This window comes from Melopsittacus undulatus, chromosome 1, assembly GCF_012275295.1.
Source record: "Melopsittacus undulatus isolate bMelUnd1 chromosome 1, bMelUnd1.mat.Z, whole genome shotgun sequence".
Classification (NCBI taxonomy): domain Eukaryota; kingdom Metazoa; phylum Chordata; class Aves; order Psittaciformes; family Psittaculidae; genus Melopsittacus; species Melopsittacus undulatus.
Genome location: NC_047527.1, coordinates 148320603 through 148464781, shown reverse-complemented (window position 1 = coordinate 148464781; position 144179 = coordinate 148320603). Strand labels below are relative to the sequence as shown.

The 144179-nt window shown below is 39.7% G+C and overlaps 2 protein-coding genes across 9 annotated transcripts; one reads left to right on the top strand and one right to left on the bottom strand.

Moving 5' to 3' along the window:
* Positions 1 to 28871: 28871 nt before the first annotated feature.
* EZH2 (enhancer of zeste 2 polycomb repressive complex 2 subunit) lies at positions 28872 to 79020 on the top strand. Of its 7 annotated transcripts, none has more exons than XM_034061855.1 (20): positions 28872 to 28904; positions 50947 to 51070; positions 51568 to 51696; positions 54606 to 54722; positions 56029 to 56167; positions 58500 to 58643; positions 59200 to 59302; positions 59894 to 60057; positions 66320 to 66411; positions 67671 to 67911; positions 68320 to 68489; positions 68859 to 68953; positions 73682 to 73722; positions 74728 to 74853; positions 75349 to 75527; positions 76159 to 76254; positions 76834 to 76915; positions 77683 to 77763; positions 77874 to 77958; positions 78680 to 79020. In XM_034061855.1, exons 2-20 carry the CDS (start codon positions 50954 to 50956, stop codon positions 78738 to 78740), a joined length of 2262 nt encoding a protein of 753 aa, XP_033917746.1. In that variant the 5' UTR covers positions 28872 to 28904; positions 50947 to 50953; the 3' UTR covers positions 78741 to 79020. The 7 variants fall into 7 exon arrangements, with proteins under 7 accessions (XP_033917746.1, XP_030903853.1, XP_030903851.1 ...); XM_031047993.2 differs by lacking the exon at positions 28872 to 28904 and adding an exon at positions 30444 to 30509 and having other exon boundaries at positions 56029 to 56149; XM_031047991.2 differs by lacking the exon at positions 28872 to 28904 and adding an exon at positions 30444 to 30509.
* Positions 79021 to 80413: 1393 nt separating this feature from the next.
* CUL1 (cullin 1) lies at positions 80414 to 130982 on the bottom strand. 2 transcript variants are annotated; one of them, XM_005148006.3, is made up of 22 exons: positions 130926 to 130982; positions 114945 to 115233; positions 104882 to 105056; positions 103545 to 103712; positions 102435 to 102485; positions 101403 to 101493; positions 100525 to 100688; positions 96539 to 96701; positions 94168 to 94298; positions 90692 to 90799; positions 90498 to 90604; positions 89258 to 89306; positions 88847 to 88978; positions 88194 to 88311; positions 87171 to 87247; positions 86300 to 86431; positions 84949 to 85041; positions 83766 to 83813; positions 83589 to 83671; positions 82563 to 82668; positions 81577 to 81690; positions 80414 to 81043 (listed from the first exon to the last, which is right to left on the bottom strand). In XM_005148006.3, exons 2-22 carry the CDS (start codon positions 115082 to 115084, stop codon positions 80963 to 80965), a joined length of 2331 nt encoding a protein of 776 aa, XP_005148063.1. In that variant the 5' UTR covers positions 115085 to 115233; positions 130926 to 130982; the 3' UTR covers positions 80414 to 80962. The 2 variants fall into 2 exon arrangements, with proteins under 2 accessions (XP_005148063.1, XP_030903855.1); XM_031047995.2 differs by lacking the exon at positions 130926 to 130982 and adding an exon at positions 126846 to 126903.
* Positions 130983 to 144179: the final 13197 nt, after the last annotated feature.

Here is a 144179-nt window from a genome sequence, read left to right as displayed (position 1 = left end):
AAGTGTAGCCAAGAAGTGGTAGTAAAAACAGAGTTTAGTGATGCAAATTTCTCACTGATGGCTGAGCTTCCTGGTCAAAATAAAACAACTAAATATGACACTAGGGCATTCATTCACTTTGAAACAACTTCTTTTTGTTCTCTGTACCATGGCAGAAAGCTCTCTGATTTATTACAAAATTGCAAGTGTCTGCTGAAAACCAAGTGGTGTCTTGAGTCTAACTGAATTTCTCACTAGCATATGCTGCTTCCACTGCTTCCCAGGAGTTCTAGTAAATCCATAATACTCCAGAATTATCAGAAGCCTTGTGTAGCAGCAGAACAACTGCTTTGCTGTCCTAGTTTTACCTTTGTCTATAAATGCAGTAGTAAATGGCAGGATATTTCAGAATTGAAGGCATGAGGAGACAGGGCCACAATGTAGTTGGGCAGGAGTCTTTCTTTTTTCACCTAAGGGAAAGCCTATAAATTGGCATATATGAATTAGAAATTTGAGCATAAATACTGTCTTTTAAGCATTTCCAGACATGGGGGAAACTGTTTTTTCTAACTTCTCTCTTTCTGGTTTAAAGGCCCAGCATGATTTAGTATGCTGAGTACGTTAATTGTTACAATTTATTAAGATTATTGATCAGAACAGCATACTTTCCCAACTTTAAAAGAAATAGATCATGACCAAAATACTGAAAGACTGGTAATGTTCATGGTTATTAGCTTACTTGAAAATCATCTGTTCAGAGACTAAAGCTGATTTTATTTGCTCCTGTTCAGACAACTTTAGGAAAAGTCAGCTGAAAATTGATTTCTATCCATTTCAAACCAGAAAATTATCTTGCCATTTATTTTGTCCTGACAGCCCATTCAGAAATTTTTATTTCAGTTTAAATTGCCTACCAGTAAGTCTTTTGCTAGTCTCTGTACTTCATCTTTCTAATAGGACACATTCTCCCATGATATTGCAATTTCCTAATTTATGATGACATATCATCTTATTCAGGAACCCATAGATGCTGAAATCTTAATACAATAGTAATATTATGCCCTATATAAGCTGGCATATCAATTACATTTGTCATTTAGAACATCTGTGTTGAATTGCTTTTGGTAGGCCTGATCAGGGAATAAGAGTTTGTCATGGTGAGAATAGAATTAAATGCAAAAATACAAATGATAGCCATGGATGCCAATACAGTCATGTTCGAAAATACCTCTGTTCCAACTAATAAAGATCTAGGACTGCCCCTGAGAAATGCTTAGTGCATCATAGTTTTAAATTAGGTTTTAAATAATCTTCACTACCAGCACTAAGCATTTAGCTGGCTTTCAACTAAAAAAAAGTTAAAATAATGGACCCTTCTTTGCATAAGATTTCATTTATATTACATGTTTTATTGAGGTTACAACTTGTTACTATTCAGCCAGTTTATGACTATATGCAAGCAGTTAAATGATTTACAGCAAAGTGCTGCTTAGTCAAATCTCATACAGTAACAATGTAAGCTGAAGTCCTGATCTAGCAAAATAGTTCAGTATTAGTCGTACTGTAAGCATAGTTATTTCTTTAGATGCTGAATATATGTTGTGCATGAGCTGAATTGAGGACATACAGTGTTTCACCTCCACTGGTTGTCTAGACTCTCTTACAGATGTTTTCCTGCAAAGGCTTTAACACACTTGCCCTTTTCTCAGGAACCTTCCTCAAGATGACAGTGTTAAAAAAGGCCAAGGTTTAGAGACAGAAGAAAATCGGGATAATTCAGTCCTTGGCAAGGAGATGTGGAGTGCCTCCTAAGTTTTGTATGCCCAAGATTGGGTCTCAGTGATTTTCTGCCTGGCTTTAAAGCAAAGCAAACTGAATTACTTCTTATTTCCCTTTCCCTCTCCTCTCCCCTGCAGCCAACGTTTAATGTGGACATCCAAAATAAGGCCTAAATAGCAGGTACTTTATACACTTCAAAAATGCACTATGAAATATGAAAGCAGGTTGGGTTTTTTTTCTTACATACTGCAGTGCACTGGGAATGAAGGTTTCAAAGTTTGGAAAGACACTCATGTTTTTTGTATCAGGGGAAATTAATAACCAGTATGTTATCCTTAAACTAACAGCTTCATTTCTTTAGTTTTTATCCTAAGGTGCCAGTCAAGGCTAATGAGGAATTTTAACTTTAGTTGAAGGTCCTCCGAGAGAAATGAAGTCATGTGATCCTTGAGACTGTACTTTAATAAGGCATTGAATAGCATTGGGCAAGCACATATACACACACATATTACTGCATATATTCAAACACAAGTAATGTTTATGTTGCTACAACAGTCAGGAATGACCTAAGGGGGCCACATTTGGATTCAGTTTGCATTTATAGTAAAATGTAGGCTGTTATCCAAGTGCAAGCTGATATTCTCATTCTGATGGGTTTCCTTCTAGGCTTTCTCTCCTTGAATTGCAAACCTTTTTTAAGATCAGTTACATTAAAACTGGGACAAGAAATTGAAGATCCTTCTGAGTTTAGGTTCAAACTGCAGCATTTAGGCAGGTTTCAGTACAAAAATACCATGTTTTTGTAGTTGTCTTCTTTCCTCAAAAAGAGTATTCCTTTTTATTTAGAGTTTTGGATTCTTGTCTGTGAGAACATATTGTACCTGGAAATAGCTTTTAGATTATCAGATGCAATAGTAACATTTTCCCATTTCTGCTGTTTACCTGCTAAGTTTAAAGTTCAAATAGAAACTGGGGAGAACATCTAAGGTAGAGCCACTAAGATTGCTTTGCTTGTATTCATGTAATTTAGTTCAGTAACAGACATAAACCATCTTACATGTTCATAGCACGGGTTCATGGCTGTTCTTCAACATCGATTTTAGATTGATGCTGGTTAGAATACTTCAACTTTCTAGTACTGACAAAGCTTGCTGTAAGAAACAGCCCCAGTATCCTCCTTAATGCATTATGTATGTGGTGAGGTGTAGTTTGTGAAGTGTATCTCAGTTGGAAAGAATTACCTTTCCCAGCATTTCAGAATTGTGATCTCTGCTGTCTTGCACTGCTATTGCAAGAACACAGACATTTGGAGACACTGGATGTGTTTCAGACTACTGACTGTGAAGAATTTTCCTCTTTGTGTTTCTATTCCATTTTCCTCCCTCCCTGACATTCAGCTGCTGTGAAGACAGCCAGGTTCCATTTTACTGACAGTTTTCCCTGCTGAGCTGGGACTTGCCTCTAATTTTACACAGTGGTCCCTGAATCATCCTGACTTGTGAGAACAATGTACAGAGGAGATTCTCAAACTAAAAAACATCAGAAAAATCAAAACATGTCTAAGGAAGCAAAGACTTTGAGAAAGAAGCAAACTTTTTCTCAGAGGTCTACAGAGAACATTATTTGGCATTATAACTCATAACCAAGGCAAATAATCAAGGGGCCATCTTCTATGGAAGTGTACAAGAACCTCTTATCAAGACAATTATTGATTCTAAACCCCCTTAGCTTTTTGTTGTTGTATGAAAAATGATCCTCTCTGCAAGAATATTAACCACATAAATGCCACATCAGCATTGTACCCCTGATACATCATGGCAAGAATTTGCACAGCTTACCAGTGTCTGAAGTAAAACATGGTTTGTTTCAATATCTTGATTGCCTTTCATTACTCTTAAAACTCACCTGCTCTCTTACTGTAAGTGTAAGTAGGGTCCCAAACTGACTTTCGCTGTGCTATGATTTTACCCCTGTCTCATAACTCCATCTATTCATCCCCTCTTTTCTCTAAGCAGGTCCATCTTTTCTGCAAATGTTTTCCTGTGTTGTCTTGTTATCCAGCACCACAGATGAATCCCAAGTTCCTTTGGAGGAATGGGCTTAACATATGGTTTGCCATTAAACATGTTCATTTCTATTTCTTGTACATTCTAATAGCTCACCCACATGCTTAATTCCTTGCTGTCAACGGAGTAGGCACTTTGATTGTGTTATCCACGGCATTGCTTAGGATTCCTATTTTGTTACATACCTTCTTTTCATCAAACAATATATGTGTGATTCCTTTTGGCTTCCACTGGGTCATCCAGTCTGCACTGGTGTTTTGTAGGCCATTCTTAGGGCAATAATCAAATAGATCACTGTGAATAAATGGATTTTTTAATGTTTTTTATTTTTGATTGGGCTGCACTTTGAAGTCTTGCAATAGTAGGTACAATATCCCCTTCTTAGTTTGCTCAGTCCTGCTCAGACTGTGAGCCCAGCCAATGGACCACTCATCTGATGCACCAGTGCATCACTAAAGGATGCTTACCCTTGGTCTGTCTTCCTCACTTGCTGATCCAAAGATCTAGTGAGATAAGAGCAAATGAGGTGAAGTAACAAACTCCCCTTACTGAGTATAAGCAAGGAGGAATTTTGATTCTAACTGGTAAATTCCCCACCACCATCAACATGACTGAAACTTGGCCAGAGGGGCAGAACTGAATCCTGAGGCTTTCAGAAAAACAGCTAGGTGAAGAAAGGGCTAGCATTTTTTGTTGTGGTTTTGTTTCTCTTAGAAGTTACATAGAGCAGCTGTGAGTTTTTGATCCTAATCTATCTACCTTACAATCCAGATCAAAGTAACATAAATGTTACAAACTAATCTAAAGCATGGCCTTTGGAGCAGACACTAGAAACAATTCTGTAGGGCAAAAATATAAACCCTCCACTTGCATTTCAATCCTCCTGTCATAGCAGAGATACAAAGCCAGAGAATATATGGCACTAGATGACAGAGTAGATAATTTGCCACCATCACTCCATTGGGAAAGATACAAATTTACAATTCTCTCTGTTAGACAAGAATACTTTTGTTACCTACTTCTTGTGTATGGAATTTATGTACCACGCTCTGATTTTCACTGAGGCTTACTACTGAGGTCTTGTCCCAGTGAACATAATCCACCACCAGTTTCACCAAATAGGTGGTAGCCCTTACAGTCTCCTCTCTCCAATGCCTGTTCTGTATAACTTTCATTACCCTCAATGTCAGGGAGAATTGCATCAAAGGAAAGGGAGTTTTTTTGATACTTGGAATATTCCTATACAAATGTTTGACATAATAACTAAATTTCTCAGCCTGGATTTCTGCAGTCCACCTTCACTTTCTGGATTCTGTTCACATCAAAACTAGGGCTTAAATTAGTGTTCAGCTTTCAATGACAAGAAACTTTGATTTTCTGGAATATTTTGTTTTAAATCAAGTGTCATGTGCCTTTTTATTCTCGTTCCCCTTGCAAAGACAGAGAAATTAGACTACGGTCTTAAGAAATCCATCTTTAAATCAATCATGCAGGTGTGGCCTCTCCTAAAAAACATCTTCCCTGGACACTTGTAAGCCTTATTAGAGATCAGTGCTTCTGCAAGTTCTTTACACTCTACACCTTTCCTCACCTTTTCCCATCTCCCACCAGAGTGTAACTTACATTTAATACTGTAGTATTTCCTTTCCAATTCTGCTTGGCTTCTTAAAAGTAAAGGTCTTTGTTGCCTTGGTTCTGTTTTATTCTCTGCAGGTTAGGTAATACTGGCCATAAAAATCTTACCCAGGTGTAAGTACCATTTTTTCCTCTTGCCTTTTGTCTAACACCACCATCAGTACCCCTTTGGTATTCAAAAGAGTGAAACTGAAAAGTTGTACTTAAATTAATAAAAAATATTGATTTAGTGAATCAATATTAATCAAAATATTGATGAAGTAACAATTCACCAACAAGCTGTCAACTATTCTTAATAAAAAGGCAGGGCAGGGAGGGAAGTGGCTACCTGTAACAAATGGCAGAGGATGGTAAACCCCAAGTCTTTGTGGTGTATTATGCCATATCATCCACTTATAGAAAACACTGTCATGCATTGACTTTAGTGGAACTCATCCATGTGCTTAAGTGAGGCATGCAGTCAGCTTGATAGGTCCACACCTGCCAGAAAGAGATGCCTTGCTTCCCCTGCCACTGGAGTGCATCACTGGGATACCTGGCAGTGGCTTAGCTGCAGATAGCATCAGTGAACGGTCACTGAGGAACCTTTTAAAATGACCAGGAAATTGTACCCATCAGATAACCAGGGTTAAATACTAGGATTTTAACTTGGTCACATAACCAGGTTTATCATCCCTATTTTTAAGTTGTCGCCTTTGTTAACTATTATGGATAGAATCATAGCTTTATTACTTCTGCCAAGAAAAACCCCAAACCCAGAAATTTGGAAATTCAGTGTTCCTTACACCATACATAGAACAACTATTTACTTTTGTTCCAGAGGCAAATGCACTACGTACTGAACTATCTCTTGTAAGACTGAAACTGGGTAGTGAGAACTGCCAGCCATATCATAGGAGTTCATGTGAGAACACACAGGGTCACTTTAACTAGACAGACGCCAACCTGTTAGAAAAAGTGGCTCCCTAAAAGACATTAAAAAGACCAGTCAAGGTTAGCAGTGGGGTGGAATATAGAAAGGTTAGTTTAACTAACAGTAATGATTTCTGTTAACCCACTACCATCGGACCAGCCAACAATGGGGGCTGCTTTGGCCTTTATATAAACCTCCCAAATCACACTTCTACCCTAATTAGGATGATTTATTTAGCTAATCCAAGCAAAGAAGACAACGAATATACAGTCTATACTCTGTATCATGAACACAAGTGAACAACCTCTCTGTCCCCTTGCCTCATATCTTCATCAGTTCAGGTGACAGAAGTAGTTCTTGGATGGCCACAAATTTGCATGATGGGAAATAAACAAATGACTGAGTTGCAAACTTTTTTTTCTGTGCAATGAGAACATGGGTTGAGGTCAGTGACTATCGGGAGAGGTGTGTTTAGTTACTGAGTGAAAAGTAATACTGGGCACTTGGAAACTACTGTGGAGAGATGGGTTTTGTGGGGCTTGTTCTGTTTTCTGAGCTCTTCTACAAATAAAGGGAAAAACCACTCCACAAGCCTGTTGATAAAAGGCAGCAGATGGCAGCAATGTACAAAGGGAACATCATCCTTTGCTTATCTCAGGATTACCCTGAGCACACAGATTTCAGGCACCCTTCCTCACACTCACTGCCTGGCCTGGATCTGCTAAATGTCTCCATTTGACTTGTCTGGATTTCGACTCACTTTAATCTATTTGTCAGCAAGTGTCTCAGATCAAGAAGCAGACAGGAAGATCCAAAGCTGAATGCCTTTACAAGTTCAGGAGAACATCACTGAGACACTGTCAGCATAAAGAATTAACTTCCCCCCCAGCCCCGAGAGGTCCCTGTGGCCATCACCACTCAGTCTGCACAAGCAGTGTGAGCTTCATTTTGAGATCAGCAGCCAGGAGGGAGGTGTGCTAATTAAATATGCTTTAGTTTTCTGACCTCTTTGTCTCCATGATTTTATGTATGTTAGGGGTGGAAACTGTTGCAAGTTGGCAAAGCCCAGGCAGCACCTAATGGAGGGTACTGAAGCTTCCTTGTTTCTCCCCAGTGAATCTGCCCTTGATGAGGGCAAGGAATGAGCTTCAAAAGAAAAGGCAGATGAGATTCACTGATAATCACAGCTCTCATGAAAACACATCCATAAGAAGGTTTTCCTCCCTGCCTCTCTTCAGTGTTCCTCTGGCCCAAATGTAGGGTTTGCTTAGACCTTCCTCTCCCTTGGGAATGCCATCAGTGACCAGTATAAAGTAAAGCTCCTTAATAGCTAGAACCTAAAACAATATTGGTTACTGTTTTACTTGAGAAGTATTCTTTTAAGGGAACAATAATGCTTCCTTCTCCTTTACCAGTGATGGGGAACGAATACAATATAAACAAATAGGAAATAAATTAATAGGAAATGAAAGCTTTGTTTCTTTTTAAAATGACACCTAGATTATTTTGGCCACAGCCAACTGTATTGCAAAAACAAACCCTAAAATAAAATTATCACCACTACCTAATGATAGCAACACTCATCACTCATCTACTGAAAGCCAGTGGTGACTAATACATTAACAGAAACTCTGCTGCAGATAGAACTTACGAATATAGAGCCTAGTTTCACTAGATCAGCAACACTAGTGGGTGCAATACTTAGAACTGGGTATAAGCAAACATGTTTTGATAAAGAAAAGCTGATCTAGGAAGGGTCTTGCAGAATTCATGCCACTGTTAGATTGTAAGTGTTGTCTTTCAGAGTGGGACCAAGAAGAGTATGACTATGTTGGCCCAGAAACTTCAGCTGAGAGAAACGGGTCTGGCCTTAGCTCAGATTGTTGCCATTGTGGAGCATGATACTTTCTTCTTCACAATGAAAAGATGGTGCTCTTAAAATTATTCTTACTTTTCATGTATCTACATATTTGATGCTACCCCTCATGACAAAAACAATTTCTTGAACAATCTAGTCAATGAAAATGAAATTTATTATTTCATTACTCTAACAATGATCTGGAGGCCAGGCTGTAGGCATCCATTTAATTACTTCATATGACAGCTTCTATTCTGGGGGGTTTATTTGCATTAAAAGTACACTGTAACATTATTTCCACCTAGAGAGAAAGCAAAACTCTATTTCCTGTCAGTATTGTGATGGATGTAAAATAAATTAATTGAAATTATGATTAATTGAAATGAAACTATCTTATTCTGAGCTGTACTCAGCATGAATTCCTAAGAATTTATGTAAAATCACTTACAGGCTTCACAGTAAGTACAACAGCAGCTCTTTAGCTTTGGAAAGGAAGATGTAACTACACTACATGCATCAAAAAACACAGAGACGATATAAAGGTTACTAGTATAACCTCAGTTATCTTGGATATGTTCTTATCATAAGATTCAATCTTCCCATTTTTCCCAGGCAACAAGGCACATAGAGTATGATCTCTGTATATCACATATATATATATATGATCTGTCAGAATGGTGAGGGACAACTGTGTTAAGAGAAAATATTCGTCTCTTTTGTGCATTTTAGTTTCAAGCCCTGCTTGCCACTTTATCATCTTCTTATGGCCTATTTTTTATGTTTTAGAGGAGTATTACATGATGCTTTCTCAAAACCCCAAGCCAATTATATTAAAAGAGGTATTGGAGTCAAATTCATAAGCTTAATACTCTCACGTTCTAAACAAAATCTAAACCAAATCTTGGTTTAGGTTTTCCTTTTAATATGGTAAAACAGAAATGATGTGACAGTGATAAACCCTACTGCAGAGTTAGTTCTTCAGGTCATTCTGTGTGTAAGATATAAGGCAGTGCTCAATTTCCTCTGCAGATGAATGCAGAGATATTGGAAAGGATAATTACAAGAAACAGTGACTCTTTGAGGGAGAATATATTCTCTTGAAAACAGCAAAATACCAAAGGGACAATAAAAAAAACCCAATGAGAAAACAAATGGCAAAAGTAAAGAAAAAAAGCAATTATGATCTTCGATTTATATATTCTTGCATGTAAAAGTATCTGTTCCTGTTCTGCAGCAAGTGGGAAAAGATAATAAAAAATGGGAAAAACATTGCATTACGGGAGTTTATTTTGTGGGTGTAAAAGGTATGCATCAGAGGGAAATTGTATCTGCTTGTTTTATTACTGTTTTAACTGTTTTACTTTAAATCATGGCATGTACTATTTATACAGGCTGAAACAGAATATTAATTAGGAGTGACAGTTAAGCCTGAATATAAATCAAGATGTTAAGTGAGTAGTCTCAGTGGACATTTATAATTAGCATCTGAATGTATAAATAGATATTATTAATTGTAAGCTACCCAAAGAACTGTAGCAAAACCTGTAGTTTTGAATGTGGAAGGGCTGGATTTTGCATGTTTGCATTTACTTATGCAATGTATTTGGATAAACATGGATTCTCTCGGCTCCCCTGAACCGACAGCAAGCAGATCTTCTTCATGTCTGTCAAGACAATGACTAGGGTGGTGGGGGTTGTCAGTCAAAAGAGGAGCTGTCTTGGTTTTCCTTGACCCCAGGATCCCGGATGGCCTTTTACAGACCCTCCACTGTGTATATGCCAAGTGGCATTCAAGGAACATGTTTAGAGTGTTCTGCAGACTGCACCCCAAGAAGACTGTAGCATAAGTGCCCAGATGGAGTCTGTCCCTGCCATCACATGACATTGCTTACTGTGGCCTGACAGAGATCTGCAGCTGGTAGGAAAAGAATTAGTATTTAAATGATGATTTCATTAGGGATTCACAAGTCTCAACAAAACCCGGCTGACTCTCCATCAGCTGTGCAGCTCTGTCATGCTTGCAGTAGTTAAGGGTCTAGTTTAGTCAGCAGTACAAGCTAGTAAAAGTCAGGGAGAGAAGAGAGACATCATGTAGTAAAATAACATTTTTGAAAGTGTTGAAAACAAAGGCTTAAAATCCTTCCTATTTTCTAAATATCAACATATCATAATACTCAAAGAATAATGATTTAATTAGGAGTACAAACATTCTAACTGCAGCTTTTTTTGTGGAAGTATTCCTTTTCTAAGTAGAAACCTGCTTCCAAATCAGTGTTTTACACTGTGGTTTTGCCTGCACTAACAGAACTCAAATCAGAAAATAACACCATTATTAACCTAAATCTACCCTTTTTCAGTTTAAAACCATTCCCCCTTGTCCTGTCATTATTGTCATTATTACCATTGCATAGCTTGCAGTCGTTTATTATATATGTTAAAAATATTACTTAATCCAGAAGGCATATATTATACACTACTTGATTTTCCTGCATAAAGCGAAACTTACAGGAAGCCACTCTGAGCATTTGCACCCTAACATCTCATTACATTTTGCTTTGATGAGAAAAAATGATTGAAATTAAACAACAGTAAAAAGAGGGGGGAAATTTAAGTGCAGTGATCTGTGAATCATTCTTCTTCTTAATAATAATAATAGTAATGATAATTTCCTTGGGGTTTGTAGGAATACTTGGTATTAAAAAATCATGTTGGAAAATTAATTTTTAGCTAAGAATGATAAGGTCTCTGATATTCTGCCATCCAAGGTTTATGAAGTGTTTTACAAAGCCTGCATCATCAGTATTCTCTGATAAGCAATAAAGAAACAGAAAGAGTGTGAATTGCTCCAAACACCACAACAGGGCTGGGAGAGCAAGGAACAAGCCCAAAGCCTACCGACTCATGTCCATCTCCTCTGTTGTGTCCCCAGTGAAGCAGAGCACCAGTGAGACATGAGAAGCATACATAGGCTTTCCATTTCCATGAGTAGATTTTAATAGGATGTAATAGTGAAGGAGTGCTGGTACTTATTTTCTTTCTGGTTGGTAGATGAGCTGATGGTCTTCATAAAACCCATCAGCACCTTGCAGGAGATGTTTGGTACAAATAGATATATTACCAGCTAAAGAAAATGAGGCCAAAAGCAATGAAAGAAAATGAAGTCATCACTATGAACACAAAGGAATCCCCCGAAGTCTGAAGTGCTATTAAGATGCTATATTTAGGACAGAAGTCTTAAAGGTTATTTTCTAGCTCATCAGGTCTAATACTCTGGTTATCACAAGCACTATATCCTGTTATTTATGTTACAACCCCACATGGGTCCATAACTCTCCTTTTGCCTATTTAGAACCTACACGGTATCTCAGTGCTTTCTCCTCCCCGTTCTATGCATTTCCCAACACTGTTTTCTCTGGTTTTCACTCATTCACACTCCTTTTCCACCCTAACTTCCCGAAAGGGTCACAGAGAAATCCCTCCCCCCTCTGCTTCCCTCTCTTGTCCTTAGTCCTTATCTGTTGCTCCAGGGCAGCTCCACTTCAGAGAAAGTCCTGCTGTTTACCCTTGCATTAACCCTTCAGTGTATTGGGGGAATACTACAGTCCCTTCAAAATGCTCCTGCAAAATGAAACCCTAGAAGCTACCTAATGACTATTAAATGACTATTTATACTAGACAAAACCTACCTTAGGTGGCCTTCCTTGTGCACCTCATAGGTGAGCAGACTCCTCAGCTATCTGTGAGCCCTCTAAAGTAGGGGTTTACTTAATCATTTACTTCAGAAAAGAGTCTTTGAATTCATTAAATGGATGGATTTACTACCAATAAAAGGAAGTAGAATTTAATTCCATCAGATAAAGACAGACTGAATTTAAAATGTATTTGCATTCATACTGATTTAGAAAGTGTACTGCTAGTGTAGCTATTAACTATAAGAATAAAACATATATATGTGTGCCACTCTTTTAGCAATTTTACATACAAATTAACCTGTTTCAGTCATCAGTTAAACAATACATTATCACTAGTCTTGCATGTGTGCATAAGCACATATTTTGGTGTAGAGAAGTGTTAAATAATACTTAGCTCTGTCTACAGTATCTACAGGATCATGTTGTGTCTGTTACCAACCATTTTCATAACATGTTGTGGATGATTTTATGTCTTAGTAGACGTTTATGGGTAAAGTAGATTTTCAATAACTTACCTGAAGACACAGACTTCTCCAGCAAGGATGTCCATAGCAGATCAGCTCTTGATGCAGTAATTCAGTGAGGCCAGGCTATATGTCCTGACATGAACGCAAAACTCTAGAAGCCGTGGATACAAAAGAACACGCTTTCTTCTGGTCTTCAGCTATGATAATACATATCCCAGCTGCAAACTTTCCTCTATACCTTTCACTTTCCATAAAATTCTTGTTTGGGGTCTAGTTATGCGACACTGAATTTGTCCAAGTTTGGGGCCATTCAGTAGGCTGAAGTTGACACACACATGCAGGCCTACAATAAATGTCTTCTATTATCTACATAACTGTGAAGAAAAAGAACATTAGAAATAGCCTTTGCCTTAGAATTTTCTATATTGTATTAAAAAATCCTAGTGCTTCCAACTGAACTACCTGAAAAAGGGTAAAAATTACATTTTGGTAGAACAATCCTACTGCAGGTTAATGTGTATGTGTTGCACATCCCTTTGAAAGTGTTGCTCCAGCAATTGAGCTGCTTCAGGCAGGTGCAATCCATGGGAAACTTGATCACTGGAGCGAACACAGCACCCATTCAGCAAAGCACTTAAGCCTACACTTAGCAGACTTTGCTAAGTAAGGACCTGTAACTTTCAGACATATAATGTGTGCCTTGTATGTACCTTCATTGATATATACAGGTATACAAAATCATAGCCTCTGCTTAAAAACCACCTCTCTGTAACATTAAGATTCAAATTTAGATTGTGCCCCTGATCCCCAGAGATACACATCTTTCCTCTGATCAGTTTGGAACTAGCAGAGATTTACAGCAGGTCTCAGCATCTGGTGCCCAGAATCTGAGCATATGAACAAGCTACTGGTTGGTTCTTTCAATACAAGAGGTGAAGGCAAACAAACTTGATTCCATAACTTAAAAAGTAAATCAAAATGGTAAATGCCTCTTTAATCTTTCAGCAAAATCTGACAGTCTGTAATTGTGCTTCATCAGCTGCACAGCAAATGTTGCTGTGATTTTTCTTTACAGAACATACACTTTGTAAAATATCAGAAAGGTGGAGCAGCTCTATTCCAAGCATCTTCAGCCTTTTCTGGTCTATTATACATTTCATTGTGCATTTTGAATGTGTATACAATATGTGGTAACAAGATAATAGGTGTTGGATCCTTGATGGCTGTTTCAGACCATAAAGTAATCACGTAATTGTAGTCTTGAAGCATCTCATTTACTCGTTAGGCCTGAACTGCAGCTCTCAAGAGCCCATCATAAGGATGCTCAGGGAAAGCAGAAAGGATAATGTGTGGATTCATCTATGCATAAGTAACAGGCTTAAGTAAAACACAATAGAAAACAAAATCAGAGACAAGTAGTTGAAAACCAATAATCAGAAAGGATAATAATTCAATAAGAAATCAGTGAAAAGTATTAGTAATTCTAAAACTGCATCTGTCATCTTTATTTGATTGCAAAATGATGTTCTCTGACAAAAGTAATCTTACAAAATCATGGCTTTCAAAGTTTTAGGTAACACTGGTAGTTGCAATTTTACTTCTTTTTAATGATAGATGCTCTTTGTCTCTGCAATTTTCTTGATACAAAAGAGTGTACGTGGGATTTGCACAGGAATGATAAGTCTATCAGAAAAAGGGTCTAACGGTCCAAAAGCACTTGATATCAATAGTATATAAAGCAAAATTGTCAAATGGCAAATGTAACTAAAAATACTTTCCGTCATAACTTGGAAGACATTATTGTGTGCCATCCAAAAACCTTATATGAGTTTACACTGTTCAAACAGGTGTAGACATTAGTACAAACCACTTAGGCTATAAACCCCTGAAGCACCTGGATGAAGTCGGATGCTTCAGGGGTTATATTCTTCATATCTATGCTTTTTACACTTACAATATAGAAATCCCTATGAAGTAGCAAGGAAGACAAATGTTTTTACATTGGATACAGTGTGTTTGTTATTTTCCAGATTTGATATTTCAGCTGGCTGATCTCCTTCAAAAAAAATGAGGCTTTTGGAAACAATCCAGAAAATGATTAGGTTTGTTCTATTTACACAACAGGAAGGTTTTATTGAAGCAAGGTAGATACCAATAGTGTGTTGAAATTGGAAAGGTGCTGAACTAAACTGCTGCACCTGTTATATCGCTTGCCAGTAGTAAGGCAACAGTCCTTTCCAGAGTTTGTCATGGTATCTCTGACTTACAAATGTGCTGCTTTCAAGTAGAAATAAGCTGCCCCTTTCATTTATTGCTGGAAATTATTTCCATGAACAGTAAAATACAAGCTATGTATGCTTACAGAAAATGTTACTGACATTAAGGAAAGAAAATAGCCCAGAGGAGGCCATGGAGATGCTGCAAGGGCTGGAGCAGCTCTGGAGCCAGGCTGAGAGAGCTGGGCTGGTTCAACCTGCAGAAGAGAAGGCTCCTTAAGGGGAGGCCTTAGAGCAGCTTCCAGTGCCTAAAGTGGCTACAAGAATCCTGGAGAGGGGCTTTGGACAAGGGCCTGTAGAGACAGGACAAGGGGGAATGGCTTTAAATTGACAGATGGGAGATTGAGATAAGATTTTAAGCAGAAGTTCTTCCCTGTGAGGGTGGTGAGACACTGGCACAGTTTGCTCAGAGCAGCTGTGGCTGCCCTGTCCCTGGCAATGTTCAAGGCCAGGTTGGATGGGGCTTTGGGCAGTGGAAGGTGTCCCTGCCCATGGCAGGGGGTTGGAACTGAATGAGCTTGAAGGTCCCTTCCAAACCAAACCAATCTGTGATTCTGTGATTCTTTGCAGCATTAACATTTTGGCCTAATCCATTTTTAATTCCTGGCCGACATTTTTTATATCAGGACACTGGCAGCTTGTGAGGCATGATCCCATCTCACTGCCACATGCAATGCTAAATGAGTTTAGTCACACTGTGATTTCAAGTTACCATAAATGTGAATTTCACACACCAGCACTGGATAAGAAACCACAACGGCCATGTAATACGCAACACTGACCCAATATGAACTCTCCCAGATGTTTCAAATGTGGTTATGGCCTTGGATGAAGAACTCTGCAGTGGCAGGCTCTAATGTCAGGGCAGGTACTCCCTCTCTGAGCTACTCTGACCTTGAGAGACCTTATAGAGTCTCTTTTTCACCATGGCTGATGCAAAGCCTGTACAGAAAGCATACTGCCTAAGTAAGTGTGTTGCTCTAAGTAAGTCAACAGCAATGTGATCATGATCCTGTTCCTTTGGATTGAACACACTTGTGGGGACCTTGCAGTGCCCCAGTGTGATGGTGACAGCTGAGGAACCACCGCTTCACAAAAAATAGACTCAGTTCAACAGCTGCTCTTCTGAAGATAAGATTGACATCTTAAGTGCTTGCAAGTTGTGCAGCCTCTGTTGAAAGACTGCAGCCCTAGGAAATAAAAAGAGAGTATACTCTTATTTTACACGTACAGGGGGAAAAACTAAGGCCAACCAAACACAATTTGTCTTGAGTGAAATTTTGCAGAACAGGGGTTCTTTATATTGCACATGTAATGTGGCAGATATTCATAAAAGAGCCACAACAGGGCTCTCTATAGTTTTTCAGTTATGCCTATGTGTCCACTTTCACCTAATATTTAGTATTGTGTATCTATTATTCAGTTTGTAAGGTCTTGGAACTAAGTCTGAGCATTTTTCAAGCCTGGTGCCAAAACAGCCTGTTCTGATGACAAGATTACTGTCAACGTTTTGGCTGTTCAATAACTGAGACTAAATCTGTTTCTGATCCCCTCTTCTCCTAGTCTATGGATAGTATATGCATAGGCTTTCATTTTCCTGAAGTAAATGTGAATTCTAGGTGTTCTTCCTCAGGGAAGACAAGATTAAAAAAGAGTCAGATTTTTGAACTGAAATGGAACACATTTTATGGTAGTTGGTAAACTGGTGTATTCCACAGTCTACATGCATTATAAACCAGAACTGACTCCTTTACACATACACACCATCTTTTGAAACATGTACTTGATTAAAACTCTACACACTGTAGTCTGATGCATAAATGGAAAGTAAAGTGCTGTTGTACCAATTCTCACACTGCTAATCCCAGGGAAATAGTCAGGGTTCATAAATGTTTTTACTGCCACTGGTTATGGACAATGAATACTGAATGGCCAAGTAACAGCTACTCAGGGGCTCCACTTGCTTCTGCAGGCTGTGGTTTTCTTTGCTCAGCACCCATCACAGACTCCACATAAGAAGTTTGGGACTAGCTGTTAATTTGAAACATTCACATTTTCAAGCACACTTCTTTGCAAGTTAAGTTGCAAATCCAGCTCTAAATCACAGGGCTGTTTCTACTAAACAGATCAAAATTATGTGTTTCTTGGCAGATTTGACTTCAGCCAGAAGGCATGGCTGTAAGGAGGTTTTGGGGGCAGCAGCACAGTGTTTATCCTTCTAATATAGCTGGGGATTTTCTGTACATGCTGTTTCTATTGCTCCTTTCAGTCAAATAGAATATCTAGTGTTAAATTCAGAATCATAGTAAAGGTTCAGATGTTTACTCCCTTAAAAAACTATACAAACCCAGGGAAATCCCACCAAAAGATCTCTTTATGAATATACACCAGACAAAAGCAGATCAACTCAGATTCTTTGTGCATTTATCAGTGTACAATATTAGTGATCAATGATATTATAAAAATGCTTCAGAAAGATTGTTCATCACTTAACTCATGTCCCAACTTTTTAGTTATGCATTATTGTATGTGTGAAAAATTGTTCAGATAATACATCACCAAATATCACACATTATTTAATGAAGACCATGCTAATTAATACGTGTTCAACATAACTAATAATTATTATGAGTGATTAATTAATAATTAATGCATACATTCCGTAATTTATACTCCTTCAGAAGTCCTTAGGAGGGAATACATTCTGAAGGTCCTTCAAGCAGAGAGGTGCTTTGAAGCCTGTCTTGGTCAGTAGCTTTCTGGTTGTTGTTCACTTTGGGATGATGAGCAAAAGATAATAAAAGGAAATAAATCTTACAGCATAGAATTGTTCTCTAATTCACTGCTGGAGGATGTTAGCAGCCACAAAATGCAAATATTAAGCTTTTACAGCAACGTTCATCTGGTCATAATGTACATCTGGTTTATTTTACAGTACACATTAAATAGCAAAAGTATAGCAACTGATGTATTCAGTTAATTTTATTACTGAGTTGTATTTTATTATTATGCAAGGCTCTAATTATATTTTTCCAAATAAGTTTGGGCAGTTTAGTTGGTTTGTTCCAGATGTTAGTCTCTTATTCTCATAAACTGGGAAGCTGCTGCAGTGTGAGAGGGGCCATAAATCTGAATAAATGTAACAAGGCAAACAGAACGAGAAAGACTGTCTCCATTCAGAGCTGACAGAAGGACATTAGCTCCCCCATTTCCTGACTTCTTACATTTTAACAGAGTATCTGTATGTGTGTATGAATGGAGGGTTCCTTTTATTTTTTTTCGTATTTCATTTCCTAAGTTTGGTTTTTGGTTCTTTTTAAAAGGAGAGCAAATGAAAAAAAGCCTCCTGTTTATGCAGTCTAATGAAGCTGATTTGGTGCTTTTGATGTGGTGTTCTCTGAATGCAGGGTAAGGCACGCAGGGATAGCTGTTTCTCAACTGTGCAGTTTAGAAGAGCTCTCTGAAGTGACATGGTCCTTCAGATACAGCTTGAATCTCGTGATTAATAAAGTTTCTCTTTACCTCCTTCATAGAGTTTCCTGGGAAAACAGTGTATGTACTATAATTGAGCTACAGCTCTGAGAATGTGTAAAATTTACTCAAAGCATGACCTTGAAGCTGTTCAGACTGGACATGCCCACAAGCATTATGCAAACTGATTTTCAAGATGCAGCTTCTGTAGCATTTTCCTGCTGCCTTGAGTCTGTACACAGAGAAAGGCAGCAAAAGCTGGTGAAATAAATGTGTGTCAATGAGCAGCTGTCAAATGGCAGCAGGTCCTTATTATTAATCCTCTCTATCTTCACACTAATGTGAACTGCTCAACCTGTGAGAGACACTCTGCAGAAGAGGCACTATCAAAGAGCATGTGATGTGCAAGGCTGACGCATTTGACTTCCACACTCTGAGGAAGAACGAGGAGAAATCAGAATCAGTTATGTGAAGCCTGGGCTGAGAAGGTGCAGAAGTGCAGCCCTTCCAGAGTGTGGAACAAGCCTGTGCACAACTGACGAGGTTCTGCTTTTGTGCAGACATGCTAAAAGGCTGAAGATCAGATACAAAATTTATCATGCAGATTTTGATTTGTCTATTAGTCTAGTTTAAGAAACAGAGCATGGCCTGACAGCTGCATGCAAAGGATGCTCTTCAGTTAAGCTCCATGATCCATGGTAGACATCAAGCCACAGCCAGACTGTGTGACCTTTTGAAGATCTGCAAGAATTACATGCAGACAAGCATTTGCTTGCTGTATGGTGTAACTAACATGGCACATTGCCCTTTCTTATCTGAAAGTTGATCCAGCTGTGAGCAAGGTTTCTCTGTGTGTGTGTTTGGCCACCCAAAACAAATATTACATGATTTAACCCCTACTTATCTCTGATACTGTATTTCAATATTGCATTCAAATCTTCCCATAAAGAATGTACTTTGAAAATCATTTAAAAATGTCACAAACATGAATGTCAGTGATAACTTACTATGGTAAGTTCTCACTCTATTAATGACATCCTGAGATGCTAAATCCTCCTTTTCTCTAGGCATCAAAAATACTGCAGAAACATTCATTCATCCGTTTTGAAAATGTGAGAATTAGGCACATGGATGTGCAGTGGTAAAAAGCCACAAAGCAAATCAAAGCAACAGTAAATCACATCTGTTCCCTTCTCTGGACCATCTACCCATGCCTCAGGTTCCCAGCAACTAATCCTAACCCAAAATAACTTCCAAACCCTCCTCTTTGAAACTCAGTCTATCTCATAGAAATACTTTTCAGCCTTCTCTGTTCAGTAGCACTGTTTGGAATTGGTACATTGGAGGCTCAGTGGCTCAGAAGAACTTCAGCCAATTTTCACCTCTTAGTAAACTGGCTGCTAATGGTAGCTTTGGGTAGGAACATGTGGGGTTTGATTGAAGAGATCAGTTTAGAAGATTTTTGCCGTTTACTAGTCAGTTTAAAATGTAGATTGAAAATTCTCAGTTTTCTACAAAACAATAGTGCCATTTAAAGCTTTCTCAATAATTTTTGCCTTGGTTTATATCTGGCTTTGATCATTTTTGTCATGAGACCTGAATGGAGTCCACTCTAGTTTTACTGGATAACTAGAATACACCTATGTGACTTCCATCAGAGCAGAAGTTACAAATTTTTACATCTGGCATTGGGCTCACACATACATTGGTGGCTAATTTTGCTCATAAATTCAGACAGTTCTTTTGGATAGGTAAACCCACAAAAAATCCCCAAATGTTAAACTCTTTAAAGCTAGTCACATAGGTTAAGACATCCACATCAAGATCAAATACAGTTGTGAAGATGGCAGCATACGCTGAACATCAGCATTTTGTTAAATCAGTTTGTTTGCCAAATCATGTCCTTCCCTGGATGACTGCCATCCCAAACCTTGGGGTTTGACCAGAAGATATATGAAAAAACACTGCCAGCTGCTCAATTTACTGAAACCTTTCAAGAGAGTGCAGTGCAGCGGAGAGGGCAGATTTTGGCTTGGGATCAGGAAATATCCTCTATTGGCACAATCAGCTGACAGGCAAGAAAAAGCCTGAAAAAGTGTAGGATTAATTATGTAATATACATATGTTTCCCATAACCTCAATTTTCAAACTCAGAATAACTTACAGTAATTAAAAACATTTCCCAGCTCAGGTCAAGACATTCAAGTTGCTAATAACTACTAATGCTGGTAACTACTGATGCTTGATATATTTTCATCTACCTTTTCTACTACTGGAAGTTACAATTACTATTTTCTTTTCCTTTTTTCTTTTATTTTTTTATTTTTTTAGAAAAAGAGCAGGATATAAAGAGTCTTCAGGAAAAAAGCCAATAAATCCACAAGGAGGAAAACCTCTAAGTTTTCCAAGATTCTAGACTATTTCTTTATATCCACCTATGATCTGATTGGATTTTAGCAGCTTAATATTGACTCCTATTCTTTAATTGCTTGAAGTTATGAAATGAAAAGTGACAATAGAACATGATTTATATGTGACAAAATAGAACAAGGGTTTTTTTTCTGCTTCTGTTTATGCTATTTGAAGGAATAAGCTTTTAGGGTGCCAAAATTATTGCTAGCCTTGTTAACTACTTTGGAAGCAAAATAGTTGACATAAGGATAGCCAAATCTGTTCCTTTGTGAAAGTGTAATAAGACAGAAAATCATTTCATTGTCAGATAATGCTTCAGTTTATATTACACAATTAGATCTGCAATAAACTACAAACAGATTTGGTAATGTCACTTATCACAATAATCCTGGAAGCAGTAATAGTGCACCATTCTGCTCCCTGACACCAGTGAGCTGAAAGCAACCTGCCGTGGAACAGCCGGTTATCCAATGCAGTTACCCGTAGGCAACCAGAAATAGCCTTTGGCACATTATTATTCCTATTTTTTCATTTGCCTCTAAACCACATAACAAGTTTAGCTCTAATCTACATGTATTAATATTCCAAACACTTGGCTCATTAGTCTAATCCAACGATGGGAAAGACCACACAAATGTATGGATTGTTCGGCAACCCTGACCCCACTCATTCACACACATGTAATAGCCCTGCCATTCACTCCTGCATAGAAAGGAGCACAAAAGCAAACAATGCCCTGCTCGATTAGTCACTTAATTAGTTAGTCACTGTTTCACTCACTCGGTTGACTCAGTCCTACGTACTTTCAGCCTTAGAATCTCTTCTCACTTTCCCGTGAGTAATGCCAATTAAAATTCACTTAAGACCCACATAGATGGAGAAAACCAGAAATACACCCTCAGTCTGACAGATAGGAAACTTCATTAAACAGTTCCTCAGTGTGACCTGGAAGCATTTTAAGGTCTTAAGTGGAAATTCAGTGCTGCTTGGGCCTTGCCTAGCCTTCTCTTTTCCTCCTTTTTACCTTGCTTTCTTTGGAAGCAAAAGATGGGATACTGCTGTTGGTATTATTTATTTAAGTAAGCATTATTGAGAGCAAAATGTGCCCTTTTGCTCTTAAATTATAGACAAGGTGTTAACACTTCTGTAGTTGCCAGCAATCCATCCTTCATAGAGTATTTCTCAGTACCATTCTGTGCAGACACTCATTTATTTCCAGATTTTCTTGGCTGAAGTCCAGTTCCCTCAATTTCTCTTCACTGTGTGTTTTACACCCAGCGTGAAGTCTTCACGGAGGAAGGTGATACGTAACATTTTATTATCATTAAACCAATGACCTTTCTTATTCTATGATACAAGTTTGATATAAAATCCAATCAGTGATTCTTTTCATTAGGCACCTGAGCAGCGTATTCAGCGTATTACACCTAAAATGTAATGTTGTCTGTCCATCGCTTGCAAGTCTTGCATCACTGCATGACAGATTTTAATGTGCAGGTCTGCATTGTAACACGCACAAATCACTGCAATCATGCTCCCTTCTGTCATAGAGCACAAAAAAACTCTTATCGTACTCTGACTTTAGAAACGGAACATTATTTTCTCAGTAATAGCTTTCTCAGGCCAGCAGAGAGGGATTCTTGGTTTTACTGTTTTGATCTTCAGAGATATGTGTATGATACAGAACCGTGTATTTGGCAGAAAAACTGCCAAATAACTAGAAATCTTTACAGCCAGGAAGCAAACTCATTGACACAATGTCTCAGCAGTGAATGGGGCTGAGTAATCCTTTTACAGAATTTGCATTTATTTGTGAATGCCTTTATTGAGGGCTAAGACTGAAAAACAGAAAGCCAGGGGTGCTGAAGGCTTGCCTTCTGTCAGTAGGGACCAGCACCTCAGCTCACTACAAGTCTCCACAAACATGCTAAGAAGGAAAAGGAACAGGGCAGCAACTTGGTTTATTCCTGGATTTAACAGAACCTTTCTGCAGACCATGCCCAAGGGATGAAATTGGGAATAAACTATCATTTGAAAAGGCTCCTGAATCATGAGAAACACTACTACAACTCAGAAACGTATTCAAATAGGACACACACTTTGTACTTTGTGCATCTCCATAAACCTTTGTGAAGAACATCTTATTTTTATGACTTGCATTAGATGGAGTTTATTTAATGGGTGGATTATCTTCTTATTTTCACTATAAAGTCTTTACCATACATCTTCTTAAATTGACTTTTTTGACAGTATAATTTGGTAGTCCTGGCAAGATTGAACATATTATCAAATTCAGTTTCCAAGTGTAGGTATTCCCAGTCTTTACTTGTAAAGGTGAAAAGAACAGGATTTTTTTCCCAGTTTAATCAAGTTTATGTTGCAAAACAGTATTTTCATTTTTACCCTTTTGAATTCACCAACCTGGAGTATGTCAGATCATGTGTATATACATATACACATAACATAGCATGCATTATTATCTCATATTCAGAAAAGGTAGGTAGGCTTAGTGCAACTGCAAATATCTCCTAGTACTTTAGATGTCAGGATTAGGTAATTTAGCAACAGGAAAGGACTACACCTCTACAAAGGAAGACCTAGCTGAAAGTAGGCATTCCATAAGTATCAAAGAGGGAATGAGGAGGAGCAGATGATGCTACAAATGGAGGCATGGCAAATTCACACACAGGTGGGTGGTTATATGTGGAGGTAATACTTCTGAGAGTTGAAATGATGAGGAGAAGGAAAGAGATTTCACAGCTGCATTTACTTTTGCAAACAGTCTGACTTACTACTGCATATGTATACTGTATATTGTACTTTCCCATCTGAAGAAGTACCTTCTGCAGCCAAACAAGATGATTTGGCTCTTGTCAGTGAACTCTGTTCATCTGCTATGGTAACTTAACCACTGCCATTGAAGAATTTTGACACCTTGGAAATAGAGTACTCAAACAGAGCTCAGGCTTTTAATCTTGGATTTGGCCTGATGGGAGACCATTCATCAGTGCTCATTGAATGCCCACTTGAACATCCCAATTTGCAGCAGAATCCTCCCTTGTGAGTGGCACACCCAGCAGTATCAGACAGCTATGCTGACAAACACACCTGGAAACGGGAACAGGGCTCTGAGATTTAAGTTCTCAAGCATACGCTTTCATGGCAAGTTTGCTACATGAGAACATTTAGTCCTTTAAGTGGTTTGAATATAACAGCTAATGCAGGTCGGGTAAAGAGTAAAACGAAAATGGAAAAACAAGTAGACAAGGATGGGAAAATATTTTTCTCACACAACTCAAGCAGCTTCTGTGACCACAAAAGACACAGAAGTAGATTATTTTAGGTGAAACCATTACCTATTGATAGTTTTGGAACTCATATTAATTTCTAATTGAAGCCAGGCAAAGTCAAATAATCCCTTTCACAAATCGAAATGGATGATGACATGCAAGAAACTTTGTCTTTGTGTGTTAAAAGAAGTAATAGGAAATCACATTACTACAGTTGTTGTACAAAAACAACACTAGAGTTTTCCTTTTGCCAACATTTTTCCTTAGTCAAAAAGATACTATCCTGTTTGATACTATTTGATACAGTGCTGTAGTCTGAGTTAATTGTTTGCCTCTCACTTCCACCTTTATTTGTCTGCATCCCCTTTCCTCAAAATCTCCTCAAACTCGGTAGAGCTGAGGTGGCCCAGCATGCTGTAAGCATTTATACTTAGTATATTATACACCTTTATCATGATACATGCGGCAACATTCAGTGAAAGGTCAGGTAGCTTTCCATTCCTTGCTTTCCATTCCTTGCAGGGACAAGCCTGATGCTTTTGCAGAGCTAAGAACCAGCTGCGTGTGTTACCATTCACAGCATCAGATGCAGACAGCCTCTAAATTAAGGCACATAAATCTGTGCATTTTCCTGCAATCCTGTTACTTACTCTCCTTTTCATGGATGCAGTTTAATTGTCATGGTGCTCTGCTGTTATACACCTACACTTGGCACTGTACACAAGGTTTGCACCCTGGCCACACACACCTCCCACCCTTCTTTGGTTATGAGTGGGAGAGAAGCAGGGGACGGCAGAGCAGGAGTCTCGAGCACAGTACGTGAGAACCAACAGGTCTGAAAACCACTGTGCATGTGTTACATCATGCAGTGAGTTTTCTCCTTATTCTCTTCATCTAGCCCAGTGGCCACTGTGTCAAAGTTACATGATCTGATTAGTAAATTCACTTCTACAGAGAACCATATAGCCAATGGAAAAAAAATAGAAGAGGTTTGCAAAACAGGACATAAGGTTGCACTTGTGCCAGGGAAACTGGCCCTTAAGTGTCATTGAAGTATTAATGGGAAAACATTTTAAACCATAGCTGATCTCAAAATGGCCTGCTACAAAACACAGTTATTAACTGGTTTTAAAAAGTTAACACAAAAGAACTGCTTTTTAAACAATAATGTAACAAGAGGCCAGCTCTTTAAAGAGGGTATGTGCTGGCTTCTATGTAATCATCGCGGTGTGTAACAGTTTAAACCTATTACAGATCTACTGGTTTAGGTTGTACATATGTTTCCATGTATACAAACATCTTATAAAATCCTACCAAGTTCACAGGGACTAAAATGCAGAATTTAAGCCACACAACAAGTCAAGGTATCAGGAAAAATAGATTAGTGTTAGGAATCAAATGAGTAGCATCTGGAAGGTACATCTGCCAAAACCAGATATGGGATGTCTATCTAAAGTAAATAAAATAAATACAAAAACCCCGAAAAAACAGGCCACGATCATAAGTGGCCTGCTGGATGAAGTGTTATTTGCAGTGCTACAGCCTTTGCTTGCAGGGGTAGGTATAACAAGGACAGGGTGTGCATCTTCCTCCTCCTCTCTCCACCACCGAGCAACTTGCCTCAAAAGCAGCCAGACTGAACCTCTCGAGGCTGTGTGACTAATATGTGAAGTCCACCACACCACACCGTACCACACAGGAGACCCACCCAAAAGTTGCACACAGCTTTGTTCCAGTGCTATTTGAAGCACAAAGAAAAACAAGGCTGTGATCAGCGAGACACAAGGCTTAGCTACAAGCATTACAGATGTAGATACCAACACGCCTGCTCCGGGCTGCTAATGGTGACCTCAGCCTAGCTGTGCTTGTCCTAAACGAAGCCAAGTGGACAAGAGGAAAACCGGCCAACTTTTGTGCTTATTTCGGGCTAAGGCAGTTCTGGTCTTGCTTGGTTCCCCCAGCCAGACAGAAGAAATACCACATGATTCTGAATGCAAGAAAATCATTAGGTTAATAATACATAATGGGTAATCTGTGGTTTGGAAGCCCCACCTTATCTGAGATGTCACAAAACTCTTAAAGTACCCACTCAACTATTTGTTTTGCTTTGTAGCACTGTACCTGGGGTTTTTTACTGTGTTCAAATGCCACTCTTTTGAAAGGGTGAAAAGAGGCACAGAAGTACATCCCATTGTAAGCAATCACAGTTAGGATGCTGTTAAACAATTATTTTTATAGCTAATTGACGTAAATGATCTAGCATGCGACAAAGCCTTGCTCCACTATTTTAGTAACACGTACAACACGAACAGACACCTTTCATTCGTGTGCTCCGAACATGGAAAAGCTCTTCCACAATGAGGTAGCTATAAAAAAGGCAAAAGCTTTCAATACTTCCAGAGGGTCTAAACCAAATCTGATACGTTTTTCCTGAGTCTAATTGTAATCTGTCATGTAACACATACATTTCTTCAATGTTAGCTACGTTTCTCAAAAGCACTATTACATGCTGCCGTGAGAATTCGCTCCTTTCAGAATGACCCCTCACAATACCAGATTTCATAATTCTTTCACATCTTCTTGTACCATTTCTGCCTAGAGATCCAAATGTCTCTGCACAGAGCAGATCCTTGTCCAAATAGGTGTTCTTTAATCACAGAAACGCAGCAGAAACAGGAAAACCATTTGGGTGATTTACTGTGAAAACAAAGTCTGTACAGTGCTCGTTGTAACATTAAACTGTCGTGTACAGCAAAAACCAGCTGCTAAAATTCTCCTGGTTGTATAAGACAACCTGAACAACCGATCAGAAAATTGGCGCCTAATGGGGTTCTTTGCTGTGGAGTTCATCACTTTAAGACCCTGTAGCGAAGCCTTGGTGGAAAAGCTGTTTTGCTACAGAGCAAACGGGAAAGAGTAACTCCATCCGAAACGTGGTTAATTTTCTAGTTAAATCAGAAAATCTATCGGTAGTTTCAGGTATAACAGATGAATAATCTTGTGTGCAAGAGAGAAAACAAAGCAATCTGTGCTTAGGTCTCAGACAGCACAGGATTTTCTGCCTTGTGGCTTGTTGTGCCCCTCGTGTGAAGTTACCCTGTGCTTATTTAGCATTTATACTCGCTGACTAAAACCAGGTCCCACGAAGTGCAACTCTAAGAATCAGACTAAATGACAACCCCTAAGTTGTGAAGGGGCTGGGTAGCCATTTTGGTGGTGGCAGCCATCTTGGGGCAGAATAGATTGAAATAGCTGAATTTCCAGAAATGAGTAACATATTGCAAATGTGCTCATTTTAAGATACTCCTTCCAATTGTCAGTCACTGTGCTAGAACTGGAGGAAGGTTATGACAATCTATTGCACTATGGTGCGTGACCGTAAGAGGGAATATTTTTTGCCATGCATTTTTTGGCTCTTAATTCACAAAACACCAGAGATTAAAATACAAGTTACTTGTAGAAACCCCTTTTCAAGGCCATGAGGTAAATCGAGAGCATACAGTGTAGGAATGCTGACTCTGAAGATCTTATTGCAAATTTAATATGCGATGAAGCCTGGAAATGCTAAGTACTTACACATGGAAAGCACACAAGCACATTACCTTTAAGGAGAACACAGCCTCATTTGACATATAAGCCAAACGCATGATTTGGGAATCAGGTTGCGCTTGTGATTTATTTCCCTTGCAAGAAACTTTAACCACTCAGGGCTTCATTACAGCAGCCACTGCTCATGTTGGCATTTCGACACTCAAGATGCACCCAAGTATTCATAAGGAAGAAGGGAGATGGTATTTGGTGAGCAAGGATGACAGGAATACTGTGGAAGCAAGGATGCGGCTCACATTTGGGACGTGTAGGAAAAGGATATGGTAACAAGGGAAAGTAAAAGTACCCATTAGGAAACTTATCTTTGCAATTTTATTTTTCAGATGGGCTTAAGAAAGGCTGAAGTGACAGAAGAGCGAGATGACAACAGGCTAAAGGAGCAAGAATCCTCAAACACAACCTCAGCAACAAGATTGATGAGCATGGCTCACAGATTATAAACGAGGGAAAACGATAGCAACCTCCGAGGCTGGAGACAGCACGTAACGAGCACCGCGATGTGGAGCGGGGACCGTGCTGCTGCTGTGATTTATCACCGCTCCCACCACAGGGTAGGGCAGGGCTCTGACAGCCGAGAAGCCGCTCTGGATGCGGAGCGGCGAGGCAGAGGAAGCCAAGGGGAGCGGCGCGATGCACGAAGAGGGGCCCTCGCCGCTGAAGTTTGGGTAAGCGAAGGTCAACCGAAGCGACACGAGGGCGCATCGCGGAGCTCCGCAAGTGACTCAGCCCGGCGACAGCCGCGGGGTCCGGGGAGCGGCCCGGCCTGGAGCCGGCCGAGACCCTTTCGATGTGGCGCTGTGAGGGCGGGCGGAGGGGCGAGCCGGCGGGGGAGCAACAGGCGGGGAGCAGCGGAGCGGTGGCTGAGGGGAGCGCCCTCCCCCTGTCCCTCCATCCGTCCCTCCCGCCCTCTCCCTCAGGGCTGCCCGCTCCCGCGCGCGGCGGGACCGTTAAAACCGTTAGGGCTCCCACTTTCGAACTGATTCAAACTCGGCAGCCGCACAGCCCCTCCCGCCACCCGCCAATCCTTACCCCCCCCCACCTCACCGCCACCCCTGCACAACGTGAGGCGGCGGAAGGTTCCAACTCCCCCTGCCCCGCTGCGGTGGGGGGAGCCGGGGCGCGGGAGGGGGGAAGCACGAGAACAAAGAGTCCCCCCACCCCTCCCTGCCCCCCCCGCACGTGTGGTGCGAGCGCCCGCCCTCCGCCCCGCCCCTCCCGCTCCTGATTGGCGAGGGGTGTGTGTGCTGGGTGGGGGGGACGGTATCTCTGCTCGCGTCCGTCCAATGGGGGCGGCGCTCGGCGCTCGCCAATGAGAGCGATGCCGATTGGGCCGCCGCGTTTGGCGCTCGGTCCGGGAGGGTGAATCCGGCAGCCGGAGGCTGAGGGGAGGGAGAACGGGCGGGCGAGCAGAGCGGAGCTGGCGGCGGGGCGGCGGCGGAGGGAGGCCGGGCCGGCGGGTGAGTGAGCGGCCGGCACCGCGCAGGTCCGAGGCGTTGGCGCCGGGAGCGGTTATTTATAACCGGTGCTTTATAATAAGGGGGAGGGGGAGAAGGGGGGAGACGGCTCCCGGGGAGCAGCCGCCTCTCCCGGCCCCCTTCCCTTCGCCTCCCGGGGGCGGCGGCGGGGAAGGCTGAGGGGGGTGCGGCGGCGGCAACACACGCGCGCTCCCGGCCGGTGACAGCTGGAGCGGAGACATGGAGTCTGAAGTGCCCTTTGTCTAAGTTGGCTCCTTGTAGCCCGGCCGGCCGCTCCCGTGCGGACCCCCGCCCGGCTGGGGGTGAGCTCGTCCTGCCCCCTCCTTCCAGGGGTGAAGGGTGGAGGGAGAATAGGGAAGACCCGGCGGTTTTCTTCCCCTCCTCCCCGTTCCTGCCGACCGCATGCGGCGGCTTCAGGCGCGGTGTGGTTGAAGGGGCAGAGCGGAGGTACATGTGCGCCTAACGTACACCGGGTAAGGTCTCGCCCCGGTGGTGCGAGCGGCACAAAGCTCCCCGCCGCCGAGGCGGGCTCCCGGGAGGGAGCTCGGACAGGTCCGCTCCGGGCTCGGGTGCTCTCAGCCTCCCGGAAGCCGGCGCTCGGCGGGGTGAGCCGGGCGGGGAGGCTGAGCGCGCCCCGGGCCGCCCGCCCGCACTCCAGTGCCCTGGAAGCCGGTGCTGGTTTGGGGATCGGCGCCCGGCGGGGTCCTCTCCTGTCCTTGGAGGGTCCCGTTTCAGGGAGGGAGTTTGAAGGCGAGGCGGTAAATCAGTCGGGAAGTGGCTCCGGCGAACTTCCTATCTTAAGGATTCTCAGGGCACCGTGCGATCCTGATCTTCCAGAGCTTCGCAAGAAAAGTTCATAGGGAGCTGGAAATCGTGGGGTTTGCATCGGATGTTGCCAAGCAAGGGTGTACAGAACGCTTTCTAAAACTAGGGTATCTGGGGAGGTGTGAAAGAGGGCACTGAGCAGAGCTGTGCTAGAGCAACAGATGTGTGACTAGATAAAGCCGAAAAAATCGGCGTGTTGTGGTCATAACGCGTATGTATTTGACATTAGCAGGTATTCGTGGTAATTTGGAAATAGTGATTAGCAGACAAAAGGAAAGCAGTCGGTACAGAGATGCAGCAGGAATGGGTACTAAACTTGTGCATTCCTCAAGATACGTATTTCTAACTTAAGAAGTGCTACCTTTGTTTTATTGGAGCTAGAGAAAAGTTTGTGTGTTTATTAAATGTAGAGCTGGAAGTTCAGATTCTTGGTCTTTCTAAAAAGTCTGTAACAGTTTGAACAAGGTTGTTTAATTGTTCGAGGATAGGTTCATCTTTGTTTAAGTCTAGCAACTGTAGTTTCAGCTTTTATGGGTTTGATTCTTACTAGTACAGATCTCAGTGAAGAATTTTAGCAGCATTTCAGTGTGATCTTCATAGATCGGTTAATTTTATTTTATGGTTTTTTAGGGGCTGGCACATTCAGATTCTTTGTGATTTATAGAAATTAAAAGGTCGTTCTTTGTTTGTCCCTAGTGTCTATATCAAATTGAGAGTCCGGGGAATGTTTATTTGTGGTAACAATAAAGCATCTTCAGAAGGGTGAGTATTACTTGTACATAGCGTGTTATAACTACTCTCACTTTAGATTAGAATATTGAGAATATTTAAGATCTACAGAGTCTTTCAGAAAATGTGCTTGTAGGATTTTAGGAGATAGGACTGAAAAGTTTAGGGTGATGTGTTGAGTGCTTTTTAACTTTGAGAGCCAGTGCTTTATCAACTACCGGCTTAAAGATTGTTACATCAAAAATGTTACATTTCTTCTGGAGTTTCCTTTACCGAAAACAAAAAAGAGAGGAAAAACAAGTTGTTTTTTCCTTCCTCTGTCTACATGAGGAATGAAAGTAACAATTAACCAACCTGTGGAGAAATACGTGACAGCAAAGTATTCTGTGAGATGCCAATGCTTCATTTAATCTGGAACATTGGAAGAATTCAAGATTCTAGTTTAGGACAAAAATTGGTGAAAAAAGGAAATGTTAGTTTTTTAGTATGTGATTTAGTATGTGATTTCACATACTCATACTGAAACTGAAAATCCACATCATCAAAAGGTCGTAAAATGTCTTTGCTCAGTTTGAAACAAGCTAATGTGGTAGTGTGTAAACTTAGGCCATGGACTTGAATTTCAAGCTCATTTTTTTCCCCGCTTTCTGTATATTTTTAACTCTCCTGCTGGAATTGCTACAGCTGAAAATAGGGTGATTCTGTTGCAGATGTGCATTCAAACGGATTTTTGTTTCTTCTGTACCATTGCAACATTCCTAGGTGAAATGTAAATATACTCCTGTACTTCTGCTTGCCTCCAAAGAAATTTGGGCTTAGCAAGAAAGGAATTTCTGTAGAGCATTATTGACTGTGTTAACTGCTTTATACATAGAAAGGGTGCAAGCTAACTGCCACTTTGTGTAAAGCTGCTCATGTCAGAATAAGCTGCATCTAACATCCAGCGCACTCCAGCAATGTTCCTAGAAAAGTTGGTGCACTCTAAAATCACTTTTGAAATCAGACAAGAAAATCTGTTCTTATTAACATTCACAAGAAGATTCAGCCTCTTGCTCTGTGTATCATGTACACGTTCACAGCTATAACGTTGAAATGGAATGACTTTAGCTGACTGTACTATGTTCATGTGATTGAAGAGTTCTTTTTAAAAATGTGTGCCATACTGACAGAAGGCAGATTTAATAAATGTTTGCTTTTTATTGTGTTTGAGCAAAAGGGCTGTGGGGAACTTTAAATGTTGGCTGCAATCTGAAAATTCTGTAGCTCTGCAGTTAGCATTTATAGATGCGTCTTAGCTGACTTGAGAAGTGTTTGTGAGACTTCGTGGTGGTGGTGGTGATATAAAGTTTTCCCCAGCAAGGATGCTGAAGAGCTCAGGAGCAGGACCTGGCCTTTGTTCTGCAAGGGATTTTACTGAATCAAGTAGGTCGTCTTCACAGAATGAACTTTCCAAGCAAAATTCAGTTTATCACATTTATAAAAACATGGAAGAAATGGACTACAAACTGTAAATGTAATTCTTCATGATTTTCTGAGGTGTTTGAATAATACTTACATTAGGAAGCAAGCCCTGTGTTAACAGAAGCTGTAGCAGAGTAATTGGAGGTTTATTTTAATGTTAAAGATGCTACCAACCTTCTCTTCCTGCTGTCAGTAAGGTCCACGGAAAGAAGTGCTGGGCCCTTTGAAATGATTGAAGACAGCATCTATGCTGTCTGTATCTATGAAAGTATCTATACATGTTATCTATACATTTAGCATCTATATATGACTTGCACAGCTGTTCTAGAGTGGCTAAGTCGATCTTTAAATGGGTGAGTTACTGCAGTACTGACATAGTTTAGGTTGTGACTTCAGTTAAGTGGCAGGGTCTGGGAGGAAGAAAGGTGAGACAAAGAAGAACCTTGTATAAAATGAGTGCAAAACAGGGAGAGATGCTTCCCAGGGGAATGATAAAAACATTGGTTATAAGTTAGCAGAGTGCTTAGGTTTCTTTGTTAGCTCTGAGTATATACCCAGGAGTTTTGTTGAACTAAAGATTGAAAGGAAAACAATGTACGGAATTACTAGGCAGGTATTCTGTCTGTTCTCATGGAGACCAGTTAAAGGCTCTGGGGTGATGCTGTGTGTGTCTGTTTTTGGATGAGGTGAAACTAAAAAGTGAAATTTGTTGGAGGAGGGAGTAGTTTCTATTGAGCTCCAAGCAAGAAACAGTGAAGTTTACTAAACCAGTAGTAACAGTGCTGTTTTCTGTAGCTGATCATAGTAGGTAGTTTGATTGTTACAGGTTTTTTTCTAGTTGTGTGCCTAGATTTCCATTAAGATGTGTCAGACTGTGGGCTTGAGGTTTGGATTGTCAGCAGAAGGGAGAAATCTATCTGTGATATTATAGTCTAAATATGTTTTCTGAATTAAAAGGATAAAGTAACACTGGTAAGCTTGGGTAAAGGCAACTCTTAAGAGTGAAAAGTATCATTTGCATGGAGCATTGATTAAATCAAGCTTCTTTTTAACGTAGTAAAAGAGGAATTCTTCAATATATAACTAGTAATTTTAGCACAGTCTTGCAAATTGGTTTTCACTAAAAAAAAAGATAGAAGAGGATGTCTGTTAATGTCTGTGCTGCATCCAGAAAAAAATGTAAACAAAACAAACACCTCCCAGATGAATGTGGGTCGTGTCCTTATTTTAGGAATTTTTTGGCTACCTGACAAAGTCTGCGTATAGGGTTTTTCAGCGTTTGTGCTTCTGCTCAATTCGTGAAAAAGACTGTTGTCTTGGAACAATTTATAACACATGCTGTGCTTCCTTTCTAGTGGTAAAAGCAGTAATACTTTTAAGGTGAGAAGGCCATTTGGAAATCTAGATAGTGTGCACGTTCTGAATGCTGTAGATAAAAATAACAGCGTAACGATCACAGCGATATTGTCATTTGCTTGAAAATGTTATGTAGTGCTTCCAAAGCTTCTCATTTGCATATATAGGACCTCATTAACAAATGAGGTAAAACTGGTGCATTACTGTGTGCAAAGAATGATTTCCTTGATACACAATTACAGAGGAGCTTCAGCATTTGCTATTAGTTTTCTTTTTTTGTATATGGCTGATGTTGTATATATAATTACACAAAGTAGTACAAATTACAGTCCACATCCTGGATTTTCGAGGATGTGAACTGAAAATAAAGCTTTACAGGAGAGTATAATTTCTTTATACTTTAAAATTACTTTTTAATCTAGAACCAGGCCTGTTTCCCTTGTTAGTTTTTGTTGTATCTGGCTCCTTCCCATTCTGCCTTTTACGTGGTTGGTTCAGTTTTTCCTGCCATACGTTCTCTTTCACAGCCTGCATGCTTGGTTTAAATCCCAATCAGATGTAATTTAAAGAACAAAGTATTTGAAAGGAAGGAAACGCAAACCTTAAGGCTCATATTTATTTTATTTTATTTTATTTTTAATGTGAGCTGGTTTCCTTTCCATGTTTCTGAGCGTGAGTGGATCTGGCAAGCTTTATATTTTTGGTGTGTAGTTGTCTGATTTAGTTTTTCACTCGTAAGATGAAAAATTCCAGAGATGAAATTCAGTTTGCTGCTTCTGTCAGAAATCGGGCAGATGTGTATTACAGATGCTTGATTACCTGTGAAACTATGCCGTGGCAAATAGATTGAAGCCATTAAGTTACTACTGTCTCTTTTTTTTAATCATCTCCCAGTTATATGTCCACTAGTTTGCCATGTTTCTAGTGTGTATTTAACTGCTGTTTAACTATTGGAAGAGATTGACATAAGTTCTTTTATTCTTAAAATGGTTTAACCATTACTGGTGTTCATCATTGCTTTCAAACTGGGGAGACATAACTGGTGCCAAAGCCTTGCTATTTGTAGTTCTCTTCCACAGCCTAAGAGAGTTGTTTGACTTTTATTTTTTCACTGTGGATTTTTTGGGGGGAGTGTGTTGGTTGTTTTGGCTTTTTTTTAATAAGATAAACTTATTAATTTCCTCTGTCAAATCAAGCTGCTGGAAAAGTAGTTATCTTTTATTTTCCCTTTATAAGCAACATTTTGTCTTGGGTAGGGATGCTGTGCATTAGACCTAGTTATTTTGAGGACTCTAAAATGAGAGCAGTGTAAGTAGCTCTTAAGCTGTCATCATTTGAAGCTCATTTTGGCATTTTCCAGGCAATTGGCAAATACCAGCTCAGCTTCAAATTTTGCCACACTTTTTTACAGTAAATACTGCATACATGGAAATGTGATTAATGTCTTTCAAAGTTCGGGCCATTTGTGCAGGGAAAGAAGGGTGGAATAGCTGTCAAACCACTTCATTGTTGTGTGGCAGGGTTTTTGGAGTGGGGGTTGCTTCTGTGTGTGTGGATTGAGCTGAAGAACCTGTGGCTATTTTAGAGTTTTTAGAGTAAAAAAGGTGTGTCCACAAAACAAGTTCGGGTGGAATAGTGAGTGCACTTCAAATTCACACCCTAAATTATTTTGCCTGTGGAGACATGCCTTAAGTGTTCCCAGCAAGTGTTACTTTTCCTGCCAGATTTATCCAGAATATCCAAAAGCTGAATTTTAGGAGATGGAGGTGTTGGGCAACAGGGGTTATTTGGAATGTGTGTGGGAGTCATAAAACTCTTCTGGGTGTCTGTGGATGAGTATGAAGGGAGAAATTGAGGTACACATCTGAACTCTCAAAGGTGAAGTTCAAGTGTTGTGCACAAAAATTTGCTTTCTCCCGACAAATAGCCAGGCTTGGTCCCACATAAGAAATGTAGAATGGGTTTAACAGTGCCTTGTAAAAAGCATGGTCAAAATTGGGCTTGAAACGTTTTGTTACTGTCTTGCTGTTTGGAGATTTAAAAGGCTTTATTTGTTTTTTATTCCAAATAGTCCTGTTTGTATGTGCAAATATGGTTAAACGTATTTATGCATGCAGCTATCCAAGTAAAAAGTACACAGTTGCATTACTTAATGCACAGTGTTTTGTTGATAGTGCCCAAACTGAAGTTGATTTCACCTAGTGCTAATATTGGTTGGATCTTTAATAGAGCATATTTAGTCATGATCTCCCCCTTCTGTCTTTCCCCTTTCTCCCACCCAAATGGATGAGTACTTGAACTTGTGATTTTTATTTCCAAAACAGTATTTTTCTAAAAGTATTGAATTTTAAAATATTCTGGAGCAAAGCAATAATATAAAGAATTTAGAAGTATTCTCTTTGAAATGGTTACTCTTACGCCTTGCATAGTATTTAGTAGTTAGTTCGTGTCTGATTTTGTTTCTTTGAATTGTGATATTGTAGGGGGATACAGAAAAAGAACTTAATTTCTCAAGAGAATACCTTTGAAAGTTGCAGGCTTACATATGCAGACTGATTGACCATTAGTAAAGGTTTCTCTTTTTCTCTTAAGGGCTGTCTGAAAACACATTATGCTGTGTTACTTCTCTTGTTTTACTCTCGTATTTGTTTAAGGAAATGTATTGGAAATCTAATTATTTGTATTGAAATCTTACTTTCCTATTGTTAAGCTTTGAGTTATTAAACTCTCCTATTATTAAACTCTTATTATTAAAATCTTACTTTCCTATTATTAAATTATGCCATTGTTTCTTGACAAATAAATATTCTAAATAAAGGACTCCCACAAGATGAGATAATGTAAATCCAAAGGCAATGTACTATTAGAGAGAAAAAGTTATCAGACTGATGCTCTCCTTTTTCTTTATGCCTGGCAGACAATATTAAATAAGCTTGTTTTCTAGAGCAGTTCTGTTGTTGGATTTTACTCAGGTATTTCATGTTTAATTAATCTATAGCTAGTGCCAAAAACTTAAAATGGTCAGGGGATTTTGTAGAGACTGAGTTCTCCCTTTTTTATCTTATTATTTAAGTCTTAGAAGCAGATTGGTTAAAATTACTTGGATATTAAGCAAATTTTGGTTATATTTTCTGAAGTCCTTCTGAAAGGTCTGAGCTATTTATAAACTGAGCTGCAAAGTTTTTAACATGCTGGCAGATAAGGTAAGGGATGTTGAATACCTTGTAGTTGCTTTGCTTTGGTAGTTTTCTAACCCATAAAAATAAAGTATTCTAATGTAGAACCAGTAAGAACATAAATTAAGGTTCCTCATGTTTTTTCCAGGAAGGAAACAGTGGAGTGAAGGAAAGTTTCCTCCTCTTTAGTATCCCAAGAGCTGCTTGACTCTTCTTTCTTTCCTCCTTGTCCTGCTTGGTTTGTAATAGTGGTACAAACTCCTGAAAAGAATATTCAGGCAGCATAATGTTAAACTATCTATATGAATGAACAGTTAGAGGAGAAAGCAAGAAATAAAATACTGGGGGGGGGGATTTATTTTCTCATTGTATTTTATTTTTTAATCAGATAGGGAAAATGATTGAAGAAAATGTGCATTCTATAAACACTAGAGTTGGTTTGTTTTCTGGCTGTCTTGTGTGTCAGTAACTGAACTGCTTGGGTTTACTCTGCGAGGTGAGCATTTCAAATAATAAGTGGTATGAGTTTCAGTATGGATTGAGCACATTCAGAAATTGATCTGCAGGCTTTGGCATTTACTGCTCTCACAAGGAGCTGAAAATTGAATGTCTAAGGCCATAGTTCACAGTGTCTTTAGATGGGGACAGAGTGGCTGGATGGTCACTTAAGTCAAAAGTAACAAGTATTTTCAGCCAGAAGACTTCCTCGCTTCTGTCACTCTGGCTGCAAAAGTGCTTGTGTTGTCAGGAGGCAAATGATAGCACAAGTGCAGGAACAAGTGGCAGGTAAAAGTCCTTGTTTTTGTAGCAATATCGGCATAAAGTAGAGGTCAAAGCCATCTGGTCCTCCAAGCAGTTTTTGGCTGGTATATGTGGGAAATAAATAAGAAACTGTGTTTGAATGGATTCATTTAACTGTAAAAACAGACTAGAAACGGTAATAGAGGAAAGAAGGTAGATGTTGCGATTAAGGCAAGCAGAAGTCAGGAGGTGGATAGGGCTACTTTTCTTGGTTGTGCCAGTGGACGGGATGAATTGATTTTGTTTGTCGGGACTTCCCTAATTATTATTTGGAGTTCACACTGCAGCCTTTCATAATGCCAGAGCACTTACAGTCTTAATAAATCTGTTAATCTGTTACAGAAAACATATATAAGTTGGTGATCTCTAAACCATGTCATTTGATTTATGTTTGCTATTTATATCAGAAGTTACTGCAGAGTATGTATGCAGAAGGATGCATCAGCCTTGTTATTACAGGAAAGCTAAACGAATCAGTCATTTGGAGGGAATTCTGATGTACCTGAGCTAATCAATGTAAAAGTATTGCTTGCATCATAATAATTTAGTAACCACTGCAGCTAGTTTTAATTTAGGGAATAACACTGTGAGTAAAAATATAGTCATTACAGTTAATAAGGTAGTTTGGTAATAGTACTACTACAAATAAGGAGTTTGATTGGATTAAGTATATCATGAAACTGTATTATTCACCAATAGCTATTCACAGAGCTGTAAGTAAAGGGTATGTACAGTTATTTTATTTATGATGGACATCTTGATCAAGGCAGCATGTGGTGACCAAATGGCAATTTGTCACTATATGATGATTTTTACTTTTTTTTTCTTTCAGCCTCTTTTGAAAGAAGCTGAAATCCTTACTCAAAAGATACAGAAAAGCATCTCTCTCATCTTGCATATCCTGAAGTATCCATTCTGAACTATTAATTTAAGGAGCTGCTGGGATAATAACTAGGTCCAAAAAACATTGTGTTTGGGACGGAGTAATTGAGGAGGCACATCTGAGTTGTAGGGAAGCAGGTCAGAGAGTCATTGCTTATTGTGAACATGTGTCCTGCTTGACTTATCTTTTTTCTAGAATGTGTTCAAGTTTATTTAAAAATGAAAAAATACAAGTGACATTTTACTTTGGGGAAAACCAAACAAACAATAAACCAAACCAATACCCTGTATCAAACAACAGTTTAACCTTCCAGGGTAGAGGTCAAGCTCCTGATCTTAAGTACACGAAGTGCAAAGTAAGGCTGTAGTCACTGAAGCAACAGAGAATAAAAGGTCTGAACAGAGAGACACTTCAAAGGCACAAAGGTTGGGCTATAAGAGAAGCAGAAACCTATTAGGATAAGATGACAACTAATTTGAAAGAAGACCTTTTTTATGGCGGTTTTTTATATTTGTTATTTTAAAAGTAATGGTAACTTTATGGAGAGTATGTAGCACTCTAGTTAGACAGCACACTTCATTAGTGAAGAGCTTTTTGATCTGTCTTTAATTATGCTAAGAGGTAAAACTGAAGGCTCTAACTGTACCATACAGCTACTGCTCCAATGGTACAGAGGCCTCCTTCAGATGAATAAGCACATGGAATAGTAGTGGGAAGGAGTGTGTGAACTAACTAGTTGATGGAGTTGTTAAAGGAGTCTGTAACATAAATGCTTCTACAGATTAGAAAAAAATCAGTGCTTACACACAAAACTGAAGAGTTGGGGCTGATTAAGCTCTTAGGCATTTTAATTCACAGTTTATTGCTCTCAATAATAATAGCAGTGTTTTCCAAATCGTACGTGTAGCTGATTGAAATACTGAGAATTTTGGAATGCAGTGGTGATGGTTTTCATCTTCTGAAATATTAAACTGGAATTTAAAAGGCAAGCAAACTCCATAGCATCAGCTTTAAAAATAGCATGACCCCTGGTTTTGAGATGGCAGGCCCAGTTCAGAGTTCTGTTGTCTTCTCGAATAGTTTGGGTTGCAAGATACATCTAGAGGTCATCTGCTCCAGTCTCCCACTTGGGCAGGGCCAACACTGAAATTGTCTTTTCCAGACCACTTTTAAAATGTTTTGAACAGTGGAGATTCCAGCACCTCTTGGCTTCATGCATTCCTATACTGGACTGCACTCACTGTTGAATTGAAGAAGTGAAATCCCCTGCTGTCTTGTCCATCACCTCTTGTACTTTCATTTAGCATAGGTCGTGTCTCATCAGAAGGTCTAGACTAATGCACAGCTTCTGTGATTGTCTGGGTTTAGCTCTGATTTGTGTAAGAAAACACGCTGTTCAGGGAATTAATTCTTTTATGTATTAGTTGAATTTCTTGAAGTGACTTATCCAATTTTGATAAGGCCCAGAAACAGACAAAAACATGTTTTAGAGTGTTTAGGAGTTAGGGAGCCTACATGTAATATTCTTAAATAATTAAGAATAAATAGAACATGTATTGAAGCCTTAGACTTGTACAAATAATAGCAGATAGAAAATAACTGTTGTTAACCAACGGTCTGAATATGTGCAGTTGTTGTGAATATCTCTGGTGGGATGTATGAGGCAGAACTGAATTGTAGAAACCTACACTCTTCCTTTGCTACAGATCTCTTCTATATTTGTCTTGCACTGGCAACTAATGTAGGCAGGTTACAAATGGTTGCTGATGTTGTTTTGCTACTCACTACATCTTTTCAGAGCAGTCTTAAGCTCTAGATCTAGAGATAGCAGGAAATGTGTTTCTTGAGAGCTACTGACAAAGTAGTTTGCCACATTAACTGCTTTGCTGATTGTGCAGAGTCTTGTAAAGAAAAAAATTACTTAGTGTTAATAGTATGTTTTACTTGGTATGGAAGTGTTGTAGTCTAAGGCAGGTGGATAATAGGCCCTAACAGTTTGCTGACATTGACAAGGAGAGTCATTGCTTCTTTCTCTTGCCCCTGGTCCCATGGTTCCTCTTCTTTCCTGCCAGATTGAGTGCTTATGTGGCCAGCATGAGTGATTTGGACCAGTTATGAAAAACTGCTGCTTTTGAGTGCTGAAGGGATTTGATTTGAGGTAACTGATCACCTTAATCAAATTTATATTTGCTGTGTAAATTCCGAGACACTCAAGTATTGTAGACAGACAATGAAGGGAGGAAGCGAATGCCATTTTAAGATCCTGCTTCCTTTTCCAGTCCTGAGAAGTGTATTAAGAGGATGTATTTGTCATCAGCTTCCAAAAGCAAATAGGTAAGTGAATGCACTGCTTAGCTTTGGTTAAGTTGTTCTTCAAAGTTAAATTGTGTTTGTTAAATGGTAATAAAGTAGTAACCATGGGTTGTGTCAAGAGGAGAGAGTACGTACCCCCCATAATATTGTAGTGACAGACAACTACCTTTGGAGGGATTCTACTAAGTGAAATATATTTTAGTGTTGCAAATAGTAATTGTGAGTAACTAACTGTATCACAACACTAGGAGCTTAATTGCTCATAATAAAAACATGCCTATTCATAGCAGCAGACCTTCTGCTTTTGACACTGCTGTTACCTGGAAAGCCTACAGCCATCATCAGTCTGTATTGGTGTTAGGGCTGAGAGTAAAATGTTTTGCAATAAAACACAGGCCTTTAATTCTACTTGCAAGGCAGGGTTTTCCTGCTGACTGGAGGAAAATGAAGTATTCTGAGACTTGAGATATTTGTTTTCACACGCAGACATTACTTCTTGGTTTGGGGTTATGGCATTGGTATGTCTGGGGCTGTTCATGATTCTCTTCCTTACATCAAGTTTGTTAAAATTGATAGTTTTGTCTTGGACAATAGCTTGTATAACAGTTTCCATCTCTTGAGCAATCAAGAACATCTTGCAGTACATGTGATCTCAGTGGAGTTGATTGTGAGTGTTGTCAGAGTGAGGAAGGACAGATGAGCTGTTTGGAGTTACCTGTTTAAATCAGTTTCTTTTAGATACTGCCAAACAGAGCCCATTGGAGGTTAAACTTCTGTGGGCCATATGAGCCTGTTGGCATTTATCTGCCTGAAGGGTGACACAGCTGGCACTGATGGCTTAATAAATATTTCTTGTTTCTGGTTGTTAAGAATAACTTTTCCGTGCTTGTAAAACAGAGTGGCAGAGAGGCCTTGACAAACACTTTGGTTGAAGCCTAAACTGCTGCCCTCTCCAGTTTCAGTTCTTTGCCTCTTTTTCCTGCCCCAGTATTGCCTTTTACTTGTGTTGATTCAAGAATTCATATGGCTGCTGAGCAAACCAGCTTGTGAAGCTGATTTTGTTGAAAAATTGTATTTAAAAACTGTGTTTATTTTCCCTGACCTATTTTGATTAACAGAATCATAACACTTAAGCCCTCACAGCAGAGAAGGCTGAGTACAGGCAGAAGTGAGTGATCAGGGGCCACTGATACAGCAGACAGATGATATCTTTTCCAGACAAAACTGACACTGAATAGCATTTGAGGAAGGTAGTTGAACTGATGGTAGCATTTGCTGCAAGTTCTCTCTCTAAATTTAAACATCCTTTAATGATACAGTACTTCAGCATATGGAATAACAACATGATGCTAATTTTAAAGAAGAGATAAGGTATTTTTTTGATTAAAAATAAGTTGAACTGCACTATAAACTTAAAGTACAACATTTTTATAATGTAGAATAGTAAAAAACACGGTTCAGTTTACTCCCATCTATTTCTCCTATGACTAATTCTGTAAAAGATTCAATGTGCCGTAGCTGCTTCTGTAGTGAAATGTTATTAATGAACTATGTTGATTTTTCCTGTGGTGGTGTATTTCAGAGCTAGAGTTTATTGTTAATGGGTCTGGTTTGGTATCTGAAATACACAAGCTGTCAGTGGCCTTGGGAATATTTTTCTTCCCATGGAAATGAGAATGTGCTATTTTACATAGATAAGTTAGGAAGAAAACCATGTGTTGTCTTGCTTTAGAAAATCCAGAGAGTAGCAAGCAAGCGGTCACAAAACTTCAAAGTGTATTTTTTGTGTGTCTGCTGATGGCACAGGTAGAAAGGCCTTTGAGGTGCTGGGAGTGTCATTCTTCCCTCACCCCTGCAGCTTGCATAACTTGATGTGGTGATAGCAGCTCTGAAATTGCAGCAGTAAATAACTTTTTACTTAACCCAAGCGTGTAATATTGTTTCTTGACCATAGTGTTTTCAGGAGTCTTTCTACGTTGTTAAGAAAAGTTTGGTATAAATGTAGGAGACAGGTCTGACAGATTACAGCAATGCTTTATGGTTAACATTGGAGTCGGTTCTTTTGAAGGCTGGCAATATGTTTTTATTGATGATAGTTTATTTTCAGGTGCTTGAGAATTGTAATAAGAGTCTATTAGAAACTGATTCCTCCAGAAAGGTTTAGGATAGATTAATAGAGAATATTGTCATGGTTTGCATGTAGGATGCATGAAGTAAAGTGTGTTTCCAAGGGTTTTGAAGTAATACATTTTAGTGTAACATAGATGAATAATCTGTAGCTGTAGTTGAACAGTTACTTCATTGTATCGTGCTATGTAAAATCATGTAATGTAAGATAATTAGATTTCTTTTTTTTTCATGAGGTTTTGGCAAGTTGACAACTTTATGTCTAAGTTTATTAAAAAAAATCAATGCATTATCTTCCTTGTTTGTTTTCTAGCAAGTATTGATTTTTTTTGCAGGCTTATGGGAAAATAGTGTTAATCTCTTCTGTTGCCAAAATTCTGCTTTTTGAGTTGAACCTGAAAGTTGTCCTAAATTCTGCTGCCTGATCAAAACAATTCTTTTCGTGTGAGAAGAAGCATAGAAGGGTGTGGTGGTGGGTGATTTGATTTGTTTTTGCTGTTGTTTTGTGGGGTTTGCTTTGGTTTTCTTGTTTGAAACTAAGCCACAAGTTTTGTAGATGCTTCAAGAAGTTCAATGATGGCTTCAGATAGGGCTTAATAGATAATAATTTCTCCATTAGTAAGATTGTGTATGCTGAGCCTAAGAGACCTGTGTGCTGTCTGCATCTGATAACAGCTTCCAGCTAAAGAGCATGTTTGCCACTCCAGGGCAAACTGATGTATAAAGCCTGTTTGTGGTGAGAGCCACACTGTTGGTCTGAGTGCCTAACAAATCCTTCCTGCTTTATGGTTGTGTACAGGAAGCCACAGTTGTGGATGGGATCATCAAGCTCTCATCTGTTTCAGAAAACAATCACAAAGAGAGCTTTTATTTATTATTAGTCAGTTTAATCCAGTTTATAGGCAGTTTTGAGATGAGAATAAAGAGTTAGGAGGGGTGAGATGATTGTGAGATGCCATCACTGCTGAAGAAATTACACAGGCAAGTATCTTGTAGTATTGAATCTAAATGAATAAATATGATCTCTGAAGTGACAGTTCATGAAGCCAGCTCAGATGCATGTTTTGAGCTTACCAGTGCATCCAAAGAATTTAGTGGAAGTGCATCACTGTTCACAGTGAGGTAGAAGAGGTTGAGAAGCAGCGTGGTGTAGTTCATGGAGCAGGGTCATGCAGTTAAACACATGGTTTTAGAAATCAAGGTTCTGAGAAGCGAATGTGAAAGCATTCGTGTTTGGCTTTATGGGAGGCAGAAGTAGTACTTCCCCCCACCTGCCCCATCTGAGTTATTTTATTCCTTTATTACTCTTTCATTACTCCCAGCAACAAGCGCCATGATTTTATATCTCAGTTTGCATCAGGCTGCACATGTGGTTTCCCTGTTGGGTTTTATATTATCCTGCATCCTCCCCCTCCCTATTCTCCCCTACCCTGCCCCTTTGTTGGAACTGTTGGTCAAGAGTGCTCTGAAGTGCAGTATTGTACCAGTGTATGCATAAATTTAAAAGATCTAAATAACCCTTTGAGCGTAGATTAATTCACAATAAAAGAACTGAGAACTTACACTGCACACAGTGTATTTTAGTTCAGTAATATCTCCAAACAAATCCCGAGTAGAGGGAAGATAATATAACATTGTTAGTTTAAAATATTGTGTAATATTAAGCACAGCTCGAAACTAATAGCACGCTTTTAAAAGGGTAGAGCCCCTCATTTGTTCTCCCATGCTTTTCAGCATGAAAATTTTCATTAGATCCTTTTCCCCCCTGAAATTTGGCACTGTAGCCAGAGGAGCTTAAATATAGTCTTTGACAGCAGTATGACTGCTTGAATAGACTGCCTAATTTAGAGAATTATCTGTGTGCTTGTCTGTCACTGATGGATATTGCCAAAAATGATCGAAGAAAAATAGGACATTGTCTTTAAATAAGGCGCTTTCTATGTTCTGTAGGCAAAACAGAAACAATTTGGGCTGAAATTTTTCTGCACTTCTTTCTCTTGTGAATTCTAGGTGTATTATACATGCTTTGGCTGCTGAAAGTAAGCATTGGCTCATTTAAGCTTATAGGCATGAAGTGTCTTACAACTTCCTGTAAAGAATGTAGATCTTGTATATCATTATGAAATGCTCAGCAGAGTTTATTTGAAACACAAATTTAACTGCTCTAGGTCACTGCCAATATTTGTTGTTTTTCATTTCCAGCTATGCAAGCACAAGTAAGAACTCAAAAGAATAGCTGTATATCTGCTTTTATTTTCCAGTAGGGTCTTTTAAAATCAGTGTTCAGGAGTCTCCCGTCTGTCTCATTCCCAATACTGTAGTTCAAGCACCTTATTGCTCAAGAAGAAGTGTTAGTTTTGTTGGTTTTATTATTCTTAATGGAGGTCTGTTTAGATTACACTGATCTCTCATTAGTATGGGCTGGCTGGGTTAAGTGCAGCTTTGGACCCAGGGTATTCAGCCTTTGCATTTAAGTGTGGCACATGCATCTCCTTGCTTGCCACCAGATTGGCTGCCCAGCTTGGAACAAGACTGCCTGTGGTTGTACCAGGTTGACACTAGCATCTCTTGGGATGTCTCACTATGCTTCCAGTGTTCCCTCTTCTGCAAGTAGAGTTATGGCAGGGTTTCCCTTATTAGTGTTATGCCAGGTAAGGTCTGGCAGGGTTAGCTGAGGAAGTCATTCTGCACTCTGGGAGATGAGCTCTCGGTGGAAACAGAGTAACTGCTTGAGAATTACGCTTGCTTTCTTGTATCTATTTTGGAGATGAGAAAATCTGCACATAAATAGCTGAGTTGGCTGCTACATAGTTTCTTTCTTTTGGGTAAAAGTTCTTGGGATTGGGATCTTCAACAGTTAGTGTCTGTAGGCCCTTCATCTGAAGAGGATGAAAAAATGGGGAAGAAAAAGATGTTAAAACAATAGAATCAGCTAACAGTATTCAGAAGGGGAAATGGGGACAGGGAATTGGGAGATGGCCTGGGGGCTCTCAGAATCAAATCATTGCACTAAGACAATCCAGTATCATGTTTTTATTTATTAAATAGAAACTGCTTAATGTTATGCCATCTTGTTAAGACAGGCCATAAACTATTCTTAGACAGATGGGATTTAGCTTGTGCTACTTGTGCTGCTGTAGGGAATATTCTGAAACTTTATATGGGAAGTTGACTAGTTCTGAGAAATTGATCTTAACATTCACTAGCTCTGCAGTCCGAGCTACAAACCACATAAAACATCTTTTAAGGCAAATAGATAGGCTTTTCTTGTAACAAACTGTAGTTTGTTACAGCTCAGAGTACTTCCAAATATGAACAGCAGAAATGATGGAAGAATGTGATTTGGGAAAGGTTGTTCTTACACCTAGGTACTAGTGCAGGTGGATCAATAGTAGGCTCGAGACAGCATCTACAATTCTGAGTTTACCCCCAGAGATTAGTTTGTGTTGTTGTTTCCCTGAAGTCTTAATTCTTCAAATTGCCATTGCTTTCAGGGATGGCGATAGTGTCCAGTGCCCTTCTGTAGGAGTTAATCTTTCTGACTCCTTGTTTTTGCTCTCCCAGCCCTGACCAGCATGAGCTGTCCTTGTCTGGGAAACTTCTTATCCTAGTTTCTCAGGTTTAGTTTCTTAAATGTATAGTTTTGGAGGCAACCTTTGAATTGACATTAGTCAAATGCCACTCACAATTTCTGTAGTCCTAATGTGAAGATTAGAGATTGATTGCACTGTGAGAATAAACTGCTAGGAATATGCTGTTCTCTTCCTGCTACCTTCTCTCACTGACCCCCACCCCCCCTTCTGTCTTGTGTTTGCTTGTTCCCCCTCCCCCCCCCCCCCCCCCCCCCCCCCCCCCCCCCCCCCCCCCCCCCCCCCCCCAAATACTGTATTTTGAGATTAAGGACAGAAAAACAATTGCCTCTTAACACAGTACATGTGTTAATAATAGTGTAATTCTCCTTTGGTGATGTTGCCTACACAGCTGGAGACGGGCTTTTGACAGCAGCCTGTAGTGACAGGACAAGGGGGGAATGGCTTTAGATTCTCATTTCAAATCTAAAAACCAACAGTTTTTCTTACAAAATATTGTTTAATGTCTTGCATAAGACAGAGGGGCCATTGAGATGAGACACTGGGAAGTTCTTTGCTGTGAGGGTGCTGAGGCGCTGGCACAGGGTGCCCAGAGAAGCTGTGGCTGCCCCATCCCTGGCGGGGTTCAAAGCCAGGCTGGACACAGGGGCTTGGAGCAACCTGGTCTCGTGGAAGTCGTCCCTGTCCATGGCAGAGGGTTGGAGCTGGTTGAGTTTTAAGGTCCCTCCCAATCCAAACTCTCCTAAGCATACAAAAATTGATCATTCAGTTTAAAAATCTGCTGCTCAAATTCAGAATTCATTAATAAATTTTAAGGATTTTTCAAGACTAATGTTTTACAAACGTGCATCCAGGACACTTTGGTTTTTCCTTATATGTAATTTTTCTTTAACTAATACACACATATACTTCCTTCCCACTCAGTACTTTCTCTCTTAATATGGACTTGCCATGTAAGAGGCCATTTCTAACCTTATACATATTTGACTTAATGTACTATGTGTATCCCACTGACTCTTTCTCATTAACATTATTACTTTACCTAGAAGAACTTTATCTTGCTATAACTTGCCAAAAGCAACAGTGCATCCTTTCATTCTCTGTGTTTTGTTACTTGGTGCCTTGATGGTTAAATTGTTGTGTATGTTGTGCCCCAGATAGCAGTTTGAAACTAGTGCAAGAGGAGAATGTTCTTGTAAGTCCCATTTGTTTTCAGATAAATGACCCGCATAAGTTATGTTGTTTTAAAAGAAAGTTTTTTACCTTCTTGTGAAATATATTACTCACCATTTTAATATAGCAGGTAACAATGATGTTCATTACTGAAAAATGGAATAGATTTGTTTGTTCAATGTGGATATGTTTCAGGTCTTAAAATCCTTGCTTACGGGGTCTTCTGGGAACTGCATTTCAGTTGTATGAAAGAAAGATGGGAATTCTGTTTGTTTTGTTGGTTTTAATCTAATTATGTATGATTTCCATATGGACCTGATTTTGATGAGCAGGGCTTATCTGGCAATTTAATTTTGGTTAAGAAAGCTTTTTTTTATGCCTGAGTCATTTGTTATTCTTCAGGAAACTAGAATAAGAGGGGCGGTGGTTGATGCAGTATTAGAGTAAGTAACCTAATCTATGCTTTGTTATTATGGGATTCAGTATTGTCAGCTGAGCTTTCCGTTATCTTTTGCGTTCGTTGGTACTTTGTCCATGTCTTTTGGCTGAACCATAACTGAAGTGATTTTGATGTTCTGTTTTGTATTACTTAAACTGAAATTCTGTCTTTCTGTTATTTAATGATACTTACTCGATTTCCAATTTATATCCAGTAACTAGGATGTTTTTTTTCCATATTTTTGCTTTGCTTAGGTTAGCATATAATATAATGCATTTCCTCCACTACATAATGCTTTGATGCTGTTCTCTAATCAATACTGTAGTGTACTTTGATTCACCGATTGTCTTCACTGTGCTCTAACATGAATGGTGGTGGATATTTTTAATCTATATTTTTTATCTCTTGTAACCATTGGTGCTGTGGCAAATGAGACAGAGGTTGGTTCAACTTGCTGCCTTGAGGCACGGAAGCAGAGCAATTGTTTTTTAATACTGCTCTAGATTTATTCCCCTCTGATTGTTCTTTGTCCCTCCCCTCTGCCTAGTTAGGTGCTTCAGGCATTAGGTGAAGCTTAGTTTTATACTTTTTTTCCTTGAAGGGTACTTGCCATCATTTGGGGTGGCAATTCTACCATTTGTTTGTTAATTCATTCTCATTTCAAACCTAAAAACCCAACAGTTTTTCTTACAAAATGCTGTTTAATGCCTTGCATAAGAATGGGTGTCAGGCTCTCATAGACTATTACATTTTGTTCAGTGTAAATGAACCTGTATTGAGAATAAACAGGTTTGTTATTGATTCCCCCCTGCATCATCATAACGTCTGATAGAAGGCAAATGTGACTTGTACAAAACTGCTGAAAATAGAGCTCTGCTTACAGCAGCAGGGAGCTTTCAGTAACTTGGACAAAGCTGTATACATGGCTGCTGGGGAGCTGTGGTGTGGGGCAGGGGAGAAAGCACTGGGCATTTGACTCTAGCCTGAAGAAGACACCTTAGTTCACCTTTACCTACCTTGATAATTAGAAGGTGTGTAATTGTTTGAGGAGCCTGGACAGGTTGGATTGATGGGCTGTGACCAATTGTATGAGTTTCAACAAGATAAGTGCTGGGTCCTGCATTTGGGCCACAACAACCCCATGCAACGCTTCAGGCTTGGGGAAGAGTGGCTGGAAAGCTGCTTGGTTGAAAAGAACCTGGGGGTGCTGGTCAGCAGCTGGCTGAACATAAGCCAGATGGTGCCCAGGCAGCCAAGAAGGCCAATGGCATCCTGGCCTGTATCAGCACTAGTGTGGCCAGCAGGGCCAAGAAAGTGATCATCCCTCTATACTGGGCACTGGTGAGGCGGCACCTCAAATACTATGTTGTTCATTTCTGGGTCTCTCACTACGAGAGAGACATTGAGGTGCTGGAGCAGGTCCAGAGAAGGGCAGTGGAGCTGGGGAGGGGTCTTGAGCATCAGTCTGATAAGGAACAGCTGAGGGACCTGGGGGGTTTAGTCTGGAGAAGGCTCAGGGGAGACCTTATTCCTCTCTACAACTACGTGAAAAAGAGGATGGAACTAGGAAGTGGCTGGTCCCTTCTCCCAAGTAACAAGTTATAGGACAAGAGGGAAGAGCCCCAGATTGTGCCAGGGGAGGTTTAGACTGGATATTAGGAAAACTTCTTCACTGAAAGGGTGGTCAGGCATTGGAACAGGCTGCCCAGGGCAGTGCTGGAATCATCATCCCTGGAAGTGTTCACAAACCACGTAGACAAGGCCCTCAGTGACATGCTTTAGTGGTGGAGTTGGCAGTTGTGTGGGGTAACAGTTGGATTTGGTGATCTTAAAGTTATTTTCCAACATGGTTGATTCTGTATTTCTGTGCTCAAATCGATTATGCTTGTTTGAGAATGTATTAACCTCGGGCAACTCAGCATTTCAGCCTTTCAGTCTACAATGGCTATGAATGCTATTTTGAGCTATTCAGTGAAATACTGTGGATTGTTATAGTACAGCTCTTGAGAGGAAGCCAATCTTGGATGTTGTGGTTTTGTTTCAGGATGCTGTCAAAATAGTCACTGCCAGCATAGTCATAGCATACGGTCATGGAGCTTGAAAAATGCTGAGCAGATTGGCATATTCTAGCAATACATTTGGATTATAATGTAAAAATACAGCCATGTTGCCAAAAGTCTTGTAACATTAAAATGAAGCACTTATTATTAAGAGGGTGATCAGTAAAAGCTGGTATCAGTGTTCTGTGTGCAGTCAGCTGCACAGGTTGGGGTTTTGTGGGATACTTGGGAAAAGAGCAAATTGTCTTATTCTGGCTTATTCAAAACTCTTTTTGTCTGAATTCTAGAACTTTTTGAGACTTGAGTGGTTGGATAGGAGGACTGTACTTTGGGGTACCTCTCTGCTCTTGAAATCAACTCCAGAAGTCTATTCAAGGAGTTGATATCTTACTTGAAGAAAACCCCTTCTGCAGGGAGGGGAAGGTTTGCCTGCCAGAAGCATTATTGTACGAAAGTTGATTTATGGGACTGCAAGGATTCCAGTGTGTATCTTTGCGTGGTAATCTAGAGTTATAGAATCATAGACTGATTTGGGTTGGAAAGAACCTTAAGATTACCCAGTTCCGACCTCCCTGCCATGGGTACGGACACCTCGCATTAAACCATGTCACCCAAGGTTCTGTCCAACCTGACCTTGAACACTGCCAGGGATGGAGCGTTTACTGCTTCTTTGGGCAACCTGTTCCAGTGCCTCAGCACCTTCACAGGGAAGAACTTCCTTATATCTAACCTGAACTTCCTCTGTTTCAGTTTGAACCCATCACCCTTGTCCTAATGTTACAGCCCTTGATGAAGGGTCCGTCTTAGATCCATTAGGTATCTTTCTGTATAGAGGCATTAGAGGTGCTTAAAGCAAATATGAAGGATCTCACTGATTTGTAATTAAAATTCTGGTGTCTATGACTTAAGCATATATTACTTATTTTCTTTTGATTGGGATGGGATTGCAAGTGTCTGATTGAAAGGAATTAAAGGAATTCAATATGGAAAGTATTACAGGAATGTTTCTATCCTACCTAACTTTACTCTAACCTGCTCTGTCAGCAGGGGTGTCAGAGCCGGTAAGATTAACATCACATTGTCTCTTGTAGGATAATCATGGGTCAAACCGGAAAAAAATCTGAGAAGGGACCAATTTGTTGGCGAAAACGTGTGAAATCGGAATATATGAGACTGAGGCAGCTCAAGAGGTTCCGACGTGCAGATGAAGTAAAGGTATTGTCACCTTTTGGCTCTATTTGCTTGAAAAATGATACAAAACCTCATCTTCTGAAGTATGAGTTGTCCTGCAGATAACACCTATGCTAACAGTTTTGTTAGATACTTTGTTAACATACTGAAAGCTGGTCTTAACTCTGATCTTATGAACAGGTATGATACATTCATATGTGCTTGAATCAGGCATGCTAAGTGTCAGAAAAGATGGTGGAGAGCAAGTATGAAAACTTCTTTATCCACATATTCTTTCTAGTTCCATTTCAAATTTAATTCCATGCTAAACCTGTAAGTCTCTAACATGAAAATATGGGTTGAGTCAAAGATAGGGATGGTGACATTTCAACAAAATTTGGACATCTTGAGTTTTGGCCATTTTTTGCATCCTATCTAGTTTTATTTATTGTTTTAGTAGATATTATAATTCCTTAAGATGCTAGCAGCTGAATTTAGAGTCTGATTTACTTGTAACATTTACAATTATGATTAATTTTTAGAGTATGTTTAATTCTAATCGTCAGAAGATACTGGAAAGAACAGAAATCTTAAATCAAGAATGGAAACAACGTAGGATACAGCCTGTTCACATCATGACTTCTGTGAGCTCATTGCGCGGGACCAGGGAGGTTGGTTAACATGTGTTGTGGTAATCCCACTTACAAGGTTGTTAACACGTTTTTGGTTTATTACTGGAAAGTTGCCTCTTCTTTATTATGTTTTCCAGCATTGCATGACTTGGCAGCTAAATATTTTTTGTATGAGTCTCTTAAAGAATGTATTTGTTATTTACTTCAATCATATGACTTCTGGAAAGCAATAAATATGTAGCAGGTTACCTAGCTTGGATCAATACACACAAGTGAAACTTCTTTATTTCTGGTAATACTCAGATCTTACTGCAGCATCCTTTAATCAAACTGATTAACTGTCTCACTGATACTGGGATTTTAATCTTGCTCATATTGGAGTTGACCCCTAATAGAACAAATGAGTATTTAGTTTAGTTTTTGTTGAGCTAAAACACATGAAAGCTGTGAACATACCCACTTGACAAAATCTTTTTTATTAAAGTAATTTAACCACAGAGGTTCTGAAAGGAGTTAGTTGAGTTGATGCACCCTTGTGTTGCACAAGCAGACTGGGCATTAGATTTATGAAATCCACTTCCATTATTGTGATGCAGTTTGTGCATGTAAACTGGCTTTCATGTTGGTAGCTTGAGTAGTGGGTTAAGTGTACTGCAACTTTGTGTTCAGCCCAGGTTAATTTCTCATCTTTCTCAGCTGTTCTTTAGGCACTTATCCAAACTAAACTGGTTTGATGTTTCATGTGTAATAATCTGAAAAGCTAATTTCGTTCAGTAGGATGAGAATGAAAAGACTTTACTGTGAACAGGGTAAAAAAACCTCACAAACCTAAATCAAACCAGTTTCTCTTCAAGGAAATTTGTCATATTTTCCTTAAGTTTTATTGAGGAACTGAGGGGGGGGTGTGTGTCACAGAGGTGTATTTGTGTGCATGCATGATTAAATGCAATCAGGCAGTGACCGTCGTTGAAGTGTTTTCTTTTAAACATGATTGAATATGCAACTAGTCCTGTATAGCTCTATACCTGTTATATAGCACTGTAGGATCAGAAAGTCATTGACACAGGGTATATATCCTGTTTTCACTTTTTTTTGTGTTACAAGATGATCATTCCTTACCATTCCTCTTTATTTTCTTTGTTGTTTAGCTTGATTCACTATTATTTTATGTTAATTTCCTGCCTGAATTGATTTCCTGCCTGAATTGCTAGAGCATGCTAATTACTGCATTCACATCCAGGCTCTGTCTCATGAATTGGAACTCCACTGCTTGATTTAGGATTGCCATAATTTATAGCAAGAGAAGTGAGACAAAAAAAAATGGTGGGGGGGTTTAAAAAATCCTTTAAGAATCTCTATTTTTTCTTAATATGCTGAATTCCTTCAGAGTTGCAGAGGCCACTGGCTAGAAATCTAGTGACCTGATAGAAAGGTTTTGTGAGAGCCTTCATGTGTTTGGTGATGCCTGCAGAACATCAGTGGTGACATAGGTTTTTTGTCGATGGATAGTCCAGTCAGCATCAGCCAGAGACCATAACGTGTTTTGTGCTAACCTCATAAACATTAAGCTGAATTCCATCGCAAAACAATGGGGCAATGTGACTGAGACTTGGTACCAAACAGTCATTTTGACATGGGTCATTAGTCAGGCTGAGATTTCCAGTTCCAAAGATAAAAGCAATAATAGTTTTAGTTTATATTTTTCTTTTTAAAATACATGAAAAATATGCTAGATGGCTGCTAGCTAGAAAGTTAAACATTAACCTGAAATGGAAATAAAGCGCTAGCATAGGACAGTATCTTGAGTATTGTTATCCACAGCAGAAATCTAATTTCATGTGCTGCAGATTGAAAAAGAAAAGAAATAAATCTGGCTTGTGTCATTCTACCGGGGTACTGTCTCTGTATACTGTTTGTTACATTACTTTGTGTATTTCTTTAGAAATGTGAAGCTCTGTTCATCTTTCCCTTCTGGAAAGGAGAAAGATCTTTTGTCTCCACTTCCTTTTTTCCTTTCAGGTAGCTATGATAGCTGTTCTAAACTTTGTTTACCTACCTCCAAATCCTCTTTGTTGTACTTTCCTTAGCTTTGTATGTCCCTGTCTGCTTTTGTTTGTAACTTGTCTTCCAGAGTTCTTCATACTGCTGTCCAAGTACTTGAGAAAAGTTGATCTGTATCTGTTACCCATTGAATAGATACAAGAATAACCTCGAAGCTGTATTTCTATGACATGTTTATCTGTTGGAGGCTATATAACCTCTGAATATAAATAAAAATCAAGTCGTAGAGCTGAAAAGTCATTGGTATATCCAGAGTTGCATATTAAGAGTTAAATTTTCATTTTTCCTTAGTAAATAGTGAGCATAATCAAAGGCTTGATGTTAAGATAAAGAGGCATAATGGGGAAACAGGGCAGGAGTTAAAATATATGGAGAATTTATTTCCATAGAAGTCTTGCTGGCATTAAAGTAAAATTTAAGTTTTTTAAGCCCATAAATAAGTGATTTCTGCAGTGTATTGTTCTAGAGCCAGGGGAATTCAGTTGCTTCTCTGGTGACTTGAGTAAATACTCGTAACATTGTTGAGAGTATTAGCAGCAACAGGTGCTAAATCTGTTTTAAGATACCAAAGATAATTTGTATTGCAGGTTGAATGCTCTGAGTAAAATATTATCACAGCCACTTCTTACTAAGTGGGGAAAAAACCTCATGATCTATTAACAAAGGTATTGACACAGAAATAATTCTTACGTCTCTTTTCCTGCTAAACCTATTCTTACTGTTACACCCTAAAACCCTGAATGCATTTTTCAAAGGCTGATATGGCTAGTTTTGACAAACACTTTGAATTTTGTACATTGTAGAGTGGTGTTCTGTGATATTTTTTTCCTGTTTCTTTCAGTCTCTGTTGTTGCTACGCAAGTGTAACTTCACCCTCTTTTTTTCAGTGCTCTGTTACCAGCGATATAGATTTTCCAAAACAAGTCATCCCACTGAAGACTCTCAATGCTGTTGCTTCTGTGCCTATAATGTATTCTTGGTCTCCCCTTCAACAGAATTTTATGGTAAGTTCTGGGAGGAGAAATGTATGGAGGAAATAAACCAGCAAAATCTGTTGCCAGTAAAGCTCCATCTTTCTTGTACTGATAATAGGCAGTAATAATCAGAAATAGGGCCCCCCAGTAAAATAATAACAAAACCAAGGAACTTAGATTGCAAATTCAGTTCTCAGTGAACTGAATTAAGTCTAAAACCTTGCTGTAAAAAACACCCTAAGTTTATTGAATTCAGCTGACCAGCTCTTTGTGGCAGTTAACAAATGTAGATGTATTTAAAAGCATACAATTAGTGTAATGAGAAATGTTTTCTGGGCAAAATGAACGTGTTTATGCAATCAGCCTGCAGCAGAACAGTAATTCTTATGGAATAAAGAGAACTTAATCCTGAAATAGGCTCCCCACGTAATGGTCATTCTTACATAGCAACTGAATATAGCCTTTTCTTCTGATTAGCTTCACTGTGTAGAAGCCATAATATTAGATTTCTCATGTAGGCATTTGACTTGTTTGAAAAGCTTAGCTTATTACAAATCTTTGTCATAGCATTTTATATATGATCACCTTTGCTGACAGGTTATTATGATAATAGCAAGGTGATTTAAATAACCTGTTTTATCAGCATATGTACAGAGTTCTTCCACACATTTTTCTACTTGCTTTCAATTCATCAGTGTTTGGATAGTTTGCACTACTGCAGTATCATGATCAGCAGGAACATTTACATTTATTTTGTTAACAATAGAAGGGGGTTCTGCAGTATTGGAAGGTACAACTGAGAATCAAGGGCCATAAATTATAATGATAAAACATGGAAGTATTAATTTTTTTTAGTCTATATACAGATGCAAAAAAAATGACAGTGGAGTTCAGATTGAATTGTGAGGCATGTTTTTGTGCTTGCTGTTTAGACAACTTGAATTTAGAGCCTTTTGGTATCATATTTTTCTTATCTCTGGCAAAGCAATGAAGGGGAGGTTTCTGTTGCACATGACTGTGGAAGAGAACCAGGGCAGAAAGAATGAACTTATCATATGCAGGCTTCCCAAAGCTAAGTAGCTTAGTGTGGTTCAGTAGCAGAAGCTTTGTGGAAACACCCTGCTAATCTGAATGCTAGGTACTAGTGTCAGTATCTGGAGCTAGTCACCACTAGTATGTAAAATTGCTGAACAAAGATGGTCTTGTTTTATCTATCTAATTAATGGTAAATATGCTAAAGCAGTGAAGCCAGTTAGTTAACTGTGAAAATAGCAATGCAGAAATGCTCAATTGAAAGTGCAATTTAAAATAGTTTGCTTATACCTTTTATTACTAGGTAGAGGATGAAACTGTTTTACATAACATTCCATATATGGGGGATGAAGTGCTTGACCAGGATGGTACCTTTATTGAAGAACTGATCAAGAACTATGATGGGAAAGTGCATGGAGACAGAGGTGAGCCCAAACACTCAGGTATACTTATCACTTCTTCCTACATAAATAATTGTTGTTGATGTTGCTTGTTAAGGCCTGATGCTTGATTATTACAGTAGTATCTCTAGAATCCCTATGTTGCATAAACATTGGATATAAGACCTCCTTATTTAAATAAATTGTTTTGCATTTTTATAAGGCTGTGAAGTGGTATAGTAGCAGTACAGGGAAATAAAACAACTTTTTCCCTAAACTGTACACTGGTTCATCATCCCTGGCAGTGCTCAAGGCCAGGTTAGATGGGGCTTGGAGCAACCTGCTCCAGTGGAAGGTGTCCCTGCCCATGGCAGGGGGTTGGAACTGGATGAGCTTTAAGGTCTTTTCCAACCCAAACCATTTTGTGATCGTAATGCCTAGATGCAACTTGGAGAAGTTCTTGATCTTCAATTTTGTGCTCAGAGCTTTAGAATATAATAGTGTAATTTCTCTACATGTATCCCGCCCAGCAGAAAGTGGCAGGAGCAGTATGCAAGACTCATAATAGTGATATTTGCAAATGTGATTTAATAGAATAATATCTTGTGGGTTTTGTTTTTGTTTTTTTTTTATTCCTTTAGAGAAATTACCAGCTATTTAAAAAACCTCATTTCAAAAACCTCTTTTCTATAAGTCAGTTTATAGAGCAAAGTTGTGTCTTTCTGTTGAGACACTATATATATGTATATATTCCTAGGTGTTGCTTACCTCTTCTGCGTGGGAACTGGAGTACATGTGATTTCATATGCCTGTTAGTTTGTTAAAGTCTCAGTGAAGCAGCAACCTTTCACTTGCTCTATGTGCCCACTTAGAGCTAGCTCATACAAACCTGAACTTAACAGTTGTAAAGGTTTCTCTGACTGCTGTTTCCTCCTTCACAGAAACATTGCCGACCACTTTCTTCTTCCCTAAATGTGGCATTGTTTCTTAAAATTAATTATGTTCCTATTAATGCTGGAGTGACTGAGAGAACTGCAGTTTTGAGTACATGGTTTGCCACTCATGAAGGTTAAGCCTGAGGTTCAATAATAAATGCTACTCAGTCCTGTAGCAGTCTTGTTAATGTCCTCAGGATAGCTGGTGCCTTTAAATTTTATGAGGAATAGGAAATGTTTCATGGGGTTTTGCCTTTGGATATTTTTACAGATTTACTGATTGCTGACATCCCTGTCAGAACTGGTTACGTCAAAATGGTGACATGACTAGTAAATGTCTTCTATCATTGATTTATTATTGAGTCTAGCTTTACAATTGATTTTGTTTTACTGCCTTTGAGTCCCATGTTAATGATGGCAATTACTGTTCTTATGGATTCTTCAAAACTGTATATCAAAAGTAGAAGGAGTTTTTTCTTAGTCTTCTAATAACTACTATTGTTGTGTGACTGTCATTAAATGTAAATGCTGTGGGTATCTAATCCAAAGGCATTCCCATGTAGAAGTTAGAATTGTAAATTAGCTCTGTAATTGCACTTTTGGGAGAGAAATGTATACTGATCTGTGTATGTATATTAGGAGTTCTGTTTAAAACTTCTAAATTAAGTACCTGCTTGTTTTCATTGTCTACATAGGAATAAAACTATTAGTTTCCTTTAAGTTATAGTTTGACATCCAACTCCAGCCCAGGTTCAAAAGGATGATGATAAGCACTACATTTCCCACATAGTTCCCAGTTATTTTTTGGAAATAACAATGGTCTGTCAACACTAACTATGATTTTCTTCTCTGCAGAAATGCCTTATTGTCTATCTCTGCTGTCCTCTGAATTTCACAGCAGAATATAAGCTAATAAGCAGATATGCAGTATTATATCTTTCAGTTTTCTCTTGAAGTTTTTGTATTTAACTGTGTTCTTTTTTTATCACCTTGCCAGGGGTTGTGTAGTAGGGAAGTGAATGCAATGGAAATACCAACCTAAAATATCTTTGGGGATTCCCTAGCTGTCCAAGTATAGCTTCATAAACTGTTTCATGTATTTCCAGGCTGGCTTAACCCAACCATGCTGGAATTGGGATTCTGGCATAACATCTCTGAAACAGTCTAGCTAGAAAGAAGATATTTCTTTGTGCTTACTGAAGCACAGGGAGTTGGGAACAGAGAAATTTCAACATGTTTCCTTCTTCCCTTCCCAGCTGTCAGTCTAAGAAATAAATACTGAGTATTTTTAACTCTTCTCAGTTCATACACTGAAACAAAGAGGGGAAACCCACAAAATCGTTTTCCATCAATTACAGCATTTTTGATATACATAATTGAATTCAAGTGTAGGGAGGATTAAAAATACTTCATATACACCTTGTACTTTTCTGTTCACTCCCAATTTTGCTGAATTTCAGAATGTGGATTTATCAATGATGAAATATTTGTTGAGCTGGTCAATGCACTTGGTCAATATAGTGATGATGAAGATGATGATGATGGAGATGACAATCCTGATGAAAGAGATGACAAGCAAAAAGATCGGGAAGGTAACAGGATGGGTATGTCTGTCTGCAGACTTTACAAATTAAAACCAAAAAATGCTGTTTTTTAATCACTCAATAAATTTATTCAAACCTTCTACTTGATAGTGTTCAGGTCTAAAGTAGCACCATTTTCTTCATCATTTCCTTTGTCATTTAGTTCAAGAGTTGTGCAGAGAATACTATGAAAGGTGCTTTTGCTAATTTTTGTTTATCTGCATATTGAGACTGTCAAATGTACCAAAACAGAGTTGAGTATCGAACTAATAAATGCTTTGGTACTCCTCAGAAAATGCAATATCATTATTCTAAAGTAGGCAGAGTTCTGAATTGCCATCTCCATCTGCTGGTGAAATAATGGTTTCTCCAAATTTTACTAGTAAAGAGTTCTTTCAGCAGAAAAGATCACTTAATGCAGTTTAACTTGTGGGTCATTTAGAAATAAAACCCTTTTGCTTCTTTTTTTCTATTAGGATTTTGACGAAGTTCCCCTTTCTCTGAACACCTCCTAGAGGTAGCAAGGGAGCAGAAATATAATCTTTCTGTTTTCCAAATTTGTTTGCTTCTTTGACAGAGAAAGAAAGCCACCCACCTCGGAGGTTTCCTTCTGACAAGATATTTGAAGCCATTTCTTCAATGTTTCCAGACAAGGGTACAGCAGAAGAATTGAAGGAGAAGTAAGGAAGTATTTCTGAAGATATGTTGCTGTGCTGCTTTATGAAACAAACGATTCCTTGACTTCATTAAATACTGATTAATTTGAATTAAATTAACCAATATTTAATGGACTTCATTAAAAATCGGCTAACAGGTTTGTTGGTTAGGAATGGCCTCTCTTGCAGCTAGGTTCTGTGGCCATTGTGCAACTTTGCAAGTGATACTTGACTGGAATTGGCTGTTCCCACCAAGCCTTGCTTTCAAACTATTGAAAAGTGGTTGTGTGTGTTTCATAACCTATTTTTTTTTAAGTGGTAAAATAAAAACTTTTCTTAAGAAAAGAGAAGTTGTCTTTTTGGAGTTAATGATTAATATATATGAGGAAATGGTGGTCCAGGAAGTAAATGCATTCTTTTTTAGCCAATTTTATATTTGTATCAATGAATGTGGAATTAATAACTTGTCACGTCACTGACAGATTGACCTTTCTAGCTGGGATATACTTCTTACATTCCTTCTAATTTGCCACTGAAAAGGCAGAGTGGTACTGGAATCAAAATTACTTCTTTCTTATTATACTGAATAAATACAATTTCTTCCTTTCTTTCAAGATACAAAGAACTTACTGAGCAGCAGCTTCCTGGAGCACTTCCTCCTGAATGCACACCAAACATAGATGGACCAAATGCTAAATCTGTTCAGAGGGAGCAAAGCCTGCACTCTTTTCACACCCTCTTCTGTAGACGCTGTTTTAAATATGATTGCTTCTTGCACCGTAAGTACAATTATAGTGCACTTGTATAGCTCCTAATTTTTGCAGGTTGAAAAACTTTAAAGTACCATAAGATGCAATACAGAAGGAAGGAAAGAAGGAAAAAATTGTAATAATACCACTAAAGTTTTTGAAAACAACTTGTTCATGTTGACATAATTTAGCAGTGAAAACTAGACCTCAAAAAACTGAATGCAGCTGTTTGGGGTGGTTTGTTGCCCTTTTTGCACTTAGCAGTTTGTATAGACTTCCGAGCTTGGACCAACCTGTAACATTGCTTGTCTTATAGTTCTCAAGAAAACTTACATTGTTTTCTATAATTTCCTGTTTGTGGATGGAGAATAAATTATATTCCTCCATACAAATACCTGGTTATTCATCAGACTTCTTTAATTTTCCAGCAGGGAGGATGAATAAGCATGGAGAGTTTTATCTTTTATTCTCTGGGGTTATTTTCTAGCCACTTTACTTGTACATGATGATTTGAAGAATTGTTTCAGACAGTTGAATTTAGAAATTGTGATATCCTTCCATTGAATTACTCTTGTGTTGTCCCATTCTTTGGGGGGAAGGTTTTAACAAGAGGTTTAGCAGTGATGTTAAGTTTTGCAAAGTATGAAGAATAAAAGAGCTTCTGAAGTGCTACTTGAGGTAATTCTTTCTCTAAGAATGAAGTCAAATGTGAAGGAGAACCCAACAGTCAAATATGAAGTGATTTGACTTGTAGTTAAATACTGTGATGCCCTCTCTTCCAACTTAATTTTCTCTTTTGACTGAACTCAACTGTTCATTTGCATGTTCCACTGTGAGTGTGCATGCGTGTTTGTTTGGAAATCTCTGTGTTGTTAGCAGCTCCTCATCTAGCACACATGCCTGTATCTGTACTTCACACTGAAGGCTCTCCACAGTGCTAGTTTTTGGTATCCTTTAGTTGCCTTTCAGTCTGAGGAGGAACTGGAATTGTTCTCAGCAGGTGGGATGGAGGGAAGCTTTTCCTGTTCCTAGTTTCTTTAGTATTTGTGGATTTTGGAGTTAGGTCTGTTAGTTTCACTTTCTCCTTGCAAGCAGGCCTTGCTTGAAATGCAAACAAAGATGCTCTTACTCCTGAATGTTGTTTAAGAACAGTAAGCTTCTGAAGGTATATAGCTGCTGCCTTGTCCAGTCAGCTTCAACACAGTGAGTTCTGTCAAGCTGTAGTTTTTGTTTAGAAGTACCTTAGTTGCCTGGATGATTCATTCCAAGAAGTGCTGTGTGTAGCCCTAGTTGGTAGGACAGGGAAGTGAAGCTGTATGCTGCCTCTTGGCAGATCCATTCATCTGGCTTGACAGATATTCTTGACACTCTCAATAGTCTAGCAGGGTGACTGAATGCCAGTCTAGTTTGATGACTTTAAAAGAATTTTGGATTTTAAGTCCTCAAGAAAGCTTTGTCCAGACGTAGTGAGAACGAACTTCTAGTAGCACCCAAGAAGACTTTAGGTACTGCTGCAGTGGTGGTTTTAGGCCATTTTTCTCATTAATTTTATAAACTTGTAAGAGTTTTCCAGTGAAGATACGAGCTCCTCTAAAATACACATGTGTTTGATTACTTCCATAGTTTATGTATATTTGCCTTTCATAGTATTTTTTGCAGGTTGTTGGGAGTAGAACTTAAAGTATCCACAGACCACATTTTCATGCCTGCTACTCTGAAGCTTGGTATTATAGATTTGAGTCCACAGTTTCGAGGACCCCAACTCTGAGACTTCTTTTGTTCTGGTGCTTTGAAGGACAGGTTCATAGTGTTGTTCATTTTGGTATGTTCTTAAGTGTGAGATTCAGCCAATGACGAAGTCCAGAGTCATGTCACTGATGTGCTGAAGGACCTCAGTTCTCACACTAGGAGCATCCTTTCAGTTCTGTGTTCATAACCTTCAGATTGAAGACAAAGTGTTTATGCTAAAACACTGCCTAAATTCTTGTTGCTGGTGATTTTTTGATAAGTCCTTTAGGTTAGTATTCTTTCCAAGGTGGTGCGTGTCCAAGGCTTCATTTTAAATCATGCCTCATACTTAAAAAGGCCTAAACCTTAAGGTATCTCTTCAGATTTTCAGGTTCATAGCAGAAAGAAGGAAGAATAATATTTCCACTGTGGAAGCATTCAAGGTGTACCTTTGTGTCAGTATGAAACTACTGGTTATGATAATGCTTTTCATGACAGCTTATGCAGCACTTGCATTGTCACTGATAAAAATGCATCATTGCAAAGGCATCTCTTGGCGCTTGATTTACACAGTCACTATGTAGCCTCCAGCCTGGACACTGAAAGTAAAAAAACAGTGCTTCAGTTACCATTCCCTGGAGACATACCCAAATCCCACCACTACAATGCCTGGTCACTGCTTTGGACTCATTGCTTCCTTCTGCTTTTTGTTTTTGTAACAGCAAAGGAAGAGGATTGCTTCCTGTCTTTGTGTGGTGTGTCTGTCTGTCTGTGTGTTTGTCTAGAGCTAGGGATCTGAGAGTGCCAATTGTAAGACCTCTTTGCTTGCTGTGAAATCTTAAGGCTGTTGGTCAAATCCATCAGATGCTTTGCCGGGAATAAGTAATTCATCAAAAAAAGCCTGCTCTGATGATTGGAAGGCTTCAGCAGCAGCTTTCAGTGTCTCTGCAACAACTACAATATTTAGCTTCTTTAAAAAGTGTATAATATTACTAGCACCCTGATCAGTTGTTCCTATGTTCTACTTCTTCCAATCACCAAGAGCTAAAGGGTGATGTCCTGGCTTCTGCAGATGCTCTTTTTGATGACTTACTTTGGGAATGTGGTGGGCTGTAGTGATTGGATTTGTACTTTGAAAGCTACAATTCTCTGGAGAAGGCAGAGAATTAAAAAAACACCAAACCCAAAACAACTGAGGAATTCTATTAGGTCTGGGTTCATTTCCTGGAATTGCCCCTTCTTAGAGTCCGTTTTTGTTACTAGCCTTATTTTATGGAGTTTCCAATCTTTGTTCTAGAGGATTTGGGTTAAATATTGGAAAAGTTATCATTAGACTTTTAACATGTCAAGTCCTCTTGACGACCTGGCGATCCCTTTATGTGCAGGTGATGACATTACTGAAAAAACTTGTGTACCGACTTCATTTGCTGGCAGCAAGGAATTATGCCTAAATGTCTGGACTAACAAAGAATTTAGAAGAAGGAAAAATATCAGGTAGGGAGAATTTCCCAAATAGCTTGACTGTGAAGCAAATGTACAGTTCAGGCTAAACTCTTGCCTGGGTACTTTCACGTTATGAAAAATACCAGAATTGAGTCCATTGGGAATGAGACAGGTAATAAATCTCGAAGACAGAAAACATGCTTAGTGAAGCAGTTTTAGAATTACTTTCTTAAGGAAGTTATTGAAGAAATATGGAGTTCAGTTATTTAGGAAAGTCTGCAAAGTCTTTGATTTAAAAAAAAACCCACCAAACTAACAAAACCTACTGATATTTGCACGACTCGTAATGCAGCTATACAAAGAGTTTTATTCTTGTTCTGGGTCCTTTCATTGTAAGAAGCCTCCCAGAAAATACCTCACAACAGTGAGGTGGATTCTGACTGTAGCTGTCAGTACTTAGACTATATTGTTCTTTTTTGATGTAGTGGAATACAATATATGCTTTAATATTAAGTGTCAGTGTATTTTTTGAGGTCTTGCTGGTTTAAAAAGTCAAACATTGATTTGTTTCACTGTGTTACAAACTAAATGTTTCTTCATTGTCTAAAGGAAAACAGGGTTTGTTTTTTTTTTTAAACACTCATTTTAGGACCTAGCACAAATGAACTCCTGAGAGAAACCTTTGCATCTGCGAAATACATGTGAAAAAAATAGGTTTGATTTCTGCACATTGCAGCAGGACGATGTGGGTCATGGCTTGCAAATCTCTTCCTGTTCTTTTGCCTTGTTGCAAAATGATTTTCCTTGTGGTTGAAGAGAGTGTAAAGCCCTGAATGAATGAAACAGTATATTGTGCAGGTCTAAAGGTGCAATGTTGAAATGTGTGGGTTTTTTCTCCCTGCACGTTTGAGTGGAGGGGCTCCCATCATCTCATTTTTTCCTTAAAGCTGGAAAAAGGTGGAATATCTTTGCATTAAATTGCAAGCTTTCTTTGTTATTTAGCATATTTTACCTACAAAATGTATGAGCGTATTGAAATGCATGAGGAGTGACATATCATGTAAAAGCTGGAATGTGGGGGAAGAAAAAGTAGCAACAATACGCATAAATTATATTCCTATACTTGCTTGCAAATAATTTTTACATATCTGTATGTCCATATGTGGTAAATTGAAGCTTTTTTGTGATTCCAGATTCATAAAGTGTAGTGTATTTCTCTGGAGAAAGTGATGCAGTATTGATTAGTGATATTTTTATACCGTTTATATGTTTTTAAGGAAGCTTTCAAATAATACATTGCTTCCCTGAGGTTCCCATGTACTCTCATTAATGCAGGCACTGCATTATAGAATTTATGATTTGATTTCCAGTACACCTTCCCTTATGGGAGATGAGCATGAAGTGATGGTTCCAAGATGGAGTGGTTTCATTGGAGAAGCTCTCTTATGAAGAAGTATTTGTCACTGTTGGTCACCCTCCCCACTGGTGCCAACAAGTGCTTGTGGAGGATCACTGCAATGCGATTTGCTTTATAAACTTTGCCTGTGAAAACACAGGAGATCTGCCCACACTCTTTAAAAGGGAAGGAACTGCATTTGGAAAGTTCAGTCTTGAAAGCATAGTGAACTTGCAAAGAGAAGCCTTGTGTACAATCCAGAAAGAGATAAGGAAAGCCTATGGTGGTGGCTTATTGAAGGGAAAGGATGTGTGTGATATTGGTATGGAACAGCCCTTATGGATTAATATAGGTAACAGGGTAACATTCTTTCAGATTAAACATTAGCACTTTTTATTCACTGGGTGTTGAAAAACTGGGTTACAGCTCCCTATCTGCAACTGTGGTGAAACTGTAGAAGTGCTTTTACAGTGCTGGGAAATCGTGTTTTCAGATGGGTGTCTTTTGTAGGTCCTCATGGAGCATTAGGAAACAGGCAGCTTTCATTGAGTAGTCTCTTATATTATTAGCTTGAGTATGGTCTGTATTTTTGTCCCTTGCAGTTGTGTATGACACTGTTTAACACACTGGGCTGGGGGGGAATATTTATTTACACACATATATGTATATTTATATAAATATATTTAATATATATAAAAACAAAAAAAAAAGCATGGTTTGAGCATGGAGGAATTCTTGTTAAAAAGAGAATTGCAGAAAATTAATGATGGTATTTTGAAAAGCTCCTGGTAAAATCTGGGGCCATGGATAAGAATTCTGGTGAGAATCTAGCTGCAGGTTTTCCAGGCCTCAGTTAAATAAGGGATACAGAGGAGTTACCAAGACTTCCAGCAGAACTGGGAAAATCAGTGTCTCTGAAAACATTCTGCTGGGAGGCAGAGACTGCATGGGGAGAGAGCTGGTAGAGATGAGCTCTGGCAAATGGAATGGGTAGGAAACTCTCATCCTGTTATAAAGGTGCTCATGCCCAGTTCTGCTCTATTCCAAGTCACTGTTCTGCAACTGATACAGAGCTACTTAGTCCCTCAGATACATGAGCAGATACTTCTCTGCAAGTTGCAGGCATCACTGTGGTTGTTCTGATCCACAGTGCTTTGCAATGCTAACTTACCTTGCAGCTGGGATATGGGCACTGAACTCTTACCACCTGTCAGCTTATTTGGAATGCTGATACACTAGTAGAGTAAAATGCTTATGTGTCCTTCCCTCTAACAGAAATGAAAAGCAGGCCCATTGCCTTTCCAAAGTGTGTGGGGTTGGATTTTTTGACAAGATAGTAATTGCACACCTGAATCTTGCTGGTTGAGAAAGGATCATACATTAATAGGGGAAGCACTGAATAATTCTGTTTAAGATGGTAATGAAACTGAAGTGTGCTCTGCTTGTTGGGAAGGGAGACATAGCAAGTCTTTCTTGATACGTGAAACAAGTGGGATGATCGTGTTCACTGATGTAAACAGGCATATGCGAAATTTAACCATGTGCTGTCTCTGTATTTAAGTGGTAAGTCAAATGTCACTAGATGGGTTTTATTTTGTAGGGTTTTTTCAATTTCTTATAATTTTTATTCTATTTTTAGTAAAGTCTTGGCAAACCTTGTTTGAGGTTAGGTTATGAATGTATTTTCTTATTAAAACTTATAAATGTGATATTTTGATTCAACAGCATTCCATGCAACTCCTAATACTTATAAACGAAAGAATACAGAAACAGCATTAGACAATAAGCCTTGTGGACCGCACTGTTATCAACATCTGGTAAGATAATTTCATATATTAGAATTCACTAAGTGCTAGTGCTAGCAAGCTACACTTGTAGTGTAAGGACATGGTGAATCTATGCTAGTGCATATACTTGTGGGCCACTTGCAGTCAAGTATGTTATTTTCAGCTTGTGCATAAGAAAAGAGGTGACTTGCAATCATCAAATGAAAGTCTAAGTATGAATAATTTCAGCTCTATTAGGTGTAGCCTAAGATAATTGTAAGGAAGAAAGATTTGCTTCCTAGTAATGTGTTGTTGCTATTGTGTACAATTTAGTCAAAGATCTGGGTCTTGCAGACTTTTAGTTCTCTTGTAAGTAAAATTGCAACTCAAAATGATAAACGTATTTTAGTTTGCTGAAGGCAGATTCTATCCAGTATTTGTGCTCTTCAGAAACAACAGGATAGAAGTTAATAAGGTGAAATCCTTAATAATATAATTTCAAATCTCTCCCATACTTCTCCTAATTTTTTTGGTAGGAGAAATCATCTAATTTTCCAATCTAGAAATTGGCTATGTGTTGTCAGACCCTTTTCCACTAGAAAACAAATTACCAGTGACTGCATTTTTTAAAATGCAGAATGCATATTGTTTAAGTGTCATGTGCAAGGAGAGTTCTTGTATTTTGAAGGGTATTCTCTGTGACAAATTCTCTTATTTATTGTCATCTAGAAAACCAGAAATTTTCTATTGAATTGTTTTTCCACTTGGCAGGCAAAATGAAAGTGGAACTCAAATACTGACATAAATGCTTTGTAAATGTAGGATTGGGGTTGTTTTCATTATGGCATCAGAAATATTTATGTTAATAGTTAGAGTACATTTAACTGGAATTTGTGTGTATGTGATTAATTTGTAGAATGATGCAAATAGAATGTGCTCTCCCCCAGTCCCTGACACAGGTGAAAACCATTTCTCTCTTTGGACTCTTCACCAGGGACTGTAGCAATAGGACAAGGGGTGATGGGCTCAAACTGAAACAGGGTTGTTGAGGTTTTATATAAGGAAGAAGTTCTTCACTGTGAGGGTGGTGAGGTACCGGAATGGGTTGCCCAAAGAAGTGGTGAATGCTCCATCCCTGGCAGGGTTCAAGGCGAGGCTGGACAGAGCCTTGGGTGACTTGGTCTAGTCTAAGATGTCGCTGCCCATGGCAGGGGGTTGGAACTGGGTTATCTTAAGGTCCTTTCCAAACCAAACCATTCTGTAATTCTATGATAATTCTTTTACTGAAAATAGTAACGTTTTGTGTTTAGGAAGGTGCAAAGGAGTTTGCAGCTGCCTTGACCGCTGAGCGCATAAAGACACCACCAAAACGCCCCGGTGGCCGTCGGAGGGGAAGACTTCCAAACAACACCAGCAGACCTAGTACGCCAACAATAAATGTGTTGGAATCTAAAGACACAGATAGTGATAGAGAAGCTGGAACTGAAACTGGAGGAGAAAACAATGATAAAGAAGAAGAAGAAAAGAAAGATGAAACATCTAGTTCCTCTGGTAAGGCTAGTCAAGGCTTCTTTATTCAGTTTGCTGCAGTGCTCAAGAGAATTAAAAACAAGTTGAGCCAAGTGATCCTAGAAACCATGTATTTGGAATGTATGGATCTGACTCAAAAGACAGGAATAACATCAGCTTACAAAGAGAAGACTAAGAAAATTTCCAGATTGTCTCAATTTATGTATGGGGGTGAGATCATGTGATTTCAGTAACTACTGTTACCTAGTTTTTAACTTCTTGAAGGGGTATGTGGAAAGTGCTGTATGGTTGTGGCACTTAAATTAGGAAAAACAAACAGAAACCTGGGATATATTTAAGGACAATTAATTATTAGACATTTTTAAAGGCTGTATAAGATTTTTGGAACATGGCCTTCCATTGATTCGTACTCTCAATTATTTATTACAGAAGCAAATTCTAGGTGTCAAACACCAATAAAGATGAAGCCAAATATTGAGCCTCCAGAGAATGTGGAATGGAGTGGTGCAGAAGCCTCAATGTTTAGAGTTCTTATTGGCACCTACTATGACAACTTCTGTGCAATTGCCAGATTGATTGGGACCAAAACGTGCAGGCAGGTAAGAAGGGAAGCTACTTACTAAGGATGATAGCACTTTACTTTTAAAACTGAAGTACAGAAATACTAGTATTGATTACTAAAAGAGAAAATTAATGAATTTTCTTGGTTTTCCCAAGAATGCTATGATCCAGAATTCATGCCACAAGTAGATAAAAGTTAGTTTTAAAACTATTTTAAAATTAAATTTACAGGAGGCTTAAATTAGACTATCTGTTGTTAAATGACAACTTTAAATGTATTGAAAAGAGACCATGACTGGATATAATCTGTAAGTTGTTGGTTGGAGGAAATCATACTAACTTGGAAAATGAGCAACTTTCTACCAGTGAGAGATTTATTGTGGATGTATTATGGTATCTCTTGTTAGGTGTATGAGTTTAGAGTAAAGGAATCTAGTATTATTGCTCCAGTCCCTGCTGAAGATGTTGATACTCCTCCCAGAAAGAAGAAAAGGAAACACAGGTAAATCTGTTACTAAATAACCTTAGCATAACAATAAATTTGAGATACAAGGGATCAGAATAGAAAGTATTTTGGAGGAAAAAAGTCATGCAATTCTTCACCTTTTGCTTCCAAAACCAAAATTTGCAGCATTAGAGCAGAGTGGTGTTTTGGTTTCAGACAAAAGTCTTACTGCATTGGCAAGTGTAACCTTCCACTTCTCTTACCCTCTCCCTTCCTTTTAATCTCTTTTACAGCCAGATTCTTCTAGGTGTATTGCTGCAAGTAGTCAAAATAAGTTAAATTAGAAATTCTCTACACAGCTTGTTGTAACATTCAGGATATTGTGGTATAATTTTGTTTGCAGCAATAAATCATGAGTTTTAGAAGTGTTATAACGGGATTCAATAGTGATTATATGGTATTTCCTAAATTAAAGCTTATGGGTTTTTTATGGTGAAGCGTCTTCCATTATGATTCAGATGGTCAGTAAGCAAGAGCGTTTTAGCAAACTAGAGGATTGCCTTTTTCTTTTAAGAGACTATTCCTTTGTAGAAGGAATTGTAGTCAGTTTTGTCATCAACTAGAACTTTAAAGGACCAAGTTAACAAGTTATTTGAAGTGAAGCTACAACAGAGAACAAAACCAGGCCTTTTGCTTGAGCCACAAAGACCATCTGATACAATTTCTGTTGAAATTGTGAACTCAGTGGCTGCTGTCTGTCAGTGAAAGCCATTTTTTCTTTGAGATTTGAAAAATGCAACTCTGTGCTGAGTAGTTTTATTCCTGGGGATAAAAACATAGGAGATAAAAAGCTGACTGAAAATTAGCAAGGACATATCTTTCTGCAAGCAATAAGTACACTTTTTTTTCTCCATAAGGTTTCCTATTTCTCCTTTTAACTTCCCTTAGTTCCCCCAAGTTTGTTGTTCCAGTTCTTCCAGTTCTTATCTCTTAGCTTGCCTAAGTATACTTAGTATTTCCAGGCTTAGGTAAATCCCTGCTACTGGCTCAGAGATACTGTTGATGTGGAGTAGCATGTTTCTGCTTTGTAGCAGAGAGGCAAGTGATGCAAGTTAGGGAAAGATTCAGTGAGCATCTGGAAGAGATCCTATTCACACCAAAAGCTATTGATTTAATGCTCTCGGCACAGTTTTCAAGTTTTATGGGCATTTGGTGGGCTTGGCTGTTTAAATTTGGAGTCATATTAGCTATACTGCAACTTTGGGAATTAGTTTTCTTTCAGATTGACACAGCTTGCTATCAAAATGGTGCCACTACATCTGTTTGAAAAGAGCAACTAAAAGGCTCAAATGTATTTTGAAGCTGAAGTGGATTGTATGGTTACCATGTTGACATTGTTTTGAAGGAGTTTTGAGACTTTTAGGGGTATGTTGTTTAGGGTTTTTCCTCAAATAAGTAAACCCAGATACCATTACATGGGATTTCTTGATGTTGTTTTGTTATTAGTTAACAATATAAAAACTTTTATGCTAGCAGTTTAGTTTTTGAAGTGACTTTTAATTCTTTTAAATCTCCTTGAAGGAAGGAGATAAATCCATTGATTTTCCAGACTATGTGGCAATCCAGCTGTCTCCATTCTTCTGTGTGCAGTAGTCTTACAAAGGAAAATCATTTAGCCCATCTACATACTACTGTAATCTGAGCACTCTAAAGGTGGCACAAAACTAGCACAGAATTAACTAACATACATTGATATCATTGGCGTGTATTTCGAGTTTTCAGTGCTGCTTCTGGTAGCAGAGTATCCCTGTGCAGAGAAAGAAATGCTATTGTTACTTCTTCCAAAGAATGTATTCCTACTGCCTGATAAGCTTACAGCAGTGCCTCCTGAAAACACTGGTTGTTAGCAGAGAGGAGCAATATTTTTGACAGCTTCTGTCATAATGCTTCTGGAAACACTTGTTTTCTAAGCTGGCTATCCTGCAGATGTCAGGAACCAGATGTACATATCCACCTGCTTGCTTGGAGATCTGCCACTGAGTTTCCAATTTGCTGCCTTGTTTTTTACGATGCCTCAAGTCATGAGAGCTTTGTCCATTCTGTCTTTCCCTTTCCCTTGCTTCCTGGTGCATGGGACCAGATCTTGCATTTTGTTTCTGGCTGAGCTAGCAGATTAGAGGGCAGATAACTAAATTAGTCCACTTTTAGTATGATACTCATTCAGGCTTCAGCTTGTTTGCTAGCTGGTGGAACTTTGCGGTGCTTCCTGGCAGTTTTTGAAAGTTACTAGTCAATGGACGTACTATTTGTTTGTGCTAATCAAACCTCCTGTTGAATTGGTCAGTGTTGGCAGCTTGCTTCATGCTGTCTTCTGGCATTCCCCACAATTCATGCTTACACTGTACGTCTGCAGCTTCTTCCTTGCTAGGTTCTCTTCTTTCTTTGACACCAATCTTTTACAAGAGCAGCTAAGCTGATAGAATCATAGAGTAGTTAGGGTTGGAAAGGACCGTAATATCATCTAGTTCCAACCTCCCTGTCATGGGCAGGGATGCTTCACCCTATACCATGCCGCCCAAAGAATGTGTGACAAAGGATGCCTTTGCCATCGTGACTGTTGTGTTTGATTTTCTATCCATTATGAGATGTTAGGGTTAATGCTTTGATGGTGGCAATCTTTGTTATAATCACATGATCTTGTCCATACAGCCTATAGTTTTCCATGGAAACCAAAAAGTCTCAGGTGGCCACTGGTCAGCTAGTGGCATTTTATGTTTGAAGCATTAAGACAGTGTTTACCAAAGGAAAAAAAAATCATACTGATTTCTAATTAAATGGTGTTTTAAAAAGTCTAGAGACAGAAAGCTTTTAAGGGTTTGGTATGCTGGGAGGTCCTTATTATCTTGGATTGACAGACAAGCTTCTATGAAAGAACTGTTAAAAATACAGTATAAGCTACATAATCCAAATACCAGACAGAGAAAAAGGAAAAGTAGTTTGATGTGCATTAGAGTAATTCAAGTCAAAATTGCACCACTTCTTTCAATTATATGGGAACTGTCATCTTAGCAAGAGTCATCAACTCGTAACTCCTAAGTATGTTGGTAGCCTTTTTTTTCTCAAGTGAGTCACTCTTAGTAGAAATATCATCTATTTATTGCAGTACTCTGTAATGCTGATAGTCTTTGGGTTTGTTCCTTCCCCTTAACCTTAGTTGCTTGGACAAGTCTGCCTCTGTGGGTTTCTGACTTGTTTGAGTTCCTTCCAAGTCTTACAAGAAAGTTGGCTGTCAAGCACTTAACATTAAGTCTAACAGTAGAGCTTTGAAAGGGCAATTGCATAGAGAGAGAATCTTGTTTACCTAAAGCTGTTGTGTGTGTTGGGGGGGACCCAAGTAGAAATTGATATCTTGTTTTTATGGAAGAAGGAGCAGCTGTAACATCCTATTTAAGTACTTATAGCGGGAGATACTTTTTCAGAGTGCTGCATTCACTGAAAGGCAGAATAGCTTTCTAAATGTTCTGTGCTGGAGATTTTTGAGTATGTGTCTTGATGAGTAGTTTAGACTGTGAAGTAAACGTGCATAGGAAATGAGGTTTCTAGGTGTAGCTAGCTGTGTATTATGTCCAGGGAATGAGGATTCTCCCATGAGACTATGGGAGAGTTGCTATAGGACATAGTGAGGAAGCCAAAGAAGTATAAACATTGATTATGTTTGTTCACTGAAATTTGAGTGTTAACTAAAATGCCTAGAATTGAAGAAAACCTAAACCCATTGACTTCTCCGTACTTAAGCCTGGTTTCCCTTTTGGTACCTAAGGTCCAGTCAGGTCTTTTTGCTCAGTTGTGTCTGACAGGGCTATTCATGTAATAGTAGACATTTCCTGCCCAAAGACTTTGCAGTCTGAAATGCATACAAAATGAAAGGGGTAATTGTACCTTGCAAGAACTTTAAAGTATAGTGAGTTATGTTATGATAACCAAAAGCATGTTATTCTTGGGGGAAGGGGAACCCAACAAAAACCATCACCACACAACAAAACCACCACTTCTTGCAAAGGGAGAGAGCATGGCTGAGCTAACAAACAAAAAAGGGCACTGAAGGAAAACTAAGGATGTAAGAGAAAGGCATATAGAGTTTGAAGTAGAAGGGAAAAGGCTTAGCACTGTATTGACCAGTGAGAACAAACTGAGGAAAAGCGTGTCCAGCCAGAAGTGTTGTGTGTGGCTGTGCCACAGACGTGATCTCCTGCAGTCATATACTTATTGCTCAGTGGATGAAGGATAACCCTTGGCTGTGATCTGCAGGAGACAACCAGGGTGGTGCTGGGGCCAAGTCCTGTGAAGGAAGCTTCTGACAGACCTTCATTCCCCTATTTAAACACATCCTTACATATCTACAATTCCATGTCCTTCCTTTTGCTGCTGCTGCTGCCTGCTAGAAGCAGCTCCAGCAGCCTCCTCTATACCAGTTTTCCTTCAAGGCTATCTGAATTGAAGCATCTCTCTAGGCTGGGCTGGGTGGTGGCTGCTCATCTGTACAGTCCTGAGACTAGAAGAATAGTGTGTGTGGGGGGAGGGAGCAGCCTGCCAAGCCTTGATCTTGTCAGCTCCAAGCAACTGGGACAGGGAGGATCTGCAGCAACCACTTGTGACTTGTGCAGATCTTCCTGTCACTAGAAACTTTCCCATTTTAAGTCAAGTGGGGTGCAAGACACAGCTACCTTTCCCAGCCCATTGCAGGAGGAGTTCCTGTCAACCTTCTTGTGTTTTGTGTTTTTGCAGGTTGTGGGCTGCTCATTGCAGAAAGATACAGCTGAAAAAGGGTTAGCATATTTCTATTCAATTTATGTCCTGAACTTTTACGATCCTATTGTTGCTTTTTGGTTTTGTGGTTTTTTGGGGGGGGCTGGGTTCTTCAAACTATTTTATATGTAACATGGGGAGCTATGGATTATAGGGGATATAAAAAAGTAAGCTCTCATAACAGATATTGTAGGGACAAAAGGTACTGCTTGGGTTACACACCTGCAAAAGCCCTGTAGAATTCAATCAAAAGGGATGAAGGCTGAATTTACGGTCTTTCCAGTATGAACTTCTGTCTTTACTTCTCACTGAAGTATTAACAATAGCAGCTGCAATGAAAAGCAGCATTTGGGGGTTTTCAAACCAGTTTGCTTCAGAAATAGTTATCTGAAAAAATTCTTGCAAACCCAACACTAGCTCAGAAATATTAGCAGCAAATATAACTTATATAGCACCAAATTCTCCTAGCTGCTGTACAGGTACAGCTCTAGAGTTGTCCCTGGTAGTCTCTTCTTGCCTGTAAGATGCTAGCATTGTCTCTACTGGAAGATTGACTTGGGAAGGCACAGTGGTATAATGACCAGATATTGTTCTGCCAGTGTATCTGTTTGAAAGTCAGCTGTTGCTCAGAGTAAAAATTACTTGGGGTATTTGACCCAATTCACTTTGCTGAATATCAGTGTTACTCCAGAACACTGGAAATTGTACCACTGTAGTTTTGATTTTCAGTTTTCCACTGTAAGCAGGGCTCTGAGCATTTGAAGCAGCTCAGTCATGGGCAGAACAAAGTGCACTGGGAAGCAGGCAGCTAATGGTGACAAATACCTAACTGATGTTGCAGTTCTGGTTTGGTGGCTTTTGGGTTTTTGACACCACTCATTTTAGGCTTGGGATTCTTTTGGTAATTTTTGGGGTGTTTCTTAGTTAAATGACTAAAAGGGGATTTCTGCTTTCAAGAGTGAAGGGAACTGCCTGTTGTTTGCTTGCACCCTCCAACTTTCCAAAATGTTGCTATTTTTATTCAGATGGGTCATCGAATCATGTTTACAACTATCAGCCATGTGATCATCCCCGTCAGCCTTGTGATAGCTCATGCCCATGTGTAATTGCTCAAAACTTCTGTGAGAAGTTTTGTCAGTGCAGCTCAGAATGTAAGTAAAGCATTTAAAAACTGTCTATAAATTTCTCTCACCATCTCAAACATCTAGCTCTGTGCTAGAAGTCTGTCTGTACCATGGACTGTGTTTGCACAAAGCCATTGCATGAAGGCAGAAATAGTCTTTGGACTTAAAATAGAGGAATACTAAAGTAAAATCAGAGAAGTATTTGCAGTACTTTAGAATGTCCTGTACCATTGGCTATTGGGTGTTTTCTTTTAATATTCAGATGTGTTAAAATCATAGAATCCCAGACTGGTTTGGGTTGGAAAGGAGCTTAAGATCATCCAGTTCCAACCCCCTGCCATGGACAGGGACACCTCACACTAGACCATGTCACCCAAGGCTCTGTCCAACCTGGCCTTGAACACTGCCAGGGATGGAGCATTCACCACTTCTCTGGGCAACCTGTTCAACCTGCACTCTCTTAATTTTGCAATGCCATTTTTTCATACTTGCCCTTTTTGTTTTCTATTCATTCTTTTTTAGGCCAAAATAGATTTCCTGGATGTCGTTGTAAAGCACAATGCAACACTAAGCAGTGTCCATGTTACCTAGCTGTACGTGAATGTGATCCTGACCTCTGTTTAACATGTGGAGCAGCCGACCACTGGGACAGCAAAAATGTTTCTTGCAAGAACTGCAGCATTCAGAGAGGATCCAAAAAGGTAGCTGTACAGTTACATGCCTATTGCCTTGGGTTTGAGGTGGTTTTATATTTTCATGCCAGACAATGGGATTTTTTCCATTTCTTCATGCTGGCTAACAGGAAAAGGGAAACAAAAGAGGAGGTAACTGTCACTGACATTAGGTTGTAGATATAGATACTATTTCTTCCTTCACTTGTGGATTCTAATGCACAAACTTGTATGTGGGCTACCAGAGAGATCTCAAAAGCCTGTTCAGCTCTGTTAAATAAACAAACCGAGGTTTATTTCTCCTCAGGAACATCTTCTCACAAACTAGTCCAGTCCAATACTGAATTGACCAGTAGTGGGCTCCTGTCTGCAGACATTTTTAGTTCAAAGTCTTTATTATATGTTTGTATATAAAACACCCTCATTTCAAGGTTAAACTTTTTACTGGTTTTCAAGTACTTCACTTGTCTTTTCTTTCACATACAATTTCTGATCCACAAGCTGCAAATTTAGTGTGCATTTGATAATGAGAAGAATTTGTGTTTGTTTACTCTTCCCCAGCATATACTTCATTAAGTGATATACTTCAAACCAAAACCCACAACAGAAAGCCCAAACAAAAACCAGGCATGTCTACATTTGTTGGTTTTCTCTCCCACAGCACTTGCTATTGGCACCTTCAGATGTGGCAGGCTGGGGAATTTTCATCAAAGATCCTGTACAGAAGAATGAATTCATCTCTGAATACTGTGGTGAGGTAAGGATGGAGAACACTGGTTATGTATGAGTTTAATTGGTGAAGTTGTGTGTTGGCTGGGGACCAAGAGATTGTCTCTTGACTTGGTATCAGAGAGAGAAATGTGGCTGACTCCATATATAGTTACTGCTGGAGCTGGGAGCTTAATGTTGGAATATCACAAAAAAATTGACACAGGTTCTTGAGAGAATGAGAAGCTGGAATGTCATTTTTGCCTTAGATGTAACTTCAGTTCAGACACGCCTGGAATTCTGTGCAAAATCACGTAGGATAGTACTAAAATTCAGAAGGCATTTTCATTAAATCACATGCTGTAGTAATAAACCCCCAAACTGGGTTTGCAGTTTTGATTTTGAGATGAGAAGCAATTCTTGCTTCTGCTCTGAAAGAGCTTACGCATGCTAAGAGCAAGCCATTGTTGAATGGTGAGTGCAGGGTGCTTGCTGAAAACAGTACTTCAAGAATATTTCCAGTTGCAAAGAATAAAAACCTTTGGGAATGTCTGGGTTTTTTGACCTTAAGCTGCTATGGCTACCAAAGGGAAGAGGTGGTCTCTTTGACAAGTACTGTTTCTTTCAGATTATTTCTCAGGATGAGGCAGACAGAAGAGGAAAAGTATATGACAAGTACATGTGCAGCTTTCTGTTTAACTTGAATAATGGTATGTATGTGCTAGTCACACCCCTTGCAGCTTAGATCAAATACACATTTTGGGCAGCCTTGTTCTTTTGCAGGCAGCAGGTAACATGGAGAAGTGTTTTGTTCTTCTCCACATCTTTTCCTAGCTATGTGTGGACCCCTAATACCCACAGCTAGTGCTTTTCTTTTTTTCCTACATGTTAGGAAACATCACTACATCACTAAGTAGTAGTGACAGAGCCTATTACACAAGAGGAGAAGTAGTATTTAATGAAGTAAAACTATGTGCAAGCATTAAGTAGCCTAAAGAATTTAAAAGGCTTGCTGGGCATTGTCTGAGATAATTTTACTGTTAATTAAATTAGCAGTTAATTATGTTGGGATGAAAAAAGCCACATGGATCCATGGCATGTGGCTACTGCCACTTGAAGAGACAAATACCAACTGTGTTAAGTGTGAAATCATGGGACATACTTGAAAGCAGGAAAAGAGCTGCTTTATGTCAATGTTGACTTAGCGTATTTGTGGAGCTTGTCCTTGTGGAATAAAGTAGAGAATCTTCAAATGAGAAACTTGGGAAGTGCCACTGTGGCAGGAGATAAATGCAAAGCACAGTGTTGGGCAGCAGGAATATTTGTGTGTCTTGCAGAACAATAAAGCTGTTGTAGGATGATGTGCCAGCTCTCCCATGTGGGTAGCTGAACAGTTACCTTTTCCAGCTGCTAATATCCTAGCACTCTAGATATTAAGCACAAATGTGTAGATGTCATTCCTTTCTTCCCTCCCTAGATTTTGTGGTTGATGCAACACGCAAGGGCAACAAAATTAGATTTGCAAACCATTCAGTAAATCCCAACTGCTATGCAAAAGGTAAGCTGTACATTTGCTTGCTTTTAGCAACATGAAATGTTGTGGGCTGCTTAGAATACACATTTTTACCATTATTGTGTTAATATAAGTTTCAATTTCTTTTTACACAGTTATGATGGTTAACGGTGATCACAGAATAGGAATATTTGCTAAAAGAGCCATTCAGACTGGTGAAGAACTGTTCTTTGACTACAGGTTGGTAGATGGATTTTGTAGCTTCTTCCTATCCCAGGCTGGATTAGCTTTCAGTATTTCTGCCCAGCTCATCACTGCTTACTGTGCCTGCCTCCTTTATAGCATCAGGTCTCAACAGCAGAGAACCAGTCCCCTTGCACAGATACTGATAAGAGATAGTATACTAAGAGTGACTTGAGAAAGCAGCTGGTTAAGAGCTTTGCAAACTTGGGACAGCAGCTTGTATAGAGAAAAGTATAGTGACAAACAGGGACAAACCTGCACATCAACCTTCATCAGACTGGGTGCCCTTGGTACCATTTGGTGTTCAGAAATGGGAAGTATTCTGTGTTATTACAGAGAAGTGCTTGTTAGGGTTGTGTTTGTGATTTCCTCTGAAGTCATCTCCCTTAAAGAGAACTAAGCTGTCTAGTGATGATACTGTGTAAGTCAGCCTTGAGAAATGCAGTTGCTTTCCACTAGCCAAAAAGAACTTTAGCATTGCAAGATTCCAGTGTGGTATTTCCTCTTGGGCAAATTGTGCTACAAGCAGTTTCTGAAGTAGTGTCAGTGTTATTCTGCATCTGCAAATGCACACAAGGATTAAAGGCCTCAGCTTGTGAGAAGCTATAGGAAAGCTCAGTGTGTTCCAGGCTCTGGTGCTGCTCTTTTGTGTCAGAACAAAGTGAAAATGTTCTGTGTTACTGGGCTTGATTTTTGGTTTTATTTTCTTTAATTGCAGATATAGCCAAGCTGATGCCCTTAAGTATGTGGGCATTGAAAGAGAAATGGAAATCCCTTGACACCAGCTACCTCTTCTTTTAAACAAACAGCTGCCTTATCTTCAGGAATTTCTAGTACTGTGGGCAATTTTAGTAAAAACAAAAATGCAATTTGCAATTCTGTATTTGCAGAGTACTGTAACAGTAATTTATAGTAACAAATTTCAAACCAACCCAACTTTTTATTGCCTTCTCACCAGCTGCAAAGTGTTTTGTACCTATGAACTTTTGCAATAATGTGGTGTGGTACATTTTTCAACCTTGAATAAAGGATACTTGAACTTCTTCATTTTTACTGGAACTGTGTCGGAATTTTGTGTCAGCCAGTTGAGGAAGCAACGGGAATTCTGCCCTTCAGCTTCTGAGCAAAGGCAAGTACATGCTTGTCTATTCTGTTAATGTTCCTTCAGGTCACATTTAAGATTAATATGAAGACAAATGGTGCAGGAGACATAGGTGAGGATGATCAACAAACTTCAGCCTAGAACACCCAAACTCTTGCCACAGTATCAGTGTTTAAGAGTTTTTCTCTGCTTTTGCTGAGCCTCATCAGTCCTTACCCCATACACCGTGTCCAGAGAAACACTGCTTTAACCAGTGAAGGGTTAAGGCTGGGCTTTGAGCCTTGAATCATTCAGCCTCTTTCTCTTCACCCCACCACTCTTATATCCTGCTACAACAACCTACTACCTCCAAGCTTTCTGCACAAAGGGGCTAGACAAACCACACAAAACAGCATCATAAAGCCAGCACAAACAGCAGCACAAGCTCCAGTCTTCTAAATTCCAAAAAGCAATTTGAAAAAGGAATATCAAGATGCTTCTATTACCCAAGCTGCAATCCTCAGGGCAATTAAAGTTCTTTCTGAATAGGGACAGCGAGCATGCAAAAGCTCAAGTGAGTCTGAGACTCAGCTCTCATTTTCCAAATCCATTTGGATCACATCTAGTAGTGCTCCATTATCTTATTTTTTTAACCCACAGCCTTGTAGGTCACAGCTCAATTGTAACCATGAAAAATTAAATTTCCCTCAGAGAAAAATGAGAATTGACACAAAACCCAGCTCCCTTCATGCCAGAACAAACCCTGAATAAAACCACATTCTAAGGGAGTGGGGGGAGGGGGGGAGAAAGGGTTTGGCTGCAAAAATATGGTTCTTTTCTCTACCAAAATAGAAAATAAATTACCAAAAGTGAGACCTGTGAGGATGGCAGCAGTGAAAGCCAAATTTCACATGGACAAATGAACACATAACAGTGTGAGAAGAATGGAGTGAAGTCTGGTCCATCAGTACAGGTGCAGTAACACTCCAAGCTATTTTAATTCTAATTGCAGGTTTCATGGTCATTAATGTTCAGGAACACTCAGTTTTCTGTTCTAGTCAAAGAAAGGGGTAGCCAAAACCTTCTTCATCCAGGGCAGCACTGAGGCAGAGGTGATGCCCTTCACAGTATATTAAACACCACTAGAAACACTTCCAATATCAGATCAGCAAGTACTGCTCTGTATGTTCTAAGTGTTGAACTGTTTTCTATTCTGCATACCCTGTGAAATCATCACAACTGTATCTGTTCAATAAGAACAGATAAATAACACATTTAAGGGGTAGATGACAATTCATTTCTTAAAAGAACAAAATGTACTTAAATAGCCAGAAGCACTGGCAAAGGAGAAGCGAAACAAATTTCTACAGCTTTCATAACCATTATACCTTTTATTTACATTTAGAAAGATAAATCATGAAACTTAAAACCAAATGCAACTTGTACAGAAATCTTTTAATTTTTTGTTTTTGTTTTTTATTTATCACACATTAAAAAATGAAACACACTATACAAATGGGTTTTCATAGCAGATTACACATGGGTCCATTCAGACTCGCTCTCAAAGTGCTGCCAACATTTCTAAGTGCTGCCTGGGATGGCAGCTGTTTATCCTATAGCCAATGTATTGATTTAAATGCAGTAGCATGCAACCCTTAAAGGAGAAGGGTTTGATTCCTTTCTGTTCTTAAATTAGGTTAAATGGCATTGGTGTCCATATTTACATACTTGAAATGTATCAATCCTGAGCAGTTCTGATGTAAATCTGAGACTGGCTGATGGGAGTCCTGGTCTCAGGTATTAAAAAGGGAGGTCCAAATGGCAGCAGGGTGGCTGCTATGAAGTTCCGTCGCTTTCGTTCTTTCCATCACATACCTATTTGCCGAGTGTCACACAGTCAAGTAATTGCTAATAAAAACGTTAAGCCAAGTAACTGTAGGTGTCCTTCTCACCATCTACACGTTCCAAGTACTCCTTCTCGATCAGGATGTCGATGCATTTCTGTGGGAGGAACAAATGTAAGCGGTGGGACACCAGCACAGAAATCCCTCCCCTCTATGGTTGCTACAAACTGCGAGTGATTTTGGCCACCGAGCTTCTTGCCAAGTGAAGGAGGGGAGTAGGCAAAGGGCACAAACCAGGGCAACTCTGACCACATCAAGCAGAGGACATCACTAATCCACTTTGTTCTAGGAGAGATCAAGAAACTTTCTATTGAGCTGGGCCACCAGCAGTGGTACTCCCACAACTTGGAGGGCAGGAACATGAGGTAAGCCTGGAGCAAAGGCTGTAAGCTGGCACTGATGTGGAAAGATGCAATCAAGCTGCTATTTTACCACTGCCAACAGTACAAAACATGCATATTATAAACACCCTATTTCTGGTTGAAATTATTTCCTACTTATTTACAACTCCAAAAATCTGTTCCTATCCACCCCATCTCCTTAGCTTTCCTTTTTAATTTGGCAGCTGCATTCAGTCTATGTCCTCCTCACCTCCTGGAACACAGGTTTAGAGCTGTGGTTTTCACATACCTTAATTACTGGAACTCGTGGCTTGAACCTTGAGGACAGCTGTGTTAGCACTTCTCCAAGCAGTTGCTGGTGTTTTAGAACCTTCCTCATTTTCATGATTCTCACAATAGCAGCCTGCACATCAAAGATGAAAAGGTGCTTAGGAGAAATCTACTTGTCCTGCTGCTGGATAAAGCCATTTTTACTTCCCCAGCAGATCATGACTGCTAGCACAAGAAGCATCATCACAGCAAACCTGAGCAGCAGAGGGGGAGAAGGATGCCTACAGATGTCTGCTACTCACACAGGCTTCAAGCACTCAGAGTCTACACAGCATAGAGTCAGCAGAAGTGGTTCTGACATATGAATTTTACAAACTATGCTTATGGTCAGTCGTAACAATAGTACCAACTGGTACCAAGAGCTACATGAAACCACACTTAGGTAATAGAAAGCCTTTATATATGTAACCTTACTGTGACACTCTTAGTAGCACATTTGTACTTCCTTCCCCCACCCCTTTGCTTCTCAAGTGAAGCACAGATGAACTGATGGAAAACACACTGTTAAGTCCATACTACCTGGTTTTCACCCTGGGCAGAGGGCAGGGGTTGTCTGCATCCACAGAACCCAAACACTTATCAACATGATGTCTGAGCAAAGATGAAGAACAGTGTCCTGCCATGCCTTCCACATTTCAGAAATGCCAGGTTGGATGGAGCTTGGGGCAACCTGCTCCAGTGGAAGGTGTCCCAGCCCGTGGCAGGGGGGTGGAACTAGATGAGCTTTAAAGTCCCCAGACCAGTCTGGGATACTATGATTTTCTATGGCAGACTCCAATCACCCTTAAGAGCACTGTAAATAGTTTTAGCTCTGATGCAGTGCACTGCAGTGGCCCCTTGTCTCTTAATAGAAACCAAGAAAACCCCACAATGAATTTCATGAAAGGATTACAACACAGTAATTCTTAAGTTCACAGCATGGCAACATCCTGCAATGCAAGTTACCTGAATCAGTAGTTTCCTATCTTCCTCTATGTTTTTGTGTGTAGTTTCTTGCTCCTGCTTCTGTTCAGTCTTCATTGGCACGTTGATGTTTACCCTTAATTTTTTGCTGTAAAGGAAAACATCAGAAGTCAATAAAACAATGAGACTGTTTAGAAACCAAACAAACCCTGAGCAAAACCCAACTCCAGAAAAAGCCAGGGCATGGGGAATGCTGGAGTGGAGAGGGGATCTGTTACTCTAGTGTAGTCTTGTGTGCCATAAATCAGAAACTACTGAACCACACCATACAGTGATGCTGAGCTGCTTCCATCACTGCCTTAACACAACTGACCAGGAATTCCCTAACTTTTAATTATTGGTCAAGGAGGGAAGAAAACATAAAGAGTGAGGTATAAGGAAAGGGTTTCAAATGTTCCTTTTGCTCAGATCTTCAGGAAGTACTGAACTCCTCACTGAATGTGTGTTTATGTCTACGCTCTGGTAAGCATAGTAAGAAGTCACCACAGTACCATGAACAGCTTAAAACACACATTGAAAGAACACTGGTCAAAATAGGTAATGAAACCTATTGATAATTGTGGGTTGTTAAGCTCCCCAACCACTGTTCACTCTGAAGTTCTGAACTGAACCTGCTCATCTCCTGTTCCCTCTAGTGGACAAGCACTAAGACTGACCTTTGTTGGGCACTGTACACTACTGTAACCTTATAAACCATAATGTATTTTGCTGAGTGAATGCAAGTCATGCACCTTGGTAGAAACCAGCACCATTTCTTACCAGAGATAAATTAGACAAGAATTGAGGAACAAGGACATCCAGGCCTTGAGAGACTTCATGACAAAGTCAAAAGACAGCTGAAACCTTACCCATTACCCCCAGGCTGGTACATGTTGGGTCTATACTTGAATTAGCACTTGAACCCTGGAACTTTCATCCCACATATTTTAGGTTTTACCCAAATTGAAAGCAGAGGAGGATGCTCCCCATTACACACAAATGATGGATGCTGCTGAAGCTTTTCCTTACTTTTTATAACCAAGATACAGTTTTATTAAGGTATCTGGTTTTAACTCCACCTCATCAACATTTGCATTTTCATCTTCCAAAACCTGCAAGGAATGAATAAAACAAACCAATAAATACACATTCATTAATAGGTGTTGCTGAGTGTTAAGCAGGCCATAAAAAACCAGGAGTACTTACGAGCAATTTGGATTTCAAGAGTATCTGTAGAACTTGTGCCAAGATATCCTACAAAATTACAGAAAGCATTAGCCGTGCAGACAGCAATACTTCAACAAGAGCACACATATTTAGAGTAAGATCTAGCAAGTGTAGAACACTGTAAAATGACTGAAAAGAAGCAGTACAAATGTAGTTCACAGAAGTAAGATGTAATAAGGCCCATCCAATGTATCCCCCTTGCAGTCAGTGAAATAACATCAAATGCTTTAGAAAGACTCATGCCAAACATTAGATCTTTCCAGATATTGATTCAGGAATCAGATTTATCATGGTCCAACCATAATGGGGACAAAAGAAGTAAGCAAATAAATATCTGCAAACAAGCATCTATAATAAATGGTAACCCCAGAAAACCCCTGGGTTTGCTGTGAATCAGCAGCAACAGTAACTTTCTAGATAGACATTCCTAAAACTAAAGATCTCACTGACTAGAAGTTGCCTCACTTCACACAAGATGCAAACCTAGGAGTAAAGGACACAGGTGCCAAATAAACTACGGCCATCAAGTCCACTTGGAAAGAAATGAGGGAACCTTTTCCACAGGAGACTGAGCCAATAAAACTGCAGATTTCACTATGGTCATGTAGGTAGGCCTTGAGATGCAAAGCAGAACAGATGCACAGATCATTCATTTAGGGGAAAATGCTGGTTTTCCTTAAATGTTGTCTTTTAGTATTACAAGGTACACAGTGGGAGACTGAAAACTTCCTACCAGAGCTCAGCAGGAAGCTAGACAATTCACTCCAGTCACGAGGAGGAGTATATATACACACCAAGATTCATCAGAAGACTAGGCTGTTACAATGACAGCAATGCAAATTGGCCAAGAGTAGAGCACATCTGTCTCCAGGACAGAAAACAGTTCTGGCTTCAGGCATAGAATCTCAGAATGGTTTGGGTTGGAAAGAGCCTTAAGATCATCCAGTTCCAACCCCCCTGCCATGGGCAGGGACACCTCATATGAGACCATGCCACCCAAGGCTCTGTCCAGCCTGGCCTTAAACACTGCCAGGGATGGAGCATTCACCATTTCTCTGGGCAACCTGTGCCATGTCTAATCCCAATTTCTTACGACAGCAGGAAGAGCCCTGAAGACCCACAGACTTGTTCACAAGTGTGATAAAATGTGCAAAGTCACTACCATTTTTATTTGGGTACTGTCTGTCAGCTGCTGCACGGTGTAGGCATCTTCTGTGTTGTACTGCAGTAAAATGGCCATCTGGAATGTGGATGCCTAAAAAAGAGAATGAAGGAGAGAGGAGGGGAATCAGAAAATGAGAATGAACTGCATTTGAACAGCCTGAAACTTACTGGTTACACACATATACGGGAATATCTGGACAACAGAATAACCAACTCCTGCTCATCATTACACAAAACAGAAAACTCTAATGTTGCTCATACAACCAGAACTCTTACCTTCCAGCATTATCTAACCATAAGCCCCAAGATTATGATCATTTAAGTGGCTGCAGACACTTCATCAAATCTATTATGGAGTCAAAACCTTATCTACTTGTTAATGTAACTTTTAATTATTTTCCTCTGTCAGTCCCTGGCTCTTACCCATTTAATCTTCATTAAAAGCTCCAGCAAACACTGAATTCATCCCCACAACCCTCTCAGCTCCAGCAGAATAATGAAACCAAGTTTATAAACAAGCCTTGTATCAGTGGCTTATTCACACCTATCACCAGAGGGTTAACATATGCTGATGACAAGCTCAGAGCCTGAGGTTATATTATTCCTTCTCACTGCTGTGAACTCCCCTCTTCAGTCGACTTTTTGAGTGAAAGCAGACAGGGAGGTGTAAAGAGCCTGAGATTTTATGCAGAGAGGCTGCAGTTGTCTCACACAACACAGTTCAACACCCATTTAAAACCACAAGTAATGTATTCCATTTAATAATTTGCTTTTAAACAGATCTGAAGTATCAATAAATAAAGCATAGAATAAAGGCTCTGTTAATCATAACCATCTGGGGAGGGCTGGCATTTATGTTCACCTCAGTAACACATGGCTCTGTAGCCAGCAAGTCTTGCACCTCTGCTCTGCTTTATTTAAGGGCAGTAGCATTATTCACAGGAACAAAGCTAATGAGTGCATGTGAGCATCGTACATAGTAGCTGAACATGTATGTGTGTGTATATGCATACAAACATACACTCCCTACATCCCCAATTAAGGAACTGAATGATTTAAAATACTTATTGAGATATATCATATATCATACTGCTAATGAATATTCTGACATACAAATTCACTGCACTACCCATGAGTGTGTGCAAGCACAGGAATTCACATAGACTCCACTCCTTCAACCTCTACACTCTTAATTTTAAACATTTATCTGCACAACGGTCCTTAAATGTAAGGAAAGACAATTATCTCCACTGGAGCAGAGCATGAACGCATCTCTTCTAATGATCAGCTGCATCCAGCCCTCTGAATGCAATCACCACCAAGTGCTATTGGCAGGATGTTATCCTTACCTGTAACGTGTATCTGTTTTTGAAACAGTTGGTAACCAATTCCCCTTTGGAAAGCTGATACAACCACGTTAATTTCCTTCCACTATGACGACTGGCATAGAATGCAGTAAATCTCTGATAGCTCCGTTCTAACTGTATAAAAACAACAGCAAATACAGAAATTACATTATTTACCTTCATCTACCATCACTGGAGCGTGCTCTGGAACAAAGGAGAATCAAACCTCATCACCCTCCACTGCCATGTTGTCAGAATGAGACAAACAGAAACCCAAAGCATTCAGATTCTTCAGACTAGATGAAGGTTTCCCTGTGTTAGGAGTTTCCCCTTGAAGTGTCATTAACCATACAAACCTCAACAAGTATTTAAGTTCTATTCTTTCTTTTACAATACATTAAGCAAGGCTAGAAAGTGGGTTTCTTTTCACCACCCTTATCCTCCAAGTACAGCACTTAAACATAGTTCTCATGTTACATATTCCTGAATTCCCTGTTCTGGACAAGCACTCAACTAAAAACTGATGATTGTAATATCTAAAGATTTTACTGGACAAAGCCAAAGCAATGGCAATAAAATTATACACAGAAACACACAACAACAAAGATTTTCTTCATTTCCTGCTGGAAGTTTTGAAGAAAGATGAATTAAGTAGGGTCTTCTCACAGGAGAAAACACTTACTTCACACAACTCCCTCCTACTACCTTAACTCAATCAGCTTGCTCTCAATATCCTCCAGCCAAACAGGCAGACACCAGAGACACTTCCAGCCCTCTGTGACACACAACAGAACAGGAGGAGACAATAACCTCCCGAAACAGATTTCTCATGCGATGATTCCATGTTTGGATGAACCAAGTGCAAGCGCCTCACCTCAGATGGCAGAGCAAACGTGCAGGACTGCTGGAATGGCCACGATCCAGAACTCAGCACCTGGATGCTGAAATCCACTGCAAGAGAGGTGAAGAGGCTGAGCTCTGGCATTATCGCCCTTGCTCCTACCTGCCTCATAAAACACACAGGCCCAGCTCTAACACAAGAAGTGGTTCTGCCTTTTGCTCAAACTGACATGGTGAAAAATATTAAGCTATATATTTTTTATTTAGACCATAAACCGAAGGAATTCATGTAAGAAATCACTATACTTGGAGAGCTTCAGATTTACTGTGACAGTCACTCCACTTTCTCTCATTTACAGAGGTTATTAGTCTGCTTTTATCCACACAATGGATTTCACTTTTAACATGCATTGTAGGCATTCATTTTGATGTGTAACTCAAACTCCTCACTGCACAATACAAAACTGTAAGAACAAACATTTCACATTTAAAGCAAAAACTAAGTAAAATTTAAGCCTGGCAATGCACAACTCTAAATGCAACCCAACAATTCTCTAAAGAATTTGTTTCAGTGTGCTTTGGTGACATATATACACCTTTAAGTATACATCTATACACTTGTATGTCTGTAAGTAACTGAGCTGTTTAACAACCTACCACACAACATCCTTTTGCCTTACTGCTTTTTACACACATGAAATTCAGCCATATTGTGCTCAAAAATGTTTAAAGGAAAACATCTTTTCTAATCAAAAAACAAAACAGGAGGAAATAAAGAAGGAAAAGGAAAGATGGGATTCATCTTCATTTAGTTACATCCCAAACCATGAGCTGCAAAATCAGGAGACTATCCCTACAGAAGATAAAAAATGCTACTAGAGAAAACAAAGCACAGACCTAAAAGACTAATCTAAAAATCCTAGATATCATGGTCAAAATAACACTGACTTCTGGGGAGGTGATGTCTCTATCAAGTATTTCCCTCCTACAGTGAGCTCTGTAGACATAACAGGAAGCTGAACTACTCAACAGTAACTTAGGTAAAGGTATTACTTACAATCTAATGGTTCTGAATTGGTCAGGTGCTTTTTAAACTGCTCATTCAAGTCCTTGCTTACACCAATATCTTGGAACATCCGCTGCAGCTTGGAGGTATACTCAAAACCACAAGCTTGCTGTATTTTAAAAGCACAGATATATCAGCAAGACACATTTTTGACATTGGAGAATAAAATAACAAAGTATCAGAGCCTATTTTCTTAAAAGAAGATGTACAAAGTTCAGTATTGGCCTTACTCAAAGTGCTGATCCAAACCAGACACATTCTTTAACCATCATCAGAAACTGAAGAAAGTTTTCTTCACAAAGGAAGCAATGAAACAGACTACTAGAAGAGTATTAGATCATATTCTGCTTGACCTTGAATGAACAAGGGTTAATGAAATTAAGCAACTCTTCAGCAGTCATTCCCTTGGACAATTATATCCATGTCATTCATTTGGGTAAGAATAATTAGGCTTAACTCAATCTTAAATCCATTGGACAGACATGCACTATAAGCTTCTAGGAGGTAAAGAAAAGGGGAGAGGGCAGGGAGAAGACCTAGGTTGTGTATTTTTCTATTATACTTAAAACATGAAAGGACATACATCAGTGCTTTCTAAGGCAACCTGATGACCTGCAATCACGGGACAGTCATGGAATACTCACTTTTAGTTTAGAGATCATGCTTGCCTCAGCATCATCACTGGCACTGTTCTGATGTACGAGTCTTTTCGCCAGCATTTTAGCATAGAATTTTTGAAACACATCTTTATCCTCAATGTACTTGAAGACAACCATCTGGAAAAGACAAAATAACTTGTAAGGAAAAACATTATCCATATTATCTATTTATTCAAAATGAAGTAAAAGCATAAATTCCATGCGGCCACTTTTAAAACTACTTTCTACCAACAAGCCACATGTAGATGAAGTTTGGTACTGTACAGATGAAATATTAAGTAAGGAAATCAAACATACAAAATAAAAGGTTTTCTCTCATCTGACTTCTATGACAATCAAGTATTACCCAATTCTCACAGCTTACACAGAAGAGAGTTGTATTTATAGACATCTTACCACTTGGTTGAGTGTATCTTCCAGTTCTGCTTCTTCTGGATTCTTTGAGCTGCAATTAAAGACGTGCATTTTTAATGAGTCTCAAAACTACAGAATTAAAACCACGTATGGAAGTATATGGAAATTTCACAAATAAAAGCAACACAGATTGAGTAGTTCTGGGATCAAAGACTCTTTAGAGAGAAACAGTGTTAATGAAATGAACTCTTCACAAATCCACATGTAAGCGATTCTGAAGCAAGTGATTTTTAAGCAATAGGCTGAAGTCCCGGAACATGAATCACTTGGGACCTCCCAATAGCCTGATACCTCTCAGGGTTTATGGGCTTATAGATGGATCCCTCTCTTCCTGCTGCTAAATGCTAGTTTCATTTCTTATCTTAGCTAGTACACTGAAAAGAAAACATCTCAGAGAGCTGGGTCTTGACTGCTACACAGCGGTAAGAACTCATGTAGCATCACGCTGGTTTCCTCCGTATCATGCCTGTCCATCAGGCATAGCCAAGATCTGCCCTGCAGAGAGCTAGTATTTATAAAGGGGAAAATAAATCCCTTGCTGAAGGAGGGAGGGGATGGGGAAAAGGGAGCAAGTTGTTCTGGTTTGGGTTGTTTGGTGGTGGTTTTCTTCCTCCCAAAAAACCAAAGCCAGGTAAGTTGCCAATGACAAAACTGACACCAGTGACAAAACTGACACCGATCCAGTATGAACTGAACTGATCCCAACTCAAAATATGAGCTGCTAAACCATTTGAAGCCAAATACCATAATTAGATTATGAACCACAAGAGATTAGAAAGCATTCTTTGTCCTCCTCAATTTCTGCCCAGATGGAAGGACATATAGAGGAAAAAACAGGAGGAAAGCAAGTGTTTTAACAGAAAAAGGGAACTTGCATCTTTTCTTTACAACATGGAACAAAACTCTGATTTTTTAGGCAAAAACTAAAAACCTTAAGAACCCCTTCTGTTTTATTAGGAAAGAAAAAGCCCCAACAAAGTCAGTTTCCTATCAGGAAAGAAAGGTCTTGTATATTTATTTCTCCCCTCTTCTTAAAAACAAATAAACTCTCTCTGTCCTTTAGGAACAGTCCCATTGAAATTCATGCATTCAGCAGTTGGTATAATTAATTTTTCTTGAACCATTAAATTCTGTTTCTGACAACACAACCTAAGACTTCACATGCTAAACCCCTTTAAAACAAAAGAAACCTGAAGCAATATGTTTGTCTTTGAGGACGTACCTTTTCTTTAGTAGGGAGTCACAGTATCGTGCCAGTAGCTCTGGGGATTTACTGGATGATTGAGCCATTTTTGTCACGGCATTATTATTTATAAATCGACCACAGGCCTATAAATCACAAAAGACAGTGAAATTCTGGGAGACAAAACACTGAAGAGAAATAAGAGCTCACCATATGCCACTACACATACTTACTTTGTCAAGTGCAGCCACAAAGCCAGCATCATTGTTGAATGCGGACATGACTAAAGCATTGTACTTCTTATGGACATCCAACACTGTCTGTACATACATTTTTGGATCCTGCAATAAAAAGAGATTGGCTTTTTGCAACCTGTTGACCTTCTGCATTCTACTGCCTCCACAACAGAGCTCCTCACTGGCTTAAGCAAATCTTTATAGGCAAAGAAATATTTTAAAGGTAAAACAGTAATCCAGACTAGTTTAGGTCCAGGACTGACTTACATTAGCACCAGCTTTCATTTACAGCAGCCAGAGTGCACAGTGCGTACTATGTTATACAGTCCAAAGGAAGACAAAACCACTTCCTCAAACACTGCAAGCATGATCAGACATAAGCATAGTTCAAATGAGACCTGAGAGAACTGGACAGTCAAAGTGGCAGCTGCTATAGCAGATACCCTTAAACATCTGTAGTAAGTACGTAACAGGTATACCCCAAATATGTACAACTCGGCACAGAGACCTCGGTCACTGCTGACAATTCTAAATGATTATCTGCTCAAGAGCCAGTGGCAGTCAACTGCCAATAAGCACCAAGTTTATGGCACTCACAGATTAAGTCCTATGTGCAGTTACTGATCTCTGCATCCCAACAAAGACAGAGATGGAGAGTGGGGACAGGAGTGGCAACTAAACCACCAGGCAGACAGGGCGGCTACTCTACAACAGCTACTACAGTTTTTTGGCTACAAGTCTTCAATATGGAGATCAGAAGTTTAAAAGGTTTACAAAATGAGGCAGATAGCTGAAAAGATGAACAATCACCATCAAAATCATCAAAATCACAATCATCATCATAAGATGAACAAGCAATTTTACAATTATAGGGCACGTGATAAGTGACAGGAAGGAAGTTTAAGACGTATGGTAAAGAACATCTTTTGTAAGCTAGTGGACTTCTCCCACAGGAGACAGTCTGCTGGGAGCAGATAATATCCGCAGATTCAAGTTTGGATTAGACAAACACGCAGACAACAGGTTCATAAATGAAAATTAAAATGACTACGCATGAAAGTAACATGTAACTTTCCTACTGAGAGCTCTGGATGCTGGCAACAGATGGCAAGAGTTTGGGGGCAGGGTTTTATCAGGATCCTGGAAAACATTTCCTTTTGCTACTGAAGACAGACATGGGCTAAGTGGAACACTGATCAAATGCTGTGCTTGAGATAAAAAACTGAAGCTACCAGACAAGAAACTCAAGTGGACTTGAAGGACATTCAGGAAAGTGTTTACTGATTACAAGGACTTACAAATATGAACAAAGGCAAAAGAAACAGTACAATTCTGACTGAACAGCAGCCTTAATATAGTTAATGAAGACTAGAGCACAACTCATTCTGCAGTGAAAGTCTAAAATAGGTCAGATGAGTCAAGCTGGTGTGACTATTTCTCTCCACCGACTACAGAGAAACTGAGAAGCATTTCCTCAGCTGATTATCACAGAATCATAGAACAGTTAGGGTTGGAAAGGACCTTAAGATCATCTAGTTCCAACCCCCCTGCCATGGGGCAGGGGCACCTCACACTAAACCATGTCACCCAAGGCTCTGTCCAACCTGGCCTTGAACACTGCCAGGGATGGAGCATTCACAGCTTCCCTGGGCAACCCATTCCAGTACCTCACCACCCTCACAGTAAAGAACTTCCGCCTTATATCCAATCTAAACTTCCCCTGTTTGAAGTTTCAACCCGTTACCCCTTGTCCTATCACTACAGTCCCTAATGAAGAGTCCCTCCCCAGCATCCTCATAGGCTCCCTTCAGATACTGGAAGGCTGCTATGAGGTCTCCATGCAACCTTCTCTTCTCCAGGCTGAACAGCCCCAACTTTCTCAGCCTATCTCCATACAAGAGGTGCTCCAGCCCCCTGATCATCCTCATGGCCTCCTCTGGACTTGTTCCAACAGTTCCATGTCCTTTTTATGTTGAGGACACCAGAACTGCACACAATACTCCAGGTGAGGTCTCACGAGAGCAGAGTAGAGGGACAGGATCACCTCCTTTGACCTGCTGGTCACACTCCCCTTGATGCAGCCCAGGATACGGTTGGCTTTCTGGGCTGCAAGTGCACACTGAAGCTGGCTCATGTTCATTTTCTTACTGACCAACACCCCCAAGTCCTTCTCCACAGGGCTGCTCAGAATCTTTTCTCTGCCCAACCAGTAGCTGTGCCTGTTTAGATACAGTACAGATAAATGAAGTTAGGCAGAATTCACCATAGAATCCCAGACTGGTTTGGGTTGGAAGGTACCTTAAAGCTCATCCAGTTCCAAACCCCTGCCATGGTAGGGACACCTCACATTAGAGCAGGTTGCTCCAAGCCCCTGTGTTCAACCTGATCTTGAACACTATCAGGGATGGGGCAGTGACAGCTTCTCTGGGCACCCTGTGCCAGCGCCTCACCACCCTCACAAGGAAGCACTTATTCCTTATGCCTAATCTTGGTCTCCCCTCTGTCAGTTTAAAACCATTCTCCCTTGTCCTATCACTACAGGCACTTGTCTTCCTCTTGCATTTTTCATGCTTTTCCAAACAGAATAAAGCCATTCACCAAGAACCTAAAACCAACAGAAACTTGCCCTGCACAGTCCCATCCCAGTCATAAGCCTGAAAGATGATGTGTCATGGTTTTGGCTGTAACAGTTATTTTTCTTCTTCCCAGCAACTGGTGCAGTGCTGTTTGGGCTTCAGTCTGAGAACAGTGCTGGTAACTGACAGTTTAGCTCTTGCTCAGTAGCGCTTACCCAGTCAAAGACTTTTCAGTCTCATGCTCTGCCAGTGAGAAGGGGTGCAAGAAGCCAGGATGGAGCAGAGACAGGATCCCTGACCCAAACTAGCCAAAGGGGTATTTCATACCACAGCACGTCATGCCCAGGATATAAAAAAGGAGGAGTCACCTAGAAGGGACCAACCACTGCTTGGGTAAGGCTGGGTATTGGTCAGCAGGTGGTGAGCAATTGTACTGTGCATCACTTGTGGGTTTTTTTTCCTTTCCACTTTTAGTTTTATATTCTCTTCCCTCATTATTTTCCTTATCATCATAATTATCAGTAGCATTATGCTGTACTTCAGTTATGCAACTCTTTTCATCTCAATCCATGGGGTTTACATTCTTTCAATTCTTCTCCCCATCCCACCCAGAGGAGGGGAAAAAGGGGTGGCAGAACGAAAGCTCTGAAGGGCTCCCCACAAAACCCACCAAGAACAAAACCAAACCAACAACAAGACCACAAACCCATAGCTTGAAGATGGGTGACACCGTGATGTGACTGTTGCTTTAAACCTACTATCAACATTTGATAACTGTCCAGTCCTCACAAATCAAATCAGTGAGATGGAAACGTAAGCAAATTGGAAATTGTATCAGGAAGCATTCACCCTCCTCAGCAGCAACCACACACAGACTTATTTGGGCGGTGTACTTGCATTTAGAGCAGCTTCTCCACATTTCTCAATTGCAGCTAGACCCTGATTATGAATGTGGGTTTCCAAGAGTTTTTTCAGCTCCCCGAGGCCATCCTGGATTCGAGACACAAGGTTATACATGCGACCCAAGTCTGAAAAAAAGGAAAGCCAACATCTCCCGTTTGTACTAGCTCAGACTCCAACTTCTTATTTACAAGTTGCCAATAGGAATTGAAACATTCATCACCAATAAAACTGTATGTGCAACTGCTCCATTTTAAATGGCAGAGAAAGCTATAGCAAAAAAATGATACAGTATAGCAAATTCTTGCACCAACATGGAAAGGTGAGACTAGTTAAAGAGAAAACCTGTCCAATATTATGACCTGTTTGACCTTCACAATGCTACATAAAACTTAAGAAGAAAAAACCTGATTTAATTACAGAATTAGAGTTACTTCTGATTTCTAGGTTTCATTAATTTAAAGAGGTGCAATGCTTTTGAAAATGGAGTTAACCCCAACTTACTCAGATAAAGTCTGAAGTGTTACCATGACTCAGGACTACCATTAGTGTTACTGCTGGCTGTGCTAAGAGTACAATACTCTCCTGGTTATTCTGAAGAGGACAGTTCTCAAAGATCCAACACCACCTTTAGCCTTTTGTGTATTAACACTTCTCAAGGAAAGATTCTGAAAAGCATTACCACAGAACAGAACTAACAAAGATAAAAATAAATTGGATGTCACTACAGAGACATCAAAGCTTCGTGTTAAAATCACAGCAGTTTTGAGCCAAGACTTCTCCAAATCAATGAGTAATTTTGAAGAGTCTCGTATTGAAGAGGGGTTTTGATTTTATTATTAATGTTCAGCAGGACAGATACTTTGTAGTTCCTCAGTGAAGAGCTCCTACTTTTGTAATGCCTAATTAATCTTAGAAATAACCCAAATTAAGGTAAAACCAAAGGTGTGTAACAAGGTAGTGCCCAAGACACAAGGTACTACTTTTCCTTTCGACCCTGATAAACTTAAGGAATTGTATCACTGTGGTGACTGTATTAAAGGCTCACATAGCCCACAAGCTTCAAAAGGTAAGAGGAAAAAGAAAAGCCTGGGAAGGCCTCCTGAGTCCAAAAATGATTTTCTTGTTTGTGCTATTGCTATTTACATTGTCAGAAGACATTTATAAAGCCATATTACTAGTCAACACCAATCTGCATCAAAATCTCTTCCAATTACAGAGTAAATACATTTATTTACAAACAGAAACAACCTCTAGTTGTGCAGGATAAAATAATCTTCTATTTACATTTGAAACAGGTAACTTCTGACCTCCTAATCATGCACAATTGCCCTTTACTATTTTGAAGCATCTCCTAGTTATCAACAAGATGATTACAGTAGCTAATTCACAGTTGGTGTTTTAATGTTGATATATAAAGAGACAGAGGCCTAGTTGCAATTCACAGCTCTCAAATGAGCATCAACAGTAACTTAATCATAGTATCTTTTCAAGTCCATCACTTTCCCTAAAGCAGTGTTACAGCTATTGCCTTGACTTCCTATATAGATTTAATTAATTCCCCAACTGGAAAAATCGGAAACACCATTCATCTTATTCATCTGCATGATGCATAGGAATTATCTGCTGCTAGTTTCTACTTACTTAAGCATTACCTCCTGAAGAAACGCATAAAACATATCTGTCAATTCCTTAAAGATACATAAATGCTTTGATAAGCTTTACTTATTTTAGAGGAACCACTGAAGAAGTCTTTATTTTGTGTTCTCTATTGAAGGTATGAACTAGATCCATTAGAGGCACTTGAAACTCATTTTCACAGCTAAAAATTCTCTCATCTATCAATAATTTCTACTCTTTCCTTGTGCTTTATATGTGGTTTTATGTATCTTATGTAAATATAGAAACTATATTTTAGAAGCTCCGCATTTGCTTCCATTCCTCTTTCAACATTTCCTATAAATACTTCCAGACAATCTGGATTTTAAAGATCTCAAAGATCCATGGATTAAACTGAAACAGCTGGTGAGACTCGTGGTCTGTTTTTCTTCTTGCATCTCTTTCATACGAGCTTCTGCTCCTGCTGGAAGGATGGCTCAAGTGCTCTTGAAGCTCTTCCAGCCATGTTAAAAGAAACCAAAATCAGTGCTGTTTTGCTTTAATATTTGGAATCAGAATAGGCTTCTTGAGGCAATACCCTCAGCCATCCCAATTTAATCAAAAGCTGCTCATCCCTTAGTTTAGTGTCTGTTTTCTCTCTTAATCTAGAGCCTGAACAAATCACATTTAGCAATCACAAGAATTTACATTATTCACAAATCACCAGGGAGGAGCTCTAAGCCTAAACCCAGTGTTTGAACCTCCTTACCTTCATTTTTGTCTGCATCCAACAAATTCTGGAACTCCGTATGAAAAATCTCCAGGTGCTTTTCAATAAGCACTTGTTCACATTTTCGTGCTAACTCATCTTGTGTGCTCTCATGGAGATAGACCTGAACTCTACGCTGTTCCTCAAGAAGGCGAGCTTCAGCCTGAAGAACACAGATACAAATGTGAAATGTATATGGAAGGCAGAATAGAAATCAAACAGCATTCATCTAGAAAAATACCACCATAAAAACCAAACCTCTCACTAATGCAGTGTTATGGTCCACCTACTTAAGCAATTATTTTTGTCTGGAAATCATAACATACACATGGAATTGATGTTTATGTTGATGATAATATTATATACTGCTTGAATAGGGGAAGAATCACAGCAAGACTATTTTCCCCTTGCTTCTGAATAAGAAGATGGAAAGATGCTGTCAGAAGAAGAGAAAGCTGCTGACATTAGAAGCTGCAGTTTTAGCATCAGCAAGATCTCCAGCTAAAGAGGCAGTTTTGTTTAAGACAAACGAATATATTCCATGCCCCCACAAAACTAAAAGGCAGGAAACCTTACTTATTTAAGCAATTTAACAGTATGCCCATGACAAATTAACTTGAATGTTCTTATCTACATTCTTACAAAGGAAAGCTTCCCAATAATCTACAATCATTTAAATTCTACTAGCATTTAATTTGGCACATAAAATGCTATGTAAGTGTACCTTCCTGGCATACGAAAATCCTAGATTTCACTCGAGGAACAGTACTTATGCCAAAATGCAAACCTGAAGATGTTTATATATAACAGTTACCTCTATTTTGTTTGCAAAGGTGTTAAAGAGTCAGTCTACAAGCCATCTGTAACTGCAGCATATCATCAGGGATGAAGTACACATGCCCCCTTATTTACATTATTAAAGCTCCAAGTTATTTATATTAATAACATCACCAAGAGAAGAAAATTAAGTTAATGCGTTTTCCTGGTGTTTTGGAATACCAGTTAAGCACAAAAGATCATATTATGGACAACGACAACAAAACAATTTCACTGCAAGTACACTGCATCATACACAGATGGCTTTAAATAATCTCTGTCACTGTCAGCTTCACTCATTTCTGTAATCATTTTACACTTAGCTCTTGTGATATGGTCCTGCATTACCCTCTCCTACAGTGAGACCAGTAGAGGTTTATGTGGAAAAAACCAAGAACTAAAGAAGTCAACTGTTTGGGTAGGGATGTAACCTCAAGCTTCAGAGCACTTGCCTCTTTCTTACGAGTAAGGAATAATAATCAGCTTCCTTAGTGACAGCAAATAGCAGCAAGTCCATCTGATGAACACTGGAAACTGCAATCAGACTGGCAGGACTACTTATGTTCATTATGTTCATGTATCTTACATATTTCTGTAGTGCAGGAAATGCTGCCATTGTGTTAACAGTCAACTCCCAATTTGAGCTCCTTTATGAAAACAAATATCCACTCTGACTTTAAATTTTCTTATACTCTCTTGCTTGTGCTCTTGTAATTCCATTTTCCTTTTAAAGTCATATTTCAGAAACAAGGGGAAAAACCAATTAGTTCACACAACAGTATCTTTGCCTGCTTTAACTATAAAGATCAAAAGTTCAGTCTGAGACTTTATTTCAAGGGACAGTCTTAAGAAATACTGACCTTTATTCCCTACAGCCCATCAGGCTGTGCCAGCTTTACTCATGAGCTCTGGCCTGAGAAGAAAAATTCATAATCCTTCTAAACTCAGTAAGTCTGCCTGTGTAACTACATACATGTATCCTAATTAAGTCATTGGGTACTCCACAGGAAACAACCATAGTTCTACTGTACCATGGTAACATTGATGTTATACTGGTGTGCACTATGGTACTCCAACAGGTTTCTGTTTCTCTTTTGCAATGCTATTTATCCCCAATTAGAACCCAATGCACAGTGCTTCAGTGAGAAAGCCAAGCAAGTGTGCTAACAGCAGATTACTGTAGTTCAGACTTCAACAGATGACTTTTAAGACCTTCTTACTGCTAATATGCCACCTGACTGCTGGACTACTTGCAGCTTTTCACACCAGTCTCATTTAAGGCGTTTCATAGCAGAAAGGGACCCATTCCAGTAATATCTGAGTAACAACTATGGAGCGTACTACTCTGTCCCAGGCATTTCAGTGGCATGCAAGACTACAACACCCAATCAAAAAAATCCTTAAGTTTACAAAACTGCTTTGTCACGTTTAAATAAAAAATGTTAAGAATTCCTTATGCATAATGAAGTTGGATAAAACTGAAAGAAACCCACCTGAATTTTAGACTGACAGTTCTGAAAACTTGCATGATCTCTCTCATGATCTCTCCAGCAAAACATGCAGACTAGAGAGATCAGACAACCTGTTCCAATGAACTAACTTTTAGCTTCAATTTGTATGCTTCTCCTTTCCCTTAGGTCACATCCCTTACTTTGTATCGTTTTGCAGGCTCTGATGAAATTTAACTGTAGAGTCTAATACATGTTTTTTTCCATTTCATCAGTTAAATCCCAGGAAATGAGTAATGAAAACAGTTTCTTGTTCAGTGTGATTTCAGTGTATGCAGATTATCTGTAAGGAGATGCCAAGACAGCCCAAACAGCTTGTTTACATCTCTAGTGTATTAATTTGAGCAGAGACTTAAGGCTATACAGTTTCTTGCTGAAGATTTCCCCTGCCTTATGCTAGCTTTATATGCGCTTTCAGCAGTGACATCAGCTTCAAGCAAAGCAAGTTGCTCTTTTGTGGATTTCTGAAGTCTTGAAGATTGTTTAGGGTACTAATAGGTTTTTTCTGTTTGCCACTAATCTCTGCTTCCTGAAATAGCAATGACCTTCAGACAGCTTTTTACTGTGCTGTACCAAGGAAGCCTGGATGAGCCAGTCATTCAGGTTATGAATGACAAATTCCCTTACTCTGTTTTGGGATGAAAGTCAGACAGGAAATTGAAAGGGAAGTAGCAAAAATAATGAATTCAACATCAGAAAAACAAACATAGGTAAGTTTGGGAACTACTGGGCAACTATCCCAAATCACTAAAAGCAGGGCTTGTTTTACTGTAGTATTTCTAGGACTTACACACACACACTTTTTTGGGGAGGGGGGTAAATCACTGACTTTAATGCCAAGGCTCAGACACAATGTGCTCTATGGCAGAGTTACACAAAAACCCCACAAAGATAGTGCTGGGAGGGATGTGCATCTGGTTATTACATACTCCAAAAGATAATTTTTTTGCTTTTCTTTTTCTTAGTTAAATGGGAAAAAAAAACCCTCCAAGTAGCAATCCATAGTCAGGAAAAGTGCTGAGAAAATACATAAAGCAGCACACGTCCAAGATGGAAGATGACCTATCTATTTCACATTAAGTAAGACTGACCCAATAACCAGGCTAGCCATAGTCAATGTTTATCCAGCCTGCTCTTAATTGCCCTTTCTGGGATCCCCCAAATCAGTAACAATTGAAATCTATCCTCTGTTGAGTAAAAGTATCGTGTATTGTGTAGTGTTCACTATGTTGAAACATTCTGAGAGAATTAAAGCTAATTCATCATCTACTTCCTTGGCTGGCTTGCTCAGGAAGAGATTTCAATAAATGTGCCAACACAGGGTTCCTTGTATAGGAACAGTAACTTGTGAGTCTAAAGCAGAATGACTGTTTTGGTATCTTGAGGCCTACCAAAACATGAATTTACTTTATCGTTCTCTTCTATTTTGCCCATTAAGAAGGTTCCAGACTTTCATTGTACTTACTGGAATACACTTAAGGAGACAAACTCAGACCTGATAATCATAAAAGCAGATCACCGAAGGGGAAAGAGAGCTAACTGCTTCTGCAAAATAACCAGCAGTTTAAGAAAATGATAATAAAAGCCAAGGATTTCTGTTACTTTACCTCTAAATAAACATCTGTATCCAGAAATAATCACACAGCTTATTAAATAAATTACCTTCTTCATGTACTCTGTGACTGGGTTCTGTTGCAAGAATTCAGTACTTTCTCGTGTATAAAATCTCTCTGTGTCAGCAAGAAACTGAGATTCAAAGGATTCTTTATAGACTGTTAGTGTAGGTCCTTTTGCAAATGCATCATCTTCATTCAGCCCCAGCTCCACTAAAAAACACACAAGAAAAGAGCAAGTAATGACAAAATTGTCTAAAAGGATGAAGCAGTCTCTTGCAAATAAACACGTTCGTTCCCTCCTAACTTACATGAGGGAATCAATTGGGACAGTAACAGCACCACTTTTTATGTCTTTTAAAAGTATGTATTTATTTTGCACTTAAAAATAAGTAGAACAAGACATTACTTCTGTAAACTGCACTTGCTGATGCATTGCTAAATGGATGATAGGATCTGGATAACTTCACTATCACAAAAGCTAGTCCAAATTCCCCTTCCATTTTTATCTCTTAGAGTTCCAGACTGCATATATTACATGGGTTTTTATATCAATTAAACTAGGCATTAGTCTGCATGGCAAAGCTCTCCATTTCATGCAAATGGACCAAACCAGTCCCACTACGCTCTTCAAACTATTATGTTTCCCTCCTTCCAGATTTAGTTCCTAAATAACCAATTTGTAAGCAACTAACACTCTCATCTATCAGTTGCACTTCCAAGTTTTGCAAGTACAGTACAATCAACTGTAATTGGGTCAAGGGTCTCTACAAGCACGAAGTTAAACCATAAATAACTACATTTATTTGACTATTAAAACCTTTACCAGACATCCAAGCGAGTGGGATGCTGCTTCTGGGCACTATAGGGAATATGCATTTATTTGTCTTTAAGAGAGTAAGAAAACCTTACAGAAATCTCATTTACCATAAGATTGTACAACTCCGCTGATCAGCCTTGTATTGATAGTTTCACCATTTCTTTCCTTTTCAATCAATTTCAACACAGCATTTGTTACCTTAGAAAACACGGATTAAAAGTAAGTCAAGCAGGGAGAAAGCAGCTGGTAGGTAAAGCATAGTATTTAATGAGGAGTGTACTCCTATATTCAAGTCAAGCCCCATGAGAACTAAATTTAGAGTACAAGTGAACAGACATCACACAGTATGCTATACCTTTAAGTTCTACAACATAATGACAGTCCAATTAGTGGTGAGCTGTAAAAGGGTAAGAAAATGTTGGGGTTTTTGTTTTCATTTCAAAAAGCACCTTCTAAACCAACCTCCCCTTTGTTTTATACCTGAAATAACAGGAAAACTTTGCAGGAAGAGCTGAGCTAAGCACCATATCTGCTGGCAAATAATGTGCTATAACTACTGGTCTTCTAAAGTGAAATCTAGCTAATATTTTCATAATATAATACAGTCTTGCCATCACAAAGTACTGGTCAATAAGAGCAAAATCAACATACATGAATACAATATTTTGTTGTGATGGAATGTCTTGTTTTATATTATGCTGATTCACTAATTAAAAATACATGAACTGAATGGCCCAGGCATCAATGTAAATGTGAAGATTTACAGTAATGTTAAAAAGATCAAAATACCAAGCCTGTCACTCTCTGTTCTCACACAGTCTTGACTCTCAAACCATTAGATATGACCATCTGCCTTCCTGGCTTCAAAACAGCTGAGGTTATGTTATTTAACATGAGCCCCAAGGGTCCTCTCAGCAAAGAGGTAACACAACAGTCTTGGTAGCAAGGTTCAACCACACACACAGAGAAAGGCCTCAAATATCCATCTTTTTAACATCAAAGGAGAAGAACAGAAGGCTCCTATTTTCTGAGTCCACCCCTTCTCCCCCACCTTCCCTTCAAGTTCTTGTTGGAACAGCTACTAACGATATATAGAATCAACCCTATAAAATAACACCATAGGTATCACACATATATACCTGCTTATTTAATGGCCTGAATAAGCAGTCCCTCCAGGTCACCAAGGCAAGCTAGAAGCAAAGGAAGGGAGATGAAAGATGAAGTAAGAAAGTATTTGTACATATACACATACACATGCAGGATAACTCCTTAAGGAAAGCTGATACAGTACGCTAAATAATTGAACCTGCTTTTAATTATTATTATATATTGGCACACACATTTCTTATGCATCAAGACAATAAAATTACCATTTGCTTTATTTCTAACTCTACCTAAGTATCCCCTTTTCTGACAGCGATCCACTGCCAACTCTGAAAACTAACAAACCCTGCAGGCCACCCTGACAACACACAGCCTTTTTTTGCTGGTGATTTTCAGGCTAACAGAGTCCCTTAGCATTCGGCTGGTGAAGTTAGGAGGGAGAGAAGCAAGAATACCAACCGGTTTTCTACCATATGCAAAGTTATTTTAGTGAAACAGTAAAATAACACATCACTTCTTTAATGCTCCACCGGCAAGGACAGTAATGATCCTTCATTTAAAAAACCCTAAGAACTTCCAGTGATCTAAGATACAGAACTTCTGTTGTATTCTTCCCATTTATATTACTTTACATAACAAAAAAAAATACCAAGATCACATATCAATCTTTCAGAACTGTACCAAAATAACTCACATTACAAACCAAATGTTGACTGAATCCTAGCAGCTTGGATGCTATAAAATTAGGAGAGATGTATTGAAGTCAACAGGGGAAAAAAATTGCAATTTACTTCTCTATTCTATATTTGAAACACTTGACTGAGTTCTAAATGGAATGACAAGGCCACTCTGATGCACACAGGCAACAGTGTAAGCAGCAAATATACAGGAACAGACATCCCTTGACAGTCTAATACTGGTAGCCCCAATATGTACAAAGCAGACTGAACATCTCACAGCTTTAGGCCTGTGGAATTTTTACAGCTATAGTGGGATGGGAGTATGGGAAGGGGGAGTCTTCTACTTTTCCCACTTCTTCAAAACTTGTGTGAACTTCCTACAAGTTTCAGGAAGCAATCTGAAGGCCAATAATGCAAACATGACAGATGGAATGGATAAATCACTTACTTCAAAAAGCTACTTACTGAATAAATTTCATATATTCCTTTACGACCTTCATCGCACTCACGACGAACCCAATGTCGATTGAGGTAGGCACATATCCCATTCAAGACTTTACTTGAAAACCTGTAATCTTCCCACTGTTGGGTGTAGAATTTCAGCACACTCTCATCCATCAAATCTTCACCATCCTGAAATAACAAGTTTGCCAGTACTGCAGGGTAATTTTAAGGTACAATCAAGATATCTAAGAGGGTATAATAAATCTACACCATGCAATACATTCATATACATAGGAAACATACTGCTAATACATTCACTTCTACATTAATAAGACAGTATGAGATTTAGAAATTAAAATACTGATAAAAGAACCACTACATAGTACAGAAAAAGCTCCAGAAGCAGTCCCATCCCTCCTGTGGGATAGTAAGAGGGCACCACATGTGAAACAGCCAGCCACATGGATAAGTGAGCTCGGTAGAACATGCCAATGCAATGTCAATGTGTTCAACATGACAAGCTCTCCAAAATACACTGCCTGCTCCCACTGCTGCTACTTGGGGAGCTGAAAGAAGTTAAGTGTGGACGGGGTCTTCTCTGGAATCCTGTCAGGTAGAAAACAGAACCCCATACTCTTGGAAATGGGTATGGCATCATGTTTGTTCTTGTTACAGAAAAAAAGAAGGGAAGGTTGTAACACAGGAAGCTCAAGTACATTTCCAAACTGGTGCACTACAGCCTGAATGGAGAAGGGTATGAAACCACAATGCATTCTGGATAAGACTGCTGACACCTTCACAAGTTAATTACACAGCAGACTTGACAGGACACCAATAATTATTTTATTATTGCTCAAAACTAAACCCCCAAAAGTTTAAAGCGTGGTTCCTTTCCAAAAATAACTAGAAACCATTCTCTTACACAGCAGCCCAACATCCAGCTCTATTAGTAGGTTATTTATTAAATCAAATTACTGGCTACCATCAGGCATCTTCAACATTAGAAGCAACCACTTGTTCAGCATCACTAATACGTTGGTTAATTGGTTACAAGTCTAGCTATTCTTGTTCAAGATACAGGACAGCTTAAGATGCCATATAACATTACTTCTATAAAAGATAGAAACACTGTTTTGGCTTGAAGAGGAAAAGCAGCTCACAGGTACTAGGACAGACAGCAACTGATCTATGCCCAAGACAAAGCCTACAAAACATTCCAATAGCTAATGGAGACTACAGCAGATTTCAAAGTCACTCCATTCACTTCCAGCGGCTGCATACACCTCTTGTTTTATTCACACGAGCTTTGTTCAACCAACCCAGATTACCACTACAAACACAGATGGGTTCAGTCTTACCTTAAGGAGATTTGTCAAGTAGTTCTTCAGAAATTCTTTTAGCCGTTTGTACAATTCCAAGCCCACAAACTGAGCACCTCCAGGTGTCTGGCCCTTTTTCGACTTAGAAGGAGGTACTCCAGCTCCCCGTGCTTGATTAGACTGGTGTACGCTGGTACAGTAGTTATAAACATGACTGACAGGAAAGTTAAGGAATAGGTATGTGCCAGCAAGGGACATTAAATACAAATAAAGCCAATGTTCATTTCAATAAGCTAGTTTTATATGACTGTAAATGACAAACATAATACATTACAAGATTCAGCAGTCCACATAAAATCAAACCAAAGCTAAGAAAACAATGTCATTTTCAGCAGAATTATCTGCAGCAGGTATGTGTCAGACTGATGGCCCTGCAAATACAGACACCAACATTAAATTTACCTAACACTTGCTTAAACAAGACCAAAACAAACCTGTGGAATTTCATGATAAGATTATTTTCAAGGTTCAAAGGGAATTTGATTTATTATATTGGCCTTCTACATATACATATGCTTTCATTGAACAGGATGACATTTCAACACCAGCCTCAAGCAACATTCAGTAGCTGAAAATAGGACAGTACTTTCGTGTTCTTTCAAACACAATTCTTGACAAAATATTTGGCCATTTAACACCAGCAGACGGGACAAACCTTGAAAGCAGTAATGGTGAGACACACAAATAAATGCATAGCACAAGATGAGATTCATTGAAACCCAGTTTTAGGCTACAAGTATAAACCCAACATTTACATATGAGGCAGTAATACTTTTTGCCCTCATCTAGCACAGCCTACAAGACTTGGTGTATCTGCTAATGTAACAGTTCAAGAAAACATTGGTTTCCGATCCAAAATACTCAGTTCTTCCAAAGTGGAAGTCACACTGCTTGAAACACTTCAAATAAGAAAGCATCCTAAAAGAAACTGCGATCCACAAGCAAGGAAAATAAACTAGCTTGGTAGCACTCAAATTCAACTTGATGAGGACTCAGAGCTGACAAGTCACCCTCATGACTCACCTGGCAAATGATGAGACAACAGAAACAAAGCTACTGAGCACTCACCCTTCTACTGCCAGTCTGAGGACAGGCTTTTGAGTCACATCCCTTGTTAGGGAATGTTGCATTAAGCAATCCAGAAGACCTAATTTGGTTTTAACTTGTGTGTTAAATTATGAGCCAAGCTTTAACCACTAGACAGGCTTCCTCCATGCTATGTCATGTATTAGGTAATTAATACATTGCTGAGATTTGCTTTTTATCGTTCCCTTCAGAAAGACCAGCACAATATAATGGAAGGCATCAGCACAGTTAAATACCAAGGGACTTCCAACTCCCAAATATATGATGCATTACAATCATTACCAACAAACTTTGCCCAACATTAACCCTTTTCGAAAACATACAGCATACATTTCTTACTTATTACCTCATCCAGGTGCCAAATAATTAGATTTCCCTGATATCAACTAACAACAAAAAACTTTCATTTGTGCTTAGTAACTGAACCTTTATCAGCCCCTCTTATCTCTCTCAGTCACTTATTTCCTGGACATTAATGATTTCTTCCAGTTCCCAGTCATTTCTTTGCTCAGCTTTCCTGGCACTGTTACTAACTTTACCATCCTCACTTTGGTTTCAGAATTCCCTGTTCAAGCAAGGAACCTCACACAGGATAACAAATTTTCTCTAGATACATAACTTACTTGCTTTTCACAAACAAGAAAAGCAAGGCTTACCTAACATTTAATACAAGTTAACATGTTAATATAATAACAGTTCATATAAGGTCCTCCGAATTGTGTATGGATAGTCTCACCATCATGATGCAAGGAGATTAGGGCTGATTCATAAATACCCTGTTGGCAGTCTTGCTTCCCTCTTCCCCTATATTCTCCCATCCCAAGTGTCTTTGACCAAGCCTAAGAACAGGAGGATTGTCCACATGATGGGTAATTCTTGCTGGTTTTGCAATTACTCCATGATGAAAATATTCTTTCTGTTCTTCCCCAAGAATAATCACAACAGCCTTCAGAAAAATAAAGATCAAGGTTAGAAGACATAAGCCTTTTTCTAACCCCATACATGTTACTATGAAAACCAGTATTCCTTGTGAAGTAAACATTTGAAAGAGATTGAAACCTTCTGTCCATGCCTGACAGTAATCAACACAGAGCTGGAGTAAAAATATGCCAGTAATGCCCATCTTTACCTGTTATTCTGGCTTGAGTCTTGCTAGCCAAAGTGTCTATAAGACAGTGCATCTGAACTGCTCCGGTTTAGTCATTCTAGGCAAGTCAAACTGAAGTTTGCCTGTGCAGAAGGCAGTTTGCAAGTGTATATAATTGACATATTATACATAAAAGAATGCTCTCTCACACTTTGTTTACAATCTGTGTCCCCATCTGCTAAAGCCAAGCACTGACAGAAAGAGTGACATACTCAAAGCAAAATCAAACTTGTGCTGCTTATGACAGTGCATGTCAGTCCACCCGAGAATCACAAGAGCAATGCTGTGAAAAGAATTCTTGGTTGCAGAAGGCAAACTAATCCCCTCAACTGCTTCATATGCTGGAAGCCGTATACGTATCCTTATGGCCTTGTAGGAGGCAGTTTCCACTGAAGGAAATGCTCCTGAGGCACAACCCACCTACAGGGCTTATTTACCACCTATTTTCCAGTGGCATAGGAGGTCATACAGGTAACCAGTGATTTGGACTGTGGGAATGACTGCAGCTACAACTGCTGTTCCTGTTCCTAGATCCTGTGCTGATCAGACCCGAACTTTGATGTCCACACATGGGAAGTGGAACAGGCTCTTTCAGTAGTAGTGCATATACTTCCTGAGCAAGAATACATCAAAACATACTGTTAAGCACAGCAGAACCACCTGTAATCTACCCTCTGTCCCAGCAGAGTACCAAAATACACAGTATTTTTTCCTCCAGAAGCAACTACAGATAGAAATTCTGTGAGACATGCACCCGTTTAATTCACCACACTACAGGAAAACTATCAGGTTTTACACCAGTAGGTGCAGATGACTCAGTTCCATGTGAGTCCCTAATCTTGATTTCTTTTCAATAAAGAAAACAGCTCTGCAGAGGTAATAACCAATTCCCCTTTTGGCAGCAAAGTCCTTACAGTTCTTCCATTTTTATATGGAAAACTAACATAACTGGAGTAAGTCTGGTTGAAGAACAGATATGTAAAATTAAAAGGCACAGAAAGGAAAGCAGATTTAATACAGTATACCACAAAACTATAGGGCAGTTACTCTCATTACTTCTCATCTCTTATTAAAGATCATTCTGGGACCCAGATTTGCTGTTTCCCAGATCTGAAGCAGTAATCAACTCTATGCTGAGTGCTCTGTCACCTCAAGAGCTGGCCCTACAGGTACAAGCTGAGGTTAATTCCACTTTTGTCAAAAAATTGTATTTTCCTAGATTACACCAAAGGCACACAAGAACCCCACAGTTACTGAAATACCAATAGGGGAATTGCTAGGAAATACCATGGGAGTTTTGTATTCTTGTAAACGACTTCTAATACAAACAATACAACTTACAATAAACAGCTGAGAGAAATAGACATGCCTGTGTGACTTCAATGTTTCATAGGCCAAACAGATGCAGGGATTCTGTGCAACCTTTTGATATGATAAAGCTGCTGAAAAGCAATCACTTTCAAAACAAGTTCTTTAAACCCTTACTTCAGCTTGGTGAGGAGCAGCACTAAAACAAACACTGCAGAAACCTTCATTCTTTTCAGGGAGGTATAAGCCAGAGCCTATTTAAGTCTGTTTGGTCCCACATCCAGTAAGGAAGGGCTTACTCACACAAAACAGTTCCAAGAAAACAAAGAAGTTAAGACCCTGTCCCCAACCCCACACATTCTCCTTTTGCATTTCAATACGCTTTATCCCAAGATCAATTACACATCTATGTCTTTTGATTAAGTGCAGCTGCACTGTTAAACCATCCCTACTTTAGTCACTGAAGCAAAGACTGAAGGAGCTATTACTGAATAAGCCATACAGATGCTATGAAAATCCAGATATAACCAAGCTCAGGCATGTCTCTGCAAGTCTGGGATCAGAGAAACTACCAGCAAAAAGCCATTAGAAGACTAACAGATAACTTCTGCTTCCCTTTCCATGCCATAAACTCAAGAGAATCGGAGAACCACCCAGTTGCAAGGAAAATACAAATTTCCAAAGCCAAATACATATACAAAGTGTATAGTCTTTATGTCAGGAAGTGTAAGAACCACAATACCTGAGGTTGCTTTTAAGTTTAAATTTCTCTGCATTGACAAGAGGTTGGTTTTGTATGGAATATTCCTGGTTACTATAAAAAGCAAGTAGCATAGCAAGTGATCATTGTAGAAAAGAACACTAAAAAAGGAACCAATCACACTAATATAAACATATTTTGCACTTAGCTCACACAAACCCATCAGTTTTTATAAATATACACAAAAGCATACGACTATACCTACCTTTCCACACAAGGTAAAGTATATTATGTACCCTTTGGTCATGTAGACAAATACATTTACTTCTACCTTCACGTTCAGTGCAAGCACTAACTGCCACATGAGAAACACTATGACATATCATCTTGAACAGAAGCAGGATCAATATTAGCAGACAGCAGAGTTTGCCTTGACGTATCCAGAGTGACCTTAAACAATTTGACATTAAAGTGAAAGGCTGGCTTAGGAATCTCAAGAGAAAGTGGAAGAGTTTGAGGTTTTAAAAGTACATGGCCTAAGACCCCAGTATCTTTTTCTGTGCAGAAAAAAAACATAATAATCTGTTCAGCAGGGAAAAAAATCCAAACAAGATCCTATGCTGCCTGGTAACAACAGACTCATGTGATCAGAAAAAAGATCCTCACAGTTTTAATATACATCTGCTGATCTAAAATCCTACTAAATTAAAGGAATTCCAGTGAAAGCCACTAGGACGAGGAGTGCAATAGAAGCAACCACAAAAGACCTTGGCAAATGGACGCGAAGAGAAAGGCTTCATGGTTTTGCTTGGGTAACATGTGCTACTGGTGCTGAATCTTTTCACAAGTAAGAAAAACATTCAATGTGTTTATACATTCTATTTAATGAACAGATTATCCCATCTGGTATATTTAACATGTGAGCACACTACACTCAGTTATTTAACGTTTAACACAATCTTTCCCTTTAGCACTTGCTAATATCTCAGAAAAAAAATATCCCAGCTTATAAAACAGATTACAGTAACCTTTTGTGATGTACAATCACCTACATTTGGTCTGATGTATAATTGGAAACTACCGCTTTGTTAAAGTGAGCTAACAAAACCAAAGCACAACAAGCAAATTCAGAAACAAGGAAAAAGGTTTACTGTAAACTAATGAGATGTGACAGAACAACCCAACTTGCACCTAACCTTAGCTGAAAATACTTTGAGAACAATTACTCTTGAAAACAATGCCTGCAGGTAATAGTGAAACACTAATAAGAAACATACTTGTAAAGTCCAATTTACAGCTGTAAGACTTGACCAGGTTTTAAGTCATAGCAAAGTCAGGCATTTTGACTACAAAGAGCTATATCACAATTATGCCAAACATGACTACTCAGATGTGTTATGTGAACTGTGGATTTCAGCAGTACAATTTTTATGTACACAACTTCAGAAAGACTTCAAAAGCCAATCTGGACACTGCATATATGCTCTTAGTAAAACATCTGCATCTTCTACAGTTCTGTACACTCTTCTATTCAATGAAAAGATTTTAAGGTATCCTGATCTAGGTGAAAACTGTATTTGTTATAAACTAATGGAACTTGGAATCTTTAAACAGTTCTATTTTTTCCAATTGAATTTTCTTTAAGTATTAAAATTGGACAAAAAGGTTCTTCTGTTGTGTATGAGCATAATTTAACTACAGTGTCAAAGAAAATCCTCAGAAGTGCTTCTCAGAGCGTGTTTTGTACATCAAGACAGTGAAGGTCTGAGGTTATACCAAAAAAGGTCATTTTGACATTTCGAATAAAAAGTACATATATGAAATGTAAGCCCACCACTAAGCTTCCCTGGAAATCAGTTAGTTGATGTGTGCAAGAAGGAAGAAAATAAGTATGTCAGAAAAGCTATTCAGCTTTTTGTGTAAGCCACTATGAAAACCTTTGCTAGGTTAATATAGCACAGGAAAGCTTTCTGATAGTCTGTACCTGGTCTGAGAATCTGCTTAAGATACTTAAAACAAGAGGAGTAACACAATCCTTTCATTCTCTCCACTGCAGTGTTTAAATCCAAATGTATGTAAATTCCAGTTCAGCCTCTCACACCATGAGGCTTGAGGAAAAGAAACTGCAGACTCACCATATGATTAGCTTGAAGAAAGGGCATGATGTTGTGCCAAAGAAACGCAGAAAACTAGCACAAGATGTGCAAGTATTTTACCATTGCCAAGTGGAATTAAAGAAGAAAGAGCCATAAAGACAACTGAAGAATAGCAATATGGGTAAGATGAGGAAGAATAATTCTAGTAAGTGAAGTGAGAGTTCTTCAACCAACAACCAAAACCAGAAGATCACCACTTGCTAAATTCAAGCACAGTTCTCTCGGACAGACTAACTGGCAGTTTCTCCCAAATACACTAAATGCCACAGAGATTCTGTATGCAGTGATACTACAAGTTCACTACTCCTTGACTAACTGCAAGAAATGGGGCTCCTTTTGTGTTGTTGCAGAACTGTGGCTTGAACTTTTTTCCCCTTGCATAAAGCAGAGGGATTTACTTCTGTGTGAGCCACCGTCTCAGGTGCAGTGTACCAGAACTTGTCCTCCTGAGTTCCAGGAGTGATTCATGAGCAACTTCATCATTGCTCTAACTGACTTTTATAATCTAGCCCTGTGACCAACAGCCTCCAAACTAAATGCCACTAAAAGAAAAACTGGGCTAAAAAGCTGTTCCCTCACATTAGTAATGGTTTTATATCTTCCATTCCTGGAAATCTGGTTAATCTTACTGATTATTTCTCTTTTCTGCATGAAGTCAATGCTTTCATGTAATTCTATGATAGCCTGCAATACAGCCCGTCACAAAGTGGTAGTTACAACTAACTCTTCAGTACTACTTCAGTGACTACTAACTCTTCAGCTACTAGGCTCTTCAGCACTAAAAAATACTTAATATCTAGATAAGTGACAGAAAGCATGCAGATAATCTCACACGTGAGGAGCAACAAACCACACAACACCCCCCATCCCCAGTGTCACCTTCCACATCAGGCACCACTCTAAAGTAATTCTGTTTCTGTATGGAAAACACACAGAATGTACCTCCAAAAGTAATTACAGTACATCAGTACATTGATCTTCATAATCATGTAAGGAGTGGTAAATAAAAAAAATCACAACTTCTTCCATAAAGGACAGGTCTTCTGGGTAGGTCCTTTGGCACAGGTGGAAGGGCAAAAGGAATCACAGAAGTATATTCACTACTGAAAAATATTTGGTGATCATAGGATCTGACAAAAAACCCACCCTGTAATCAGCAGCACAAATGAATCTGAACTAGAAAAATAAGGGATGAGGATCTTGACAACCAGTGTTAAGAAACAAGATTTCTGGAGTCATCTCTTCAGTATTCTCACATCTAGAAAACCCCTGGAATAATCAACCTCTTTCTCCTCCACTGGACTGAAGGGATAAAACAACATCTTAAGTACAAGTTCTGGCCTGTACTTAGAGACTGACTCTAGTGTCTCACAAAAAGAGACTCTCTGAACAAAGAAAATGAGTGAAGACAGGATGGAGGTTTCAAACCATTTGAACTGCACAACTCTTCTAGTTCTTTCTCAGATTCACTTGAAAGACACACAACAAAAACTTCTACATTTCCCATTAATCTTGACTGGAAATTCTTTACTAGATACAGAACTAAGGGCAGGTTTGCTTGCATGCATGGTTCTCCTCCTGTTCTAGAGGGATGAAATGGAACCCACTTCAGAAGCAACACTGTCCACTGCTCAAGATTTCCAAACTCTTGTCATATCCAGCATCCTTGTAAGCAGGACTGATCTTCATACCACTTACAGCTGCAGCTGAAACTCATCTGCAGCTGCTCTGCTTTGCAAACCTAGCTGTTTGACAGGCAGAGCTTCACAAAACAGAAGTCTGTCAATCTACTAGACTTGATGCACACATAGAGTGAGCAAACACGTTACAGACACTGCACCTGAAATGGGAGCAATTGTTTAAGCACTATTTCTGTGCATGTACAGTTGGTATAGGATGCAAAGTGCATCATTATCTTCATAGTAGACTAAAAACAGTCTAACTGGTGTCAAATATTCTGAGTTATCAGGCTATTAATGTACAAATGAAACTCAACCACCAAATTTATCTACTGAATTAATTCACTTATGAAAGCAAGAAAAAACATCCTTGGTTTTGGACCAAACAACTCCTTGAGGAAGCAACACAAAGGAAATGAGTAATGAATAGAGAACATATCTCTCTTATAGCTTCATTCCAGAAATATTTGACAACATCAGAAGGAGGAAAAACACCATACCCAAGTGTTTTAACATTAGCATTATAATAAGTACTTAAGTCTTCAGTTGCCCTGCTTGACAGACCTCAAACAGGAATATATTAAAGGCACTCAGAAGGAAAATAAAACCTCTCAGAGCTTCCACTTCATGTCAGATTTCTATTAGACACCAAATTTCTGCAGACTTGTTTTATTCAGTCAAGAACAATGCTGAACCTAACACTGCAAGAAATCAGTCATTTTAAGCCTTAAGAAACCAAATGTTATTCCATCTTCCCATCACTACTAAAGAAGCATCCCAGGAACACTCAGCAGACTGTTTAGGGTTTTTCCCATCCCAAAGAACATGGATTCTGCAGGCACAGATGAGATTACAAACTTTGCTATCTCCTTAGTAAGCCCAGAGAACTACAGAATTAATTGTTCTATAGCCTTACAGCTCCTCTTTTTATAGAGGCTTTGTCCTCTGAAAAAAATTCAGACTAAAATTTGATAAGTAATTCCAAATCAGTGCCAACAACAGCATTAGACATTAAGTTATGTATCAGAACAGTAACCTTTATTTAAAAAATCTAAAAATTCATAAAGAAAAAACAGCAGAACTGAAGTAAGATAGGAAATGTCTGTAGTCATTCCTTCTGTCCTATGTCTACACACTCTGTTGTACTACCATCTTCTTAAGCAGTGTTTACCGTACTGAGCAATAGAAGGAGCACAAAAGAGCATGGCCACTTTACAGGTGGAACATAAAAGAAGGATTTCTCACTTTCCAAGTCCTGAAGTCAAACACGGAAGCTATACTATAGCAAGAGGCACAGCCCTCCAAATCATTATGAAAGATACTTATGCACTGACAGAAACAAGTTCCTACCATCTTACAAACAGTACTTCAGCACGCACATAAAAGGATGAACAGAACCCCTTTTTGCCATATTATAACAACTCCTACAATGGGGAGATGCTGGAAAAGTTCAGTATCTCTCTGACGCAAGCTAGAAATACAAGAGAAATCCACCGGGTGCATTTTCACTGCAGCTAGAAAACTGTAAAACCAACTCAAGAGTAAAGTACTACCTGAAGAATGCCAAGAGAAAAAAAATCCAGGTTATTATCAGCAAGACCTGTAGCATAATGCCAGAGACCAACATAATAACAAAAATAATTTCTGGTTTATTTTGGTGTTTTGTGGACTCAAAATTAGGCCTATAAATAAAATCACTTTAAACATCAGCTCTCTTAGAGATAATAGTAATCAAACCTGAAATTCAGAGGTAGCCATAATTACGAAGACAGTTTTCCAGACAACAGAATGTTCCTGCTTATTTGCCAGTAAGATTAAATAAAAAAGTCCAATCTTCAAAATAAAAACACATTCTCCTAAGCCATTAAGTCAAATACTTATGAAGCAATTTTGAGTTTAGAAAAGTAAAAAGCTATCTCTAATCTACTAACAGTGAAAGTACTAATTGTCTTAGGTATTAGGATACGTGTAGAGTTCCATGTATCTGGATTTTGCCATACTTTGTCTGGTGTAAACCTGTTGAATTCCAGCTCTTAGGTCATCCCATATCTGGTCAAGACCAATTTGTTTAAGTCCATGCGGGTTCTGACTCCTATTCGATGACATTTTGTATTTCCTGTAAAGTCTTCCAGTGCAGCTGCCTGAGATCTGGTTATTCCTCCATCAGAATCACAAGTCAAGTAACATTCTAAACTGAGTTGCAGTAACTCAGATATTCTTTACATACAAAGAGTGATGTTTTCCAGGAAGATAATCTGCAAAAGGAAAAGAAAATATATACATTATACCAAGTGACAGACCAAATTCAGTCACGCTAGAGAAAAAGATTACAAAAATAATTGTTTCATTTCAACATTCTCATTTATACAGATGAGAGAAGAAAAACCTGACGAGATCTGAAACACCAGAACCAGGCAACCTCATCTTGCAATTCAGCAATTCACTACAGAATGTGACTGTTAGTGCAAAGATCAGTCCAAAGCCTGGATGTACTCAGGTCAGTGTTGCTGAAAACAAAATCCTAAGGCTAGTAAGAAAATATAACAGTAAATTTTTTTCCAAGCAGCAGACACTATCCTACTAAGAAGCATTTCCTCCATATACAGCAGGGAAACTCCAGTATTTCCAAACAACTCCGACTTCCGTGGTAACTCACCGTTTAACAAGCATCCTGATGGATATCCAAGATTAAGATGATGACACTAAAATAGCTATTTTTCTTCGGTTATCAATAACTCTTCCTGACTTGAGATGCTATTACAGATAACCTGAAACTCCAAGGTATTTTGGGAGCAGGAATTTTTCCTATCTGATTGTATCAATTTCTTTTCTAAGTAAATAAACATCAGTTCCTTCAATGTTACCACCAAGAAAATATGCAGCCACTGCTGATGGGAAGAAGGAACAACTAATGGAGTGCACAAAATTGACTGAATGGTGAATAAAAGAGTAAGAAATTAAGAAAATGCACTGCTCCCGTAAGTGCTTAAGGACACAGTCTGGGAAGTAGTGAAAAGATGGTTATCAGTTCATCAGCCTTGTGAAATGACAGCATAGGAATGCAGTCACCTGGCAAGGACTACTGAGAACATGAAGCAGAGAAGATCCATTTTTACACCAGTCCTTAAAAATACTTCACAATTTTAACATTTCATTCACTGCAGCAACAAAATAAAGAAGGTACCCAAAAATGACAAGGGAGGTAAACATGATTTAAGAAATTAACCCACAAATAAGAGAGTTGTAGTAAGTCAGGATCCACTTAGTCTTACTGCAGCCTTTCATGAAAGGGAGTTTATGAAAAAGATGAAGAAAGACTTTCTACCAGGAACTGTAGTTACAGGACAAGGGGCAATGGTTTTAAATTAAAAGAGGGTAGATTTGGACTGGATATAAGACGACCTATTTTACAATGAGGGTGGTGAGACACTGGACCAGGTTACCCACAGAAGTTGTGGCTGCCCTTTCTCTGGAAGTGTTCAAGATCAGGATGGATGGGGCTGTCTGAAGCAGGGAGGTTGGACCAGACTGTATTTACAGGTCCTTTCTAGACAAACCATTCTGTAACCTAGAGCCCTTTCACTGAAATACTCCAAATACAGTGAAGCATGACTTTTGCTATGCTTGTATAGACAAGAATACAGCTGCTGGCAAAGGCCCATATAAACTTCAAGGACAGTATAGGCCAAGACCTGACAAATCCCATTATTTGTTGTTGACCTTTGAGCAGTGGAAAATAGATATTCCTTCAGGATCTACAGCATGTCATAGGTGGCTTGTCACAGCCACTTTAAAGCTACTGCATGTTCCGTTCCAGGTTTCTCACTGTTTTAAAGATCAAGTATTCTGTTATACCCTCTCTGGCCCCTATCCAGTTTATTGTAAGACTTGCTTCAGCTTTTTCTCCTTGACCCTAAAAAGACCTGCTAAGATCAGATCAAGACGTTTCTTCAGGTTTTTTAGTCAATGACTGTCTTATTGCAGTAACACAGAAGTTACAATTTCTGATAGTCCTTTACTGTCCATCACTCATAAGCATTTAAATCTAAGGCTCTAAGTACAAAAACACTGAGGTCTTTTTATGCCGAGCTGAGCAACAGGTACCATCTCATTTCAATCAGGCATAAACTGCTTCTGTAGCTATTTTTCATTTTTACATAACCCACAATTATTTATAAGACTAGGTGGAAAACCCACAAATTCAGTCATAGATCTTATTAATACATATCAGAATTCAATATATGCATTACAAAACATACACTTAAAATTCAACCATGCCATTCTGTTTCAGTACTTATAGCAAATTGGTTATTTAAGGTACTTGGGAATAATGCATCATCATGCTGCACTGTAATACAGATCAGATCTTGTTTCTATTTAACTTCTTTAATTTCCAGACATCAAACCTGCTACAGTACTAATAATGATGGACTTTCATGACTGAGCAACAAGACAGAAAGAACAAAGGTCCGCAAGCAGCCATTCACCTCTTACTATGGGAAATAGCCTATGCACATTACACCCACGATCTCAGACTATGATTCTAAGTCAGCACTGCAATACACAAGAAAATTTATTTGATGTCTACAGTCCAAGAGGAGAAACATTTTGGTTGCTCAAATCAGGTACTATTTGAATTCTTCACAGCAGCAAGAAAAAACACAGTTACAAATCAAAGCAATATGGACGCCCCATCCCTGGCAGTGTTCAAGGCTAGTTAAACAGGGCTTTGAGCAACCTGATCTAGCAGAAGGTGTTCCTGACCATTACTCTCCTATTAATCTCCAAACATCCAGCAGCCTAAAGCCAGAACACTTTTTAGTAAAAATACTCTGGCAAAAACTAATACAAAATACTTCAGTGTTGTGTAGAAGTTCAGAACAAGAAGCCAAGCTCTTGCTAGCTAGCACAGCATAACCATTACAACAGTTCACAAACAGAGCAAGGTCCCTTCCCAGGCAGTCCTCAGGGCTCTTAGACACCTCTCCAGGTGCTGGCAAGAAGCGCCACCTTTCCACTGCAAGCCCATGATCACCAGCTGCTCTGCAGATGTGGAGTTTCCTCCTCTATGACAATAGAAGTACTTAACTTTCTTCTCTAATTAAGCAGCTCCTAGTTTTTATGTACCCTGGAACATCTACAAATACTACTTTTTCCCAGAATCTTGTAAACTCAAGGTGTTCCTCACTCACACTGTACTAATTTTGCCTCCCCTCACCCTGAATTAACCTTCTGTATCTAAGTCAGGATGTAGCCATTAAAAACAACACTATAAAAAAAACCTCAATTTTGATTTTTATTTTCTCATGCAGTCCATTACACACAAGTATTCATTCTTTAAGCAATAAATTCCACACCATTTAACAACATTACCTCACTATCACTTAGCTGGCTTCCAATTTGAATTTCACAATTAAACACATGAATACAGAATGATAGCATCATGTCACTAACTTCCTAGACTCAAATAATTTACCTTTTCCAGTCAGTTACTAGTCAACACAGTTGGGAAATGAAGCAATAGCTGAATAATGCTATAAACAACTATCTTTTTTCTCTCAGTTTCAGTCATGTGCAGGAAGAAAAATACAGGTAATTATTAATATATTACCCTAACAGGAGTAAAGTTTCACTATATAAGAATACTTTAACTACAAAAGCCTATCTACGAAAGCAAGCATTTGTACTTAGTGGTTAAAGTAAACAATGGTGTTAGATGTGTAGAGAAAGGAGATCAAATCTGGTCCACAGTAGTTACACTGCATCTCTCTACCCAACATCCCAATTACTACATTTATAGAGAGGAAGGAGAGTTTAGACGTCCTCCACTACTTAGTCCTTGGGCTGCGTGCAACTGCCAAGAGCAAGGCACCCTCCCAAGAACTATGAATTCCTGCAGGTTAAATTAAAACCTTAGAACCTCAACATTATTGAGTCATAACCTTTACATCAGTGAGATCTCTGATGCTGTTGGCAGGACCATGGACACCTCAGTCTTGATCTGACCATCATGGTGCTTTCTGGCCCAAACAAACCAAGCTTGCTGGTGACGTGCTTCACGATAGGACCACAAAGCCAGCATTACAACATCTGCTCTGTAGCTCTGAACCAGAGAACAGACTTCATTAGATCTTCAGGACTAGCTATATTTACACACACAAAAAAACCCCTACCCCTGTAGTTTCCAGCTGATACACATACAGTTTGATGCAGCCATACGGCAGTGTTCAACGCCATCCTATCTTTCAACCGTGCATTCAAGCACTGCAGTTAAAACACTGTCAATCAAAACTGTCATTTCTGACCACACCACTGTCCAAAGGACAATTTATGCCAAAACTTCAGAACAACAGCCTTGAAGGACAAAGAGAGATTCTACTCCCTCCTTTGCATTACTGGGGGGAATGTAACACGACACACCTCATATGCAAGGAAACACATCACATCCAAAAACAGTGGGTTTGTTTTTACTGATCATCTAATAATAAACAGTGTTTCTTTTAGATACCCCATCTGAGAAAAAAAAAAGTGTATACTGAATGAGGCCTATTAAGAAAACAGGAAAAAGTTAACCCTATTTTCATCTAGTAAATATAATAAAAGCCACTGGATTTACAGCATCCAAATCCATTTGCTAGAGTAACTACCATTTTTATGTCCTTATACAATATGACGTTCAGCTTCACAGCTCCAAGACCTACACATTACCTGTTCTTCTCCCATAACCACTTATTTCCAAATCACAGATTCCAAGATAATTTATTTCAATAGTTACAGATGGAATTTGAAGTCAACTTCTTGCCCTAGTAAGATCTTAGAGGTCCAGGGCAAGGTTTTTCCAGCTCACTAAAGAGCCTTGATAGCATTTTTCTGCAGACACAGTAGAGAGGAACAGAGCCAAAGCTTAGTAATTTCCAAGTGCTCTATCCTTTGTCTGATTTCAACAATGAGGAGAACATTATTGTCACACCTAATAGCATGAGCTAAGGTGACCAGATTTAATCACACTAAAACCAAACACTTTAGGGAAGAGAAGCAAGCTTCTCCAATAAACTATCATGGAGTGAATGCCATTAAAAAGAAGTTCAAAGCCCTTTGGTGTTTCAAGGTTTCCAAAGTTTACAAGTGTGTATTAAAGTCAGAATTTCACCTCTGTACACTGCTTCCAATCAATTTCCTAAAACTGAATGCAAGTTTCCCAGTAACAGAAGTACGGTACAAGTTCATCTGGACACTGGATGCAGTTTGACATCTTCTGTAAAAATTGGTGCAGTGACCATGTTCAACTAGAAGGCCACTACAAGCAAAGTATCAGCCCTCTGGACTGACAAAGGCAAAGCACAATAAACATTTCGACTTCAAAAGACAAAGAAAAGGAGTATGTTTAAAACAGCTACACACTAAAAATGAGAAATGAGATTCCTCTTGCCAGGCTCCTTCCTCCCTCTTTTTCCAGCTTGAGTCCTCTAACTTATTCTATCCTGCTTTCCTGTTGCTCCATTTCAGCAAGTCTGATCCAGAAATTTAATGGAAGCTCTTGTGTTCAGTAAGCAGCAACATTCTGTAAAGGTCCCAAACAGTTTTACTCCCTCAAAGTTTCTGCTACCTCCACAGTTAGCCAAGGTTATTTACCCAAGATACGCAATACTCATCAAACCAATGCCATACAACACCAGCACGCAAGTATTTTCAACTAGAACAGAAGCCCATTAAACATTACCTTTCTTCTAATGCAAACTGCTTGCTTATTCTTATGCTATTTTAAATCAACTTAAGATACTGGATGCCATTTTATACCCTGGCTCACATAAATTTTGGCTATTTGGTAAATATCCAAAGGCACATCAATTGTTTTCAGTGTCAGGCTGGACACAAAACATATCAAAAATAAACCAAACCCCTCTGGTAACCAAAGAGGTCAATTTACCATTCATATATCCTCTCTTACCAAACACAGACAGTTTCACAGATAGGACACTACAAATGATCCATCCTACAAACCAGGCCTGAGATTCATCTTGAACATGCAAACACACACCTTGTCAAAAGGCATGTAAATGCAAAGTACAGAGCTGAGAATACACCTCCCTCCTGTAAGAGACAATTTACATGATTAATCCGATATAAGCACTGAGGCGGGGGGGGGAAAGGGACACAGGATGGGGGACATTTAAAAATGTCTTTGCACCAAGGTAAAAAAGGTCTCTTGAATCCTAAAGGATACAACCTCCATTACATGGAATGGAAAAAGACAAGAAGCAATTCTATTTTGTCCCTATAATCACTTTCACTCACAATTTATGATTTCAAATACACTTTTTATACCCATATATCTGCATTGTGTGTACTTGACTTCAGTTGAAGGTACCATTATGAGCTCAAAACTGTGATGTAATGTAGCTTGGTTGAGCCATCAACCTGCATGCAATATTTTATAGCACTGACATTTCTGTCCAGAAGTATTTTAGGTCACTAAATATACAGACTATAGGCAGTTTATGCATGTGAAGTGACCCAATCCCTAAAGCAAGACTAGGAGCAAGTGTAATGTCCTTAGCACTCAACATGCTATGAATGTGTAATTAATGAACATACAGAGAATCTGTCCATAGCAAAATCAAACCACACCTATGGCAAAAATTGGTTATTCCAGAAATCATACCAGTAGAAGAAGAGAAACACTGGAATCTTTTTCCCTTATCAACATCAAGGATATTTAAGAGACAAATTATGCAAATTACAATGTTCAGTTCCTCTGTATTATTACAGAATACTCAGTTACATGTAGTGTGAAAGCTTTAGTTCATCTTACTTTCAACAGAGTTAATTTCATTCTGAGAAGGCACATGTATATACACACACACTCCTCCTTTCTAAAAGTTGTCTTTAGGTGGTACAAGCATCCTGCACAGCATTTAAAAAGTAGCTTAGAGGCAAGCACACTTTACAGTTTTGTAAATTTGGCATAAAAGTTTGAGGAGTTGCTACTTTACCTCCCCGACAATGCCTCCATCCTGGGCTTCAGTGTTCTTCCTCTACCCCCTCCTTTAGATATCATTGATCAGAGCTGTGACACAGAGAGAGCTACAAGAAGTATGCTCCTACGTTACTTCATGTGCCAATAACACAATTGCCAGCTGAAAAAATAAAACAAAAGCCTGGATGTGTTCTTCATAGCTAGAAAGATACCGAAATTTACCTTTATTTTCAAATTTAAACCAAATACATGGAAGTAACTTGGAAATGCTGTTTTTACACCTGTCTTATTTATTTAAATTATGCATGATCTTATTCACCAAAAGCCTTCTTAACTGACATGGATTTAATTTTGGATGCCAAATTACAAGGGTTTTTCCAAAAGATTAATGACTGTTTCTCAGAAGAGCACCAAGCAAATTTGGATGTGCTGCTTTTCCATTTCTCTTTGCCTATTCTTTTACTAGTTCTTTAGCATTCTTCCTTTATTCTTTGATTGCAGTTTTCCTCTTGTCTTCCTTCAGCAAATGGTTCCTACAACTTTTGACAAAGATCTCACTCCAGTAACGCAATAGCTAATACAGCCCAAAAACCCACCATATACATACTGCCTAAAAGACAGAGGCTGGGTGTAGACTACACGAGGTTTGCTGATGTATCTGTACAGCAGACTCTCCCTTCTGCACTTGCAGCTGAAGTAAACTTTGGTCAAGGTTAATATTCCTGCCAACAAGAAAGGTTTCATGGTATTTTACTCCATTGACATCAACTTTGCAAATAGTATCAGGGACTACACCCTTCACATTACTACATAGGTAAAACTTCAGGTTTTGTTTATAAACCTAAAAGAGAGTTCACTTTTTTGCTGTTTAAGTAATCCTTACATCAAAGCTTGTAGACTTACTCCTAAGCTAAAATATCCTTTCCAACCTGAGGTCTCAGGTTTTCCTGTGCTACAAAGAGGATGCAAACCCTGCAGTGTTTTTTAACTGAGCATGATAGCTTCTTAAAACACTGATTATGCTCAGCTCTTAGAACTTGGAAAAAGGCTGCAGACTAGGAAAAGAGTAACACTGCAGAAAAAAATGAAGTCAAGATGTGGGCACATTGAAGAGGAGGAGGAAAGGTTTACACAAGTCAAAATGCCTTCAGTATTCTCACTATCTGGGAATAATGAATCATATATAAATATCCTATATTGATAAAACCTGCATTAAAAATGTACACATAACCCTTGAAGGACAATGCACATGAAGATGCATTTACTGAATCAGACAGGAAAATGCAGAAAAGGAAAATGAGGGAGGACAAGCCATGAAAATGTAATTCTAGATACTCAACATTGCTAGAGCAGAAAACAGGAGAATACACCTTGTTTTCTTAGGAAATAAAAAGAGAAAAAGAAAAAAAGAGAAGGCAGCAGTGGCAAGTCACATCAAATACAATTTAGCAAGAACAAATACAGAAGACTCTGGAAACTCTGAAATAGTTTGGGCCAGTTTAGAAACCATATTGATCCTGCAAGGCCAATTCTTACATGCAACTGTTTTCCTAAATATCTTAATAGTCATTAAGACTTTAACTAAATCCAACTTAATGAGCTAAAACACCGTGATCCTACTGATCTCCACCAAGACAATCTTGGTATGGTCTTACAGTCCACTTCAGACACAGGATGATCTCTGCCAGAACCTGCAGGGCAAGCCTCTGAACCCTGACACAAATGCCACTCCATTGTAACACCACTTAGTTTATCACAACAGCCAGTTTCATATCGACCTGTTAGACACAAACACGAATTTACACCTATAATAATGTTTCCATCCAGCTGTAATAATGTTTCAAAAGTTCCCATGCTCTTTGGAAAGTGACTGTTCTTACCAGGAACTTTAAAAATTACTAACATTTACAAGCATAAAACAATTCTGGCTGGAATCTCTTCCCAACAGCTTGCTAATTTTACAGCATCTTCCATCTTGTTACTTTTGCAAGAGCTCAGCTGATCAAGGCAATGCAGTTTGCCACTTCAACTTATAAATAAAGATTACAGTCACACTGATTCGTCTTGCAAACAGTCTGACATTTTCAGATGTTCAAATATACCACAAGAGCATGGCTTAGGCACTAACATTCAGAAGTCATGAGGACTACAACTACCATATAGTAAGAACAGTCTACAAATTCTAGGACTTGTTGCAGTTACATTCATTCCATAGAATGGTTTGGGTTGGCAGGGACCTTAAAGCTCATCCAGTTCCAACCCCTGACACAGGCAGGGACATCTTCCACTAGACCAGGTTGCTCCAAGCCCCGTCCAACTTGGCCTTGAACACTGCTAGGGATGATAGCTTTTTTCTTGTCTTCTTTTTAAGGTCTACATTAAGTGCACAGACCTATCTGCTAGCAATACAGATTCCTACTGTGGTATAAATGCTGCAGACATTGTCAGCAGTACAGCTCTTATATGTTTCATAACATTGACAAAGCACACTTGCTTCCACAGCCAGCAAGAAAAAGAATGAGAACTTTCTCATTAAACTCCTGGAGGGGTTCATACATGATTTTTCCGATTCAAATGAACTGTAACAGCCCTAACTCCTATAGCAAAGAATCCATACCTCACAAAAAGTGAGTTCCATGTAAATTCAGTATACTTTTCAGCACATTTTTAATCCATTTCGACCTCCGATGACAGCACCTGTGACTGGTACACAAGTGAAACAGTTTAACTTAATTCTGTAAAAGTTCAAATTGACACACATGCCTAACAGCCACACTTAAATCCTGCTTCGTGCTGATTTAGCTTGCATCATTAAGTTTTAAAGCTAAGCCTGCATTAGAACCTAACAAAATCAATTTAATTACTTAAGCACATACAGTTTGATTTTATACTACTCCTATTAGCGATGGCACTCTAGCAAAAGGCACACTACCAGAAACAACAGAACTTTCCCAGTATTTTCTCTGAAAAAAGCACAGTAAGAAAACAGTCTGTTTTCTTCAGAAGCAGGATTTTTTAAAACACATGTTCAATTGTACAGTAAAAGTCTCTCCTTTGGTGACCCAGAAGCAGAATGTTCACCCATGACATTACCACCATGAAAAGCAAGAAGACAAGCAGCAAACAAAACAAGTCCTATTTCATAGAACCTTCTTTTTCCCCTCAATTTTGTCCTCTGAAACTTAAGATAAGACTTCTAGATGACAGTCTCCACTGCTGTGAGACTAAAAGAGCTTGCAAATTTACATATGAAATTAAGTGTAAATTACAGAGTAAACCAGGGTGAACTAAGGTCACATCAGCAGCCTTCCTTCTGAACTCTAATCCACATTAAGATTGTCCAACCTTAAACACACAGAGCAAGCCAAGTGACACCAGATGCAAAATGAAAACACAAGAAGATTCTAAGTTCAGCCACGGTTGAAACAGCATCTCTAATAACTCCTGTAGCTCCTGCTTTAAATGTTGAAAACTAACTTTTGTCTACCTTGTATTAATGAATCAGATACATCCGGTCCCATTAGCAAAGCCACTGGTATCTCCATGAAAATGGGAGAAGCATGTACATGTCTCCAAAGATCAGTGCAGAGTGAGAAGCTGTACGCACTACATAAGCTTTCAATCATCGTGATCCTCACTGTCGTGTGTGTGCATGAAGTTTCCAGTTCTCCTCCACAATAACACCAAGTTTGAGACATACAGCAACATTAACTAGAGGAAATCTAAGGAAACCCAAAGACAGGAAGCATTTTATATCAAGTGTATGTACTTGTAATTTAAAGAAAAATACAAGTCAACAGTATTGAACTGATATGTGAATTTAAGGCATAACTACTACAAAGACCTCAGAAAATATATTTGATCATTTATTCTTAGTACTGATGTCAAGCAATGCCTCCTATCTGCTAGACCAAGCTACGAGTGAACCATACTGACTTCAAATCAGAACAATCAAAAGGGGAAGAAAAGGAGATAACATTTTTTTCCTGGGATTTTGGAATAATTTCACAAAGTTACAGTTTATTCAAGAATCACAGAATGGTTTGGATTGGAAAGTACCTTAAAGCTTGTCTTGTTCCAGCCCCCTGCCATGGGCATGGACACGGACACCTTTCACTAGACCAGTTTGCTCCAAGCCCAGTCCAACCTGGCCTTGAACACTGCCAGGGATGGGGCAGCCACAGCTTGTCTGGGCACCCTGTGCCAGTGTCTCACCACCCTCAGAGTGAAGAATGCTTTTCTAGTATCTCATCTAAACCTTCCTTCTGTCAGTTTAAAGTCATTTCCCCTTGTTCTCTTACCACATGCCTAGGTAAAAAAAGGATCTTTCTTACAAGCCCCCTTCAAGTACTGAAAGGCCTCAATTAGGTCTCCCTGAAACTTTCTCTTCTGCAGGCTGAACAACCTCAACTCTCTCTGCCTTTATTCACAGGAGAGGAATTCCATCCTGATCATTTCTGTGGCCCTTCTTGGACCTGCTCTAACTGGTCCTTGTCTTTCTTGCGCTGGAGGCCCCAGAGCTGGATGCACTACTCCAAAGCATGGTTTCATGAGAGCAGAATAGAGGGGGAGAATCACCTCCCTCAAACTGTTGGTCACACTTCATTTTACAAGTCCAGGATATAACTGGCAAAGAAGGTAGGGCAATCTTGAGGATAAAATACAAGAGATCCCACCTCTGGCAAAAGTTTACATATTACTCTATATCAGTTTCCTGAAGTGCCAAATAGAATTAGCATTTTTTCTGTTTTCATAGTAGTCTTTATTTTTTTCAAGGCTCATAGTTGAAGTGGGATTTGAAAAATGTTATATTAAATAGAGTGCAACAGAATAAATATTTGGTGTATTAAAAAAATATGTAAATAAAATGTATTTCATTTTGACCTGTACCATTTATAAGAAGAGGTGAAGTAGCAATATGGAGCAGCTCGCTGTTGAGGCATCAGAGGTTCTGCAGGTAAAGAAGAAAACTGTCAGAAAATTACCCACTGGAATACACATTATTTCCTAAACCAGTGGTTTTCCCAGCAGCTGTACTACAACTATTCCCTCATCTAACCTCACATAACTACTCATGCTGGATAATGCAACAAGTGTTTAAATCTGACAATATTCCATATCTGTTGTTATATTAAAGGCTACGCTTTAATTTTTTATAAAAATTAAGAGGTTACATTCAAGTTATAGCACAAGGCAGAGCACATCAGCTCAGGGAAGTTTTATTACCAAGTAATTTCATAGAATCACAGAATGGTTTGGGTTGGAAAGAACCTTAGGATCATCCAGTTCCAACCCCCTGCCATGGGCAGGGATGCCTCAGACCGTGTCACCAAAGACTCTGTCCAACCCAGCCTTGAACACTGCCAGGGATGGAACATTTACAACTTCTCTGGGCAACCTGTGCCAGTGCCTCAGCATCCTTACAGTAAAGACCTTCTTCCTAACTTCAACTTCCCCTGTCATGTCTGCAGCAGGTGTGAACTGCAGTGTTGTAAAAAACAACAGTCAATCTGTAGTAGGCTTCTACTCAAAAACCTACAGCTCTTACAATAAAATATCAAGTTCCTTAAGTAGACAAGCTCAACAGCTCTCTATAATTTTCCAACCATTACATTTTCTTGCCTTTTCCTTACTGAAAGTTCTCCTTTAGCAAGTGAGGGAAACTCAAGGGTCTCTGTGAAAAATCAAAGAGTAGTTTAAGTTTGTATGCTGCATAGCTTACATATTTCACCTAGGCCTCTCACTGTTGGTTCCAACAACCACTTTACATGGAGATCAGCTTGAAAAACACAGTAATTAGAATGTTTTGTTAGTTTATAATACTAGCACCTAAGTAGTCTATTTACAGCAAGTTTATGCATTACTAAAGCATATGCAGAACTTCCAAGAACGAATATTCCACACTCTTCTTTCTTCCAGCTCTGCACAACAGGAAGACTGTATCAACCTGGAAGCTGCTGGGGACTGCCTGTGCACATCCTCCTGACATACCCATCCAAGTTCTCCTCCTGATGCACAGACAGACCCTGTTGGACAGCATGGGAAGTACAACAGAAGCACTGATGCAGGCACCTTATACCTCAATCCAATTCTGCCTCCAGCAACTTAGAAAATCCTAGTTGAAAAGTACTCCACATGACATCAGTATCCACCTGCAACACACTGACAACCTCTTACTAGGACAACCCCCTCACCTCACATCCATAGGGACATCTTTAAAGCTGCTTCATCCACCTGGAATTCTTTTTAAGGAAAAAAAACTTAATGCCAAGAAGACAACTCCAGATATACTCAATTCACACAACCACTGACACCCAGGATGTGACTCATCATTAAGCTGGGCCCTACTGAAATAATTGTGAGTATACAAAACTAAGCACGACTTGAGAAACACAGCAGATGAAAAGCAGTATTTGGAGATCTTGACATATAAGTTGTAAGAAAACACTTTTAAAGCTGAATATCTGAGGTAACTCTCTCAAAGGACTCAGTGTTGTTTTCGTAACAATACAATTAGAATACAAGAGCTACACCAAAGCGACAAATAAGCTAAATTCAGCCTCAAATCAGTATCCAAATAAGGGTGTACATCAACCTAGCTTAAATTAAATGATTTAAATTAAAGCAATGCAATTTTCTCATGCTGGAAGTTATGTAACAGGCCCATGTTATAAGGCAAGTTTAAACCAGTGTATAAAGGACTAAGGTGGAAGAAGCCTTATTTAAGTGAGCACAACTATTTCATCAGTCAAGAAGCCTCATTTAAGTGCCAAAACTAAGAAACTTCTCTACATGACCCTTGGATAGGCAATAGAAAGTCTCTTCCAGAAGGATCATTCAGTTCCTTCTGAAGCCTTGTTCAGCTGCTTTAAGTGTTGTCAAGTTACAAGGACTCGCATGTACTCAGCTGAGAGAAGAAGCAGCTGTCAATGCTAGGTACTGAACCTGGGTTCTAGAGTTCAGTGTATAAATTACTCCCAAGATCATATGTGTTCCCCATGCCTTCATGGGACAACCAGGTCCAGTGTTTCAAGTGCATCTCAAACATATGGTGATTATATGACCCTGAAATGCAACCAATCTTAAGAACCAAAGCAACTAAGATGTAAAATAAGAAGATGGGCAACAAAGGCTGAGAAGCAGAAGTCGCAAAGCAGGAAGGGGAAAGTTTTCCTTCTAGTAGTCATCAGCAGAGACACAAAGACAATCCAGAGACCTAACCACTGACAGACAACATTACAGCAGTTATTCATGAGCATCTCTGAAGGAGAAAGATATGTACTTGGGTACCTATGAAGCATCTTACTACTCCCAAAAAGAGAATGCATCAGAAACATGTCCTGTATCAACCAAGTAACAGTTCACAATACGGTATTACAAACAATATTTAGCCCAATTTCAGTTACATGGCCACAGACCATTCGTCCTAATCCAGCCCAAAGGATTTCCAAGACAGAAATCCTTTCTTTTTCCCAGACTAGCATCAGGGTATGCATATATTAAGGGGGAGGTATATGATTACATATGAACACATATAGTGGGAAAAGGTCATTGAGGAAGAAGGCAAAACAAATGAAAATAAAATAAGGTAAATCAAGTAAGTATCTGTGTCCTCTTAGTGCAGACCTACAAGTATACAGATATACTAGAGATAGATTCCTTTCTCCTCAAAGGCATAGCTGGAGGATTTAAATACAAAGTGGGGGACACAGCACGTGGGTCTACAAAGGAAAGGAGTATGTGGAAAGAAAAGAGTATTAGGTGAGATCACAAGGAAAGTTTTGATGACAGGAAAATAAGATCAGGAAGGCCAGAAAACACAGTGAAGGGAAGAGTTACTGAGAGGAAGAAAACTGAAAGGGGAAAGGTAATAGGGGTATAATAATAGTGATGGAATATAACCTGAAAATAAGAAAGCATGGGAAAGGATCCCAGTAAGTAAAGTTCGCTCCTAGTGGCAAACTCACTGGGAAACAAACGAGGTGATTATTTGCAATGACAAAAAAACCCAAACAAAAGCAGGTCTAGTAGTGTGGATGGAGGCAGTAAATGCATAAAGACAGATAAAAGGTTACAGGGGACACAAGAGTAGGTGGCAACAAGAGGAGGAAGCCTGGTGCAGTCCTTGACAGTGAGAGACACCTGGAGAAAGCAACAAGGAGGAGCTGGGGGGAATATCCCCCAGCAGCCACAACGGTGCTGGGGACACAATGAGTTTCTCTAGGTACAGCCAAACAGCTCCTGAACAGTCCCAAGCGTCACGAGAGCTCTGGGGATAGCTGGGATAGAAGCAGATGAAAGGAGGCAGCACAGAGAAGGGCAGGGAGGACAGCAGGCAGGTGAACACCCTAAAACACTGCCCAGTGAGGTCACCGACAAACGCTCATGTGCAGCACAGAGCAGACCCTGCGATTGCTGGGGTGGGCAGCCCCGGAGCCGGGGGGCTGAGAAGGGGCTCGGGGCTGCGGGAAGCCGGGCCCGAGATCTAAGAGCCCGCGGGTCGGGAGAGAAAGGCAGGGGCAGCCACCGAAGCGGCCTGACCATGCGGGTCCGCGGTCACGGGGGAGGGCAGGGAGGCGGAAGGGAGGGCTGGGGCCGGGCCGGGCAGGCCGGGGCAGCCGGCGGGGCGGGCTCCGGCTCCCCAACGGGGGCGATGCATTCCGAGTGCGCAGTTAGCGGCCTCCTCGCTCCGGCCCGGCCCGAGGCTCCCGGATCCCCGAGCGGCCCGGACAAGAGCTCCCACCGCCTTCCTCCCTCCCTCCGGAGCCAGGTGCGCGCCCGAGAGAAGAAAGGCGGGCGAGCGGCCCGGGCCCGGCCTCCCCTTGCCCAGCTCCCGTTCCCCACAGCGTGACTCAGGGCCGGGCCCCGCTCCTCCAGGCCCGCTCCGCCTCGGCCCGGCACAGCCGCCACCTCCTCCCGGGCCCAGCACGGCCTCGCTGCGACACAAGACCGCGGCCTCCCCGCACTCACCAGCATCGCGCGTCCCGCAGAGTCAGGCCGCGTCCGCCCGCCCCTTCCGCCTCCGCCAGGCCCGGATCTGCCGCCGCCGCCACCGCCTCCCCCACCTTGCGCTGAGGCACCACCCCTCGCTCCGCCCTGGCTCACGGCGCCGGGGGGAAGGTCTCGGGGTTCGTGGGGTTCTGGGCCCGCAGCTGGCCCCGGCGGGAGGGACCGGCCGCTCCCTGCCTCCGCTCCCCTCAAGGGGAGTGATGGGCGCTGAGGAGGGAGGGCGCTGGAGCGGCAGCGCCGCGGGGCCTTTCCCAGCCGGCCCGGCAGGGTGAATTGGGGTGACCTGGGCCCGGCCGCGGCCTCCCAGAAGAGCAGCGGGGCCTGGCTGCGGCTGCCGTAGGGCCTGGGAGCAGGCTCCCGGGAGGGGTTAGAGGAGCAGGGGTCTGCCCGTTCGCAGCCGGGGCCTGTCGAACCGCCATCTCCTCTCCCGTCAGGCCCCTGCCCTAGGGGCCATTGCTGTGACCCTTCCCGAAGTTATACCGGTGCCACAGGAGCTGTTGGATTTCTGTGGGGAGGACACCGTTATTAGACGTGCTGAGACTTTCCTCCATCCATAACTAAGCAGCTGCTTTTGTAATTATGAAAAATGTGAGTTTCTGGTGGGTCCTGGGCGGACTGAGCTACACCATACCCAGACTTGGAGCCTGAGTGGATGACACAGCTGCGCATTAACAGCTTGTCTGTGTCGAGTAAGTGTTAAACCAAGCTGTGAGGCTCTTTGAATAACTCACATCAAGAACCATTACCTCGAGGTGAACATTTGAAACTTTGATGGCGATTAAAGTGTGACTGTCACAAAGACCTCCTTAGAAATCTTGCTGTAATTGTGAATTTCAGCTTAAGAAGAAAACAACTTGGAAACCAACATTACAGGGAGAACAGTAGAAATGGAAAGAAAGCTTTATTGTTCAGCTGTGAGCTAATGGGAAGTCGTATGAAGGTCTGACTGATGCAAGGATTTGAAATAACATGAACCTGTTTGCCATCTATGAACAAGTTTAAGCAAAAATACCTAGTGTAGGTAAGTTTATGGTAATAAAAGATGAACTTCCAAGCATATTTGCATCACTTATGTGGACTGCAGGTCAGACAGTTAGGTTTTTCATTGTAACAGTATGAAATCAACAATACAAAATCATACCAAAATTAAGAAGACAGGTTTCAGAAAACTAATGTTTTGGAGTCAGTCCTGTCTTATGTATTCATGAGGACTGTGGAATTAACACTGCTAGAGCTGTACTGCAAAGGAAAAGAACAAAGTTTGTGTATCCTTGGTACTGTGCTGTGCTGAGGTTCTTTGCAGTGTGCTCACACAAACCATGCTGATTTTCCCTGCTGAAAATTCAGGTTCTGGTCCACATTATACCAGGAGACCTTCAAAGCCACTCAGATGAGGTCATAAGAAGTTCTTACCCTTCACATTAGTATAAACAGTTCAACCCAGAAAATACAGTAGCTTCAGAGGAAAGGCAAGAGAAACAGGGGAAGCAATAGGAAGAAACAGATTTCTGCCCTCTGCAAAATGCTTCACTTGCATCCTGTTCCCACCAGCTGTACACCAGTTCTGAAAATTGTCCTTCTCAAAGCTAATGAGCCTTAGTCATGTAAGTGCTTGAAACATTATTTTCCTGTATAGTAGTGTCTTACTACTGCACAGCCTACTGAAGTGGACACAAGCAAAGGCATTGACACAGCTGTTCTAATGAAACAGTGCTGACTAAGCACCCAAGAAGCACTGTCTGAGGAACTAGTTTATTGGGCAGCAGGAACACTGTGTCATCCTGCTGGGTGGCATTGCAATGCTTATATTTGCACATGTAGACATACTTTGCAAATACCATTCCAAGGCATGACTAAATTTCTGGCTTGCTAAGGTTCATGAGTTGTACTAGAGGAGGGTTTGTGTTAGTCATGCTGGATGCTGCATCAGCATGGCCTGTTCTGCATGTTGTGTTAAAGACTGGGGAGAGTGAGGGCAAACAAAATAGTCTGTGAGAGACAGCAACCAAATCCTAAGGAGGGTGGACTGATTGTAAAAAAAGGAGTAATTTTTCAGTATTGGAAATAATAAGTCACATTTTACAGCAGTTGTATTTACACAGAGGTAAAGCTATAGTTGCTTTAAAATCCTCAAACAATAGAGCCATGTGTAAGCAAGTAAACTAGAAGAGAAATGACAGGAAGGGAAAAAAATATGGGGATAAGGAAGGTCTGCATTAGCACCATCTTGCACTAGACTGTTTTTTTTTTTGCATTAGTGATTAACTGCAGTACAAGCTTGAGATTGACAGTTTGGAATGTTAAAGGTTTGGGTTTTTTTTTCCCCCCTGGAATTACATGATGATTTCCACAGACTTTAGAGAGGTGAGGCACAGTTCTCTAATTTTATTCGTGGTGCTGATGGCTTTGTTAGCACTCTGAAAAGGTAGGCCTCACTAGACAATTGAGATATAGTGTATAACATGGCTCATTCATACACCCATTGAAAGAATTCCACTATCAGGATAAGTGGTCACAGAGAGTTATGAGAATTGAATTCCAAAATAAACATTACCAAATTACCCATAGCAGGATGGCTAATGCATTGTAAAGTATCCAATGGAATAGATGTACTTTGCATGAAAGGAGAGAATCTTCCCATAGAGACTGGGGCAGCCAAAATTTCAAGGACAGGCTTCATGAGAGAAATCCACTCTGTTTTTGCTGACATGAGTTTGTAGTGCTGCTGAGAGGGGCCTGTGTTGGAAGAAACTTGCAGGTTTCACACTTGTTGCATCAGCAATGAATCAGCAGACGTCAAGCAAGAAAATTATCATGACAATGTTTGCTGTCGATGCAAGTAGGAAGCTCATTTGCAAAGAGGAAAAGCCTGAGTCATTCAAAGACACAGAGGTGCAGTAGCTGCTAGTATATTACTATCAGGAGGCTGGCTGGATGGGGAGGGTTACTTTCCCTGCTAGTTATGTCTACAGTGATCATCTGAAAACAGTAATTGTATCACACCCTTAATACAGGAAGACAGGCTAGTAAGGGTAGGTAATAATGAGATTTTTTTGCCACATTCTAATTAAATATGAGTTCTGTTGTACTGCCAAAGCACCAGTGACTCAGGCTGACAAAACAAAACAAAAAACCAACAGAGAGAGAGGCAGTACTGCAAAAGGGTTTAACCATCAACACGACAAACCTGCTTTTTGGAATTTACTGGCTCTGTAAGATACACAGAAGTAGTCAATGCAGTCAGACACACCACATGATGATGTCTTATGTAAACTATAGCCAGCTTGAATATAAACACATTGTTCTTTGATTATGATATTGACCCCCAAAGAAAATAAAAGAAAAAACCTTCCAAAACACAAAAGCTCACACCGCTGTATTAGACTCCACCTTGTAAATACTAGTTTTGAAGAACTAGGTAAAGAAAATTCCTGTATGACAGTAGCTAGCCTGGGTGCAAAGTTCTCTGAGACACTGAGATTGTTATGACTGTTCACAGAGAATATATCATGAGAGGGCAGATAACAGCAGAGGTCACTGCTATGCTTGTATCTGTCTAAAATAGTGTAAAGACTATTGCTAACTTATTAGGAGAATACTCTTCCCATGTAGCACTTTGGTTGTGCTAGCAGGAGCCTTACTGTGCATTGCAGAAGTGAAAAAGAGAGTGGAGCTATTATGCTGTTCAGCTAGGACATGGGAACTCCTGCCCATAAGCTCAAATGTACTAATATTTTGAGATTACTAAACTACAGCTGTCTTTTGTTTTTCAGCTAATATTTGCCAAAACCAGCTAGGGTTGTCCTGTTAAGAGAGAGCAGTGTTATAAAGGCTGACATAAGGAATACACTGACTGTGTATTCCTAAGATTTATTATTCATATGCATTGCCTCTCTAGAACCACAAAATATCTTCCTGTTGTGTCTTTCAATATCCATGACTAACATCAGATGGAGAATCTCAAAACAAAGCAAAACTGAGGTGAAGTGTTTAAATGGTGTCAGCTACTTCTGTGCTATTTTATTGGTCTTAATGAGTAGCATCAAGTCTGCCAATTACTGGTCACTTTGATAGCACAGACTTAATGAAGCTATACAGTTCCTGCTAGTAATGCCTAGCTGTTCCTGTAGATACTGTGCTACAGACCTAGTACCTGTATTTAGTAAAGGTTGCATGGGTGTTTTGAACATCTCTTGCTTTTCCTGTTAAATCCATTTTCCTCAGTGTTTCTGTCAAGAGTATTTGGCTAAACTTGTAAGTGATGGTTCCCCATTTAAGGCCTTATTCCTGCTTTTATGCTGAGCTTAGTTTGCTCGCTAGCTCTGAGAAACCTCTGTTGTTTGAACTAGTGAGGTATGGTTTTACCCTTCCTGTTCCTTCTTGGGGCTTGCAGGCCAAGATATAGGAAATACAAGCCAAAGTCTTTGGGAAAGGGATTTATGGTTGTGTACAATATTTGAACATATTGCAAAGAGGCTACCAATTTCTACAGCTTTTCTGTGGAGCAGAAAATTTGAGTTTCAAGATTGGTCACCATTGCTAGTAAATCATTCTTGCGTTCATAGTCTATCGTGAATGTTTGTATAAACTGAGAAGAGAGATGATCTGTGCTTCCAGATTCAAAGGCAGCAGAATCTGTCAGTGGCAGATATTTCAGTGCTCTACTTCTACTTGTGCTATGAATGTTTGCCAGAAGATAAAAAGCATTTTGCAGAGATCACATTGTTCTTCATAAAGACCAGCCTCTGCCTGTAGAAGGCAGGCAGTGCTATGTATTGAATAAAACCACACAAATACACACAAATGTGGTAACCTTTAGTTAATCTGCTGCTCCTTTTATAGCCACAGGCCAATGTTTAATGTGTCAAGCACTCTTGATGGCTGTATCATCAAGAATGGCACAGGACAGTAGCTCTCCTTAAGACTTCTGGTTTTGCTCTTCTCTTCCAGGTGTCTATCACCTGAATGATTGATTGCTTCAGAGGTTTGCAGCAGAGCAAATTCCAGCATGAGAAGAATTGAGTTAGAAGGCACCTACAATGATCATCTAGCCTGACTGCCTGACCACTTGTAAACAAATCTCAAGGTAGGATGTGGAGACTTTTTGCGATATGTAGTATCACAGGATTGTAAGCGAAGCACCATTGTCCATTCAGAGCAAAGACAAATTATATATCTTTGGATGGAAGATGAGCAAATCACTTTATTCCCAACTTTAAGGTATTTTAAATTTCAGGATGGAGCACATTTGCACATCCAAAGGCACATGTCTGCTCTGGAAATTAGTAATGAGAAGATGGTGGTGATTATTATTATTTTTTTCTACTTCTCAATAATTTCTGGATTAAATGCTTTCAATCTGAAGTGGTGTCTTTCTGCTAATGCCTCTGCTGTGTACTGTGGAAAATGATGCACTGAGCCACTGCCTTTCCGTTTTCCATCCTCTTCTTCACTGCACTGAAGGTTTCTCCTGGGCCTAAGAACCCAAGACTCAGAATTGGTTTAACTTGTTAGAGATCTTTCTTTGTAGGAGTTTTTAGAGACTGAAAAACAACCTTGGTTATGCTTCTCATTTTTATTTTTATAAAGCAGAACTATGAACTTCACTGATACCTAGTAAAAGATAAAAGGTGGATTCCTTTTGTTTGTTGGTTTTCTGCAGTGGTTTGATTTTTTGTGGTGATGTTTATAGAGGCAGCTGTTCACAGACACAACATGTTTAGCGAAGCAAATAGCTGTTCTGCATGAGCATTGTTTGTATGGGAACTCTGCTTTTCAGGCTTAACTCGTGAAATTGCTTCTACATTACTGCTGCCTGAAGGGAGGAGAGCAAGGAAGAGAAGTCTCATAGGAGCACACTCCTGCAAATCACAGCTCATCTTTTCAGGCTCAACAGGTTCAAAACAAGAGTTCATCCTTGCTGCATGCTTCCTCAGGCTAAAACTTCAGACCTTCCAAATCTCACTTTCCTTGCTTTGATCCATTTTAAATGCTTCACAGATCACCTTCTCTCGTAGGGGAATTAGTTTCTCTTTGATCAATACCAGGTTTAGCCACTGTACACAGAATTCCTATAAGCAGGAAAGTCTAATAGGGAACATCATAGAAGATTGTTCGTAATATATTTAAATGCTGATAAGCTTGTGATTTTCCTTCAGTGCCATGATACTTCAGTTTATATGCTTAAAGTGTATAGTTTGCGTCTTGCTGTAAAGTTTTTTTGGCAGAAGAATGATAGGCAGGGGAAATATTTGTATCCCAACTTCTCATCAGTTTAACAGGTAAACCCAGTGAACTGTAACAATCACAAAGGGATGATTTGTAGTAATTTGATGCATTCTCTGCACATATCAGTGCATGTCATCAGTGTAGCACAGATGTTGCAGGAATGGTAAGAAGAAAGGTGGTTTTCATAGACAGGAAAACAGATGATACCTAAAAACCTGTCTGGAGTGTGGCACATGCCGCAGAAATTTGATATCTGTGGTATGAGTCTATGGGTAACTGTGACAGGGACAGGAGATCCAGCAGCTCCTGTGGTGTTACAGGCTTAAAGAGTGCTCTTTTTGTAAGGAGAGCATTGGTAACAGGTCTGACTTTGGCACCATGAATGAACATGCCAGGCAGTGCTGAAGGACACTGATCCTTTGCCTGAGAGAGCAAAACGTGCCAGCCCTGCCCTTTACCAAGCACACAATGTATTTCTCTAACAGAGAGAAGAGGTTTCAATCCATTTCTTTTTTCCCACTTTCCCCAACTTTCTCAGCCTGTCTTCATATGGAGGTGCTCCACTCTCCTGATCATCCTCATGGCCTCCTCTGGACTTGTTCTAACAGTTCCACGTCCTTTTTATGTTGAGGACACCAGAACTGCACACAATACTCCAGGTGAGGTCTCACGAGAGCAGAGTAGAGAGGCAGGATCACCTCCTTTGACCTGCTGGTCACACTTCTTTTGATGCAGCCCAGGATATGGTTGGCTTTCTGGGCTGCAAGTGCACACTGAAGCTGACTCATGTTCATTTTTTCATCGACCAACACCCCCAAGTCCTTCTCCACAGGGCTGCTCTGAATCTCTTTAATGCTCTCTACATCTCTGCAGAGTTAATACAGAGGGAACCAGAAGCCTTTCTTTCACTTCAGCATCCCCATTTTCAAAGGCATGTCTATGGTATAAATGCCCTTTCTGTAGTCTGAACATACAGATTGTTTTACATTGACGCCCAGCAGCTGTGCCCAGAGCATGGCCACCAAGGGCTGGGACAGCCCTTGGGCCTCCTGGGCACAGGCACTGCCTCGGGGCCAGCACCCCAAAGGTTTCCTCTGAAGGCTGCTGGGCCGAGGGGTAGGAGGTGTGGCTGGGCATGGGTGGGCCCCGTCACCCCAGTGTCATTGTGACACCACCTAGCAACGCAGCAACAACAACGAACCGGGACGGAATAAAAGGGAGCAGCCTCCTGTGTCCCCTGGCAGAGATGGCCCAGGGAAGCCCAAGGACATCCGAGAGGAAGTCCTTGAGGAGCTGGTGGAGTTACTTGGAGGGGCCTTGAGGGAGGAAGACCAGCACCTGGTGAAGGCTGCTGGAGGCCAGCTCCTGGCAGGAGCAGCCTGCTAACAAGTGCATGATATGGGAACAATTTAGCTGGATAGCTGTGGCCAGACCATAGGAATGCCACCTGGAAGAGCGCTGCAGAGCTCATCATCTTCATCCCATGCGGAGCCAGGGGCAGGAGCCGTAAGCAAAAGGATACAGAGATCCAGGGATCCCAGTACTTTGGAGCAACCACTGGTTCCCTGCCAGGCATAGGGAGGGAAGATTCTTGCCCACAGGGTTGGTCAGGCCCGGGGCCTTTGACCACTCTTGGGAGCTGCTGAGGTGATTCTGGGTTGAGGGAGAATAGGGCTTGGGGGTCTTCTGGGAGGTGTGACCAGCCTTTGGAGCAGGAGCAGGTCTTGCTCACATGCTCAGGGATAGCCGATCGCCAGTGTTGGGGTCAGGAAGGAATTTTCCCCCGGGCAGATTGGCACTGGGCCCGGGGGTTTTTCGCCTTCCTCTGAGCATCGAGCAAGACCACTTGCTAGGGCTCCTCTGGTCCATTCTGGCTGCTCGTGCACCACGAAGGTGGCACCTCGTGTCCTGCAGCTGGGGGGGGAAGGCTTTTTTTCCCCCATGGATCTGAGAGTGTCCCTGGGGTTTTTTTGCCTTCCTCTGCAGCAGTGAGCCAGCCCCTTGACAGGGCTCCTGTGGGCTATTGTGGCCCAAAGGCTGCTGCTCCTGCTCCATGAGGGTGCCCTTCGTGCCCCACATCTGGGGGGAGGAAGCTTTTGCGACTCCCAGGGTAGCCCCTGGGGGTTGCTGCTTGTCTTCTGTTGCATTGAGCACAGCCTCTTGTCAGGGTCCTTTCGGCTTGGTTCTCACTTGCTGCTCTCACACCTCCAGGGCAAAACTTGTGCCCTGGCTTTCTCTGGCTCTATTGCCCAGTGCAAGCTTGGAGCAGGAGTTGTTGCTTGTGCACAGCAGCATGTGCTTGGAAGGGCTCCAGTCTTACTGCCCATCAGCAGCTGCCACTTTCCAGCTCTCCCTGAGTGCAACACCAGTGCCAGGAAGGCATGAGAGCACTTTTCGTTCATCTCTGGCCAGGAAGCGCAGTAGCAAAACAGTGTTGGAAGTCAAAGGAGTGCTTGTCATAGATAGGTGTCATGCTTTGAGAAATACTGCATGGTCCACATCTATTCTTTCTTCATGATGTTGTGAACGGTGGAAAGGAATATAGTGGAAAGGAAAACAAAGAAGCAGAAAGGAGGGTAATGTAATGGAAATGAGAGTAAGGGAAAGGAAATTAAATGAACGGAAGGAAAGATAATAACATAATGGAAAGGAATGTACCAGAAAGGAGGGGAATGGAATGGAACAGAAAGGAACGGAGTGGAATGGAATGGAAGAATGACATCACAAAAGGAAAGGAACACAGTGGAACAGGATGTTTCATGTAACAGGAACAGAAAGTAATGGAAAGGAAGGAAAGGAGCATTACAGAAAGTAGCATAACACAGCAGAAAGGAACACAGCAGAAAGAAAAATAAAATGGAAGAAAGAAGAGTAATGACACAGAAATGAGGGTGATGGAAAGGAAATTAAGGTAACGGAAGTAAGTACAATAACAGAAAGTAACATAATGAAAAGGAAAGTACCAGAAAGGAGAGCAATGGAACGGAATGGATTGGAATGGGATGGGATGGATGGAATGGAACACAATGGAACTGACTGGAATGGGATGGCAGAATGGCAGTGCAAAAGGAAAGGAACATAATGGAACAGAAAGTAATGTAACTGAAAGAAAGGAAAGCGACATAATGGAAAGGAATGGAATGGAACAGGAAGGCAAGAAACATAACAGAAAGAAATGGAATGGAAAGGAAAGCAAGATAATGGAAAGGAGGGTAACACAAAGGAATGTAATGGAAAGTAATGGAAAAGGACGAAAAGGAAAAGAATGTAATGGAAAGGTAAGTAAAGGAAAGCAAAGTAACATAACTGAAAGTAATAGAAAGGAATGGAACGGAATGTAGCAGGAAGGAAAAGAATGCAACAGAAGGGAGAGTAACATAATGGAAAGGAAAGGAACATAAAGGAAAGAAAGGTAATGGAAGAAAGTTAAGTAACGTAAAGGAAAGTGAGTAGCAGAAAGGAAAGTAACATAACAGGAAGGAAAGATGTTTTGGAATGCAACAGAAATGAGAGTAACACAACAGCAAGAAGAACGAGTAATGGAACAGAAATGAATGGAGAGTAATACAACAGCAAAAAGAGGAATATAATGGAACAGAACTGAAAGGAAAGGCACTTAGGAGGAAATAACGTAACAAAAAGGAACGGAAAGTAATGGAAAGGGAAGAAACATTACTGAGAGTAACGTAACACAACGGAAAGGAACACAGCAGAAAGGAAAATAAAATGGAAGAATGGAGAGTAATGAAACAGAGATGAGACTGACAGGAAATTAAAGTAACAGAAGAAAGGACAATAACAGAAAGCAACATAATGGAAAGGAGAGCAATGGAATGGAATGGGATGGGATGGGATGGGATGCGATGGTATGGAACGTGTCATGCTTTGGGGTGTACTCTGAGGTCCACGTGTCTTCTTTCTGCATGATCTTGTGAGCAGCAGGAAGGAACGTAATGGAGGATCAGGTCTGAAACAGTGATAAAAGCAACAACCCAAACCAGAATAAACCACACAAAACTTGATAAAATAAAATAAAATTACACAAAGTAACAAAAAATAAAAGAATCCAAACAAAAATAAAATAAAATCATAGAATAAAATCCTGATTACACTTTTGTGATATGTGTCTTTGAAAGTGTTTCTGAAAACTTCCCCAGCATTGCAGGGAAATAACATTCTCCTTATCCAGCTCAGGGTGAGTATAGGTAATGTAATGGGGTAGAACGGATTAGAATGTAGAATTATGGAGTGGAATGGATTGAATGGAGAGGCACAGAATGGAATAGAATGGAATGGAATAGGATAGAAATGGAATACCAGTTTCCAAAACAAGACAAATGGTCCCCATGCTTACTGCTGTTGTTTGGCCTAGGTGACACAAGCCGGAACCATTTTTACATCCCTTCCCTCTGCTAGATTCTAGTCTCTGTTTCTCTTGATTGCCATTGGAGTCAGGAGATCGTGATGTCAGCTAAGAGTCCATGCCTTCCCTGCTTCCTGCCCGCACTCACTGCTTGACTCCTCCCATGGATGACCAACAAGAGCAGTGTCACACTTGAGGAACAGCAGCTCCTACGCAAAAGCAGGTGAACTGCAGGTCCCAATCTGCATGGTTCAACCCCACACTTGTTCTCTAGGCTTTTCCTCTGCGTAAACCTGCTCCATATATAGTGAACGCAGCTGCAGAAAAACCTCACTGTCCAGCTTTACATGTAGCTCCTCCCCGCATGAAAGGTTGTACCCATTCTGGTTTGCATCAAGAAGACCTCATTATGGTGCTGAAGGGATCTTGGAGCAAGTGTCAGTGGTGGTTAGGAGGGGATAAAATAAAGTTATTTTTCACCTGTGATGGCACCTTTCTTGTGTGCCATGCTGTAGGGACACATTCCATTTTTCCAGACAAGTATTTTCAAGGCACACCATACATGTGCATTGCGTGAATGCTTGTGAGCATTGCCTATGAAACAGATTCAGAAAAAATATAATATAAAATGACATAAAATGGCATAAAAATTAAATCCTTTTCTCACTTCTAACCTTTTTGATTTCTGTCCTTGAAAATGGTTGACCATGGCTGACCAAAAGTTGAGGCATATTACTGAGGGCATTGTCCAAAAGCCTCTTAAACACTGACAGGGGTGGGGAGAGTGGCTTCTAGGGGATAGTGGCTCACAGCTTCTCTGTGCCACTGCCTGGTTTCTTGACTGTTGTGGAGACTGGGAAAACTCTAGTTCTGTGATGGTATGAACTGTTTGTGAAGAATATGGTAGCAAGAGTGCTGCTTTGGTATCAGCAGAAACCAGGATGTTACTAGAGGAGATGTTATAAAGTGGTATAGCTGGGACCCAGTACTTTATACTTATGATACTTGGTCTCTAGATTCTTAAGGTCTAGTATAGCCAAAGCCTTGAGTTAATTTGCTATTTTGAGGTAGTGTTAAAAATAGTCAGTATATGTCCAAAAATAGGGCTTATGTGTTTTCTGTCTGGATTAGAAAGGTTTTAGTAATTTGCATAATGAGAAAGTTGCCAGAATGCCTTAATGTTCCCATCCCAGATGTATAAGAAAACATCATGAACTTTTATAGCTATGAGACCTATTTTGTTGGCTAGTAACAACTACCTTCACACCATCGTGAGGAAAAAGTGGTAGACTTACACTCAGTAATCAGCTTTGCACTAGTTACACTAGTTCTCTGCTGTTTTTTCTAGCCAGGTGCTAAACCCAGAGAGTAACAGATGATGTACATTTTTTTTTTCTTAAAAAAGAGTCTAATTTACAAGTCAATTATGAAGGAATTAAAATTGCTGTTGTTAAAATAATCCAAGTACATTGTGTTATTTGTGACTGCTGCTTTTAGTTATTTGTTATTATGCTGGCTTTTTTTGTTCAGCAATTTAGAGCAGGTCTCCCACGTATCATTGCACGTTAACCTACTTTGCTGGATAACAAATACTTTTATCTTTCCACTAAACAAAAGACTGCATAAAATTAATAATAGTGATGTTAGGATGTGAAAAACCTGGTGCTCTGAAAAGCCTTTATAAGTACACTTGAACAATAATTACAGGCAACAATGCCTCCACTCCTTGAAATTTGTTATAGACATTGTGATGGCACTAAGCTTGATTACAGTCTGGGACAGTTTAGAATGCCATCTGCTGAAAGACATTACCAAACCATGCCTGCCCCCTTCAGAAATAAACCCATAAAAATACCCCCAAAAGCTGAAAATGTGTTCATTTTTCTCTGGTTTCATATACTGATTTCTGGAAACAAGGTGTTCCCACTTAACTGTTGTTATTAGTGCCCCTATCTATATGAAATAAATGGACTCTAGTTATACAATACAGCAAGACAACAAAGCTAACTGATTTGTCAAGAGCTACATGTAGTGTTTGGGCCCTGATGTCATATCATTGTTAAGTGCTATGCCACTTTATGTACCCCTTGGCACCATGCAGGTGAGTTTTTAGTTCTTCATTCTTTTCTGCTGAAGACACAAAATAGCATTAACTTTGAGCATTTGATGTGGGCTTGGCTGTATGCTTGGGAAGGATTACTTATGCTTGATATCGTGGTGATTTAGTTAAATCAAAGTGGTAGTGAAAAAGTACATTACCTCCATCTCTGCACCATTTAAGGCTATCTGTCAAGATCATGCTATGCCAGTAGGGAAAATAATATTAAATAATATGAGCTATTCCCAAGGCAACTAATCCCTAAGGAACAGCATACGTAAATGTTTGAAAGTAATTGTAATGAGACTAAGGTCAGTAAATCACACAGATGCATTGTACACCCTCATAGTACACACTATGAATGGTTAATTCACAACCTGTAAGGTTGTAGGCTGAACACAGGCCAGGTGCTAGACTGAAGACATCTGAGTTTTCATACATTCCTACTAATGAATATGATGTTGGTTGTTCCTTTTGTTTCTACACCATGCAAGATGACATGATAAAACAGACTAATGATTGCCAG

Bases quoted from the DNA above. Each gene is read 5' to 3' on its own strand.
- EZH2 (XM_031047991.2), top strand. From the start codon at position 30,472: ATGTTTATTTGTGGTAACAATAAAGCATCTTCAGAAGG. The intron at 30,510-50,946 runs GTGAGTATTACT...TGTCTCTTGTAG, and splicing joins AATAAAGCATCTTCAGAAGG to GATAATCATGGGTCAAACCG. The intron at 77,764-77,873 runs GTAAGCTGTACA...CTTTTTACACAG, and splicing joins TCCCAACTGCTATGCAAAAG to TTATGATGGTTAACGGTGAT.
- CUL1 (XM_005148006.3), bottom strand. From the start codon at position 115,084: ATGTCATCGAATAGGAGTCAGAACCCGCATGGACTTAAACAAATTGGT. The intron at 102,486-103,544 runs GTAAGTAGCTTT...CTTTGCTTCTAG, and splicing joins GAATATATGAAATTTATTCA to CTTGCCTTGGTGACCTGGAG. The intron at 96,702-100,524 runs GTAATTTATTTA...TGTGTTCTTCAG, and splicing joins TCACAGAGTACATGAAGAAG to GCTGAAGCTCGCCTTCTTGA.